This window comes from Molossus molossus, unplaced genomic scaffold (assembly GCF_014108415.1).
Source record: "Molossus molossus isolate mMolMol1 unplaced genomic scaffold, mMolMol1.p scaffold_m16_p_2, whole genome shotgun sequence".
NCBI lineage: Eukaryota > Metazoa > Chordata > Mammalia > Chiroptera > Molossidae > Molossus > Molossus molossus.
This window is the reverse complement of record NW_023425355.1, coordinates 90,672,728-90,811,071: the sequence shown is the minus strand read 5'-3', so window position 1 is coordinate 90,811,071 and position 138,344 is coordinate 90,672,728. Positions and strand designations below refer to the sequence as shown.

The 138,344-nt window shown below is 49.0% G+C and overlaps 6 protein-coding genes, 1 long non-coding RNA gene and 1 pseudogene across 17 annotated transcripts; 3 read left to right on the top strand and 5 right to left on the bottom strand.

The window, feature by feature from the left end:
- The first annotated feature begins 3,797 nt into the window (after positions 1-3,797).
- On the top strand, positions 3,798-22,966 carry PLXNA3 (plexin A3). Its single transcript, XM_036271270.1, has 34 exons — positions 3,798-3,948; positions 5,857-6,480; positions 6,829-7,368; positions 7,881-8,063; positions 9,374-9,502; positions 9,573-9,673; positions 10,014-10,137; positions 10,225-10,381; positions 10,460-10,559; positions 10,736-10,850; positions 11,028-11,228; positions 11,346-11,442; positions 11,593-11,783; positions 11,862-12,007; positions 12,076-12,196; positions 12,299-12,435; positions 12,550-12,720; positions 12,999-13,092; positions 13,176-13,415; positions 13,490-13,633; positions 13,713-13,947; positions 14,035-14,177; positions 14,259-14,515; positions 14,611-14,677; positions 14,771-14,917; positions 15,003-15,162; positions 15,320-15,423; positions 15,663-15,759; positions 16,046-16,236; positions 16,377-16,546; positions 17,030-17,242; positions 17,460-17,610; positions 18,960-19,069; positions 22,500-22,966. The coding sequence occupies exons 2-33, from the start codon at positions 5,884-5,886 to the stop codon at positions 19,053-19,055; spliced, it is 5,619 nt and encodes a 1,872-aa protein (XP_036127163.1). The 5' UTR covers positions 3,798-3,948; positions 5,857-5,883; the 3' UTR covers positions 19,056-19,069; positions 22,500-22,966.
- Positions 22,967-39,391: 16,425 nt separating this feature from the next.
- LOC118635391 lies at positions 39,392-40,338 on the bottom strand (annotated as a pseudogene).
- A 5,035-nt stretch (positions 40,339-45,373) lies between these two features.
- On the bottom strand, positions 45,374-47,048 carry UBL4A (ubiquitin like 4A). The gene is made up of 4 exons (XM_036271137.1): positions 46,918-47,048; positions 46,633-46,738; positions 46,212-46,426; positions 45,374-46,100 (listed from the first exon to the last, which is right to left on the bottom strand). Exons 1-4 carry the CDS (start codon positions 46,963-46,965, stop codon positions 45,990-45,992), a joined length of 480 nt encoding a protein of 159 aa, XP_036127030.1. The 5' UTR covers positions 46,966-47,048; the 3' UTR covers positions 45,374-45,989.
- Positions 47,049-47,695: 647 nt separating this feature from the next.
- On the bottom strand, positions 47,696-51,601 carry SLC10A3 (solute carrier family 10 member 3). Of its 3 annotated transcripts, XM_036271641.1 has the most exons (4): positions 51,200-51,412; positions 50,811-50,843; positions 49,765-49,936; positions 47,696-49,482 (listed from the first exon to the last, which is right to left on the bottom strand). In XM_036271641.1, exon 4 carries the CDS (start codon positions 49,342-49,344, stop codon positions 47,917-47,919), a length of 1,428 nt encoding a protein of 475 aa, XP_036127534.1. In that variant the 5' UTR covers positions 49,345-49,482; positions 49,765-49,936; positions 50,811-50,843; positions 51,200-51,412; the 3' UTR covers positions 47,696-47,916. The 3 variants fall into 3 exon arrangements, with proteins under 3 accessions (XP_036127534.1, XP_036127533.1, XP_036127535.1); XM_036271640.1 differs by lacking the exons at positions 50,811-50,843; positions 51,200-51,412 and adding an exon at positions 51,530-51,601; XM_036271642.1 differs by lacking the exon at positions 50,811-50,843.
- Positions 51,602-55,150: 3,549 nt separating this feature from the next.
- On the bottom strand, positions 55,151-64,498 carry FAM3A (FAM3 metabolism regulating signaling molecule A). Of its 4 annotated transcripts, none has more exons than XM_036271496.1 (10): positions 64,387-64,498; positions 63,834-64,031; positions 62,156-62,269; positions 61,567-61,590; positions 59,196-59,319; positions 59,021-59,079; positions 58,470-58,520; positions 58,049-58,133; positions 57,846-57,972; positions 55,151-56,963 (listed from the first exon to the last, which is right to left on the bottom strand). In XM_036271496.1, exons 2-10 carry the CDS (start codon positions 63,844-63,846, stop codon positions 56,868-56,870), a joined length of 693 nt encoding a protein of 230 aa, XP_036127389.1. In that variant the 5' UTR covers positions 63,847-64,031; positions 64,387-64,498; the 3' UTR covers positions 55,151-56,867. The 4 variants fall into 4 exon arrangements, with proteins under 4 accessions (XP_036127389.1, XP_036127390.1, XP_036127392.1 ...); XM_036271497.1 differs by having other exon boundaries at positions 63,834-63,913; XM_036271499.1 differs by lacking the exon at positions 62,156-62,269 and having other exon boundaries at positions 59,196-59,374; positions 63,834-63,913.
- A 16,947-nt stretch (positions 64,499-81,445) lies between these two features.
- On the bottom strand, positions 81,446-96,469 carry G6PD (glucose-6-phosphate dehydrogenase). Of its 2 annotated transcripts, none has more exons than XM_036270273.1 (13): positions 96,358-96,469; positions 95,314-95,452; positions 87,653-87,690; positions 87,453-87,561; positions 86,287-86,504; positions 85,414-85,572; positions 85,146-85,271; positions 84,695-84,788; positions 82,662-82,848; positions 82,143-82,378; positions 81,980-82,056; positions 81,766-81,858; positions 81,446-81,674 (listed from the first exon to the last, which is right to left on the bottom strand). In XM_036270273.1, exons 2-13 carry the CDS (start codon positions 95,431-95,433, stop codon positions 81,584-81,586), a joined length of 1,548 nt encoding a protein of 515 aa, XP_036126166.1. In that variant the 5' UTR covers positions 95,434-95,452; positions 96,358-96,469; the 3' UTR covers positions 81,446-81,583. The 2 variants fall into 2 exon arrangements, with proteins under 2 accessions (XP_036126166.1, XP_036126165.1); XM_036270272.1 differs by lacking the exon at positions 96,358-96,469 and adding an exon at positions 96,023-96,165.
- A 136-nt stretch (positions 96,470-96,605) lies between these two features.
- On the top strand, positions 96,606-117,005 carry IKBKG (inhibitor of nuclear factor kappa B kinase regulatory subunit gamma). Of its 5 annotated transcripts, none has more exons than XM_036270275.1 (10): positions 96,606-96,709; positions 103,828-104,029; positions 108,071-108,282; positions 109,074-109,192; positions 112,062-112,214; positions 112,764-112,860; positions 113,990-114,133; positions 114,408-114,550; positions 114,754-114,815; positions 115,060-117,005. In XM_036270275.1, exons 2-10 carry the CDS (start codon positions 103,843-103,845, stop codon positions 115,200-115,202), a joined length of 1,260 nt encoding a protein of 419 aa, XP_036126168.1. In that variant the 5' UTR covers positions 96,606-96,709; positions 103,828-103,842; the 3' UTR covers positions 115,203-117,005. The 5 variants fall into 5 exon arrangements, with proteins under 5 accessions (XP_036126168.1, XP_036126172.1, XP_036126171.1 ...); XM_036270279.1 differs by lacking the exon at positions 96,606-96,709 and adding an exon at positions 96,793-97,000 and having other exon boundaries at positions 109,077-109,192; positions 112,764-112,839; XM_036270278.1 differs by lacking the exon at positions 96,606-96,709 and adding an exon at positions 96,793-97,000 and having other exon boundaries at positions 112,764-112,839.
- A 2,859-nt stretch (positions 117,006-119,864) lies between these two features.
- LOC118636087 lies at positions 119,865-130,880 on the top strand. Its single transcript, XR_004960621.1, has 3 exons — positions 119,865-119,980; positions 120,973-121,055; positions 130,829-130,880. It is a non-coding gene; the product is annotated as an uncharacterized LOC118636087 (long non-coding RNA).
- Positions 130,881-138,344: the final 7,464 nt, after the last annotated feature.

Below are 138,344 nucleotides of genomic sequence, written 5' to 3'. Positions count from 1 at the left end.
TTCTCTCTCTCTCTCTTCCTCTATCTCCCTCCTGCTCTGTCTGAATAAAGAATGGAAAAAAGTCCTCCGGTGAGGATAAAAAAAAAAGATAATAACAAGTCTTGGTGAGAATGTGAAAAAATTAGAACCCTCATACACTGCTGGTAGGAATGTAAAATGATGAGTTATTGAGTTATTAGCCCTGGCAGGTTGCTCAGTGGTTAGAGCGTCAGCCTGCGAACCAGAGTCACGAGTTCAATTCAGGTCAAGGACACCACCTGGGTTGCGGTTCGGTCTGGCTCTGGTGGGGGTCATGTGGGAGGCAACCAATTGATGTGTTTCTCTCACATCGATGTTTCTCTCTCCCCACCTCCCATTCTATCTGAAGATAAATGGAAAAATATCCTCAGGTGAGGATTTAAAAAAAAAAGTAAAAATAAAAAAAATGGAGTTATCAGAAGACCCAGCAATTCCACTCCTAGGTGAATGGGAAATGAAAATGTGTTCACACAAAAACTTGTACACTAATGTTCTTAACAGCATTATTCACAATAACCAAAAGATGAAAACAATCCAAATGTCCACCAATTGATGAATGGATAAATAAAATGTGGCATATCCATGTAATAAACTCTTATTTGACCCTAAAAAGAAATGAAGTACTCATTTTAATTGAATGTCCTAAATAATGATCTTTTCTCCACCCCATCTCCCCCAGTTAGTCTTTGGGTTTGAATGAAGGTTTTACACAAGAAATTATTAAAAACAAGGGGGGTGGGTAGTAAATGTATATAACATTAAATAATGTAATGTAGGTGTAGATTCCCAAAATGCATTTGGATGTACAGATTGACTACAGAGTACTTTTTTCTGATGATGATTGTTGTAGAAATATGTGAATTTGGGTGGCTTTTTACATCTTGCCTACCGCTGCATGAAACATGGGGTTTCTTCAAAATGTGTGTGTGTCTTCTTTTGGGAGGGAGATTGTTTTCTTCTGTTTCTTTTCCAAAACTCTTATAGGAACTAAATGTGTAATTTAGAAACATTTAATTTTGTTAATACTATCTGGGGCACTTGGGTAACATCTAAAGCATTACTGCTTTAGAACGTTAAAATAAAATTTCCTGACCAAAAAAAAATAGAAATGAAGTACTGCCCAGCCCATGTGGCTCAGTGGTTGAGCACTGACCCATGGACCAAGAGGTCACCCATTAGATTCCTGGTCAGGGCACATGCCCAGGTTGTGGGCTCTCGATCCCCAGCAGGGGCTGTGCAAGAGGTAGCCAATTGATGTGTGTCTCTTTCATTGATGCTTCTGTCTCCCTCTCCAACTCCCTTCCTCTCTTTCTAAAAGTCAATAATATATATATAATATTATATATATATATATGTATATATGAAATGAAGTACTGATACATGCTAGAACATGGGTGAACCTTGAAAACATTATGGTAAGTAAAAGAAGCCAGACATGAAAGACACATACATATTATATGAATCCATGTATATGAGACATCCAGAACAGGCAAATCCTAGTCAGAAAGCAGATTTAGTTGTTGCCAGGGGCTGGAGGGAGGGGGTCTAGGGAGTGACTGCTAACGGATATGGTGGTTTCCTTTAGGGGTGACAAAAATATTCTGGAATTTGATAGTGGGGGTTGTGCAACTTTGTGAATGTACTGTTATTAAATATTACATTTTATTTTTAAAATGATGTGAATAAGTTTATTTTTATGGTCCTTGACATCTAATGAACTGTGGAGGGAGTATCCTTCAGTAGGGCTGTGTGGTGACATATCTGTCTGTCTCCTGAAGTCCTGTTTACCATCTCCAGAAGGCTCAGCTTCTAGAGGAGCTGAAGGTATGTTTAGAAGGGTATGTTCCCAGGAAGAGTGAGAGCGATTTGGAGCCCAGTCCAATGACATCAAATACACTGATTTGTTTCTTGGTCCGTCCTGTTCTGGCTTCAGAGAAATAAGAGTTGCTAATGAGATTGGTGCCATTGTGTGTAGTTTCTGTACCTTGAACTCTGTCATGTCAGAGATCTTGTTCCTGGTCTTATTTCTGTTCTAAAGGTTCATCAGGTTCTTTTTTTTTTCTCTGAACACGGAATCTAGATCTTCAATTTTGAAACTACATTTGTACTCTTGACTCTGGAATCCCAATTTCCTTAGTAAGTTGCTCTCTGGAATCAATCCCAGGAAAGGGGGTGTTTGCAGTGCGGAGATGAGGGTGTATAATTGGGAAGAAGTGTAGCTGGTATGACACGTCTATCTTCTCTACTGTTTTATTTATTTATTTATTTATTTATTTATTTATTTATTTATTTATTTATTTATTTATTTATTTATTTATTTTTTACTCTCACCTGAGGACATTTGCATTTATCTTCAGATAGAGCGGGAGGGAGAAAGGGAAGAGAGAGAGAAACACTGAGGGGCCGCCACCCACATGACCCCAATCCCGGGAGGGGGGGGCAAACGGCAACGGTGGCACATGCTTCCAGCGGGAACCGAACCGGGACTCTCCGGTCCGTGGGCCAACGCTCTAACCGCTGAGCCAAACCAGCAAGGGCTCTACTTTTTTTTTTTTAAATCCTCACCCAAGGATATTTTCCCAAATATCTTCAGATAGAGTAGGAGGGGTAGAGAGGGAGAGAGAGAGACTGACTACCTCTCACAGGACCCTGACCAGGGCCGGACTAACCGCAACCAAGGTACGTGCGCTTGGCGGGAATCAAAAGCCGAGACTCTTTGGTCCGCCGGCAGATGCTCCAACTGCTGAGCCAAATCTGCCGAGGATCTTCCTTACGTTGAATCTTCTCTACAGGGTGCTCTTTGTCTTGACTTGCTTCCAAGTCCTCCTCAGGACCTTTTCTGGACTCGTTGCCTAACTCTTCGATTCTAAAACCAAACCTGGATTCTAGACTGTTCAGTGCTGATTTCTAAAGCAAGCTTTTGCTTGGTAATGTAACCTGGGTAAGGTTTTTGGTTGAATGCTTTGCTGAGGATTTTCAATTGGTCTTCTGTGAATTTGGTGCGGCTTTGCCTACGATTCATTGTTTGGAGAGTTGTCTTGAGCCAGGTTGTAAGAGAGAAGTCGCAACCTTCAACCAGAAGACTGTTACATTTTAAATGTGTGACTTATATGATAAGTGCATTATATCTCCAATCTGTAAAAAAAAAAAAAAGAAAGAAAGAAAAAAAAGGCAAGGCAATGAAATTCCCAGATTCCCGCCCCGGTCTCGGCCAAGTATAAATGGTGACAGCCTCTTGTGCTGGGTATTTGCATATTATTAGTCGCGGGCTCTCCAGGTTATGGACGGTCAGGGTGAGCGTGTCCTAAGCAAGAACTTCGAGTCCTAGGCTGGCATGCACCTGAGGGACGACCAGGGAGGCCGCGCACCGGCAGCAGGTGGCCCTGGAGCGCCTTCGAACGCCCGGGCGGGGCGGGGCCGGCGCGCGCCCGAGCCAGCCGTGCGCACGCCCCCGGCCCGAGGGGGGTGTGGCGTGGGCGCGCGCGGGTCCCAGGGTTGCCCAAGGCAGCGGGTGGGGAGGAGGGGGGGTAGAGGCGCGCGCTGCGGACGCGGCCATTGTGCAAGTCGGGGGACGTTCAGTTCTTTGGGCGGGGATCCCGGCAGCTCACGGGGCCCGGGATGCGCTCTGGGTCTTCCCCTGACCCAGGAGACGAGCGGCCCCAGCCCGTGCGCCCAGCTGCCCCGCCCTCCCTGGGCGCCCCCGCCCGGCGCGTTGGTACGGTCCGTCTTTAAAAGGCCCTGGCGGCCGCGGGCCTGCCCAGTGTGTGGGCGGCGGCAGCTGCGGAGGCTGCGGCGGTCGGGCTCAGGGCATAGGGCGCAGGGCGCGGGACGCGGCGGCGGGGGCGCGCCAGCGGAGCCGGTGTGAGGCTCGGGGGCGCGTCCACGTGGCTAGCGGGCGGCCACCGGAAACCAGCGGCGGCGGAGGGGCAGGTAGGTGATCGCCATCCCCCGCCGCCCGTGTGGGGCCAGCCTGCTCGGCGGCGTGGGGTTCGGACAGTCCAAGGGTTCTGTTGGCCTTGAGGCGGTGGGGCCCTGCCTCTCCTCCTCCTCCTTGGGCGCTGGCCTGACTGGTCCTTCGTTCCCCGCGCCGGTAGGGACGGCCACTCTGAGCCCAGCCCCCCTGCCCGAAGGGGACCCTTTGTGGCCGAGGAGCGGCCTCTCCAAGTACTGCTGTGGCGCCTCCATCCACTAGGGTCCCCGTGGGTCGGCCGAGGGGGTGCCCCTGGTGGGGGCAGGGCAAGCATGGCGAACAGCACGGTGGGGGGCATTGGGAACACTGGGGGAACGGGCGCTGGAGTCATGTCTCTGCAAGGGGCTGTTCTCATCCTCAGACTCTGCTGGCTGGGCTGTAACAGAGGGGTGTGTGTGCCTGTGATGGCCCAGGCTCCCACTTACAGGTGGAAGTTGGAATGGGGGGCTTGGGATGCAAATCCTGCCTCTCCAGATCTTCCTCCCGGACCTGTTTCCTTCCCCGTTCCTAGGCTAGTATTCCTGCAGGGTATGGAGGAGGTGAGGGTGGGATGCTGCTTCTCTTTTCTTCTTTCTTCTCTGGTTGTTGCATTAGGGGTTGAGGATGTGGACCTGACAAAAGAGCCCTGGAGAGGTGATCAGTCTGAGCTGAAACTTTGCAGTTTCAAGCTGGGCCTGCTCCTTGTTCTAGCAAATACATTTTTCCTTTCTCTCTGGACCTCCTTGGTTTGGTTCACAGCACCTCCCCCCATCCCCCACCCTGAAGCTGGGTACCTGTGTCTCCCTTAGGGCTTGGGCACTGAGAGGGTAGCACTAAGCCCTGCCCTGTTGGCTGCCCCTTGGCTGCTATGATACTGCTGTGCTATCTTTGCCACCTGGGTTTGGCAGGACATCTGGGTGTGGCCTGGGGGTGAAGACCCAGCCAATCTGGGCACTGTCCTTATAGCCCCTGTCCCATTTCCCCAAAGTCTCTCTGTATTTGGGGACTATGATCCTCTTCCATAGGATTCCTTGGGCCCCCTGGCACCTCCCCTTCTCCAGCTAACCTCTGTATCTGGAGGGAAAGCTGTGCAGGACTGCCTGGGCCATCTGTTTGGCTGTGCCTGAGCAGAGCCTGACTTATGTCTATCTCAGTGGTGCCTGGCTTGGGGGGCAAGCGAGACTTGGCTTTGTGTTGCAGCCAGTAAGCCAGACAGCAGGCTCCTGGACAGCTAGCCGAGGGAGGCCCTTGGGGTGAGGAGGCAGCTGGGGCCAGGAGTGGGAATGTGGTGGTGGTGCTGTTGCTGGGTCCAGTCTCAGGCCTTGATGCCCCAGACCTCTGTCCTGGAGCTCCTGGTGGCAGTGACGCTCTGGAGTGATGTTCCCCACCCCCAGTTTGTGATTGTTTTCTCCCTGCCTTTCCCCTTCCCCCAACTTGGGCGTGGGGTGTCTCTGTGGCCTGGAGTTTGCCTACCGTAGCTCTTGTGTGTGGCTAGCCGCCCTCAGCTCTGGGATATAATGTTCAGGTCTCATTCCAGGAGGGCCTCCCACCCTGCCTTTCCCAGCATGTGGCTCTGCTGCCCCCTTGGGTGTGGCCCAATTGAGAGGCCTTCTGGCTCCTTTCCAGGGGTGGGGGGTTGGGGGTGTGGGGGATGATTGATGGCCCCCAAGCCTGCCTGCGTTCACTGCTCACTCATGCACCCTGGTGGAGGCCCCTCCTCTCCCAGCCATGGTCACCATCTGGGGCTCTGGCTCTGACGTGGTGGTGGGCGAATGAGTGACTTCCACCCACTGTGGCATGGAGCTTAGCCTGCTGGGGGTTGTGGGGCAGAAGGAGAGCTTGCAGCCTAGGCCAGGGGCCCTTACTTGGTACTCTCCATCTTTCCTCAGGCTTGTCCCGGAGTGCAGCCACCAGCCATGCCCACTGTCTGCCTCCTCCCGCTGCTCCTCCTTGCCATTGGGGGGGCCTTGGGTGGCAGCAGGCCCTTCACTGCCTTCTCAGTGACAGACACCACACTTACCCACCTGGCTGTGCACCGGGTGACTGGGGAGGTATTTGTGGGTGCAGTGAACCGAGTCTTCAAGCTGGCCCCCAACCTGACTGAGTTACGGGCCCACGTCACAGGGCCTGTTGAGGACAATGCTCGCTGCTACCCACCCCCGAGTATGCGTGTGTGCACCCACCGCCTGGCGCCTGTGGACAATGTGAACAAGCTGCTTCTCATAGACTATGCTGCCCGCCGCTTGGTGGCCTGCGGCAGCATCTGGCAAGGCATCTGCCAGTTTCTGCGCCTGGATGACCTCTTCAAGCTGGGCGAGCCCCACCACCGAAAGGAGCACTACCTGTCAGGGGCCCAGGAACCCGACTCAATGGCTGGTGTCATCGTGGAGCAGGGCCAGGGGCCCAGCAAGCTGTTTGTGGGTACCGCTGTGGATGGCAAGTCTGAGTACTTCCCCACTCTGAGCTCCCGCAAGCTCATCAGTGATGAGGACAGTGCTGACATGTTTAGTCTGGTGGGTGAGCCTGCCTGTTTATTCACACTCTTCCCCTTGCCTCTCTTACCACCCCTCTCAAGAGCCAGCACCTGTTTCCCTCCTGCCTTCACTCTGTCCTGGCTCCACCTCTGGAAGAGCCCTGGTCCTAGAGGGGGCAAGCTTCTGAAGACAGGAGAATGGGCTGAAGCACAGGATGGGGCTGCTCACCCTGCCTTCTGGTCGGGGCTCCTATAACTGTGTGGGGCAAGGAAGGTCATGAGGGAAGCCCTAGGGAGACCATGTTGTAGGGACTGAGGGGCCAGAGTTTGAGAGGTTGATGACAGACCCAGGTCTAATCCCATGCTCTTTCATTGACCTGCTCTCCAGGTGTACCAGGATGAATTTGTATCCTCACAGATCAAGATCCCCTCAGACACCCTATCCTTGTACCCTGCCTTTGACATCTATTACATCTATGGCTTTGTGAGTGCCTCCTTCGTGTACTTCCTGACACTGCAGTTGGACACCCAGCAGACGCTGCTGGACACGGCAGGCGAGAAATTCTTCACGTCCAAGATCGTGCGCATGTGTGCGGGGGACTCAGAGTTCTACTCATATGTGGAGTTTCCCATTGGCTGCTCCTGGCACGGCGTGGAGTACCGCTTGGTGCAGAGTGCCCACCTGGCCAAGCCTGGCCTACTGCTGGCCCAGGCCCTGGGTGTGCCAGCTGATGAGGACATCCTCTTCACCATCTTCTCTCAGGGCCAGAAGAACCGGGCCAGCCCACCCCGGCAGACCGTCCTCTGCCTCTTTACCCTTAGCACCATCAACACTCATATCCGGCGCCGCATCCAGTCATGCTATCGAGGGGAAGGCACACTAGCCCTGCCCTGGCTGCTAAACAAGGAGCTTCCCTGCATCAATACTGTGAGCACAGTGGGCTTTAACCCTGGAACGTCTGCTTCTTCCTCTCAGGGACCCCTGTCCTCCTTCATTCTCTCCCTGTACCTGCTGCTTCTCCTTCTCCCCTGGCCTGCCTTCTCACTGTCTCTCTTGGCAGACATTCTCTGCTTGTGGACCACCCCTCCTTTTTTCCTGCTCCTCCTCCTATCCCTAGTTTGCTGCTCTTTGCTCCATCTCATAGGTCCCTCACTGAGTTAGTGACAGTCTCCTAGCCTGTCCCATCTTGCAGGCCCAGGCCTCGCTCTCCTTTCCTGATCCTGCATCCTCTCTCTCCTACATCTCCCTCTTCCATGTCCCTCTTCCATCTCCCTCCTTGGTCCTTGATTTCCTGTGGGGTCCAGGGCAAGCAGTTGGTCTTAGCTGGTGGGGAACAAGGTCCAGATCCTGCTTCCTTCCCAAATGTGGGGTCTCATAACCTCTGTCCAGCTGTTACCCCCAAACTTTGACTCTCACATGCATTCCTCCTGCTTCACCAGCCCATGCAGATAAATGGAAACTTCTGTGGACTAGTGTTGAACCAGCCGCTGGGTGGCCTGCACGTGATCGAGGGGCTGCCCCTGCTGGCAGACAATAGTGATGGCATGGCCAGTGTGGCCGCCTACACCTACCACCAGCACTCCGTGGTCTTCATCGGCACTCGCAGTGGTAGTCTGAAGAAGGTAGGCTCTGGTCCCCTTGGTAAGTGGAGATTGGGACAGACTCAGAGATTTGGGATGAAGGGTGGGGATAAGAATGTGCAGACAAACCCTGGCCGGTTTGGATTAGCGGTTAGAGTGTCAGCCCATGGACCAAAGAGTCACGGGTTCAATTCTGGTCAAGGGCACATACCATCCCCGGCCCTGGTTGGGGTCATGCGAGAGGCAACCAATCAATAAGTTTCTCTCTCTCTCTCTCTCTCTCTCTCTCTCTCTCTCTCTCTCTTTCCCTTCCTCCTTCCCACTCTATCTGAAAATCAATGGAAAAAATATCCTTGGGTGAGGATTAAAAATAATGTGCAGACGAGACCTGTGAGACCCTAGACAGTACACAGCCCATAGGGGGAGGAGGGCTTTCCAGGCTGGGCCCCAGGAGCCTGCCCATGATCCATACTAGCACCACTGCTCGCTTCAGCCTGATTGCTGGCTTCCTGTGGCTGTGGGAACAGAGACCAGATCTATCTTGGGGCCTCCCTGCCAGGAGAGCAGGTGGCTATGGCTCAGCCATCATTGCTAGATCCTTAGTTGAATGAATGTGGACATAACTCTCTTTGCCCTCTTGTCCTCTCATGTGCAGGAGGGCCTCAGCTGCTTCTGTTCCGGGACTGGGGGTGGTGTGAAATGGGGAAATGAACCCCTGGGAGCTCTGGTGTGTTCTAAAGAGACAGGATTCAAGACAGCCTTCATGTTCTCATCCTGCTTGCCTGGCAATTGCAGAGCTATCTCTAGGGAGATGGGGTGGTGGCTAGGGGAAGGCTTGTGAAAGGAGCTGAAGAGGTCTTGGGCTGGGCCTGCTCCCTTCCTGGGCCCTTTTTGTCATTTTAACAGCTTTTCTGAGGTATAATTCCCATCCTATACACTTCCCCTGCTTAAAGCATACATTCCAGTGGTTTTAGTAAGTTTACAGAGTTGTGTAACCTTCACCACTATCTCATTCCAGGACATTTTCATCACCCTAAAAACCTCTTCCCTTTTAGATATCACTCCTCTTCCCCCATCCCCAAACATCAGTAATCTCTCTGCCTCTATTCCTGGGAGTGCTTTCTGGCTGGCTGAGTCAACCCCAAGGACTTCCAGGGGGTGGTGTTTGAGCCCTTCTTCCCCTGCCCATGGGGACCATGAAGGCAGGGGAAGGTTAAGTGATGATCCCTGCCAGGCCCTGGCTTCAGCTCAACCACAGCCTGGAAAGTCCCTGGCTCTAGAAGAGAATGCATGGGGTGCTGCTGTGGCCTCAGATGGGCTTGTCATCCCTCTTCTCTGGTCTTGTGGCTCAGGTACGAGTTGATGGTTCCCAGGATGCCCACCTATACGAGACAGTGCCTGTGGTGGATGGCAGCCCCATACTCCGAGACCTGCTCTTCAGCCCTGACCACCGGCACATCTATCTCCTGAGTGAGAAGCAGGTGGGCCCGAGGCGGGTGGTGGCGGGTGGCTGTGATAGGGCAGGGTGGGTGCTGACGAGGTTGTCCCCAGGTGAGCCAGCTCCCAGTGGAAACTTGCGAGCAGTACGTGAGCTGCACAGCCTGCTTGGGCTCCAGGGACCCGCACTGTGGTTGGTGTGTGCTGCAGCACAGGTGAGGGAAGCAGTATGGGCTTGGGTGGTGATGATGAGCTCAGTGAAGCTCTATTCCTGGGAGAAGCCACTCAGGCATGTTGGTGGTTGGGAGGGCAATGCCTGCCCTTGCCTGCATGCTCACTACTCCCAGCTGGGCCCTTGTGGCTTTCCCCTCCCTCCCCTTCCACTTTCTCCAGTTAATGAACAGAACCTCAATCCCACCTGATGTCACTTGGACCCCATGGGCCAAGGCACCGTGGGCTGGGCTGGCTGTCCCCTTTCCACCCAGGCCCTCATTGAGCCCTGGGCAGAGCCCTTCCAGGGCAGATGCGGAATGGGCTCTGGCTGACCCTACGCAGATGCTGTCGAGAAGGGGCCTGTCCAGGTGCCTCAGCCCCAAATGGCTTTGCTGAAGAGCTGAGCAAGTGTGTCCAGGTGCGGGTCCGGCCCAACAATGTGTCAGTGACATCGCCTGGGGTGCAGGTAAGTGGTGTGGTGAGTGGGGGTGGGGTGGGCCAGTGTGTGTAAGTGTTGGGGAGTGCACCCTGCTGAGTCCTCTGTCTTCCCCAGCTGACTGTGGCCATGCGCAATGTACCAGACCTCAGTGCAGGTGTGAGCTGTGCCTTTGAGGAGGTGACAGAGAACGAGGCCATCCTGCTACCCTCTGGGGAGTTGCGCTGCCCCTCGCCTTCTCTCCAGGAGCTCCAGACTCTCACCAGGGGGCACGGTCAGTGGCTGGGGCTGCTCAGGATGGGGGCATTCTCTGTCTCTGGCTGGTTCACAGTCTGTCTTGGGCTTGCTGCAGGGGCCACCCGCACTGTGCGGCTGCAGCTGCTCTCGAAGGAGACTGGTGTGAGGTTTGCTGGGACCGACTTTGTCTTTTACAACTGCAGTGTCCTCCAGTCGTGAGTACTGGCCTTCCTGACCTCTGTCCCCAAATCACTTCATTCCTTGCTGTGTTGTGCAGGCTTCAGATGGGTCCTGGCGCCTTCTTCCTTCAGTTCCCCATGTGTCCCATAGGAGGGGTGGTGAGGGGATAGGCCTGGCCTTCTCTGTTGTTTCTGAAGCCTTTCCCCCCCAGGTGCATGTCCTGCGTTGGCAGCCCTTACCCCTGTCACTGGTGTAAGTACCGCCACGTGTGTACCAGCCATCCCCACGAGTGCTCCTTCCAGGAAGGCAGGGTCCACAGCCCTGAGGTGAGGCGGGTGCCGCGCGCGTCGGGGCAGGGCTCCGTGTGGGCTGGCCTCTGGCTGTTCTGCCTTTGATTCTTGTTGGTTTCTTGGAGCCTCCTCAATGCGGGGCTGGCCCAGCTAGGCCAGATGGCAGCAGTTGGTATGTGACTGACTGGTGTTCTCCACCCCCGACCCTCCCAGGGCTGCCCTGAGATCCTGCCCAGTGGGGACCTCCTGATTCCGGTTGGTGTCATGCAGCCTCTTACCCTGCGGGCCAAGAACTTGCCACAGCCCCAGTCAGGCCAGAAGAACTACGAGTGTGTGGTTCGGGTACAGGGGCGGCAGCAGCGTGTGCCTGCCGTGCGCTTCAACAGCAGCAGTGTGCAGTGCCAGAACGCCTCGGTGAGGTCCCCTTCCCCCACTTCCCCTGAGTTGGTGCCCAGCTCAGTGGCTTGGAAGCCTCAGGTGGCTGTGGCGGCAGGGGACCATCTGAGGGGTCATGTGGTCCCTCTCCCCCAGTACTCCTATGAAGGTGATGAATATGGTGACACCGAGCTGGACTTCTCTGTGGTCTGGGATGGAGATTTCCCTATCGACAAGCCTGCCACCTTCCGAGGTGAGGGGTGAGATGGGGCTAAGGAACTTGCCTACAGGGGCAGAGTTGGCATGAGCTGGGGTCAGATCCAACAGTGGGGCCCTCTGTCAGGGCCCTTGGTGGCCCTGGCTCCCCATAGCTGCCCCCTACCACTGCCCTCTGTGTCTGCAGCTCTCCTGTATAAGTGTTGGGCACAGCGACCCAGCTGCGGCCTCTGCCTCAAGGCTGACCCCCGTTTCAACTGTGGCTGGTGTGTCTCGGAGCACAGGTGCCAGCTGCGGGCCCACTGTCCGGCCCCCAAGACCAACTGGATGCATCTGAGCCAGAAGGGCACCCGCTGTAGCCACCCTCGCATTGCCCAGGTTAGCCTCCTACACCTTCCGCACACCAGGCACTGGAGAGTCTGGGCTTATCCTTTCACCTCCTGCCCTTTTCTACAGATCCACCCACTTATGGGGCCCAAGGAGGGAGGCACCCGAGTCACCATCGTGGGTGAGAACCTGGGCCTCACCTACCGAGAGGTGGGCCTTCGAGTGGCCGGTGTGCGTTGCAATTCCATCCCTGCTGAGTACATCAGTGCTGAGAGGTGAGTGTTGCTGTCTGGGCACCTGGGCTGGTGCTCCTAGGCTGGCCCTGACCTTTTCTGACCCCTAGGATTGTGTGTGAGATGGAAGAATCACTGGTGCCCAGCCCACTACCAGGGCCTGTGGAGCTCTGCATAGGCGACTGTTCTGCTGACTTCCGCACGCAATCAGAACAGCTCTACAGCTTTGTGGTGTGTGAGCCGCCCACCCCTTCGCATGGCCACCCCTTGTGTGTGGGTGTGGCCCCACACTGGGCTGCCTTCTCCCTCCTCTCAGGGCTGTTTCTTCCACAGACCCCGACGTTCAACCGTGTGAGTCCCAGTCGGGGCCCAGCTTCTGGGGGTACAAGGCTCACCATCTCTGGAAGCTCTCTAGACGCCGGCAGCAGGGTCACAGTGATCATGAGAGATGATGAATGCCAGTTCGTGAGGTGGGTAAGGCCCTGCCAGTCTTGGGATGGGCATTTGGTAGGGGCTGCAGGGGTGGGTCTGGGCCGGTGAGGGCTCTGGGCCACCTACTCAAAGCACTCCACTTGCCAATGTAGGAGAGATGCCGAAGCAATTGTGTGTATCTCACCCGCTTCCACCCTGGGCCCCAGCCAGGCCCCCATCACCCTGGCCATTGACCGTGCTAACATCTCCAGTCCCGGAGTTCTGTACAACTACACCCAGGACCCCACTGTCACTCGCCTTGAGCCCACTTGGAGTATCATCAAGTAAGACCGTAGGGAGAGTGGATCCCCAGGCTCCTGTCCTGGGGCTTTGACTGGTAACTGGGCCCTTGCGCATCAAATTACACCTCCTCTAAACCTGAGCCTTTATTGGCAGAGGGGGCAGGGTCCACGCACTTATCCTGACCACTGAGCACCTGGCACCTGTCCATTGACCTGAGGTGTGGGAGACCCCAGGCTTCCACTGCAGCCTTGATAGCTCTTCAGGGTTGGGGTGGGGATATTGGGGGACAGAGCCTTAAGCCCCTCCCTCTTGTCCCCAGTGGAAGTACTGCCATCACTGTAAGCGGGACCCACCTGCTGACAGTCCAAGAGCCCCGGGTCCGAGCCAAGTACCGAGGGATTGAGACCACCAATGTGAGTGCCAGCTGCCCTAGCCCTGCCCCTGACCCTGTCACACATGGTCTCATATGCTGGGCTGCCCACCCTTGTCCACACAGACGTGCCACGTTATCAACGATACTGCCATGCTGTGTAAGGCCCCTGGTATCTTCCTGGGGCGGCCTCAGCCACGGGCCCAGGGCGAGCACCCTGACGAGTTTGGCTTCCTGCTGGACCATGTGCAGACAGCCCGTTCCCTCAACCGGTCCTCTTTCACCTACTACCCTGACCCCAGCTTTGAGCCGCTTGGGCCTTCTGGCGTCCTGGATGTTAAACCTGGCTCCCACGTAGTGTTAAAGGTGCTGGTGGGGTGCAGGGGCTGGGAGGGGCAAGGAGGTGGGGAGCCCTGGCTGACTGTGCCCTCTGCACACAGGGCAAAAATCTGATCCCTGCAGCAGCTGGCAGCTCCCGCCTCAACTACACTGTGCTGATTGGAGGCCAGCCGTGTGCACTCACTGTCTCAGACACGCAACTCCTGTGTGACTCACCCAGCCAGACGGGCCGGCAGCCTGTCATGGTGGGTAGGGGGTGGGAAGGCCACCAGGGGAGTATGGGGCAAGTGTGGGGGTCAGCTCACAGTAACTCTATACCCATAGGTGCTGGTGGGCGGCCTGGAGTTCTGGCTGGGCACCCTACATATCACGGCTGAGCGGGCACTGACCCTGCCAGCCATGGTGGGGCTGGCAGCAGGCGGGGGGCTCTTGCTGCTGGCCATCACCGCTGTGCTGGTTGCCTATAAGCGTAAGACTCAGGATGCAGACCGCACGCTCAAGCGACTCCAGCTCCAGATGGACAATTTAGAGTCCCGTGTGGCTCTGGAATGCAAGGAAGGTGCCTGGGGTGGGGGTGCAGTGCAGGGTGGATGGGCTGGGGTGCCTCCCTCTTCTTGCTCTGCTCATTCTTCCCTGCTCCTCCAAGCCTTTGCTGAGCTGCAGACAGACATCAACGAGCTGACGAACCATATGGACGTGGTACAGATCCCTTTCTTGGACTACCGAACCTATGCTGTGCGTGTGCTCTTCCCGGGCATCGAGGCCCACCCGGTGCTCAAGGAGCTGGATGTGAGCCCCTACCTTGCTTACCTATGCCCTGTCATCCCCAGAGACATTGCCCTACCCTCTGACACTCCCTGTCCCTAACAGACCCCCCCTAATGTCGAGAAGGCTCTGCGCCTGTTCGGGCAGCTGCTGCATAGCCGCGCATTCGTGCTCACCTTCATTCATACACTGGAGGCCCAGAGCAGCTTCTCCATGCGTGACCGTGGCACTGTGGCTTCACTCACCATGGTGGCCCTACAGAGCCGCCTCGATTATGCCACAGGGCTGCTCAAGCAACTGCTGGCAGACCTCATAGAGAAAAACCTTGAGAGCAAGAACCATCCAAAGCTGTTACTGCGCAGGTATTGTCCCAACCCTAGCTCTACCCTCTGCCAGCCTGGCCCCTGAATGGCCCCACCCCCACCAGGCCAGGGCCCCAGTAACCTTTTTGCCCTAGGACAGAGTCAGTGGCCGAGAAGATGCTTACCAACTGGTTCACATTCCTGCTGCATAAGTTTCTGAAGGTGCGCTTGGCAGGTGGGCTGCAGGGGAGGTAATGCGGGGAAGTAACTGGCTGTCAGGCAGACAGCAAGCCACGTGCCCGACTCTGGCTACAGGAATGTGCTGGAGAGCCACTTTTCCTGCTCTACTGCGCCATCAAGCAGCAGATGGAGAAGGGCCCCATCGATGCCATCACAGGCGAGGCACGCTACTCCCTGAGTGAGGATAAGCTCATTCGGCAGCAGATTGACTACAAGACGCTGGTGAATGGGGGGCCTGGTGGGCAGGGCTTTGGGTATGGGGGGAAGCTTCGCCTAGGACCCATCCTGTGGTTCTCCTTGCCCGCAGACCCTGTACTGTGTGTGCCCAGAGAGTGAGGGCAGCGCTCAGATCCCAGTGAAGGTTCTCAACTGTGATAGCATCACTCAGGCCAAAGAGAAGCTGCTGGATGCTGTGTATAAGGGCATCCCATACTCCCAGCGTCCCAAAGCTGAAGACATGGACCTAGGTGAGGCCTCCACCCTCTTCTCCTGGTCCCTACCTTGTGGCCACACTACCTTGGCTGGCACTAATGTTCCCCACCTGGACTCTGTCCTCTGAGTAGAGTGGGCCCAGGGTCTCAGGGGACACTGAGCAGGACCTCAAGGGCTGTCTGTGGCCCACAGAGTGGCGCCAGGGCCGCATGGCCCGCATCATCCTCCAGGATGAGGATGTCACCACCAAGATCGAGTGTGACTGGAAGAGGGTCAACTCGCTGGCCCACTACCAGGTGAGGGGCTGGGGGCCCACTCACCCCCAGGGCCACCTGGGAGCTGTGATCCTGCCCTGATGACACAGGAGCAGGGGCCCTGGCTCCTTTCCTCTTTGGCCCCTGTGCTCACAGGCCCTCCTCCAAAAGCCTTGGGAGCTATTCTATATGCACACTCTAGGGTCTGGACGGGTGGTGGCTTGGGCCCCTTGGTTTATCAGCTTCTTACACTGCCCCATTTCTGTCTCTGGGGTCTCCAGGTGACAGATGGTTCCTTGGTGGCACTGGTGCCCAAACAAGTGTCCGCCTACAACATGGCCAACTCCTTCACCTTCACCCGCTCCCTCAGCCGCTATGGTAGGTGTCCTCAGTGTGGTAGCCTCTGCTGACCCTATGCCCTTTGAGGCTGTAATAGCGATCATGGGGAGCCCCTGTCTGAGCAGCCAGCTTGGCTCTAGTGGCCTTCCTGGGCCTTGCCCTTAGAAGATCTTCAGTTCCTTAGAGCTTAGAAGTGGGGTGGGCCAGCAAGAATAGACAGGCCTTCATCAGCCTGCTGGGCTCCCAGGACAGAATGGGACAAGAACCCCAGTGATGGCTGGTGTGGCCCCACTGGCCTAAGGGGCAAACTGGTCCTCTTCTCCAGAGAGCTTGCTCCGCACGGCCAGCAGCCCCGATAGCCTTCGCTCTCGGGCACCCATGATCACACCCGACCAGGAGACAGGCACCAAGCTGTGGCATCTGGTGAAGAACCACGACCACTCTGACCACCGTGAGGGGGACCGTGGCAGCAAGATGGTCTCAGAGATTTACCTGACACGGCTACTGGCCACCAAGGTATAGGCCTGTCCCATGCCACCCTGGCTCAGGGGTGCTAACCCTGTAGGGAAACCTTGCTCATTGCCAGTCCTCTGTCTTCTGTCTGTCCTGCTGTGGGGATGTCCCTCACAGCCTGTTTCTTTGCTGTGCCCCCACAGGGCACACTGCAGAAGTTTGTGGATGACCTCTTTGAGACTGTGTTTAGCACTGCACACCGGGGCTCAGCCCTGCCCCTGGCTATCAAGTACATGTTTGACTTCCTGGATGAGCAGGCCGACCAGCGCCAGATCAGTGACCCTGACGTACGCCACACCTGGAAGAGCAACTGGTACTGCCTTCTGCCTGGCTGCTGCTGGCCCCTCTAGGAGTGGGTGGTCAGAAGGCACTGGTGGCTTTGTCAAGACTCAGGGACCACAGGGTCAGGGAAACTGATGGGAGCTGGAGTGGTCATCCAGGCAGGAGAGGACTAGCATCCGTGGTGCCACCAAGCAAAGAGGGCAAGGTAGCACAGTTTGGAGGTGGGCTCTGTAGGGCATTTGGCTGGTTGGTAGTGGGACCAGTACCCAGAGGTGGCCCTTAGCCCTCAGGGCATTGCCTAGGGCAGAGATGCTGGTAGCTCAGCCCAGGTGGTAGCTGTTCACTCTTTGTCTCTGGCAGAAACGTAAAGAAAAGGCTGTTAACCCTAAATGTGTCACTCTTGCTGCTCTGGGCAAGATGTGGGCTGGCCAAACAGGAACCATGGAGGGGAACGGTGATGGGAGGGTGCTTCTGGGGAGACGAGGGAGCTGCGGGTGTGTGTCCCTCCATCCAGCCTGCCCCTGCGCTTCTGGGTGAATGTGATCAAGAATCCGCAGTTTGTGTTCGACATCCACAAGAGCAGCATCACGGACGCCTGCTTATCAGTGGTGGCCCAGACCTTCATGGACTCCTGCTCCACATCTGAGCACCGCCTGGGCAAGGACTCACCCTCTAATAAGCTGCTCTATGCCAAGGACATCCCGAACTACAAGAGTTGGGTGGAGAGGTGGGCCCTACCCTGTAGTTCCATGTTGAGGGGAGGCAGAGCCAGGCAATCCAGGGGGAACTGCTATGGGCTGAGGGAGGCAGGAGCTGCCCCTCTCTGGGCTGGCTTTTCTAAGGTGGGCCAGCTACAGGAAAAAGGCCCAGAGGCTGGCCTGGCAGCCAGGGCAGGGACTTTGACTTTTGTGCCACCTGCCCATGTGACCTCAGAGTCCCAACAGGTACTACCGGGACATTGCAAAGATGGCATCCATCAGTGACCAGGACATGGACGCCTACCTGGTGGAGCAATCTCGCCTTCATGCCAGCGACTTCAGTGTCCTAAGTGCACTCAGTGAGCTCTACTTCTATGTCACCAAGTACCACCAGGAGGTGTGTGCTGCTTCTGGTGTGACAAAGCCAGGGGGCTTGGTGGGAGTTGAGGAGTGCCACAAGGAAGTGGAGGGGACAGAAGGGATAGGGAGCCCATCATTTATTTATTTATTTATGTATTTATTTTGTTCATCCTCACCTGAGGATCTTTTTCCATTAATTTTTAGGTAGAGTGGAAGGGAGAGAGGGGGAGAAAGAGAGAGAGAGAGAGAAACATCAGTGTGAGAGACACATCTATTGATTGCCTCCTGCACAACCGACTGGGGCTGGGGATCGAACCTGCAAACCAGGTACATACCCTTGACCGGGAATTGAACCCGAGACCCTTTGGTCCGTGGGCTGACGCTCTAACCACTGAGCAAACCGGCAGGGTGGGAGCCCATCTCTTAGATTGCTCATGATCACTCCCCCAAGCAGGCCCCTAGGCCAACACAGGTGACACTCACCTTGATGCTGGGATTTGAGGGACCCAGAGGAGAAGCTATTGGCTAGAATACAGAGTTCTGGTTGGGTAAAAGTTGAGAGCCAGGATCATGGGGAGGGACAGGCTGAGGGGTGTGGGGCCAGAGGTTGGCATGGACAGCCCTTTATAGGGCCTGTGGGATCTGTGACTGGAGTTGGCAGGAGGCAAGGGACATAGAGATGTGAACTTCAGGATGTATTTTTGGTTGGAGATACAAATTTGTGAGCCAGGACATGGCCCAGAAAGCTCTGAGCCTGGATGAGCTCGGCAAGAGCAGCCAAAAGTGGGTGTAGAGGGAGAGGTGGTGCAAGCACAGCCTGGGACCCTGGGACACTCCTCAGAGGTGGCAGAGAAGAAGGGGAGAAAGCAGTGAAGACAGGTAGGGGTGGCCAGTGAGGTGGGAAGAGCACCAAGTTGGTCCTGGAACATGTGTGAGGAACCCCTCCTCTCCATGGAGGAGGGTCAGGGTGGAGGGTGTGATTGGCTGTTAGGTGCTGCTGATGGTCAAGGGAGAGAGGGTTCAAGAACACTGGCTGGTTTTGGTGACAAGATCATGGAGACAAAAAAGTTTTTCGAGGAGGAGTTGGGAAGGGATGAGAAAGGGAAATTGGGTACAGCGAGTCCAGACCACTCTTGGGAGGGGCTGCATTCTGGCTGTGGAGAGGAGAAAAATCTGTAGCTGGAGGAGGATTTGGGGTTGAGAAGCTAGAAGGTGTGTTTAGAGGTCAGAGGTTGGAGCCCTTCCCATGTGCTTAGGGTCCCAGGGGAAGAGGGATGCCCTGAGGTGTGAGGGAGAGAAGAGCTCAAGATCTCAAGAGGAGGGGGCTTTGCCCAGGAGGAGCTGGCCCCTCCCTTCGAGCCCAGTTCTGGGGCCTTCCTCCCCCAGGTCCTCACTGCTCTGGACAGAGACGTCTCTTGTCGGAAGCATAAGTTGCGCCAGAAGCTGGAACAGATCATCAGCCTCATGTCCAGCAACAGCTAAGGGTGGCAGAACTGGTGAGGAGGGGGCTTCTCAGTCCTGGGCCGTCCTCCTGTCAAGAGGGGGGCAGCTCATGCCTGGGTCTCAGGGCTGAGCTGGGGGTTGGGTGGCACAGGCGAGGTCACCGGGTCAATGTGCCCCCCCCACACACCTGGGCCCCCTTCATTAGTGCCTTGCTTTGGGCCCTGCAGGTGGGGAAGGGGTGACAGGACCAGACCCCCACCCCAGCAGCAGCAATACCCCCAGCCTCCTGCCCTTGTGCCCAGGTGTTGTGACAGCCCCTGCCCTCCTTGCTATTTATACTCCCAACCGCCTATTTATTTAATTTATCTCCACCTCACCATCTCCATCTGTAAATACCCCCCGGGATGTTGCCATCCTCATTCACCTCCTTAAGTTGTCCTGACTCCCTTGTGACACTGTCAGCCTTGGCCTAGCTTCTGGCACCTCTCCCTTGCCATGGCTGGCCCCACCTGTTCCGAGAAGGAGACCTCGGCACCAGCAGCACTTGGGATGATGCACCCGAAGCTGCCCTCAGACTGTGGCTGTGCCAAGGGGTCCTCCTGCAACTGGGCCACAGCGTCCCCCCAAAAATTCTCGGGAGTTGGACTGTACATTTTCATATGGCCCTGTCTGTTCTTTCCAAGCACCTGGAGAGCTGTAACTAGACATTCCGGGGCCTGACCTGGGCCGGGGGGCTTTAGAACTCTCTTTCTCTCGGCCCTACTGCCAAACTTCCTCAGTGTTGTCTGCACTTGCCTTGGACCCCCCTCATCCTCAGCTGCCCTGTCCTGCGCCCGCCCCACGGGGCCGAGGCAGCAGTGCCTTACTCCTTTGTTTTTCTGCCTCTTCTGAGGAATCTGGCCCCATCATGTGGTCCCGGAAACCCATCTCTTTTGTTGCATGAGTTTTCCTTTGTTCATGTAATTTTTTTCCTAATTAAATGTTGGGAAAATGGAGTCATTGTGTGGCTTTTCCCTTGGGGCAGGTGGGTGGTTGGTGAACATGGGAAGCAGGTAGGGAAACTGTTGGACTCCAGATGAGCTGAATTCCCTTTATGGGAGGAAGGGTAACTCATTGCAGGGTTCCTGAGGATTTAAGGAGATCCAGGGCCGTATCCAATTCATCAGCAAGTGCTGGTGGCTCTACCTTCAAGATCAATTCAGAATCTGCTTCCTTCTTCCTACCTCTACTACCACCAGCCTGGTCCAAGGGCCTTTTTCTCTTGCTTGGATGCCCATCTATCCCCCTGTCTGCCTTGTCCACCCTCAGCCTATTCTCAATGTGGGAGGCACTGGGATCCTGTAAAGATACAAGGTGGGCCCTGGTCGGTTTGGCTCAGCGGTTAGAGTGTCGGCCTGCGGTACAGAGAGACCTGGGTTTGGTTCCCACTAAGGGCACGTACCTCTGTTGCAGTTTGTCCCCAGCCCTGGTTGGGTCGTGTGGGTGGCAACCACTCGATGTGTCCCTTTCACGTCAATGTTTCTCTCTCTCTCTCTCTCTCTCCCTCCCACTCTATCTGAACAAAATATGGAAAAATGTCCTCAGGTGAGGATTAAAAAAAAAAAAGAATAAGAAAAAAAATTTTAAATCAATAAAGAAAAAAAATTTTTTTAAGTAAATATAGGCTGGTCCCACACCCACGTGTGGTGGATAAAAATCAGGAGGACACCTTGGCTGGGAAGGTCCTCCCTGAGGACCGAGGGGGTCTCTGTCTCACACCCGATGCCCCTCTCAGGGTTCCAGTGCCAGGAAGAGAAGTCCCCATAACTTCTGGCTGGAAAAACCAGCGGGAACTGAGGCTCAGGGAGGCTAATGCGACTGGAGCCCCAGGCAGCTCCTTAAAGGGCCTGTGCACAGACTTGTCGGACTCACTTCCTCTAAGCTTGGAGGGGAGGCAGCTTGAGGGGCACCAGAGACATACAGGGAAGAACTGAGCTGTTTGGCACTGGAGCGAGGGCTGGAGAGGGGGCTTTCTCAGGGACAAATGTGCCATCAGAGGCCTTTGTTCCTTTGGTGAGCCCTGCCCTGGGGCGGCAGACAGTAGCCTCGAAAAAAATTTTTTTAAATAATAATAATAATAAAAAAAATCACCATTGTGAAATTATAGAAGCTAAGCCAATGAAAAACTAAACTGGTGACTTTTAACCTCAGGGGAATAAAGAAACCCCAAGAATTGAATAAAACCATTTGGGGAGAAAAAGGAGAGGAGCAAAGTAGACAGTGGTGTAAAAGAGTTAAATTCTTATCTATTTCTCAATAATTAAGGTCTTTAGAATGACTTCTTTAAAAAAAGCTAGAGAGCCCGGCTGGTGGATTGAGTATCGTCCCATGGACTGAGAGGTACTGGTTCGATTTCCTGTCAGGGCACATGCCGGGGTTGCGGGCTCAATCCCTGGTGGGGATCGTGCAGGAGGTAGCCGATCGATGTTGCTATCTCTCCCTTCCTCTCTCTCTCTGAAAAATCAATAAAAACATTTTAAAAAAGGGTAGAGAGAGCCCTGGCCGGTTTGGCTCAGCGGTTAGAGCATTGACCTGCGGTCTGGAGAGACCCGGGTTCAGTTCCCGCTAAGGGCATGTACCTCGGTTGCAGTTTGTCCCTGGCCCTGGTTGGGTCGTGTGGGTGGCAACCACTCGATGTTTCACATCGATGTTTCTCTCTCTCCCTCTCACTCTATCTGAACAATATATATATATATATAAAGGTAGAGAGTCCAGCCAGCGTGGCTCAGTGGTTGAGTGTCAACCCATACATGCACTAAGAGGTCACAGGTTCGAATTCCTGTCAGGAAACATGCCTGGGTTTCAGGCCTGATCCCCAGTAGGGGGCATGCAGGAGGCAGCCAATCGATGTCGATGTTTTTCATTGATGTCTCTATCCTTTCCTCTCTCTAAAATCAATAAAAACATATTTTAAAAAACCTAAAAGAGCCCTGGCCAGTTTGGCTCAGCGGTTGAGCGTCGGCCTGTGGACCAGAGAGTCCTGGGTTCGGTTCCCACTAGGGGCACGTACCACAAAAAAAAAAAAAAAAACCTAAAAGAATTCCAGAGGAAAAGAGACCCTCCCTGAAGCCACTACAGCCGCTGCATGCTGTCAGATGAGGTTCTTTATTATTATTTTTTTAATTTTTTTTTTCATCCTCACCTGAGGACATTTTTCCATTTTTTGTACAGATAGAGTGGGAGGGAGAGAGAGGAAGAGAGAGAGAAAGAGAAACATCGACGTGAAAGGGACACATCGAGTGGCTGCCTCCTGCACGACCAACCAGGGCCGGGGACAAACTGCAACCGAGGTACATGCCCTTAGCGGGAACCGAACCCGGGTCTCTCCGGACCGCAGGCCGATGCTCTAACCGCTGAGCCAAACCGGCCAGGGCCAGATGAGATTCTTCATCGTCATCAACATGACCACCATCATCCCCATTGACAGCATCTCTCTCCCTCGAGCTCACAACGGCAGAGTTCTCCAAGTTCTCCAATTGCAGACTCTATTCACATATATGGAGTAACAGGGATTGGATTTTCCCTGGCAATTCCTTGAAAGAACCCCACTTCAAACCAGACAAAATATATGAAACACAGGCTGTAAAGAAAATGGGTATCAAGCAATGAAGGACAGTGATCTCAGGGAGATGAGAAACAAGAGGACTACCCTGCATTTGCCCCGATGACTGTCTGGAAAGGGAGTTTCTTGGCAGAGGCCAATGGACACCTCGAGTTTAGGAGATGGAACTGAAATTATCAGCACCTTGGGTTTGCGGGGTAGGGGACCAGAGAGAAGAGAGTGGCAGAGGGCAAGAACCCTGTGTATCTGCAGAGGGTCCCAATGGAGTATTCTGCAGACCACCGATCAACACAAGCGTGTGAGGAAACCACTGGAGGCTGCGGGAAAAGTCACCTGAAGGGATGAAAGGTAATAATGCCGCCCTGGTTGGTTTGGTTCAGTGGTTAGAGCGTAAGCCCTCAGACCAAAGGGTCACAGGTTCGATTCTGGTCAAGGATAAGTACCTGGGTTGCTGGTTCGATCCTCAGCCCTGGTTGGGGTTGTGCGGGAGGCAACCAACTGATGTGTCTCTTTCACGTAGATGTTTCTCTGTCTCCCTCCCTCCCTTCCACTTTCTCTAAAAATCAATGGAAAAGTATCCTCGGGTGAAGATTAACAAAAAAGGGAAGGGAGGGAGGAAGGGAGGAAGAGAGGGAGGGAGGGAGGGAGGGAGGGAGGGAGGGAGGGAGGAAGGAAGGAAGGAAGGAAGGAAGGAAGGAAGGAAGGAAGGAAGGAAGGAAGGAAGGAAGGAAGGAAGGAAAGCTCTGGCCAGTTTGGCTCAGCAGTTACAGCGTCGGCCTTTGGTCCAGAGAGACCCGGGTTCAGTTCCTGCTAAGGGCACGTATCTTGGTTGCATTTTGTCCCCGGCCCTGGTTGGGTCCTGTGGGTGGCAACCACTCGATGTGTCCCTTTCACGTCGATGCTTCTCTCTCTCTCCCTCCCACTCTATCTGAACAAAATATGGAAAAATGTCCTCGGGTGAGGATAAAAAAAAAAAAAAGAGAGAGAAAGAAAGGTAATAATACCCAGGCTTCCAGCAGGACAGAGACTAGTGGCTGTCCCCACTGGCCAGAATGGTAAACCTCACAATTTGGGAAGCATTGGGCAGGGCGCCCAGAAGGGTCTTGTCTCACTACTGTGGAAAAGAAAAATGACTCCTATACTGAAAGGGCCCACACAGCAAATCTTCTCTAAAAGATCTAGCTATTTCCAAGTCACTTAACAGCATCCAGAACAAAACTAAAAAAAAAATGTCTAGGACTACAAAGATATCCAGCACCCAAGGGAAAATCATGTTTGGCATCCAACCTAAAATTACCAGGCATGCAGAGAAGCAAGAAAACACAACCCCATAACAAGAAAATAATATTAACCAGGCCCTGGCTGGGTAGCTCAGTTGGTTGGAGCATCGTCCCAATACACCAATATTTCGGGTTCACTCCCTGGTCAGGGCACATACAAGAATCAACCAATAAATGTATAAATAAAGTGGAACAACAAATCTCTCTCCTAAAAAAATTTTTACTCTAGGTCTTTTGTAGATAGACTCTATTAATTTAAGAAAGTTCCTCTTTATTCATAGTTTGCTAAGAACTTTTAAAATTGTGAATATGTTATCAAGTGCTTCTTCTGCATCTATTGAAATAATCATATAAGGCCCTGGCTGGGTGGTTCAGTTGGTTAGAGTGTTGTCCCAATATGCAAAGGTTGCCCTGGCTGGTTTGGCTCAGCGGTTAGAGCATCAGCCCGCGGACCAGAGAGTCCCGGGTTCGGTTCCTATTGGGGGCATATACCTCGGCTGCAGTTTGTTCCCGGCCCTTGTTGGGGTTGTGTGGGTGGCAACCACTCGATGTGTCTCTCTCACATAGATGTTTCTCTCTCTCTCTTCCTCCCTCTCTCCCTCTCGCTCTGTCTGAAGATAAATGCAAAAATGTCCTCGGGTGAGGATAAAAAAAAAATATGCCAAGGTTGCAGATCAATCTCTGGTCAGAGCATGTACAAGAATCAACCAACGCCCAGCCAATGTGGCTCAGTGGTTGAGCATCGACCCATGCACCAAGAGGTCTCTGGTTTGATTCCTGGTCAGGGCACATGCCCATGTTATGGGCCAAATCCTTAGTGGGGGGCATGCAGGAGGCGGCCAGTCGATATTCTCTCTCATCAATGTTTCTGTCTCTCTCTTCCTTTCCCTTCCTCTCTCTCTAAAATCAAGAAAGAAAAAAAATATATGTTAAAAAAAATCAACCAATGAATGCATACCTAAGTGAAACAACAAAGTCGATGTTTCTTTCTCTCTCTAGAAAATCAATCAATAAAAAACAAAGATATTAACCAACAAAAGGCATCCAAATTGAAAAGGAAATAGAACCGCCTTTATTCTAAGAAAACATGATCATCTTGGAGACAGTCCGATAGCATCTATAAAAAGAGCTGCTATAAAAAAAAAAGAGCTGCTATAATAAGTGAGTTTAGCAAGAGCTGCAGTATAATTACAGAGAGCTCACTCTTTACAATGAAAGGCTTAAACCAATTATCCCAGCACTTTTCTTTACTGACCTGAGTCAAGGCCAGTCAGCCCACAAAGCTCTGATTTTAGCATTTTAGGGTTGTTTGTTCTTCTCATGAAAACTAAATTAATTTTTTTTTTTTTTTTTGCCAAGGAGACCCAACAGTGACAAGGATGTGGGAAACCAGCATTCTGGTGGGAGGGGATATTTTCTGTAGTGCAATTTTGCACCATAGAATGAGCACTTTATAAAATAAACCATAAATATTTAACTCAATAAGTCTACCTCTTAGAATCTATCTTAAGAAAACAATCATTCATGTAAAGATTTATATACAAGAATTCCATTGAATCATTACCTATAATAGGAAAAAAGTTGAAAACAATTTAGTCAATAATTACATTATAATGTATCTGCTATGCCTCCATTCAATAATGCTTTTGAAGAATTTTTAGAAAAAGTTCATGTTAGATGAAAAACATTAGTAAATGTAGATCAGTTGGTTAGAGCATTATCCTGATATGCCAGGGTTTTGGATTTGATTCCTGGTCAGGGTATGTACAAGAAGCAACCAATAGCCCTGGTGGTTTGGTTCAGCGGTTAAAGCATCAGCCCTTGGACCAGAGAGTCCGGGGTTCGGTTCCTGCTAAGGGCACGTACCTCGGTCGCAGTTTGTCCCCACCCCGGTTGGGGTCGTGTGGGTGGCAACCACTCGATGTGTCTCTCTCATGTTGATGTTTATCTTTCTCTTCCTCCCTCTCTCCCTTCCCCTCTATCTGAAGATAAATGCAAAAAAAAAAAAAAATTAAGAAGCAACCAATAAATGCATAAATAAGTAGAACAACAAATCGGTGTTTCTCTCTCTCTCAAATCAATAAAAAATAAAAGGAAAATATTAGTAAAAATGCTAACCTTGAAAAATATAGATTATGTTATTGTTATACAGTTACTATATAAATACAGCTATAAAACTAAAGAAAGATTCCAAAATGTTCACAGTAGTTAATTTTGAATGACAGGACCCAGTTACTTATTTTCTAAATTGTCTTCAACTTCCTTGTAGTGTTAGAATATATAATTCCCAGCTCTGGCCAGTTTGGCTTAGCGGTTAGAGAATCTGCCCACGGACCAATGCGTCCCGGGTTTGATTCCGGTCAAGGGCACATACCTCTGTTGCAATTTGTCCCAGGCCCTGGTTGGGGTCGTGCAGAAGGAAGCCCAGGAGGCAGCCATTCGATGTGTCCCTTTCATGTCGATGCTTCTCTCTCTTCCTCTCTCTCCCTCCCAGTCTATCTGAACAAAAATGGAAAAATGTCCTTCGGTGAGGATAAATAAAATAATATATGACTCCCAGACTTCCCCTCCAACCCTGGGACAAAGGCAAGACTATTAGGAGGTGCTGTAGTTGAAAATAAATTCAGACATGGAATAGTAGCTCAGTTTTATTTGCTGCAGTGACAAACAAACACCAAACAAAACAAGTGGACCACAAGTGCCCAAGGGCCAGGACAGGCAAAAAATAAGGACCCCATATTAAAGTGGCAATTACTGCAGGAATCACTGCCTTGGGAAGGATACAAGGTTGGGCTTCGGCCCCCTTTTCCTAGCCCAGGGTTAGCGGGGAAGAGGGGGCCCAAAGCGCTGCATGGTCCGCATCACTACGGAAAGCTGGTCAAGAAAGCTGATGATGGAAGTTCGGAGGAGGCGAGAATCTTCAGCTCTCCAGCAGCTAAATGTGAGTGGGAAAAAGAAAATCAAGTTGGAGGTGGTGACTCCTCCCTTCCCAGCTCTGGCCCCTCAGGCATTACATTGAACTCTTTGCTGTCTCCATTACAACACCCCCCACAGAGGGCACCTAGTTCCTCCCCTAGACCTAACTCTTGAGTGTCTCCGCGTCTCCAAAAAGGCGCCCCCGGGTGGAGACTGGCCCGGTCAGCCCCCCCCCCCCGCGCTGGCGGAGATTCAGTTAAGGCACCATCCACACCGACTTTGTGTCTCAGGTCCCCTCTCAGACCACCTTGAATAGTCTCACCCGCTCCAGGACGGCTTCTACCGCCCCCTCCAGATTATTCCTGGCCCTGATTTCCACCAGCCACCCAGTTACCCCCAGCTCTCATTTCTTCTTCCCCTTCAGACTGCTCCTGGCCGGTACACAACCAAGCTGCACCTGGTTCCTTCTGCTCCCCATTCGGCCTGTCAGTCCCTCTGCACCCAATACAGCCATCCTGAGGACAGTCCCCAACGCATTCCCCGTTGTCTCCTCGGGCAGGATACAATGTACGTGATGGATTTCCCGGCTTTCTGGCCGTGAGTGCGGCGTCTCCGCCCCGCCCTGAGGCAAGCTGTGCTCGCGCAACACGCGGAGCTGTGCCGGCTGCAGCCACCCGCACCGTCCGTGCTGCTGAAGCCATCCTGGTTGTCCTGGCCTTCGGCTCCGGCGAGGCCCGCGTCTGCGGCCGGCACGTCCACCCTGCTCCGCCTGCGGCCCCCCCGCAGCGCGGTTCTCACCGTCTGCGCTCGCCCCGCCTCCAGCCCGTCGCGCTGACTCCGCCCCGCGGAAACAGGCCTTACTGAGGCGCCAATGCGGGGTCAGTTCCCTCCCTGCTGGCCGTGCCACCCAGCGTCCGCGAGATCCCAAGGCGGCACCCCCTCACGAAGCTCTGCCCTTAGAGCGCAGTTAAGCTGGGGATCCCCAGAACTTCTGTATAGACTCCCCACACACAATTCGGATGGGCGGGAGATTAGTTCCCACTCAGCCAGGCCTGCCACAGCCCAGAGACACCGCAGTGGCTGCCTAGCCTGTGAGCGCTCCCTCATGAAGCCCCGCTCCTTAGAGCGACGTGTGACCTCAGTGTCTGTGAACAAACCTGTCCCCACTTTTCCCCCAACCTCATGTAAGGCTACCAGACACGTGGGCATGTTTCCCACCCTGTCCTTTCCCTGGGCCCAATGTTCCCAAGAAACGTGACTCAACGCTCTTTCGGTGATTTGTGGAGGGACGTGGGGTCAGACGGCCCACAGGGTTACTGCTCTACACGCTGCCGCCATCGCCGATGTAGATGAAGAAACCAAAAGGGCTTTAAAGGGGTGATGAGCCAATCATATTTGCCTTTTAGAAAGACCACTAAGTGGGCAGTGTGAAGGTCAAGCCTGCCAGCTGGGAGACCCGCACAGAGGCAAGGAAGGAAATTATAAGGACCTGAGATAAAGTAGCGATAGTGGGAACAGGGCTAACGTCATATGTGAAAAATCAAAATGCAAAACTAAAATCACTAAAATCCCAACTTAGTAAATTACTATATACATACATTGAAGTCCTAGAACAATACACCAAAAAGTAAATGCATTGTGTGATGGCATTGTGGGTGATAACTTCCTTTTTGTGTTTTCCTGAACATTTTTGACAGTGACCTTACATGACATTAAAAAAATTTTTTTTTGTTAATCCTTACCCCACACGAGGATATTTTTTCCATTGATTTTTTAAGAGAGTGGAAGGGCCGGGCCCATGTGGCTCACTGGTTGAGCATCAACCCATGCACCAAGAGGTCGCTGGTTTGATTCCTGGTCAAGGCACATGCCCAGGTTGTGGGTCCAATCCCCAGTAAGGGGCATGCAGGAGGTGGTCAATTGATGTTGCTCTCGTTAATGTTTCTATGTTTCTCTTCCTTTCGCCACCACTCTCTAAAATCAATAAAGAAAAAATATTTTTTTTAAAAAGCTAGTGGGAGGGAGGGAGGAGAGAGAGAAACGTCAAAGTGGAAGAGACACATTCATTGATTGTCTTTCACTAGAGCCCCAACAGGCGGTATCAAACCTGCAACCCAGGTACCGTGCCCTTGATTGGGAATCTGACCTTTGACCCTTTGGTGCACAGGCCAATGCTCTAACCACTGAGCCCACCAGCCAGGGTTTATATGCCATTTCATTTATATTTTTTTAGATTTTTAAAAATCTTTCCCAGCCGGTGTGGTTCAGTGGTTGAGAGTTGACCCATGCACCAAGAGGTCGCCGGTTTGATTCCTGGTCAGGGCACATGCCCAGGTTGTGGGCCGAATCCCCAGTGGGGGGGGGCATGCAGGAGGTTGCCAGTTCTCTCTCATGAATGTTTCTATCTCACTCTCTCTCTCCCTTTCTCTCACTCTAAAAATCAATAAAGAAAAAAAGTGAAACTTAAAAAAATCTTTATATGTGACATTTTTTTTTATTCTCATCCAAGGACATTTTTCCATTTTTTTCTTCAGATAGAGTGGCAGGGAGAGAGAGAGAGAAAGAGAGAGAGAGAGAGAGAGAGAGAGAGAGAGAGAGAGAAACATCGATGTGAAAGAGACACATTGAGTGGCTGCCACCCGCACGACCAGCCAGGGCCGGGGACAAACCGCAACCGAGGTATGCGCCCTTAGTGGGAACCGAACCTGGGTCTCTGTACTGCAGGCCAATGCTCTAACCGCTGAGCCTAACTGGCCAGGGCTATATATGACATTTTTTAATAAAAAATAAATTTTTATAAATACTTCCCTAATATATTTTTATATGTTTTTTAAAAAATCCTTACTTGGGCCCTGGCCAGTTTGGCTCAGTAGTAGAGTGTCGGCCCACGGACCAATGAGTTGCGGGTTTGATTCCGGCCAAAGGCAGGTACCTTGGTTGTGGTTCCCCCTGGGCCCTGGTTGGGGTTGTGCAGGAGGCAACCAGTCGATGTGGCTTTATCACATCGATGTTTCTCTCTCTCTCCCCCTTTCTCTCCATCTCTATCAGAAGATAAATAGAAAAATATCTCCAGGTGAGGATCGAAAAAAATTAAAAAATTAAAAAATAAATAAAATAAAATCCTTACTTATGGATATTTTTCCATTTATCTTCAGATAGAATGGGAAGGAGCAAGAGAGAGGAACACTGATGTGAGACAGAAACATTGATTGCCTGCATGCCCCCACTAGGAATCAAACCTTCAACCCGGGCATGTGCCCTGATTGGGAACAGAACTGGGACCTCTGAGTCCATGGGACCATGCTCAATCCACTGAGCCACACCAGCCAGGCTCAAACATAAGTGGGGTTTTGTTTGTTTGTTTGTTTTTTTCATTTTGTTTTTGTTACAGATGTTTCCCCTTTTTTACCCCATTGACACCCTCCTCCCCATCCCCCCCGCCCTGTCCCTGGCTTCCTTGTCTATGTCCATTGGTTATGCGTACGTGCCTATAACTTCTGTGGTTTAGCTCTTCTCTCCCCCACCACCCTCTCTTCTGAGGGTTGTCAGTCTGTACCCTACTTCCATGTTTCTGGGTCTATCCTATTCCTCAGACTGTTATGTTCATTATATTCCACAAATAAGTGACATCATGTGGTATTTGTCTTTTTTCTGCTTGGCTTCTTTCACTTAGGATAATACTTTCCTCCATGTCATCTCAAAGGATAAAAGATCTTTCTTTCTTACAGCTGCATAGTACTCCATTGTGTATATGTACCACAGCTTTTTTATCCATTCGTCTACTGATGAACACTTGGGCTGTTTCCAGATCTTAGTTATTATAAATAGTGCTGCTATGAACATGGGGGTACATATATTTTTTTCTGATTGGTGTTTCAGGCTTCTTAGGGTATATTCCTAGAAGTGGGAACACTGGGTCAAAAGAAAGTTCAATTTTTAATTTTTTGAGGTAACACCATATTGTTTTCCATAGTGGCTGCACCAGTCTGCATTCCCACCAGCAGTGTACTAGAGTCCCCTTTTCTCCACACCCTCTCCAACACTTGTTTGATGATTTGTTGATGGCGGCCATTCTGACAGGTGTGAGGTGATACCTCACTGTTGTTTTAATTTGCATCTCTCTGATGATTAGTGATGTGGAGCATTTCTTCATATTTCTCTTGGCGATTTGTATGCCCTGTTTGTAGAGCTGTCCATTCAGCTCCTCTGCCCATTTTTTAATTGGGTTCTTTGTCTTCCTTTTGTTGAGTTGTATGAGCACTCTATATATTTTGGAAATTAACCCCTTATCTGATACATCATTGGCAGTGATGCTCTCACATACAGTGGGTGGCCTTTCCATTTTGATAGTTGTTTCTTTTGCTGTGCAGAAGCTTTTAAGTTTGATGTAGTCCTATGTGTTCATTATTTCCTTTGTTTCTGTTGCCTTAGGTGATGTATCAGTGAAAATTCTGCTGTGTATGATGTCCAAAATTTTGTTGCCTACATTTTCTTCCAGGATTTTTATGGATTCACGGGGTCACATTTAAGTCTTTTATCCATTTTGAGTTTATTTTTGTGTATGGTGTAAGTTGATGGTCTAGTTTCATTTTTTTTTGCATGTAGCTGTCCCAATTTTCCCAACACCATTTATTAAAGAGGCTGTCTTTACTCCATTGTATGCTCTTGCCACCTTTGTCAAATATTAATTCAGCATAATGTCTTGGGTCCATTTCTGGGTTCTCTGTTCTGTTCCACTGGTCTATATGCCTGTTCTTGTGCCAGTACCAGGCTGTTTTGATTATAGTCACGTTGTAGTATAACCTGATATCCAGTATTGTGATCCCACCTACTTTGTCCTTCTTTTTCAAGATTGCTGTGGCTATTTGGGGACTTTAGTTCCATATGAACTTTTGAAGTATTTGTTCTACTTCTGTGAAATAGGTCATTGGTATTTTGATGGGGATTGCATTGAATCTATAAATTGCTTTGGGTAATATGGACATTTTAATGATGTTAATTCTTCCAATGCATGAACAAGGTATGTACTTCCACTTTTTTATATCTTCCTCTATCTTTTTTCAATGTCTTATAGTTTTCTGCAAATAGGTCCTTTACTTCTTTGGTTAAATTTATTCCTAAGTATCTTAATTTTTTTGCCGCGATGGTAAATGGGATTGTTTTTTCAGTTTCTCTTTCTTTGAGTACATCATTGGTGTATAAGAATGCCATTGATTTCTTGACGTTAATTTTGTATCCTGCTACTTTGCCAAATTCATTTATTAAGTCTAGTAGATTTTTGATGGAGTTTTTAGGGTTTTCTATGTATAATATCATGTCATCTGCAAATAATGACAGTTTCACTTCCTCCTTTCCAATATGGATCCCTTTATTTTTTCTTCCTGTCTGATTGCTGTGGCTTAGACTTCCAGTACTATGTTAAATAAGAGTGGCGAAAGTGGGCATCCCTGTCTTGTTCCTGTTCTTCGGGAAATACTTTTAGTTTCTGCCCATTGAGTATAATGTTGGCTGTAACTTTCATATATGGCCTTTATTATGTCAATATATGATCCCTCTATTCCCAGATTGCTGAGCGTTTTTATCAGAAATGGATACTGGATTTTGTGGAATGCTTTTTCAGCATCTATTGATATGATCATGTGGTTTTTATTCTTCATTTTATTTATGTGGTGTATCACATTTATTGATTTGCAAATACTGTACCAGCCTTGCTTCCCTGGGATGAATCCCACTTGGTCAGGGTGAATAATTTTTTTGATGTATTGCTGGATCCCATTTGCTGGTATTTATTCAGGATTTGGGTGTCTATGTTCATCAGGGATTTTGGCCTGTAGCTTTCTTTTTTTGTAGTGTCTTTTTCTGGTTTTGGAGGTAGAATTATGCTGGCCTCATAGAACGAGTTTGGAAGTCTTCCTTCTTCTTGAATGTTTTGAAATAGTTTGAGGAGAATGGGTGTTGGTTCTTCTTTCAATGTTCGGTAAAACTCCCCTGTGAAGCCATCTGGGCCTGGGCTTTTTGTTTGCTGGGAGAGTCTTGATTACCTCTTCAATGTGCTTAGTTGTTATTGGTCTGTTCAACTTTTCCATCTCTTCCCAGTCCAGTTTTGGGAGACTGTGTGTTTCTAGAAATTTGTCCATTTTGCTTAGATCGTCGAATTTGTTGCCCTATAATTGTTCATGGTAGTTGTTAATGATCATTTGTATTTCTGTGGTGTCAGTTGTTACTTCTCCTCTTTCATCTCTGATTTTGTGTATTTGGGTTCTTTCTCTTTGTTTCTTGGTGAGTCTAGCTAAGGGTCCATCAATCTTGTTTATCTTTTTGAAAAACCAGCTCTTTGTTTCATTGATCCTTTGAATTGTTTTTTTGGTCTCTATGTCATTTATTTCTGCTCTGATCTTTACTATTTCCTTCCTTCTACCTGCTCTGGGGTTTTCTTTCTGTTTGCTTTCTAATTCTTTAGGTTGTGAGGATAGACAGTCAATTAGAAATTTTTCTTGTTTCTTGAGGTAGGCCCGCAGTGCTATGAACTTCCCTCTCAGAACTGCTTTTGCTGCATCCCATAGATTTTGTGCTGTTGTGTGTTGATTTTCATTGGTTTCCAGAAAGTTTTTAATTTCTTTCTTGATCTCCTCGGTAACCCATTCATTGTTTAATAACATGATATTTAGCCTCCATGTGTTCAAATGTCTTTGCATGTTTTTGTTGCAATTGATTTCTAGTTTCATACCATTGTGATCTGAGAAGATGCTTGATATGATTTCAATCTTCTTGAACTTGTAGAGATTCAGTTTGTGTCCTATCATGTGGTCTAGCTTTGAGAATGTTCCATGTGCACTTGAGAATAATGTGAATTCTGTAGTTTTGGGGTGTAATTCTGTGTAGATATCTATTAAATCCATTTGATCTAGTGCTTCATTTAGAGTCTCTGTTTCCTTGCTAATTTTTTGTCTAGAGGATCTATCCAGTGATGTCAGCGGGGTGTTGAAGTCCCCTGCTATGATTGTATTGCTATCGATTTCTCCTTTGAAGCCCTCCAGAAGATTTTTAATATATTTTGGTGCTCCTATATTGGGTGCATATATGTTTATCAAGGTTATACCTTCCTGTTGGATAGATACTTTTAGTATTATGTAGTGGCCTTCTTTGTCTCTAGTTATGGCCTTCATTTTGAAATCTGTTTCATCAGATATGAGTATTGCTACCCTAGTTTTTTTTTCTTTCCGTTTGCTTGGAATATTTTTTTCCATCCCTTCACTTTCAACCTGTGTGAGTCGTTTGTTTTGAGGTGGGTCTCTTGTAAACAACATATAGATGAGTCATGCTTTCTTATCCAATCGGCTACTCTGTTTTTTTTTTTATCAGAGCATTCAGTCCATTTACATTTAAGGTGCTTATTGATATGTACTTATTTATTACAATTTTTGTTTAGTTTGGTTATATTTTTCTTCCTATTTCTTCTACTAATTACAGCAGTCCTTTTAACATTTCTTGCAGTGCTGGTTTGGTGGTATTCCCTTAGCCTTTTTTTTTTTTTTTTTTTTTTGTCTGGGAAGCTCTTTATTTGACCTTCTATTTTGAATGACATTCTTGCTGGGTAGAGTAGTCTTGGATTCAGATCCTTGTTTTTCATGACCTTCATTACTTCATGCCATTCACTTTTGGCCTGTAGTGTTTCTTTTGAGAAGTCAGCTGAGAGTTTATGGGGGTTCCTTCGCAGGTAACCTGTTTCTTATCTCTTGCTGCCTTTAGGGTTCTCTCTTTGTCTTTAATTTTTGGCATTTTAATTACTATGTATCTTGGTGTGGGCCTGTTTGGGTTCTTCTTACTTGGGGCTCTCTGTGCTTCTTGACCTTGAATGCCTTCTTCCTTCACCAAGTAAGGAAAGTTTTCTGTCACTATTTCTTTGAATATATTCTCTAACCCTTGCTCATTTTCTTCTTCTTTGGGGACTCCTATGATGCCAATATTATTACATTTGCAGTTGTCCCACAGTTCTCTTAAGCTGTCTTCCTGTTTTTTAATCGTTTTTTCCTTTTGGTTTTCTTATTGGTTGATTTTTTCTACACTGTCTTCTAATTCACTGTTCTGGTCCTCAGCTTCCTCAACTCTGCTGTTTAGACTTTTCAATGTGTTCTTTATTTCTGATATGTCATTCTTGATTTCTTTTTGGTGGTTTTTAATTTCTAATTGGTTGAGTTTCAACATCTCTATGTCCTTACTCATGCTGTTGAGCTTCCTCAAGATCAGTGCTCTGAATTCTAGCTCTGTTACCTTGATTAACTGCTCCACATTTATCTCATCTTCAGTAGAGGTCTCTTGTTTTTTCATTTGGCTTTTGTTTCTGTGTTTCACCATTTTGTCTATCACAGCGGTCTTTGGAGCCTGCAAATTTTCCCTGTGTGTTGGTGTTCTGCTGTTTGTGGCTCCCTCTCCTGGGTTTGGATGAGCGAGGGAGGACCCATGTTAAACACCACTGTCAAGTCTTACTTTCATGGTTAGAGTTGCAAGCCCAGGAATGGTTCAGTTATCCTCTAGCTTTTTGCCTGGAGGCTATCAATAGGGGTTACTTGAAGAGCCATGGGTTCTTAGTTGAATAAAAAACTCCCTCAAGGGGATTTCTGGAGGGTGGGGCAGATGCTGGTAGTTAGTGAGTCTCAATTTGCATTTCAATGGCCCACCTGGGGGGGGGTTTGAATCTCCAAGGGAGGGGCTGCTGCCTCTCCCCAGAGCCCTGGGAAGGAGTAAGATGGCCACCATCCTGTGTGGCTGCAACTCAGTAAAAGCTCTGAGCGCCCTCCAAATCCCGAGTGTCCCCACACAGTTCCTGTCCAGTGCGCCCTCTGCCGGATCCCAAGGTGAGTGGCTGTAGCTATTTTGGCGTCTGTCCAGGATCTGCGCTGTGGCGCTGTTTGGGAGTTTAACCCCAGGGCGCTACTTACAGCTAAGGCTGCTGCTGTCTGTGGGCTCCCAGCCTCCCCCCCCCATCGCACTTCCGCAATCCTACCAGGTTCGAGTCAGTGTCCCTGGTTATATGATCCCTGCAAGATGCTTTTCTGTTGCCTTTTCCTGTCTATTTGTCTTTATTTTAGTTGTAATTCCAGTTTGGTCCTGGGAGACGGTCTGTGTAGCTTCCAATCACTCCGCCGCCGTGTTGTTATTTTTTTATTTTTTTTATTTTTAATCCTCGCCAAAGGACATTGTTGCACTTATCTTCAGATAGAGCGGGAGGGAGAGAAGGAGGAAGAGAGAGAGAGAGAAACATCGATGTGAGAGAGACACATTGAGTCGTTCACCCACATGACCCTGACCGGGCCGGGAACAAACTACAATGGAGGTACATGCCCTTAGCGGGAACCAAACCCGGGACTCTCCAGTGCAAGGGCCGACATTCTAACCGCTGAGCCAAACCGGCCAGGGCTCAAACATAAGTTTTTAAACGGATGTGAAATTTCTGATGGTGATTGTCATGCTAGTTTTCTATTTTCCTCCTTGTAATGATAAGAACGACATAAAGCTGAACTGTAGTCCGGCTGGTGTGGCTCAGTGGTTGAGCGTCGACCCATGCACCAAGCAGTCGCCAATTCGATTCTCGGTCAGGGCACATGCCCAGGTTGTGGGCCTGCTCCCCAGTGGGGGGCATGTAGGAGGCAGCCAATCCATGTTCTTTCTCATCTACCTTTCTGTCTCTCTCTCCCTCTCCCTTCCTCTCTCTCTCAAATCAATAAAGAAAAAAATTCTTTAAAAAGTGCGTAACTGTATCATTAAATCCTGTTGGATCTCTCCTTAAAACAGAGCCTGATTGCCCTGGCTGGTTTGGCTCAGCGGCTTGCGGTCCAGGAAGACCTGGGTTCGGTTCTCCCTAAGGGCATGTGCCTCGGTTGCAGTTTGTCCCTGGCCCTGGTTGGTCATGCGGGTGGCAGCCACTCGATGTGTCCCTTTCACGTCGATGTTTCTGTCTCTCTCTCTTCCTCTCCCTCCCTCCCACTCTATCTGAACAAAAAATGGAAAAATGTCCTCGGGTGAGGATAAAACAAAAAAAACAACAACAAAAAAACCCCAGCCTGATCATCCCACTTCTCTCCCTCTTCATTGTTAGTCTCTAAGGGGTGCTACCACCTCTCCCTGAACTCCTTCCACAGCTTCCTACCTGGTTTTCTTTCACACTTGCTCTTGTAGGGCCTGTCCTACACAGCAGAACCAGGTCTTAATTTTTAATATAGATCACATCATATCACATCTCTGCTTAAAATCTTAAAACAATTTCCCATTTCCTTTGGGATCAAATCCAAACTTTTTGCTGTAGCTTATAAAAGCCCTGGGTGACCTGGCTTCCAACTCCTTCTTCCTCTGCCTTCATCTGCCTGCTTTCTCATTCTCTACAGCCTCTGGGGCCATTTCTCTGCTCCTGATCAGGGGTGACCTGCCCCCAGTCCTGTTCACTTACTCTTCTATTTGGAAAGTTGTCCCCAAACTTTTCCATGGCTGGCTCCCTCTTGTCATTAGGATCTTGACTACAATGTCACCTCTGCGAAGACTTCTGGATCACCAGTCTAAGATATTACCCCTAGGCACGCTTCATCACATTTGCCCATTTTCTTTTTTTTTTTATCCTCACCCGAGGACATTTTTCCATTTTTTGTTCAGGTAGAGTGGGAGGGAGAGAGAGGAACAGAGAGAGAGAGAAACATCGACGTGAAAGGAACACACCGAGTGGCTGCCACCTGCACGACCGACCAGGGCCGGGGACAAACTGCAACCGAGGTACGTGCCCTTAGCGGGAACCGAACCCGGGTCTCTCTGGACCGCAGGTCGACGCTCTAACTGCTGAGCCAAACCGGCCAGGGCACATTTGCCCATTTTCATTTGCTGCATAGCATTACTAATAATCTGACGTTATAATCTTGTTTTGTTCACTTATACATTGTCAATATATCATCTCTGGTACCTTTTTCTTGTTTATTTAAGTTTGTAGAGTAGGTCATTTGTTCTTGTTGAACGAAAAAAAGTATTACATTTGTACAAAACTGGATCATTGTCTTGGACTCAGCAATCCCCATGTAAGAAGTTAATTCACAAATATAAAATAACATGCACAGAGTTACTCACTGTAATATAATTGGAAACATAAAGTTATTGGACACAATATACATGTCCATCAGCAAGGAACTGGTGCAATAAACCGTGGTACATTCACACAATAGTCCTAAGCAGCAGTAAAAATGAATGAAAATCTCTAATAAAAAATTAGATGATTTATAGAATACATTGTTATGTGAAAGAAAGCAGAGTGAAAAGGACACACACACTCACAGATAACACATACTTATTGGGAAAAAAAGACAGGAAGGAGAAACTCAAAACTAATGAAAATGGTCACCTATAGGAGGTTGGCATGGGTATCGAATTTCTTGGAATATACTTTTGTGTAGTTTTTTTTTCCTTTTTTTTTTTTTTTTACAATTTAAATATTCTTTAGTTCTGTGCTTCAGGCTGTTCATCACTGCCACAAATTCCCTTTACACTTTAGAGATGTTGAGGATTAAATAAGTATGTGAAGAACAACACCCAGAGCATGGTACAGCCCAACATGTAATGACCAGTATATTTATTTTCTATATGCAATGTAGATTTCCTTATGCACCAGGAAAATAAATTCATCTTACATACATCCCTCTTTTAAACCTATAACCCTAACCACAGATAAGTTCATCAAGGTACTGTCAAACCTTGCTGTCACTATTTATCCCTAACAGGGTATCTCTCTGGTTAGCTCTCCTTAGGTCTGCCTGTTTTGGCCCTTGTCTCACAAGTACAGTCAAACCAAGAGGATTTCAAGGAAAGCACAGAAACATCGTGAGCCAGGCAGCCCTAAAAATCAAGTAATGCTCTGACTGGGTGACATGACAGTCTGAATACTGGATGTACAGTCTAGTCAGGCCAAGAATCTTTTTTTCTTTTTTATTCTTACCCGAGGACATTTTTCCATTTTTGAGTGAGAGGGAAAGAAAGGGAGAGGGAGAGGGGGGAGGAGAGAGAGAGAGAGAGAGAGAGAGAGAGAGAGAGAGAGATCAATGTGAAAGGGACACATTGAGAGGCTGCCTTCCGTACAACCCCAGCCAGGACTGGGGATGAATGGCAACCGAGGTATGTGCCCTTGACTGGAATCAAACCTACAATGCATTGGTCAGCGGGCCAATGCTCTAACCGCTGAGCCAAACTGGCCAGGCCAGGCCATGCATCTTTTTTTTGATCCTTACTGGAGGACTTTTTTTTTTTTTTGCATTTATCTTCAAATAGAGCAGGAGGGAGAGAGGGGGGAAGAGAGAGAGAGAAACATCGATGTGAGAGAGACACATTGAGTGGTCACCACGTACACAACCCCAACCAAGGCTGGGAACAAACTGCAACCAAGGTACATGCCCTTAGCAGGAACCGAATCCGGGACTCTGGTCCGCAGGCCCATGTTCTAACCATTGAGCAACCGGCCAGGGCAGGCCATGCATCTTTTAAAAAGATTTTATTAAAGATCTTTATAGAGCAACATCCAGATTCCAGATCCAGTTGCCAAGGAGACACTGTTATGCTGTGGGTACTGGCTGAGGCATGGTAAGTGGCTCTGGCTTCCCATCCTTCTGTTCTAAGATGGGGGGATAGGTAGTATCTCATCTTTGGGTTCCACAATGCTCACATGGTCAGGCAGGGGTTTCTTAGGGCTTATCTTACCACTTGGGTCCCAAGGAAGCATGATCTTCACTTTGATCTCAAGCACACCTTTCCTGAGCAGCACACGGCGCATGGCAATGTCAATGTAGTAATTAACAGGGTCCCCTCTGTGGATTATCAGACCATCAACAAACTTCATGGACTTAGCCCTCTGTCCTCGGAGTTTCCCAGACACCACGACCTTGAAACTTTTAGCCCTACTCTCCATGATGAACCGTAGCACCATAGCAGGCCTTCCGCACAGCAAGGCCTCCTAGGAGTTTGTACCGCAAGCAGAGACTTGCGTGGGCAATGGCTCACAGACCTCTTGTGGCCACCTTTTTAGCATAAAGCTCTACACTGCCCTCAGGGAAGCCAAACCTCTTCTGAACCACAGCGTTCAATGCCTGGATGTGTCGGCCCTTCTCATCGAGAACATTCTGTGTCCTGGTGACTAAAATAATAATTTCTGTCCTGGTTGGTGTAACTCGGACCTCAACTCCAGAGTAGCCATCTTCAGCCAGCTCCCGAGTGAGAAAATCGTTCAGTTCAGCTTTGGAGATGCCATCAGCAACAAACTTCCTCTACTTGGAAATTTGCACCGCCAAAAGGAAAAGCTACTTTTGTGTAGTTTTGACATTAAAGCATTGTATATATTTCAAGTGTCCAAAAATACATTTGAAGGAGTGAATAAATCAAATGCTAAAATTGAATAAAACCAAAAACAAATGAGCCAAACTGCATATCAAATTTATAACAAAACCACACAAAGAAAATAACTCAGGTGCCTTTAAACTCAGCTGTCTGACTGTACTCTCTTCATGGGATATATTCTTGGACAAAAGGCACTGGCTTTACTCTTAGGATGTTTGTTGTTGGCAATAGTAGTGATGAGATGACTGTGAAGCTATTTTGGGTGTACTTTCAGACAGACTCTGGTAGAACCAATGAGTAAATATATAGATGCTGCCAGGAATGAGAAGTCTCACTGTGGAATAAGGGAAGGTGACAAAGAACTGTGATGCTGAATTGAAATTGGGGATTGCAGTATAAACTTCCTTCTTTTTTTTTTTCAGTACCAGCAATTAATAAGAATATGTATTTTTAATTTATTTTTAATTTATTTTTATTGTTGAGAGCATTACATATACTCTCCCCATTTTCCCCCCTCTACCCAGCTCCTGTCCCACCCCAGGCCTTCACTGCACACAGTATAAACTCTTAAAAATATCTTTCCTAGTTTTGTCCAGTGAAAGAATCTCGGTGCAATGACACTCTATTAGCAACGAACACACCTTGCACCCAGATCTTGGTTTCTCGGTACCATTCTCCACTAAAAAGAACCAGACCTTTTTGGAGAAATGGCTGATTCTAGGGCTTGGATAGGAAAAAATACAAGATGAACCTGGAGAACCTTGTAGTAACAGGAAGGAAGTACTTGAAAAACAAAAGGATGAGGCAAGTCAAAGGGACACAGGAGTCAATAGGAAAGAACTAAAGCTAGAACATCCAAAAGGATATGACTGGAGGGGTACGGAGAGGAGTATGACCTGAAGGGAGCACCAGGGAAGGTGCTGAGTGCTAGCAATCTGGAGGGGATAGATACAGGGGTTTATTCACATTTTTTTTTAATTTTTAATTTTTTGTTAATCCTCACCAAGAATATTTTTCCACTGATTTTATTTTGAGAGCATGTGGAAGGGAGGGATGGGGGGGGGGTGGAGAGAGAGAAAGAGAGAGAACATCAATGTGAGAGAAACACAAACACATCCATTGGTCACTTCCTGCACACACCCTGACCAGGGTGGGGATCAAACCTGCAACCTAGGTAAATGCCTTTGACTGGGAATCGAACCCGAGACTCTTCAATGAGTGGGCCAATGCTCTAACCACTGAGCACACTGCCCAGGGCTAGGTGTATTCACTTTAAAAATCCATCGGGCTGCATTGTGATGACTTATGCACATTACTATACGCATGCTATAGCTCAAGAAAAATTACCCCCTAAAATGATACTTTTGGATTCTAAGTTGTTAAATAAATAAAAACAATGCATCCACTCTGATAATTGAGAAAAGAGAGCAGGGAAAAAAAGAGAAATGCCAACTAATAATTGTAAAAAGAAAGAAAGCATCAGAAAACCACCATTTTGAAGCCACCAATGCAATTAATTCAGGCAAGAATCATCTTTGGAAGGTAAAACCATTAGATAAAGGTCTAAAGGTTTTACTCCAGATCATTTGTGCATTAGGAAGGGAAAATGCAACTTTGCAACAGAGAGACCAGGCAACCACCACACTGACCATGTGACTGAGCCTCTCCAACAGTAGGACTGCTTGACCTTGAGTGCCCCCAGATGTTGATGGTGGGGGGAAGGTGAAAGACACAGCATCCCCATGGCAGCACTCTCATCAAAACACTTCAGCTGAATCTAAGGAGGAAGGAATCAGGCAAATCCAGACTTTGGAACATCTACAAGGCAACTGCTCTGGACTATTAAAAAAATATTGTTGCCTGATTGCCTATGAGAAGGGAGAGTTGGGAGAGGCAAAGGTGGCCTCACTTCCTGTTGTAAAATGCCTGGCTGAGTGGTATATTCATTCATGGAGGCAGGCTGATGTGGGTGCCAAGAGAGAAGGAACTGTGTCTTCCAGTCCCAGTGTTGCCAGCATTTGGGACATGGCAGGCACTTAGTGAGTGTGTGCTAAAGGATTGAATGAGGTGTCTGCAGGAGAGCCAGGAACTGTCTCAGAATCACACCCTAGAGATGTGGCCTGAAGCTCAGGAGAGAAGGCTGGGATGAGCCATAGATGTGAGAGTGAAGGTGGACAAGCTCCCCTGGGGAGTGATACAGAGATAGAAAGAGAGAGAAGAGGACTCTGGGGACAGAACCTTGGAGCCTCCAAAATTAAAAGGTGGGGTGTGTGTGCGAAGGGGAAGAACCAATAAAGGAGCCAGAGAAAGAGTGAGCAGTGAAGTAGAAGAAAAAGCAGGAGAGGGTAGAAAAGGGCAAGGGACGAGGATTACCAGAGTTATGTGGTCACCCCAGAGGGGTTTATGGACAGTGTGTGGAAGAAGTCGAGTCCCCAGAAACCAAGGGAGGTCACTCCAGCTGAGTCCTGCGGTTGGACAGGATGGTTGTCTCTTCCACAGGCTCTTCAGGGCCTGGAGGTCTGAGGCCAGTCACAGCTTTCACATCTCATCTGCTTCGGAAGTGCCTGGCCTGGCTAAGCAGTGCCCTGTTGGACCTATTGGAGTTGGCAAGGCCTGCAAGACACCAGCAAATTGTGGGCACATCTACTCTATCACCTGGGCACCTAACTCAACAAGCCAACTTAAAGCAAATGCTGCTCTCCTCCAAGTCTGCTCCTCCTCCTTGGGCCCTTGGGAAATGGCACCACAAGCATCTCAGTCCAGGTGCCAGACCATTTCTGTCTGAGAGCCCACCATTTATCCTGCCTTCTCCCAGTGTCATAGTGATCCCAGCAGGGTCTTCCATCTGTACCATGTCCCTGGGGTGGTCAAGGACTGCCTGAGGCCCCTCCTCGAGGGGCAGGTGATGGGTCTCAAGGCCCCACAGTGGGCAGGGGACAGGTAGCAGTGGATAGGGTGGCACCCACCACCTGGGTGGACACTTGGCTTGAAAGGGCACAGCACCTGCAGTAAACATTCAGACACCTATTGAAGGATCTTAGCATTTGGGGCCTGCAGGTACCCATGGGGCCACCCCCAGACTCTCGGGGCAAAGGCAGAGTACAGCCTGTGGCTGCTCCATCTTCAAATGGAATCCCCAGTCTCCTCTTATGATGGCATGGGGCCTGGACCAGAGCCTCTGGGTCCCTTTCCACCCGGGTCTCCCATCACTCACGCCTGCAGCATTTCCTCTCTCTCCTCTTCCTTCCCTGACCCTGCCCATCTCTGCCCTGCCACACACAAGCTTCTAAAATGAGGGGTCCCAAGTCACTGTTATCACTTCCTCCCCTCCTTATATAGCAATTGCTTCTTGCCCCCTCAACATCGCCAATGACCTTTTTGTTACTAATGCAGAGGCGGCTCCATCTTGCCCTCACTTTGCCTCTTGGCAGCACTGGGCAACTTTCCCTTTCTGGAGGGGCATTTTTGGTTTCCAACATTAAGCTGTCCTTGTGGCCTTGCATCTGGGGATGTTCTTGGCCTCCATGGTATCTCCAGTTGGTGAAATTCCTCAAGGCCCAGTCCTCTCTTCTTTTCATGCCATACTCCCTGGGAAGCCACCTCATCTGTCTTCACAACTTCTAGGATGTCCTGTTCACAGGTAACTCCTGACCATCATCATAGAAGGCTACAGAGGGCTCTGGAATAAGACTGGGCCTGGGCCCCAATCAGCTCTTCCTTCATTGAGGTTCCCATCATACACCCTAAAGACTCCACTCCTGTCTCCACATCCTGCCCAATCGCCCTGCTGATTTCCTGACCCCCATGTCCAACTGCCCAGATGTCTCCTAAGCACCTGATGGCTGTCACCCCAAGTTGGAAGGCACTGGCACAAGGAACTCAACCACCACCTTTAGGGTCTGTCTGAAATGTACATCTGCATCTCACTTCCCTGCAGTGGATGGTTGCTATTTGGGGCCACCATTCACCCTCCTTAAGGAACTGGCTTTTGTTGAGAATCTCCCTCCTCCCACAGTCCATGGATATCCAGGGCGCTTGCCTCCCACTACCAACCCCAACCCACCCCTGGACAAAATGATCGGAGGCATGACCCAGTTCTGACCAATGAAAGGACAGCGTTTATTTGCAGGGGGCATCTGAGAAAAAAAGCTACACTACAGGGTGAGGTGCTCCTTGCTGGCTGTGAATGTGAGATTCAGTGGAAGCTGCAGGCAGCCTTCTTTTTATCCTGAGGCAGCAGCCTGGGATGAAGCAGACACTGCAGAGTGCAGAGGGGAGGTAGGAAGAAACTGGGAATTTGGTGAAATTGTTCATCTGCTGCCAATACCCCTGTACTTCTCAGTTTTGTAAACCAGTTAAGTTTCCTTTATTGTTTAAACCAATTTCCTTTATGGTTAAACCAATTGTTGGAAACCAAAAGTAGCCTAACTAATATAGTTCTTTGTGGATCAAAGTCAAAGTCTCACATTCACCTTTAGTACCATTTAAAATTTCAACATAAGCTTCCTGACTCAAAATAAATGAGAGCATTGACAACTCTATCACAGGAGCTGCTAGATTATACAGGCTCCTAAGTGGGCCCTGCTGTTTGATATTTCCAGATGGGATCAGGGGCTTCCGTTTGCTCTTCAAATCCTTTGTCCATAAGGCCTCTGTCTGTCTTCCCAGCCCAGAGACCCAGGCAGGAGGGCCTCAGGCAGGGAGGGTGGTAGGGATGGAGTGCCCATCCTCCTGTGCACACAGCTGTCTTCCAGCCTCAACTGCCCTGGGTGACCTCCTCCCAGGAGCAGGTGCCTAGATGACCTCCAGTGCCCATACACCAGGCAGAGTGGGAAGACCAGTGCCACCAGGTTGTGCTTCTGCCCACTCCTGGCACCCTGAGGTTTTCTCTTAAGCAGTGAGGGGTATGCAAAGTGAAAGCCCTTGTGCACACATGGTGGGGGAAGGGTCCACTTCCATTCTCTGAGTGAGCACATGGTGTGGGGGCCTGGCTAGGACCTGGCTTTGGCACTACCTTGCTGAGTGACCTCAAGCCAGTCACCTGTCATCCCTCAGGAGCAAGAACTACCTGTGTCTAGCGAGAGACAAGCAAAGGGGGTGCCCAGGAAAGAGTGGTGATAGGAAAGGCCAGGACACCCCATTTCTGGGCCATGCTTGGCTACTGCTGCAGACATGCTGCCCCCCGCCCCCCCCCCCCCCCCCGTGTCTGGGGTACGGACAAAGGAAATTGAGTGAGGTTTAAAGAGTGGCCTTCACTGAGAAGAGTCAATAACTGGGGACCAATGTGGTATAGGGACTTGACAGAAGTCACAACATAAAGCTGGGTGATGTTCATCCCCAACTCCCCAACCTGCTTTTCCTTTGTTGAGTGCACAACAGCTGCAGCAGCTGAGGGGACCCAGGGCTGGCTGTCACTTTGCCTCTCACCAATGCGGACCTGCCAGAGGTCTGGAAAGGAGTCACTTGAGGGTTTACTCTCAGTGAGCTAAACACCAAATGCCAAAGCCCATCCCTCGGAATATTCCAAACAGTCCCTCTTTCTTTCTCATCCTGAGGCACTTCTAGAAGCTGGCTGGACTTGGATTCTGGCTCCCCCACTTCACTGCAAGGAGCCTTGGCTGTCTCACCTTTTGTATGAGGTACAGGAGCAAACCCAGGTCAAGTGCTTTCAGTGGTGCCTGGCACCTAGCAAGAGCTGGGTGCAGGTTCCTGGGTACCCACCAGCTATTATTATTATAAGCCAATTTGCAACATGAGAACACATTTAATGCTACATGCAGCTTGCAGCCTGGCCGGGCTCATCTCCATACTCCGTGAATCCTATTTGGAGAACCCCTTTTCCATAACTTCAGTGACTTCGGGGTGCAGGAAGCGGCTAGCTAAACGTTCGATGTCATCCAGGGTCAGGCGGCTCAGGGACCTCTCATAATCCTGAGGAGAGAAGGCCAGGAGGATTCAGAGGATGCCAACGGGGATACATCAGGACAGAGGCAGGTGGGAGCAGCTGGGACAGGAGTGGACGTCTGGGGTTGCCCTTCTCACCCTCTGTAGTTGATCCAGGACTCTGCTGGCATCTGCAGCACTGAAGTGGCGCGCCAAGACTTTGGTGATCAGCTGCCAGGCAGGTGGGCATGGGGGTGGAGCCTCAGCCAGTTTCCCTGTGGCACTTTCTTCCAATAACACCTTCTCTAGAGGTTTGACCACAAGGTTGAGCTTGGAATTGGGCCCAATGCTGTAATCGGAGAGTCTTTTCCCATCTGCCAAAAAGAGATTGATGAAGTCGTTACCCACAGCGGTGGGGGTGGCCTCAGGGATTTCTGTGACATCTGGCTGAGGAGGGTTCAGCCAACACCTCCAGAGTCAAGTGGCCGACTTCCCAACCATCACAATGCTGCCCTAGCTCGGTCTGGACACCCGACCCGACTTCGCACGGGGCTCCCTGGGCATCTCCTCTCCCCGTTACCTGCCAGAGCCTTGCCCTTGAACAGCAGCCGCTGCTGGCGCACGGGGATGTTCAGTTTCTCGGAGACCAGATGTTTCAGCGTGGACACCAGCTCATCCTCTGACACCTGGCCAGGCCGAGGATGGGAGCAGGGGTTGAGCCTTCTGCCCTGCTAAAGGCAGCTCTCCCGGCCTCCCCAGTGCTGCTGGCCCGCCCGCCCTGTCCCCACCCTCAGCCCGGCCATGAGCCCTGGAGGGGGAGGGGGTCTTGCGCGAGCTGGCTCGCAGTGGGGCCTGGTGACGCTACCTGCAGGCTGCACTCGCGGCCCTGGAGCGCCTTCACCGTCAGCTGCATGGCGGCCGCGCAGCGATCACTCAAACCTACACGCACCCCAAGAGCCCCCTACTGCGCGCCACCGCCCCCGGGCGCGCGCCGGAACCGCCTGCCTCCGCCGGAAGCCTGGGCCCCGCCTCCGGCCCGCCCTGCCTTGTCGTTTCTGGAGGAGGAGTCCCCTGGGTGTTCCGCTTTGTACCCGCACTGGGACCACCCAGGGTGACAGAGTCCATCGCGGAGATGGTGCAGGGGGCTCGCTAGGACAGGGAAGAGGACCGACTGATCTGGGCCCAGTGGGCTTCATTTGAGAGCAGAGGACCCGGAGGGGGGAGGGCTGGGAGCCCGCTTGCCCCGCCCCCCCCATGGCCTGGCCCGCCCTGAGTTCCCAGGGGGCTGGTGAAGCAGGTCTGTGCAGTGGTTCTCTGGAGTCCACAAAGGGCCCCACCCTGATAAGTTTGCCCCACTGGCCACAGGCCTTCTGCCTCCTCTTTCCTAGTATGGCTGCGGAAGGCCACAGTTGGGAGCAGGTAGGGGAGTCTGGCTTCTGCCCTCATCCTCCCACAGCTCATTCTAGAACAGAGGCCACCTCTCACAGGGGATGCATGGGGAAGGAGGGCTGAGAGAGAAAGGCTGTGCAGAGGTCACTGTGTCACCCAAGCCAGCCCCGGCCCACACCAGTCAGCAACACCCTTCTACCGACACCCTCAGGCCCCAAAGGGAAAAGACTGGAAGAGACCCAAGCTTGCTTCTCTCTTTTATTGAAATATATTTTCTGGGCAGTGCCCACATACCTAACTCAGCATGGCCTCTTTGGCACTGAAAGCTGGAGAATAAAAAACCAGTAACAAAAATAAGCCTGGATTTTTCTGAGTGCATAGTACATGAGAACTAAAGGCCTTTGGTACACAAGAACTGTGGGGACAGTGGGTGTAGGGTGGGGGCTAGGGGTGGCAAAAGCTTGACCCAGGGGCCTCAGGGAACTGGGCACAGGCTGCTATAGATGAAGTGCCCAATAACCAAGGCCAGCATCTCTGAGGTGCCGCTCAGTGCCACAATGAAGGGGGCCTGGGAGGCGTAGTCAGCTTGAAGGCGGCGGAGGGACAGCTGCAGCATGGCCAAGGCCAGCAGGCTGTTTTGCACCCCTACCTCAATGCTGACTGTCCGCCGCTGGGCCACTGGCAGCTTCAGGCATGTGGCCAGGCAGTAGCCCACCAGAAGGCCAACTAGGGGCACAGTGAGGCCCACCAGCACGATGGGCAGCCTAACACCTGCCAGGATAAAGATCCCCATGCGGTAGGCCAGGAAGAGGCCACCCAGGAGCAGCACAAAGCTGAAGGGCTTAATGACCTGCAGTAGCAGCTGAGAGAACTTGGGGAGCTTGGACTTGATCAGCACGCCTACTACAATGGGGATGGCGATGAAGAGCAGGCTCCCCAGGATCTTGGAGATGGGCACGTGGAGTGTTTCATGGATACTGAGCAGGCGGCTGTAGACAGCTGAGGACAGTGGCAGGAAACCAGTGGCAGCCACTGTAGAGATGAAAGTCATGGAGATGGCCAGGGTGACATCTCCTCCAAGAAGGAGGCTGAAGAGGTAGCTTCCCCCACCGCCAGGTGACGAGCAGGTGATGATGAGGCCCAGAGCCAGGGCCTTGGGCAGCATGAAGACCTTGGCCATCAGGAAAGCATAGAAGGGCATGACCAGAAACTGGCCTAACAGGCCCAGCAGCATGGGCTGGGGGTTCTGCAGGAGCTCCTTCAGAACCTCAAGCTCCACTTTGCACCCGAATGAACACTTGTTGACAAAGATAAGAGGCAGGAGCAAGTAGATTATTGGGTTCTCCGAGAAGTGGACCAGGTCGGTGCCAATGGTGGTGGGGGTGTCTTCAGCAGGTGAGACCTTGATGCAGAAATCTTTCCGCTCCTCAATCAGCATGGGTGGGGCTTCATGGGGATCCACAAGCTGGATGTGGAGTGGGGCTAGCCCAGGCAAACCTGAGCGAATGCTTACCACGAAGCCACCCCCTCTGCCCCAGGTTATGGCACTCACATTCTTAATGGTCAGCACCTCTGTATCCAAGGAGGTAACTCTCAGTGTGGGGCCGGGCCCTGGCCCATTGCCCTGGCCTGGGTACTGGCTTGAGATCACAATGATGCCCTCACTATCCTCTGGGAACTCAAACTCCACCACAGAGCCATCCCCAATGCTCAAGTAGTGACTCCCTGGCAGTGGCCCAGGAGAGCCCAGAGCTGTGCTGATGTTGGTGATGGCTGTTCCCTGGGCCACCCATGGCAGGCTGACAAGCAGCAAGGCAACCCTGAACATGCCTAGGGGGCCTGTGCAACCACTGCCCCCTCCCAGGCCAGACCTCAGCTGGGAGCTGGCCCTCTTAAACATCATGGCTCCTCTCAGAGGATGGTGTGCCCAGGCCCTCTGTGGCTTAGGAGAGCAGCCTCACTGATGCCTTTCAGTTGTCCTGAGAAGGGTCCATGGGTGAGGCCTGGCCCTGCGCTGCTTTCCTTGATGGCAGAGCTTTTCCTGCGAAGAGAAGGGACACAGAGAGGTGGCTGGTGAGGGTGAGCATTGGTGAACCCAGGAGCATGGGGACCTGGAAGTCCACAGCTAAGAGATTCAGCAGGGCCCCCTACCCCAAACCTGGGAACAGAAAGGCAATGTCTAGTGCTGGCTCTTGAGTGCCATTCAGCTGTTCCATCCCTCAACACAACTGCCTCAAGCTTGCCATCCCTAACCCAAAGGGGCCACCTACAAATGCGAGTTCCCAGTCAGCCTGCCCATACCTGCTGATTTCCCTGGACTTACCCCCAGCACGGTGACCCTGCAGAGATGTCCTAATATCGAGGGATTCAGGAGAGCCACTTCCAATCCTGTCACCACTAGCCTGATTCCCACTGGCTTCAAGACACAGCTATAGCAGTGCCACAACTGGGATGAAATCTCTGAAAGGCTGCCCAGGGGTGACAAGGAGACAAGCCTGAGGAGAGAAAATGTGCTGATGGGAAATACTGGCTCAGGCCAGATCTGAGAGGCCATCAGAGAGCAGGTTAGGGCATTTGAGTGTCACCTGTCAGACACAAAGCAATCGGCAATGTTCTGTGGGCAGCCGGTGACCATCAGGCCAAAGGCCCCAGGGACTGATGTCCGCCACCGACATGCATTTGTAAAGTGTTGCCGTGGATATCTGGCCTACCCTACCTGCTGACAGTGGTGTGATGAAGGTTCCGGGGGGGGGGGTGCAGGTTCCCCCTCCCCATGGAAGTTGCTGGAAGGAGCAGCAGGAGGGGGTCAGATAGGGCCACATGTCCACTGGAGGGGAAACTTTTCCTCCTATCAGAGCTTCCACTTCTCTAGCAGTCCTGGAATTTGAGTTCCTAGAACCACTGTGTCACATCTGAGGGGCTCTGTTCAGAGTCCAGGGCTCTCCCCCATGTCAACATGCAATCCTACCAGAACCTGGAACTCCCAGTGGGACTATGAGTGTTTCTAGGGGATTGGGGTGCCTCAGGGTGAAAGGAGAAGGTTCGCCTCCTTCTACTTGTCTACTTGGGTCACCACCACCCTATTGTCATATCACCTGCTGGAACTGGGGCAACCAGGATGGGGACACAGTGGTTTTTCATCACTAATGTTGGTTGCTTCATGCCCTGCAGTGTCCCAGTCCTGGAAGAGGCCCCTGCCTCTGTAGATCCTATCAGTCTTTGGCCCTGGTCTCCCTCATCTGAGACTGGGGAGCAGGGGAATTATCAGGTGGAGGGCAGGTTGAGCAATAGGTTCATCCGTGGGAAAGTCTTCACCCAACCCCCCTGGGATACCAAGGCCTCTGCTGGTTTTAAGTTTGGGTCACTTACCCTGGAGGCTTTGTCCAGCCTTGTGTCCCACCGCTGAAGAGGGAGGCAGGAAAATCAGAGGGAGTATGTGAGGAGCAAAGTGGAGGGGAGTCACAAAGAAAAGATGAAGGCACCCAGGACTGAAACCACTGGGGTGGCGTGATTCAGTTCAGAAGGGAGAGGAGGCTAAGGGCCATCCACCCAGTCCTTCCAATACGGCGGGCGGCTTTGAGTCACTGCAAGAGGGGTCTGGCCCAGATCCCACGCCATTTCTGCTTGAAGGGTCGGAAGAGTTTGAGCAGAGGTACCCCAAGGCAGGGAAGGGAACCCCGGGCCAGCTTTTTCCACACCACGGGTCGAGTGTTCAGTGTTAGGGCAGTTGACAGTGCTGACCCGGGGCTTCTCCCTACCTGGGAGTCTAGAAGTTGTCGTATTGGGCACGAGCAGAACTCAGACGGGAACCCGGGAGGGAGGGACGGACGGAAGGAGGGGCGCGCCGCTGCCAGGCTCGCGCTGCCGCGCCGCAGCTGACAGGCGGGAGACCCGCTCGGGCGATCCTGAGGTCGCGGCGGGGGGCCCCTCACGCCACTCCCAGGCCCCGCAGCCACGCCAGGCCTCATGAACGCGGAGCCGCGGCCCTTCCCCGTCGGACCAGCCGCCTGGCCTGAGAGGGCGAGAGCCGAGCCGTGCAGGGGCCGGAGGTCGCCTTCTGCCCGCCCTTTCCGGCCCGAGGCTCTCACCTGCCGCTATAGCCCACAAGCTCGGCGCCGGCGCCAGAGCCTGCGGGACCGGCGGACGCTTTGGAGCTTGGCCCGCCCACCGAGGCTCCGCCTCTGGTCCACCGACGCCCCGCCCCGCCCCGCCTCCTCAGCGAAGGCCCTCTCACCTCTCCCGGCTGGGGCCTGTCCCGACCGGATGTGACGTACTAGGAGCGACGAACTAGCGCGGGCGCGCGGGCGCTTTCCGGGTCGCAGTTGGTTGCTGCTGGGGGCGGTCTCATGCGGCGCGCGAACCCAGTGTGTCTTCTATGATCTTCGCCGAGGTGATCCCTTCCGGGTAGGGCCCCCAGTCATTCCCAAACACGCTGCGACCTCTGGGGGCAGTGGAACCCAGGCACAGCTGGGATGCCTAGGGTCAGGGTTTCTGCCACGTTACCTCTCCCGGCGCCCAGTCTGAGGGCCAAGTCCGACCAACCTGGACATCGGGTTCCAGGCTTGGTTTGGTTCCACATTCCTTTTGATTACAGTTGCTCTCCTTGACCCCTGGCACCGGGGACTTGTCCTCCTTTCAACACCATTTGGCGCCACCAGCAGGGTCCAGAGGAGTCACAGAAAAGAGATGCAAATAGATGGACTAAGGATGGGCAAAAAGGTGGTGAGGGTGTAGAAAAGGACAAGGGAAGACAGTAAACAAATGCAGATTCGAAGGGGATTTGAATGTTCCCAAAGGCTGCAGAGCAATTGTATTCAGTCTGCCAGAGGTTCAGTGGCAACCCACTGCTGGGGAAGAACCTCTTGTCACAGCTGTAATGGAGTCCATGGTCCCTAAAGTTGCCCCAAGAGGAGCAGGACACATCATCGAGAATGTCTAAAAAACCCCCAAGTCATCTCTACTTTTATTTAATTTTTCAAATACATAATTATAATAATTTTAATAAAATTTATTAATTTAAACTTAAACATTTTAAAATTTTGTATTTGTTTTATAAATTTCAGATTAGTATGTGCATATGATACATATGTAGATATACACAGGGTGGAGTTGCAAGATCAAGAAGATTTGATTTATGTGGGTGATCAAAAATATTCAGAGGCCATTGCTCTAGGCTGTTTTGTAGCCTCAACGGACTAGTAAGGCAGCATCCATTTGTGTGTGGACTTGGTGTCCCAGCAGGTTCGCAACTGACCCTCTCAAGTGGGGTTGAGGGGTCCTGATGGAAGCAGTCTGGCACACCTGAGAGGGCTTGGCTTGGCACATGCTGCAATTGAAGACTGCAGTTTGCAAAAGTGTGGTGGTGGTAGGGCTGTCTGAGGACAGGGTAAAGCTGGCCAGAGGGATAAGGGGAATGGGTCTAGTGGAAGAGCATGGGAAGGAAAACATAAAAGATATGATGTCCTAATTGGAGGAAACCTGCAGGTTTATTTGTTTGTTTATTTTTGTTTTTATCCTCCCCCGAGGATGTTTATTGATTTTTAGAGCAAGAGAAAGAAACCTTGATGTGAGAAACATCGACTGGTTGCCTCCTGAATGCACCCTGGCCAGGGATCGAACCTGCAACTTAGGTATGTGCCCTGACTAGGAATCAAACCTGCAACCGTTTGGTGTACAGGACGATGCTCCAACCAACTGAGCCACCGGCCAGGGCGAAACTTGTGTTTTTATATTTCAACTGAATGGGAATTGGTGCCAGGGGTCAAGGAGAGCAAATGCAGTCAGTAGGTTGCTCCCCATTATTGTCAGTCACTTCTGTTAGCTCTTAACTTCCATATTACTGCCCTAAACTTCTCATTCCAAGAAACCAAAATCCATCACTCTTGTCATTTAACCTTTCCCTAAGCCTCTCATTCCAGAAAACTAAAACCTATCACTCCAGTCAGGAGGACCGGAATGATGGAAACACCCTAACCCACTCAAAACTGCTAATGGTAGCTTGACAAGAAAAACAAGTTTCAGGAGACCCCAGCCCCCGACCAATCAAGAACTTGGGAGACCCCAGCCCCCGACCAATCAAGAACTGGGGAGACCCCGGGCCCGACCAATCAAAGACGACCATGTCTCCTGGGCTGAAATGACCACCCCCCAGCCCTAGTCTGTACAAGCCAGTTGCTACTCTCTCCTTAGAGTTAGTCCGGCAGGCTGATTCCCAATAAACCTGCACTTCTGGAGACCCTGCACCACCTAGTTCCACCTCGTTCTTACAACTTCAATCTTCCCTGAAAAACTAGAGTGGGCTGCCGGGGTGTCTGACATGAGGGACTTTGGAGGCCTTCTCTGCAGGAAAAAGGGATGGCTAAATTAAAGGCAAGAGAATGTTCATAGTTAATTTAAGGAATTAATATTTACCCTAGAAGAGGAGGAGGGGCTCTACAAATCAGTCAAGGATATCTAGTTTCAAAAAAGAAGTCATCTGGATTGAGAGAACAGATAGAACAAATTATAATGACAGCCAAAACACAAACATACTTCACATGGGAGACCTGCCACTGTATTATTAATAGGGTCACAGTGGTGACCCTGAGGGGAGTGCCTATCTTCTGCTCTCTAGGCAGCAGCCTCCTAGAATACTATGTAATAATAAGCATTCATGGAAGTCCTTCTGTACAAGCACAGGATGGAATGTAGGATATTTACAAGAAGTGTAGTGCCTACCTAGCATCAGGTCACAGCACCTCAATTTCCTTTGGGGGAACCATCTCTTCTCTTGGTACACAAGGTTTGTATGTGGATGGCTCCAACGCTGGCCTCTGGGGTAGGCACATGCCCAGGGGTAGTCGATCAGAGCCACACTGACTAATGCAAGGATAAGCCCATAATCCAGTTTGGACCAATGAGAGTTAGTCCCCAGGGGCAAGTACTGGAACTACTAGGAAGGTGGGAACTCTTGTTTTTGGCTGGAGTTGCCACCCCCTACCTGTGGGAGACAGCATGTTTGAAAAAGAATCTAATACAGAAAGAATCAGAGCTAAGAGATGGACAGAGCCCATGTCCTGATGACATTATTAGAGCTACTATCACCTATGGGCTTTGTGGTCTGTTACAGGAACAAGTCTCCCTCCTGTCATTACTTATCTTTTCCTTATCCCAGTTTGTTGGGATTCTGGTACTTGTAACTGAGGAGGTTGTAACTCCTAAAGGGTAGGGCTGTGGGTGGGGGGATGACACCCTGGCAGAAGAGGACTGCAGGATAAAGCTTGACCTCCACTTTGGAAAGTCAGGCAGGCTGTGCTCCACACTACCATCAGCTTCTAGACTGTGTGAGGCCAAGTGGGGGGTAAAGCTGGCCCGCTGTTTCCATCTGTGTGACTTTGGCAACTCCCAGCGAGGGCACAGCCCCCTGAGGAGTTAGGAGCTGTCACTAGGGCTCAATCTTGCATTCCCAACATGTAACAAACAGAGCCTGGCCCAGGGCAGGCATTTGGTGAATGTTTGAGAAAGGTGGGGTAGTCACAGCAGTTGTTTGAGAGGCACAGTGTGGCCTACAAGCCTCCCAACCTTGCAGTATGGACCTTCAGTGAGGTTCTATTTCATTTGATCACTGTGGTGCGTTGGGGTTTATTTATATTATTGTTTCTACTTTGGGAGACCTTTGAAAATTTCCATAATAAAAAGGTTTAAAAATAAATACATATGTGATACTGTAATAGTAGATATACATCATTATATATTTGTCAGACCCACAGACTACTACACAAGAGGGAACCCTAATGTCAACTTTGGGCTTTGAGTGATGATGATGTGTCAGTGGAGGTTGGGTATGTATGTGGGATCTCTCTCTCTGTACCTTCTGCTCAACTTTGCTGTGAACTCTATAAAATATAATGTCTATAAAAAAAGAATACACATAAAGTGCTTGGCACAGGGTCAGGCTGGGTGTCAGCTTCCATGATCACCATCTCTTGAGCAAGCAATCTGGGCCCTCCTTGAGTCTCCAATTCCCTGACCCTTCCCAGTCCTGGCATCACAACCAAAGCCTCTCCTTCCTGGGTCTCTCACTCCTCTTCTGCCACCTCTTTAAACCCTTCATTTCTTGACATTTTGCTTGCATTCTGGCAGCACTGAACTCCTAGAAGGCAGAGGCTTGGGAAGCCCATCTCCAGAACAGGACTTGTGAGTTCATCACCCCCACCATGGACCCCTCGAGGCTGCCTAGCTGGTGCCCCAGTTCCTCCCATTTAGGAAGTCCAAACTGCCTTCTCTTCTTTTTCTGACCCCAGAGCATTTCTGCACTCTCTAGATGTGGTATTCCAGCAAAACTCCTGATAGTTTCATGCTAGTTCTCACTCAGTGAAGGGAAATACAACTAATCTGTGAGGCTTTGGTGACTCTGCCCTTCGCAGCCCTGATTTCAAAGGCTTCCAAAGTTGAGTGCTTCAGGGAGACACACTAGCTCTCAGGGAGGCTGGGTGTAGTGGGGAGGCCCCTAGGACTGGTTTTAATTCCCATCTGTGTCCCTACAGACCTGTGCTGTGTCTGAAGGAGTCAGTGGGTTTCCTGCAGCCCCAGAAGGCAGAACTGTCTCCCCTAGACAAGGATATGGGGCTACCAGCTGGGGAGCTGCTCTGCTCACTGCCTGAGACACAGCTCAGCAATAGCAGGACATGTCCGTGGCAGGAGACTTGGAGATAAGGCTGTCTGCTAAGGCTGTAGGGGTAGGTCGGCTGAGCCTCCTGGACACGTCCCTCCCCCCTAGGACACCACCACCCCTGACTCCGCACTGAATGCACTCATTCCACTGGGGGCACCAATTTATTAACAGGTTATCTGGAAGCCGAGTCCTCTGACAAATTGCAGGAGCTGCCACCCACTGTACTAGGGACTGTGACCAGGCTCATTACCTTATACCCTGGCCAGCCAGGCTCTAAGGCAGCCCCTTCCTGCAGAGAGCGGGGCAAGAGGCGGCCAGGTCCCCTGCTACAGCTGCCAGGTGTGGCTCACCAGATGGAATCACATTCAAAACAGGACTAGCCTGCAGAAAGTGAACGGGTGTGGGGTGGAGAGGTTTTGGAAGATGTCCAACCAGCTGGCTGTGCAGTAAAGGGGTGAGCACCAAGGCCTTGTGCCTGGGGGGGTGCTTGGGAATTGGGTGGGGGCTGACTAGGGGAAGCAGCTTTAGGAAAAGGAGATGGGTACCTGGGCTCCCTTGACAAAGTGTGATGAGGCTGGCCATTGTAGTCCCCACCACCAGTCACACACTGGTCACCGGTCACCACCTTGGAGTCCTGATGTGAGAAGCAAGAGAGCACTCCTGGCTGGGTGTGGGGTCAGGACTCCGCCCTGTGCTGGCACTGCCGCTGCCGCTGCCTCCTCCTGGGCCAGGGATATGCAGCCTTGCTCAGCCTGGTCCTTGCGCTCAGCTGGCTAGCTGGCTGTGGTTCTCCTAGGGATGCAGCCTTCCATCTCCAGTGCCTCGGGCCAGCCTTCGTACTTATTGGTGTGCCTACTGTTCTTCACGTGCTGCGGGGTCAGGGGAGCAGGAAGTCACAGCCTCAGCCCTCAGGCACAGGAGACAGAACTGTCAGTCCCCTAGTGCTAGTGTCAACCAACTGTGCTCTCTCAGGGCACTCGCCCCTTCTGTCTGTCTCAATACCTTGATTTTGTCATCTAAAAATGGCAATAGCTGCACTGGCATGCCTTCCTCACAGGTGCAATGAGGGGGGTCAGCTCTCTGCATTTCTGTGGGCCTGGTACACTGGGAAGGTCAGGAGGGAGTTTGTATGTCTCTGTCTTCACCCAGCCCACATGGAGCTGCTGGGAGCTATAGGAAGAGCAAAGTCAGGGGGGTGTTTCTTCTCTGGGGGCTAAGCTGCTCTTTTGGCAGCCTTCCAGAAACCACTGGAACAACCTGCTTATCTTGTCTTGCTGTGGGGAACAGGGTTTGGGGACACCATGGCTTTCACAGAGTTGGGAGCCTCCTAAAGATGAGGATGGCACCTGGGGTTTACCAGCCCCTCGAACAGGGCCTGACAAAGGTGGCCCCTGAGGAGCAGTTGGCCAGGGCTGGCGGGAGAAGGGCGTGCAGTGTGAGTGGGGGTATTAGGTTTTGGGAGGATGGGACAGGACCAAGCATCTTGAATATGTTTGGGAGGAAAGTTTCTTAGTTATGAGTCTTGCCAATGTGAAAGCTTTGCCACTTAAAGACCCTTTAGGGTGAAATTCATACAGGAAAGGGAAGGTCAGAGTTACTGCCCCTTCCTCGGCAGACTGTGTAGGGGTGCAGGGGCAGAGTTTAGGGAAGGCTGCAGAATGAACAGAAAGGGACCTCATGAGATGCAGGCAGAAAGGCCAGGCTAGCTGTGCTGGGGTGGGAAGTGGAGATAACAGGCTTTCCACCCATACCTGCTCAAAGGGGCTCTTGTTCTGCACACCCTTGGCCCCTACAAACACCCAGCTGTCCCTGAAGGCCAAGTCCTTGACATTCTTGCTGCCCAGATCGCTGAAAAGCTTCCTGGTCTCTTCATTCATCCTGCAGCACAGAAGGAAAAGAAGTGAGCTGTCGCCACAGGAAAGCAAGGCTGAGGCTGGCCTGGGCAATTACTTACTTGGTGGCTGGGTCGTCGTAGGATGCCACAAACACCAGGGTGCCTTCATGCAATGGCCGTATGAACTTCAGTAGCTCATTGACATCTGGGGGGAGAGTTCCCATGGAACACAGAGCATCAGGCACCACTGAGCATCCCTCCCCCACCAAACCCTGTTCTTCAAACAAGGACACTTAAAGTAGGGATCAGGCCAGGGACATACCCCACTAAGGGTCATCAAGTGAGTAGAGGGATGAACTAGTATAAGAAGCCAAGGCACTCCCCATGACCACATACCTGTCCTTACCCCTGACTTTTCTGAACCCAAGGAAGTACTCAAGAAGCCCCCAGTGAATGGACAGAGGAAGAGCAGTGTTTCAGGGGAAGGATACCCAGTCATTCTGCTGCAGTCAAAAAGTGGGAGGCCATAGCAGCCACTTACCTCCTGCCCACATGTCGAAGGCCCGGGCCTCGATGAGCTCACCACTGACCCCTGGATAGAGAGGGAGGATGGGGATCTTGTTGGGCAAGCTACTGGGGCAGCTCCACCCTATCACCTCAGTCCTCCCAGACCAGGCTCACGACATGGCATGGCCACTGGGTACAGCCCTTCTGGAAGCTTTTCAAATATCCTCCCACATTCATGCCATCTGTGCCCCTTGTTCAGTTAGCTGCAGACCACCCAAGGCTTCAGTGATTCTGCCTGGCATTTGAAGCCCTCCAGGGGCTCCCAATGAAGCACCCTTCAAATTCCTAGAAACTTCTAATTCTTTACTGCTACCATGCTTTTGTTCATTTAGTCCCTTCTTTGGAGGCTTCAGCTAGCACAGATCCCATCCCCACCTCCCTGGGAATTCTGGAGGGGACGGGAGGGGAGGGGAGGGCCAAGACAACATCCAGATGCCTCCTCCTTGTGGGGAGGGGATGGGGAAGGTCACAACAGGGTTCAACTTTCATGAACCAAACTCTGACTCCAAATCACAGGAAACTCACCATTCACCAGGGCAATGTTCAGTCCACGGCCCACGTTGTCCTTGACACTGCTCATGAGCCTAGCACAGGGACAGCCCTTCAGTGGCACATTTGCTCCACTCTCCTGGCCTTGCAGACCCAGCTTCCAATCATCCATTCCCTCCCCCACCCCACCCATGCACCCCAAGGAGCTCACATCTTGTCCTCGAGGCAGATCTTGGGTCCGATGACATTGGCAGCCCCGCTGACCATGCGGAAGGCCAGGTGTTCCTCAGGACATGGCTGGGGCAGGCCACACTTATACTTCCTGGCCCGTGGCTCTGGGCAGGGACAGCAGGGGTGACCCATGGGCCTGGCCCTGGGGTCACCCAAAGTCTGAGAGGAGGAGGTCAGGACCAGCCCATAGAGAGGAATGAGTGATGACAGAGCAGGGGACTGGTGTGGGGAGGGGACATGGTTCAGGCCAGGGACACTTCCATACACACTCTGTATTCGATGGGGCTTGCCTCAGGGCAAGGTGACAGGGACCCCAGGGAGGCTTTTCTGCCACCAGTTGGAGAAGAGAAAGGAGCAGCAGCTGGGAGAGCAACTGCACAAATGAGCGCATGGCCAGAATGGACTGCAGGAAAGCAGTAATGAAGATAGCACCTGATTCCCATGGGGAAGAGGTGGAAGGACAGGAGGACAGCCTCGGTCACAGGTTGCATTGTGTCCCCACAAAAGATTTATTGATGTTCTAACTCCCAGTATCTCATAATGTCACCCTATTTAGAAATAGGATCATTGAAGATATAATTCATTAAGATGAGATCATCCTGGAGTAGGGTGGCCCTAAATCCAATGACAATTGTCCTTATATGAGAGAAGACACAGACATGGAGGAGAAGGCCATATAAAGACAGAGGCAGAAACTGGAATGATGTGGCTATGAGCCAAGGAATAACTGGGGCCACCAGAAGCTGTAAGAAGCAGGAAGGAACCTCCCCTGGAGCCTTCAGAGGGTATGGCAGCCCCAGGAAACTGATACAGATTTTGATTCCAGGAAGCGGAGTATATATACTGTAACAAATCTCTCAAAATGTAGACATGGCTTTGGAACTGAGTAATGGGTAGAAGCTGGAGACTTTTGAGGTGCATGTTAGAAAAGGCTTAGACTGCCCAGCTGGTGTGGCTCACTGATTGAGTGTTAACCCATGCACCAAGAGGTCGCCGGTTCGATTCCCAGTCAGGGTACATGCCCAGCTTATGGCCAGATCCCCAGTGGGGAGCATGCAGGAGGCGGCCAATTGATGTTCTCTCTCATCGATGTTTCTATCTCTCTCTCCCTCTCCATTCCTCTCTCTCTAAAATCAATAAAGAAAAGGCTTAGACTGCCTTGAAGAGACTATTAGTAGAAATGTAGACATTAAAGGTGATTATGGCGAGGGCTCAGAAAGGAGAGAGAAGAGCAGCAGAGAAAGCTTCTATCATCTTGGTGAATACATATATAATGATGACCAGAATGTTGCTAGAAATGTGAATGTTAAAGGTTGTTCTGGTGAGATCTCAGATAGAAATGGGAAACATGCTATTGGACACTAGAGAAAAGGCTACCCTCGTCATAAAGTGACACAGAACTTGGCCGATTGTGTTCTTGTGTTTTGGGGAAGGTAGAACTTGTAAATGCTGAACTTGGATATTTTCCTGAGATTTCCAAGCAAAGTGTTGAGGGCAGCGCTTGGTTTCCCTGGAACCATCTCACAGTAAGATTTGAAAGGGGAGAGTAAAGTGAGAAAGGAATTGTTAAGCATAAAAGAACCAGACTGTGAATATTTGGGAAATTCTCAGCCTAATCATATTGCAAAAAATAAGAAAGCATGCTCTGGACAGAACACCAAGGGTGTGGCAGACAACTGTTCTCCAAAGAGCTGAGGTGTGTGACTTGTGGGTCCACTCAACCATGTCAGCAGAAGCCAAAAACAGAGATGGGGTTACCCAGGAAAGATCTGGAGGATCCTATTGTCCTATAGCTTAGACCCTCATGAACAGACCAATAAGGTTTTTGAGAATTTTATAATAGCAGAAAATGCTGGCCTTGACTGAAAGGGACAGAGAAAGGACAGAAGGAAGGATGACTCCAAAGGCAGAGTGTGGCTGCTGAGGTCAGAGATAACTCAGGCCCAGAGGGTAGGACCATTCCCTCCATTCCAGAGTATCCCCCCCAACCCCACCACACTGGAGAGCCCAGAAGACAGATCATTGGGCCACAAAAGATTTTTCTCAGGCCTTGAAGCCTAATGGCATTTGCCCCTCTGGGTTTTGGACTTGCTTGGGAACGGTGACCCCTTTATTCTTTCCACTATTTCCCTTTTGAAATGGGAATGTCTATCCTATGCCTGTCCCACCAGTGTATTCTGGAAGCAGGTAACTTGTTTTCAAGGTTCACAGGATGCAAGCAGCTCCAGTGGGCTAGTTTGGGGAGAGATAAATGGAGAACAGAAACCCTGGAGAACTGGGGGCAGGCAGGGGTATCACAGAAGTAGTATGAGGGGTAGGCCCAGAGGAGGAGGAGGCGACAGGAGCCTTACCTGCAGTCACTGAGTTCTCTGGACCTGTGGGTACAGAGAGTTGTTTCTGTTAGCATGGAGGCCTCCTGGGGCCTGCAGCAGGGCAGCCTGGCTGTATACCATGCTGTCAAGGTGGTAGGGCAGCAGGCTCAGAGGCCAAGGGCTAAGCCAGGCTGATCTTGGCATGTTCCTGCTCAAGTCTAAATGATATTCATATGCAAAGCTCCCTGCTCCAGGAAAAGGGTAAATTGGAATTGTAAAAAATTATTAGGTGACCCATCACCAGAGACAAGGTACACCTCCATCTCCATCTCAGAACTCAGCACAAAGCCTGCAGGGAGCAACCAGGGCATCATCCCCAATGTTCAGCAGAAGTCCCCCTGCCCCTCACTTAGGCCCTGCCAACTCCAACTGGGATCAGAATTCTAATCAACGAGGATTGGCTTCCCAGCCGAAGGCTGTGCTGGATGCTAGTCAGACAGACTAAGGGCAGCTGGAAAGAGAAAGAAAATCCAGGCCACCCCCCCACCCACCCTGAGCCTCAGCCCATAGGCCCAGGTGGCCGCCCTAGGGACCTCTGTAGTGGGGCAAGGAATAGTCCCACACTCACTGGTGAAGAGTTGCTGGATGCGAGGGAAGCCACTGCCAGGCCCACCCAGGAGGATGCTGGCTACGATCCAGGTGAGACCCACAGTCACAACCAGGGCCACGATGCGGAGGGGGCCTGGACGCAGGACAGACAAGGCAAGGCCACCTCAGATGCTAGTGAGCTCCCAATGACTCCAGGACCTCTTATGACCAGATTTCCCCATCCACTTGGAAGAAGTGACTGGAGGACAGGAAGGTGAAGACCTGTGGCCATCCAGCAGGCCAGAGCAGGGACTTGAGCTCCTGGCAAGTGGAAGGAGGAAATCGAGTTCCAACTCCAAGGCTCTCGGCTTGGTTCTCCCTGGCAGGTGTGGACGGGCCTTCCAGAACTCACTGCTCAAGAGGGCTCCAGCACTTCCCTAGGAGCCTCCTAGCTTCCTGCCTGTGAGGCTGCCAATATTTGTGTTCCACCCATCAGATCCTCTTTCTCTCCTGTTATGATGAAGGAAGAGGTCCCTACTCCTTTTGAAGACCAGCCCCTTCACCTTCTATGACTTGGACCCCAAGCTCTCCTCCCTGCTTAGGTTTCTTATGATAGTAATCATTCCATCTCTGTCTTTCTCTTCTATTTTCAACATCTCTCCTCATAAGAAAGCACAGAAGGAAAAGCCCTCCTTCCGAATCACATCCTATGGAACCATCAGTTACTCCACAGTCATCTATACTGGCTTTTTCTAGTTTCACCTCTCATTCTCTCACAACCTACCCCAATCTGGCCTTGCCTCCATAACCCCACCAAAACAGCTTGTTGCCTATGACCTTGGTGTCAGCTCCCTGGGTCACCTGTGAGCCCTGATGTTCCTTGACCTCTTTCAATTGACTGCCCAGGCCCTCCTTCTGGAAACACTTCTCTACTGGCTTCCAGGACAACACACTCTGACCCTATCTGGACACTCCTCATCCTCCTTGTTTAGATCCTCCTCCTCTACCCTCCCCTTAAAAGTTATACTTTCCCAGTCTTCTGTCCCAGGTTGCCTTCTCTGCCTATACTCTACTCTCTTTCCTCTACCCTCCCCATAGGTGCTCTCATCTACTCCTGGCCTTGAATTAAAACATCCCCCACCCCAGGGAGCAGTGGCTCTTTATTTGTTTGACCTAGCCTTGAGGCTACACCCTCCCATCCATCTCCTCACTGGTCAGCTCCACTGGAATATATTCATAATGCTGCAACCTTAGCAGGTATGGATTCCAATTCTTGAGCTCTGTTCTCCACCTCTCAGATTGTCCCTCCCTAATTCATCTTCATCTTTGTTATCCAACTGACAGCAGGACTAGCACCAGGCTCATATTCAACCCCACAGCCACTTCGGTCAGTTTCTTCTTTAAGACCACTGCCTCTCCACCCAGCCTCCATGCTCCCTGGAGTCTCTCTCCAACTTATTTTCTGAACAGCAGCCAGTTACCCGAGTTGGTAGAAAATCACTATCATAATTCTCATCTCACAGTTTGGGGAACTGAAATCCTCCGAAGTGAAAGGACTTGTTCCAAGTCCTAGAATGACTGCTTGTGCATAGTCCTCCGTTTCCAAAAGCAAACCCAGTGATCCACGTGGGCCCCTCCAGACACAGACCTCTGGACACCTGGGCCTCCAGTTGGGTCCCCTTTCGAACTTCTTCCTGTTCATTGTGGAAGCCACCCACCTGCTAGTCTCATGTCCACTTCTCCCGCTGGGTTGCGGCTGCCGGCAGGTGAACTGTTTGAGGACTGTGCGCTCTGGAGGCTACAAAGCAGATGAGCAGGTTTGGGTGAGGGTCAGGGATGAGCCAGTGCTGTGCCTCTGCTGCGGGACCGGCGCGATCGGTGTACCGACTTGTTCGTCTAACGACCTGGCTAGGCTCCTGGGGAACGCGGAGAGAAGCCCTTTGGGGACAGGAAGGGCCTCCGAAACGCGGTTGGCTCAAGGTCGATCGTGCCCACAGGAGCCTCTGAGACTGGAAAATGGTTCTCTCGAACGCAGGCCCCTCCCGTGGGAGGCCCCGAGCTCGGGCCTCCCCTCCGGGCCAGGGGGCCGGCAACGCGGGCAGGAGACTTGCCTAGCCGTGGGGAAATGCGACCTCAGTGGGCGGGGGGGCAGCCCTGTCAGGCCGGTCGCCCCGCCCTGCTCAGCGAAAGACGGACCTGCGACAGCACGGCCCCACAGGCCCGGCAATGGCGGTCCGGGGCGGGGCCACAGCCCGCAGTCACAACTCCTACCTTCTGCTAGGACTTGGCCTCTCCGCAGCCAGGTAGGTGGGGCGGTGGTGGAAAGCAGCAGAGGCCCCGCCCCTGACCCGGCGTAGCCCCGCCCGGGAGCCCGTCTCCACCATTTGTTCCAGCCGCCTGGTGAGAGAGGCCGGGGCCACCTGCCTCTGACTTGAACTCCAGAAGAGCCGCCAGGCCGCCAAATGGGAGGAGCCCTATCCGGCCCGTCCTTGACCCCACGTGTGCCCCGCCCCAAAAGTCTCCCTTTAGACTCTTTTGGTAGAAGATTCCAGCTTCCTAGGCTTGGAGTGGTGGGGCTACGGTGGTTCCCTGCGGTCGGATTTCTAAAGCCTAGGAGGAGGCGGATGGATCTGGGGGCTTAATTAGAAATTGTTTTAAACCTAACTGATGGGGCTCAGTGGATTGAGTGTTGTCCCCTGGACTGAGAAGTACCAGTTCTATTTTTGGTCAGGGCATATGCCAGGGTTGCTGGGCTCCACCCCCATTGGAGGGCATGCAGGAGGCACCCCATGTATGTTTCTCTCTCACATTGTTTCTGTCTCTCCCTCTCTCTAAAAAGTCAATTAAAAAAACATGTTTTTTTTTTTAATTGGCCTGTAGTTTTCTTTCTTTTTTATTTTATTTTATTATTATTTTCTTTTGTTGAAATTAATAAATTTATTTTTGTTACAGATGTTTCTCATTTTTTACCCCCTTGACACCCTCCTCCCCATCCCACCCACCAGTCCCCAGCTTTGTTGTCTATGTCCATTGGTTATGTGTACATGCATATAAGTTCTGTGGTTTATCTCTTCCCTCCCCCACCATCCCCTCTTCTGAGGGTTGTCAGTCTGTACCCTACTTCCACATCTCTGGGTCTACCCTATTCCTCAGACTGTTATGATCATTATATTCCACAAATAAGTGAGATCATATGGTATTTGTCTTTTTCTGCTTAGCTTGTTTCACTTAGGATAATACTTTGCAGGTCCCTCCATGTCGTCTCAAAGGATAAGAGATCTTTCTTTCTTACAGCTGCATAGTACTCCATTGTGTATATGTACCACAGCTATTTTATCCATTCGTCTACTGATGGACACTTGGGCTGTTTCCAGATCTTAGCTATTGTGAATAGTGCTGCTATGAACATGGGGGTACATATATTTTTTCTGATTGGTGTTTCAGGCTTCTTAGGGTATATTCCTAGAAGTGGGAACACTGGGTCAAATGGCAATTCAATTTTTAATTTTTGGAGGTAACACTGTAGTGTTTTCCATAGTGGCTGCACCAGTCTGCATTCCCACCAGCAGTGTACTAGAGTCCCCTTTTCTCCACACCCTCGCCAACACTTGTTTGATGATTTGTTGATGGTGGCCATTCTGACAGGTGTGAAGTGATCTATTCAGCTCCTCTGCCCATTTTTTAATTGGATTCTTTGTCTTCCTTTTGTGGAGTTGTATGAGCACTCTATATATTTTGGAAATTAACCCCTTATCTCATGTATCATTGGCAATGATGCTCTCACATACAGTGGGTGGCCTTTCCATTTTGATAGTTGTTTCTTTTGCTGTGCAGAAGCTTTTAAGTTTGATGTAGTCCCATGTGTTCATTATTTCCTTTGTTTCTGTTGCCTTAGGTGATATATCAGTGAAAATTCTGCTGTGTATGATGTCCAAAATTTTGTTGCCTACATTTTCTTCCAGGATTTTTATGGATTCACGGGGTCACATTTAAGTCTTTTATCCATTTTGAGTTTATTTTTGTGTATGGTGTAAGTTGATGGTCTAGTTTCATTTTTTTTTGCATGTAGCTGTCCCAATTTTCCCAACACCATTTATTAAAGACGCTGTCTTTACTCCATTGTATGCTCTTGCCTCCTTTGTCAAATATTAATTGAGCATAATGTTTTGGGTCCATTTCTGGGTTCTCTGTTCTGTTCCACTGGTCTATATGCCTGTTCTTGTGCCAGTACCAGGCTGTTTTGATTACAGTCACGTTGTAGTATAACCTGATATCCAGTATTGTGATCCCATCTACTTTGTCCTTCTTTTTCAAGATTGCTGTGGCTATTCGGGGTCTTTTTTGGTTCCATATGAACTTTTGAAGTATTTGTTCTACTTCTGTGAAATAGGTCGTTGGTATTTTGATGGGGATTGCATTGAATCTATAGATTGCTTTGGGTAATATGGACATTTTAATGATGTTAATTCTTCCAATCCATGAACAAGGTATGTGCTTCCACTTTTCTATATCTTCCTCTATTTCTTTTTTCAATGTCCTGGAGTTTTCTGCAAATAGGTCCTTTACTTTGGTTACGTTTATTTCTAGCTATCTTCATTTTTTTGCCACAATGGTAAATGGGATTATTTTTTCAGTTTCTCTTTCTGTGAGTTCATCATTGGTGTTTAAGAATGCCATCGATTTCTTGACGTTAATTTTGTATCCTGCTACTTTGCCAAATTCATTTATTAAGTCTAGTAGATTTTTGATCGAGTTTTTAGGGTTTTCTATGTATAATATCATGTCATCTGCAAATAATGACAGTTGCACTTCTTCCTTTCCAATATGGATCCCTTTATTTTTTCTTCCTGTCTGATTGCTGTGGCTAAGACTTCCAGTACTATGTTAAATAAGAGTGGTGAAAGTCGGCATCCCTGTCTTGTTCCGGTTCTTAAAGGAAATGCTTTTAGTTTTTGCCCATTGAGTATGATGTTGGCTGTAGGTCTTTCATATATGGCCTCTATTATGTCCAGATATGATCCCTCTATTCCCACATTGCTGAGCGTTTTTATCAGAAATGGATACTAGATTTTGTTGAATGCTTTTTCAGCATCTATTGATATGATCGTGTGGTTTTTATTCTTCATTTTATTTATGTGGTGTATCACATTTATTGATTTGCAAGTACGGTACCAGCCTTGCTTCCCTGGGATGAATACCACTTGGTCAGGATGAATAATTTTTTTGATGTATTGCTGGATCCCATTTGCTGGTATTTATTCAGGATTTGGGCGTCTATGTTGATCAGGGATATTGGCCTGTAGTTTTCTTTTTTTGTAGTGTCTTTTTCTGGTTTTGGAGGTAAAATTATGCTGGCCTTATAGAACGAGTTTGGAAGTCTTCCTTCTTCTTGAATGTTTTGAAATAGTTTGAGAATGGGTGTTGGTTCTTCTTTCAATGTTCGGTAAAACTCCCCTGTGAAGCCATCTGGGCCTGGGCTTTTGTTTGCTGGGAGAGTCTTGATTACCTCTTCAATTTCCTTAGTTGTTATTGTTCTGTTCAAGTTTTCTATCTCTTTCTGGTCCAGTTTTGGGAGACTGTGTGTTTCTAGAAATTTGTCCATTTCACTTAGATTGTCGAATTTATTGCCATATAATTGTTCATAGTAGTTGTTAACAATCTTTTGTATTTCTGTGGTGTCTGTTGTTACTTCTCTTTCATTTCTGATTTCGTATATTTGGGTTCTCTCTCCTTGTTTCTTGGTGAGTCTAGCTAAGGGTCCATCAATCTTGTTTATCTTTTTGAAAAACCAGTTCTTTGTTTCATTGATCCTTTGAATTGTTTTTTTGGTCTCTATGTCATTTATTTCTGCTGTGATCTTTACTATTTCCTTCCTTCTAGTTGCTCTGGGGTTTTCTTTTTGTTTGCTTTCTAGTTCTTTAAGTTGTGAGTTTAGATAGTCTATTAGAAATTTTCCTTGTTTCTTGAGGTAGGCCTGTAGTGCTATGAAGTTCCCTCTCAGAACTGCTTTTGCTGCATCCCATAGATTTTGTGCTGTTGTGTGTTGATTTTCATTGGTTTCCAGGAAGGTTTTAATTTCTTCCTTGCTCTCCTCGGTAACCCATTCATTGTTTAATAACATGCTATTTAGCCTCCATGTGTTCAAATGTCTTTGCATGTTGTTGTTGCAATTAATTTCTAGTTTCATGCCATTGTGATCTGGGAAGATACTTGATATGATTTCAATCTTCTTGAACTTGTAGAGTTTTAGTTTGTGTCCTAACATGTGGTCTGTCATTGAGAATGTCTCATTTGTACTTGAGAAGAATGTGAATTCTGTAGTTTTGGGGTATAATTCTCTGTAGATATCTGTTAAATCCATTTGGTCTAGTGCTGCCTTTAGAGTTTCTGTTTCCTTCCTAATTTTTTGTCTAGAGGATCTATCCAGTGATGTCAGCGGGGTGTTGAATTCCCCTGCTATGGTTTTATTGCTGTCAGTTTCTTCTTTGAAGTCCTCCAGAAGATTTTTAATATACTTTGGTGCTCCTATATTGGGTGCATATATGTTTATCAAGGTTATATCTTCCTGTTGGATAGATCCTTACAATATTATGTAGTGGCCTTCTTTACCTCTAGTTATGGCCTTCATTTTGAAATCTATTTTATCAGATATGAGTATTGCTACCCCAGCTTTTTTTTTTCCTTTTCATTTGCTTGGAAGATTTTTTTCCATCCCTTCACTTTCAACCTATGTGAGTCTTTTGTTGTGAGGTGGGTCTCTTTGAAACAACGTATAGATGAGTCATGCTCATCTATATGGGAGCATTCAGTCCATTTACATTTAAGGTGATTATTGATATGTACTTATTTATTGCCATTTTTGTTTAGTGTGGTTCTATTTTTCTTTTTATTTCTCCTGCTAATTACAGCAGTCCTTTTAACATTTCTTGCAGTGCTGGTTTGGTGGTAATGTATTCCCTTAGCCTTTTTTTTTTGTCTGGGAAGCTCTTTATTTTACCTTGTATTTTGAATGATAGCCTTGCTGGGTAGAGTAGTCTTGCATTCAGATCCTTGATTTTCATGACCTTGATTACTTTGTGCCATTTCCTTCTGGCCTGTAGTGTTTCTGTTGAGAAGTGAGCTGAGAGCCTTATGGGGGTTCCTTCGTAGTTAACCTGTTGCTTATCTTTTGCTGCCTTTAGGGTTCTCTCTTTGTCTTTACTTTTTGGCATTTTAATTTTTGGCATTTTAAGTGTCTTGATGTGGGCCTGTTTGGGTTCTTCTTACTTGGGGCTCTCTGTGCTTCTTGAAGTTGAATGCCTTTTTCCTTCACCAAGAAGGTAATTTTTCGGTCACTATTTCTTCGAATATATTCTCTAATCCTTGCTCATTTACTTCTTCTTTGGGGACTCTTATGATGTGAATATTATTACATTTCCAGTTGTCCCACAGTTCCCTTAAGCTGTCTTCCTGTTTTTTATTAGTTTTTTTCCTTTGGTTTTCTGATTGGTTGATTTTTTTCTACCCTGTCTTCTAATTCACAGATCTTGTCCTCAGCTTCCTCTATTCTGCTATTTAGACCTTCCAATGTGTTTGCTATTTCTGATATGTCATTCTTGATTTCTTCTTGGTGGTTTTTAATTTCCAATTGGTTGATTTTCAATATTTCTATATCTTTACTCACAGTGTTGATGTCCTTATTCATGCTGTTGAGCTTCCTCAAGATCAGTGCTCTGAATTCTAGCTCTGTTACCTTGATTAACAGCTCATTTATCTCATCTTCGGTAGAAGTCTCTTGTTCTTTCATTTGGCATTTGTTTCCTTGTTTCACCATTTTGGTTATCATAGCGGGCTTTGGAGCCTGCCAAATTTTCCCTGTGGCTGTTGGTGTTCTGCTGTTTGTGGCTCCCTCTCCTGGGTTTGGATGAGTGAGGGAGGTCCCACGTTAAACACCACTGTCAAGTCTTACTTTCCTGGTTAGAGTTGCTAGCCCAGGAATGGTTCAGTTATCCTCCATCTTTTTGCCTGGAGGCTATCAGTAGTGGTTACTTGAAGAGTCTTGGGTTCTCAGTTGAATGAAAAACTACCTCAGGAGAGAGGCGCCGCAGCAGAGACAGCAACAAGTGTGGGAGCCATTCTGAGCTGGAGCTGTCCCCGCCACCAACATCGCCGGGCCACCAGTCCAGTGCACAACGCATGGAGCTTGAGTGGCAGTGGTCGCCAGGCTGAGCTGTGCCGAGCAGCTGGGACGTGGATGTGGCTGGGATATCCCGCCCTTGCCCCGCTGAGCAGGAGCTGCTCCCGGACAAGAGAGAGAGAAAGGCAGAGGGAGAGAGAGATGGAAACATTGAAGAGAGAGGACATCAATTGGCCACCTCCTGCAAGGCCCCCACTGGGGATCAGGCATACAATTTGGGCATATGCGGTGACCAGGAATCGAACTGGTGACCTCCTGGTCCATGGGTCGATGCCCAACCACTGAGCCACACTGGCCGGGCAGTATGAACATTTTAATGAAGTTAATTCCTCTCATCCATGAACAAGATATGAGAAATGAGTGTTGGGCGTCGAAGAATAAAGTTGTTGGGTATCCTGATGATGCAATGAAGAACCTTACCTGATGTGATACTGGGGACTGTAAGAAGATAGAAATAAAGTCATTGTATTTAAAAGAAAAAAAAAAAGAAAAACTACCTCAGGTGCTCAGTGTAAGGGGAATTCTCGAGGGTGGGGCAGATGCAGATGCTGGTTGTTAAGGAGCCTCAATTTGCATTTCAATGACCCACGGGGGGGGGGGGGTTGAATCTCCAAGGGAGGGGCCATGGCCTCTCCCCAGAGCCCTGGGAAGGAGTAAGATGGCCACGGTCCTGTGTGGCTGCAACTCAGTAAAAGCTCTGAGCGCCCTCCAAATCCCGAGTGTCCCCACACAGTTTCTGTCCAGTCTGCCCTCCCTCTGCTGGAGCGCAAGGTGAGTGGCTGTGGCTATTTTAGCATCTGTCCCGGCTCTGCGCGGTGGAGCCGCCTGGGAGTGTAACACCGAGGGCGCTGCTCACAGCTAAGGCCACTGCTGTCCCTTGGTTCCCAGCCCCCCTCTTGCACCTCTGTAAATCTACCAGGATCGAGTCAGTGTCCCTGGTTATATGGTCCTCACAAGCTGCTTTTCTGTTGCTTTTCCCCGACGATTTGTCTGTATTTTAGTTGTAATTCCAGTTTGGTCCTGGGAGACGGTCTGTGTAGCTTCCATTCACTTCGCTGCCATTTTTTCGAGTCCAAACATGTTTTTAAAAGAAATTGTTTTGCCCTGGCCGGTTTGGCTCAGCGGTTAGAGCATCGGCCTGCGGTCCGGAGAGACCCGGGTTCGGTTCCCGCTAAGGGCACGTACTTCGGTTGCAGTTTGTCCCCGGCCCTGGTTGGTCGTGCGGTGGCAGCCACTCGATGTGTCCCTTTCACATCGATGTTTCTCTCTCTCTGTCTCTTCCTCTCTCTCCCTCCCACTCTATCTGTACAAAAAAATGGAAAAATGTCCTCGGGTGAGGATAAAAAAAAAAAAAAAAAGAAATTGTTTTAAGGTTGATATATGTGCCTTTTAAAAACATAGAGTTATAGCCCTGGCCAGTTTGGCTCAGTGGTTAGAGCATCAGCCTGCGGTCCAGAGAGACCCGGGTTCAGTTCCCGCTAAGGGCACGTACCTCGGTTGCAGTTTGTCCCCAGACCTGGTTGGTCGTGCGGGTGGCAGCCACTCGATGTGTTCCTTTCATGTTGATGTTTCTCTCTTTCTCTCTCCCTCCCACTCTATCTGAAAAAAAATATCAAAAAATATCCTCGGGTGAGGATAAAAAAAACAAAACAAAACATAGAGTTATAGCCCTGGTTGGTTTGGTTCAGTGGTTAGAGCATCAGCCCGCTGACCAATGACTCCGGTCAAGGGCATGTACCTCCCTTGTGGTTCTATCTGGCCCTGGTCGGGTGGAGCAGGAGGCAACCAGGCAATGTGTCCCTCTCCCCGTGATGTTTCTCTCTCTCTCTCCCACTCTATCTGAAGATAAATGGAAAAATATCCTCGGGTATTATTAAAAAAATAAAATAATAATAATAATAATAAAAATATGGCCCTGGCCAGTTTGGCTCAGCAGTCAGAGCATTGGCCTGCAGACCAGAGAGGCCTGGGTTCGGTTCCCGCTAAGGGCATGTACCTCAGTTGCAGTTTGATCCCGGCTCTTATTGGGGTCGTGTGGGTGGCAACCACTCTATATGTCTTTCTCACATTGATGTTTCTCTCTCCCTTCTGTAAAGGACAAACACATGACCTTGCCCCCTGGATTTTAAGGGAATGGCACGAACCATCTGCTAATAGATAGCCACTGCATTGTATAGATAACCATTGCTTTGTGTACACAGAAACTGATTGTTCCCTCAGGCATAACAGCTAACTGCAAATATCTGCTTCTGTAGTGCTTGCTTGCTCGCATACCCTTAACCCAAATTCCTTAACAGGGGCTAAGACAACTATATAAGCAACCCTCCCCCTGAGCTTGGGGCTGCTCTCTCCTCTGAGTAGGATGGGACAGCTGCCGCGCGGCTAATAAAGCTCTCTTAATTTGAACCCAGTTCGGAGTCTGAGTCTGGTCTGTCTCATTGGTCTACAACACTTCCTCATGCTCTATCTCAAGATAAATGCAAAAAAATAATGTCCTCAGGGGAGGATAAAATAAATAAATAAATAAAATATGGAGGTACAGAAGAGTATACAGGAAAAAACGCCAGAAGGCTGTGAGCCAGAGATAACAAGGCTCAACCTTCCTTACGATGCCTTTCCTTGCAGTCTGATTTCTAGATGGAAGTGCCTTCACACTGTCTTCCACATCGCTCTGATGAGGGGCAGGGAAAACTCCTGACTGCTCCTCTAGCCTCTTTCAGGAGGGTGTCCCTGACACCACCCAATGCATCCTGATCACCTACCGCACTGAAAGAGTTGGGGTCACCCCAGTCAACAGGACATCCTTCTGGAGGGCAGCAGCTGGGTGGCATGGGAACCACAGAAACATCTGTGCTCCTTGACTCAATAACCGCACTTATGGCAACCTTCCTAAGAATCCAAAATACAGAGAAAAAGCCTACAGAACTAGGCAGTGACAAACCTCTCATTAGAACCCAGTAGTTTTGGGGACTTCCAGTCAAGATGGCGGGTAGGTAAATGCGGTATCACGTCCTCCCACAACCACATCAAAGTTACAACTAAACTACAGAACAACCATTATGCAAAACCGCCTGAAATCAAGCTGAATGGAAGTCCTACAACTACGGGATTAAAGCAGCAGCGGCAGTGAGACTGGTGGCAGGGGCGGAGGCGGACAGGCTGGTCCCACACCCACGTGTGGCGGATAAAAATCAGGAGGACACCTGGGCTGGGAAGGTCCTCCCTGAGGACTGAGGGGTCCCCGTCCCGCACCAGGCACCCCGCTCAGGGTTCTAGTGCCAGGAAGAGAAGTCCCCATAATTTCTGGCTGGCAAACCAGTGGGAACTGAGGCTCAGGGAAGCCGAGGCAGCTGGAGCCCAAGGCAGCTCCTCTTAAAGGGCTCTTATCGGACTCTCTCCCTCAAAGCTTGGAGGGGAGGCAGCTGAAGGGGCGCCAGAGACATACGGGGAAGAACTGAGCTGTTTGGCACTGGAGCGAGGGCTGGAGAGGGGGCTTTCTCTGGGACAGATGTAATGTCAGAGGCCTTTGTTACTTTGGGGAGCCCTTCCCTGGGGCGGCAGACAGCTGCCATATCTGGGACTCCAGCAACCTGGCTCACACTGGTAGCCCCACCCTGCTGACTCCCTGAGGCCCCGCCCCGCCCCACACAACTTTTAGGCCCACCCAAGCTGTTGCCAGTTGGTTAACCATAGGATTGGCCTGTCTTGGATCCTGCTTCAGGTTTTCCTCAATTCTTCCAAACAAGCAGCATCTGGTCTCAGCTAGCCCCATACCGCTCATTAAGCAATACATAGAAACAAACACAGGGAGGCAGCCAAAATGAGGAGACAAAGAAACAGGTCCCAAATGAAAGAACAGAACAAAACCCCAGGACAAGAACTAAATGAAATGGAGATAAGCAACCTAACAGATGCTGAGTTCAAAATACTGCTTATAAGGATGCTCAATGAACTTGGTGAGAACCTCAGTGAACTTAGTGAGGGCCTCAAGAGTATAAAAAAGGACCAGTCAGAAATGAAGGATGCACAGTCAGAAATGAAGGTGGCACTAACTGAAATAAAGAATAATTTATGCCCTGGCCAGTTTGTCTCAGCGGTTAGAGCGTCGGCCTGCGGTCCGGAGAGACCCGGGTTCGGTTCCCGCTAAGGGCATGTACTTCGGTTGCAGTTTGTCCCCGGCCCTGGTTGGTCATGCGGGTGGCAGCCACTCGATGTGTCCCTTCACGTTGATGTTTCTCTCTCTCTCTCCCTCCCATTCTATCTGTACAAAAAATGGAAAAATATCCTCGGGTGAGGATTAAAAAAAAAAAAAGAATAATTTACACAGATTCAATATTAGAGTAGGTAAAGCCAAGAAGCAAGCCATTGATTTGGAATATAAGAAAGCAAAAAACACCCAATCAGAACAGCAAAAAGAAAACAGAATCCAAAAAAATGAGGATAGTGTAAGGAGCCTCTGGACAACTTCAAGTGTGCATCTTGGGGGTGCCAGAAGGAGAAGAGAGAGAACAAGAAATCGAAAACCTATTTGAAACAGTAATGGTAGAAAACTTCCCTAACTTGGTGGAAACAGACATACAAGTCCAGGAAGCACAGAGAGTCCCAAATAAGATGAACCCCAAGAGGCCCACACCAAGACACATCATCATCAAAATGCAAAAGGTTCAAGACAAAGAGAGAATCTTACAAGCAGCAAGAGAAAAGCAGTTAGTTACCTACAAGGAAGTTCCCATAAGACTGTCAGCTGATGTCTCAAAAGAAACTTTGCAGGCCAGAAGGGAGTAGCAAGAAATATTCAGAGTGATGAAAAGCAAGAAACTACAACCAAGATTACTCTATCCTGCAAAGCTGTCATTTAGAATCGATGGACATATAAACAGTTTCCCAGACAAGGAAAAGCTAAAGGAGTTCATCACCACCAAACCATTATTATATGAAATGTTGAAGGGTCTTCTTGAAGAAAAAGATAAAAAATATGAACAAACAAATTGGCAATGAATACATATCCATCAACAACTGAATCTACAAACAAAATGAACAAGCAGAACAGAAACATCCTCATAGATACAGAGTACATTTTGTTGGTTGCCAGATGGGAGGGGGGTTGGGGGAATGGGTGAAAAAGGTGAAGGAAGTAAGAAGTACAAATTGGTTGCTAGACTGACAAACGTCAAAGGGAAGGGGATTGGGGGGTGGGAAGAAATAAACCAAAGAACTTATATGCATGTATGCATAACCAATGGACACAGACAACAGTGTGGGTAAAGCCAGGAGTGGGGCAGGAGTGGGGAGGAGGGGTTCAATGGGGGAAAAATGAGGAACATCTGTAATACATTCAACAATAAAGATAAAAACAAACAAACAAACAAAAAACCCAGTAGCTTCTACAACAGCATACACAACTCTCTCATTCCCCCTAACAAGATCAAGGTAATCAGTTTCAGGACCCTGCTGCTGCAGTCAGGGGTTAGTATTTGGATTTTGTCATGGAATTTGGGATTAGAGATAATGGTAACTATTTGTCAAACTTTCACATATTTGTGGCTACTGATCATTTGGCACCCTGTCCTCCTCAATGGTCTTTCATGCAATGTTAGTAGTTGTGATGTCCACTAGAGGAAGCTCTGGGTTACTCACACTCCTGGGCTGCCAGCCAGGATTGGGGCATTTGCCAGATTGGTAGTTCTTAGAGGACAGTGTTTACATCTTGCTCACAGCAGGCATTTTGGAAAGTTGGTTTAATGAGTCCCCTTGAGGTAAATCCACCATCCCTAGGTGTACCACATGAGTGATGGGCCAGAGGCCTGGGATCAGTTTCAGACCTGCTGTGCCTCAGGAGCAGCCTTGTGCAAGTCCCTTATTTTCTCTGGTACTGTTTTTCGATGGGAACGTAAAGAGGATTAGACCCTCTTGTTACAAGCCCTCACATCCCTACCCCAATACAGGCAACCAGTATGAAGTGGCAGAGAATGTCTCCTCTGGGCCCTCTTGCTTGTGTCCCAGTGTAGCTCCCATAGCTGAGATGCCAGTTGACTGTTTTTCCTTGGGTCTTCCTGTCCCACTGTAGGCACCCAGACAATTGATACTATTAACTGATCCCTCTTTCCCTTCTCTCAGCGTGGACACCGACCATTGGGTTGTCAGTTGATGATAACTATGTGGGCCTGTGTGCTTCTGCCCCAGTGCAGGTACCTCCTACCTCTACTCCAGAGTAGGCACCCAGAGCTGAGGTAAGAGTTGACTGTCCTCATCTAATCCTTCTTGACTTTGCCTACATTTAGTGACCCAGAGCTGAAGTGACAGCTGAATCACCTCTGTGGTCCCTCATTCCCCTCGGTGCCTATAGTCCTTTCCACTGTAGGCACCAAGATTTGTGCTTTCAGTTGACTGTCTTCACCTGGGCAGGTACCCAGTGTGAAGTGATAGTTGATGGTCCCCAGTTGAGTCCTTATGTCTCTACCAAGTCCCTCATTCTCCTTTGTGGTATAAATATCAGTATCTGGGCTTTCTGTTGATATTGTCACCTGGGTCCTAATGTCTGACTTGTGTAGCTACATAGAGCTGAGGTGACATTCCAGTGCCCTTATGTCTTCCCCAGTGTATCTCCCATCACTGAAGTGTTACCTGTGTGTTGTGTCTTGGGTCCTCGTGCTCTGCCTCAGGGTAGGAACCCAGATTTAAAGTAACAGTTGAATACCCTCATCTGTCGCTCATGCCTCTACCAGAGGTTAGGCATCAAGAGATGATGTGAGCCCTGTCCAGGTAGCTCTGTTGGTTAGAATGTCATCCCGACATGCCAAGGTTGCAGGTTCAATCTCCGATCAGGGCACATATAAGAAGCAACCAATGAGTGCATGAATGGGTGAAACTACAAATTGATCTCTCGCTCTCAAATCAGCAACAAAAAAAGAGCTGATGTGAAAGGTGATTCTTCACTCCCGAGCCCTTAAGCCTCTCCCTAGTCTAGGCATCCAGGAATTAAATGCTGAATGTCAAAACCTGGACCCAATGTCTCCACTCCAGTGTAGGCACCAGAGCTGAGGGAACTGTTGGCTGCCTTCACAGGGCCCTCCTTTGTCTCAGTGTAGATTCCATGCCAGTTGAAAGCCCTTATACTTCAGCACCAATGTTGCCACCTAGAGCTGAGGTGACAGAAGTCTTTCCTCATCTGAGACCTGTTGCATCTGCTCCAGTGTAATCACACAGGTATGACTGACAGCTGTCTCTCCTCATCAGGTCTGTCATCTCTGTTTCACATTGTAAGGTTCCAGAGCTGAGGTAACATTTGACTCAATTCAGTGAGGCCCTAAGGTCTGTGTCAGAATGTATTCACCCAGAAATGAGGTGACAAATGACTGTCTTCACCTGATCCCTCACGCTTGTGCTTCATTTTAGGTACCTATATGGGAGGTAACAGCTGAATCTACCTGGGACCTCATGCCTCTTCCCCATTGCAGGCTCCTAGAGCTGACAGTTGACTGCCCTCATCAGGGCTTTCACCTCCTACAGGGTCACCCAGAGGGCGGGTCCTCATATTTATGCCCCAGTGTAGCACCCAGATTTGAGGTGTCAGTTGGTTGCCCTCACCTGGGCACTCATGCCTCTGTCACAGCGGAGACACTCAAAGCAGGATCAGATTGGGAGGTCCCCACAGTCCTTCCTTCCTGCTCACAGTCATCATGTGCTAGAAGCCCAGGAAGAGCTGGGTCCCTCCTCCACTCCTGCTGCTGCCCCTACTTGGATTGTCCCACACTTCTGGGAGCATCCCTTTGCCAGCAGGTTCATCAGGGGACCTGGGGATCCTGTGAGGACTATCCCCAGCATACAACTCTGCTAGGTCCCCAGTCTGTAAACTTCTGGGGGAGGGAGCTCTGTGAAAGGGCTCTAAGCCTGAAGGCCCCCTGTGCCTTTATTTGGCTTCCCACTCAAGGGTTCGATGTCCTCCTCAGGTGCGTACTGAGGATTTGAGGTTTCAGGACTGCAAGCCAGTTGCATCTGCTCCAGTGTAATCACACAGGTATGACTGACAGCTGTCTCTCCTCATCAGGTCTGCAAGCCAGGGCTGGTGGGGATTTAGATGTGTCTACTCTAGGTGCAGGCAAGAAGATAGCACCTTCTGGTAGTAAGCAGGGGGAAGGCGTGGCTGCGTCTCCAGGGGGACTCTGTACCATTCTGGTCATCATCTGGGGGGCCATGGCTCTGTGTCATCCTGAGCCTTTTGCAAAGCCTCGTCTGCCCCCATCACAGCCACATGGCTGCACCTGAGTCAAGGGTAAGACTCTCTGTAGCTACACGAGCCAAAGGGTTACAGGGAGCCTGAGTCCCTAGGCTGGCCCCAATTGCCCCTTCTCTAGACCACATAAGTGAGGACCAAGGCCTGGCCTCCAATTCTGTCCACATGGAGCCTTCTCAGGCACTCTGCGTGGGTCTGAACTAGAAGGGACTGTGAAGTACACATTCAGCCTTAAAAAGTCACCTTACTTTCCCTGATTTGGCTTCGTGGTTAGAGCATCAGCCTATGGATCAAAGGGTCCCAGGTTTGATTCCCAGTGAAGGGCATGTACCTAGGTTGTAGGTTTGATCCCTGGTCCTGGTTGGGGTCATGCGGAAGGCAACCAATTGACGTGTCTCTCACGTTGATGTTTCTTTCTCGCTCTCTCCTTCCCACTCTATGTAAAAAAAAAAATCAATGGAAAAATATTCTCAGGAGAGGATTACAACAAAAAAAGTCACTTTACTTAAGGGTCTGTGACTTGTCCCTGTCCCATAAAGCTCTTTCTTTCCCTAGTCAGTGGGGTCCAGGTGAATTTGATCTTTCCTCCCATATCTTGGAGATACTACCTCTCCTGGTTATACGAGATGGGGAGAGCAGGAATAGTGACTGGGGATGCAGTTTGTATATGGTGTGTATGTGTGTGGGGTGACGTACTATCCCAGCTTATGGGATGGCAACAGGCCAACGTGCAATTTGAATTTCTTCATCTATATATTACTTTTGCAGAGACCTGAGCAGGAACCTCGGCTCATCCCTACCTGGTGCTCCACCCATCAAACTGCACTGGACTCCCAACTGTTACCATTCTAGGCTAGGGGGACTATGCAGATCAGCTTGCTTTCAACGGCAGGCTAAGTAAGGATGGTTGGTGGGAAAAGCCCTGGGCAATTGCTTTCCCAAGAAGAGGTGGGGGACAGAGGGACCACGGGCTGATGAACTCTTGCTAACAGCCTGAGGGCCTTCCCCATCCTGGAACACCAAGCCCTGTCAGCTGCAGGGTCCTTGTGTGTGCTCACCTCCCTGGGAGTGGAACTTTCCTTCCCTGGTCATTTCCTGGGTTGCTGGTTTGGTCCCTCCAGAAAACTTCCACCCACCATATAATCATTTTATGTTCCTTTTGTTCCTAGTTGGCTGCATCTAAAAGAACTCAGGCCCATGAACTTAGGAACCACAGTGCTGGTTCCTAACATCTCCCCAGTGCTCAGCTGAGGGGCGGGACAGATGTGCAAGGGGTATTGCCTTTGTTGGGAGTGTACTGGTTTGAAGTGTCTCCCCGCCCCCCAAATCCATGTCTACCTGGAACTTTGGAATGTGACCTTATTAGAAAATAGGTGTTTTCCCAGCTGGTCTGGCTCAGTGGATTGTCATCCCATGCACAAAAAGGTCACTGATTCGATTCTTGGTGAGGGTACATGCCGGGGTTGCAGGCTGGATCGCCAGTAGGGTGCGTGCAGGAGGCAGCCGATTGATGTTGATGTTTCTCATCAATGTTTCTCTCTCTTTCCCTTCCTTTCCAAAATCAATAAAAAACATATTAAAAAAAATAAAAGAAAATAGGGTGTTTGTAGAAGTAATCAAGTTAGGTTGAGGTCACACTTAAGTACAGTGGTGTACTTAATCCAGTATGATTGGTGTCCATTTAAGAAAACAGGAGATAGATACACACAGGCAGAGGACTGCATGAAGATGAAGGCAGACAATGACATGTTTACAAGCCAAGGAACATCTGCCACCAGCAGAAACTAGAGGAGGCAAGGAAGGTCTCTCCCCTACAGCCTTGGAGGCAATGCAGCCCTGCTCATTCCTAGATTTCAGACTTCTGGCCTTCAACCTGTGACAGGATAAATAAGGTACCTGAAGACCCCCAGTCCATCTCAGGACCCCAGCTGTCTGCTTTAGAGTAGCCAGGCTACAATGCCTCCCTGGACTATCCCTTCCCTCTTGGCATCGATGTCAGCCACAAGATCCTGTTGACATTCCTTCCTAAATACTCCTCACTTCCATGGACTGGCAATGTGTGCAAATGGACCTCAATTCCTTTAAGTTGCTGGCTGAGGCAGGAACACTGTAAGGGCAGGATGCTCAATGAAGCATTTAGGTAGAAGGTAAAAAGAATTTGATCTGTCCTTGTATCCCATGGAGTGGGAAAGGATGAAGGCAGAGATGAGGGGGACCTTGGAGGTACTGGGATGCAGGGATGGGTCACGATGGGACACAGGGTCAGGGGTGAAGGAAATCCAGGTTCCAGGAACCGAGTAACAGGAAAGGGGCGAGGGATGGGTCCTGAGAAAGGCAGGTGGCCAGAGGCCCTCTACCAGGTGGGCTGGCCTCAGGTGCAAGTACCCTGCTTCATGGTCACAGGTGGCAGGAAAGAAATGACCAGGGGACAGTGGGTCTGTTTGTGAATTTAATGGTAGAGGGCTGAAGTGGGGCATCCCACCTTCTGCTTCTGTTTTTCTAGTAGCAAGGGTGGCACCTGTGGGTGAGGTGGGCCATGGAGTGCAGAGTTGGCCTGGTGGGGCAGAGGGACATTCAGGGGGCCCGAAACATGGGGGACTGATGGGCAGCAAAAAAGTCCCGTCCAGCAGGTGATCAGGAATGTAGAGTGGCCCCGAGGCTGGTGTGGACACGCTTGCCCCCTTTCCCTGGGTTCTGAGGAGCTTGCCCATAGCCAGTGGGGGTGTGGGTCGGCCACTGGCCCAATGAGGCCCACCCAATGATCCTTCCCCTTATCCCTAACTCCCATCCTAGGCTGAGGAACCTGGGACAAATGGAAGGTCACTGTTCTTCCTTCCATTGGGGCTCAGTGCCATAGACAGAAGCTGGCTCAGGTGGGGCCAGTGGTGGCTGGGGATGGTCATAGCATGAGTTGAGTGTTGGTGGTTGAGGAATGTAACTGGGCCCAGGGCCAGGAATGTGAGGCTGAGGCCTATGGTCCCGAAGTCCTCCTGATGTGGGGTCAGGCGGTGAGAAGGTGGGAAGGGCAGAAACAAACGGGGTAGGAAAGGGCTCGGTGCTTAGAGCTTGTGGGGGTTCACCCACTTGTAGGTGCCCTCATACTGGAAGCCCACTCTCTTCATCAGCTCATCTGCTTCTGCTGGACCTCGGCTGAGAAAGAGAGACAGGCAGAGGAAAGCAGTGAGGGAGCCCTTAGCCCCAGTGTCCTCCTCCCATCCCTCCCGCCATGCCTACCCCTCACCTGCCATAAACGTAGGGGATGGGCTGGGGCTTCTCGCGCTCGATCTGATGCAGCAGTGGTGTGAAGATCCGCCAGGCCTCCCGGAGCTCGTCACTGAGGGGACACATTTGTGGCTTTGGGGGGATGTGGGGACATAAAGGGAGACAGGGAAGGGGGAAGGTGGTCCCCACTGCCTGGAACCCAGTCCCCGCTGCATATAAGCAGGGCCCCCCACCTGCGCACGAAGTGCATCTGGCTCCCACAGAAGACATCCAGGATGAGGCGCTCGTACGCATCAGGGAGCTTCACGTTCTGCAAGAGAGGGTGTCACTGAGGTTGTTTGCAAACCCAGAGACCCCCAGCCCAGCCCAGCCCAGCCCCCTGGGCTGGGTGTTCACCTTGTATCTGTTGCCATAGGTCAGGTCCAGTTCCGACTCCTCAGGGTTGAAGAACATGCCGGGTTTCTTGGTCATCATCTTGGTGTACACGGCCTCATTGGGCTGCACTCGGATCACCAGTTCGTTGCGCTTGCACTGCTGCTGGAAGATGTCTCCAGCCACATCGCGGAACTGCAAACGCACCTCGGCCTTGCGCTCATTCAGGGCTTTGCCGCAGCGCAGAATGAAGGGCACCCCTGGGTGGGGAACAAGGCTAACCTCAGGACCAGCTCTGCCAGCAGCCCAGGCCACATACCGCATGTATGAGGGAGTGAGGGAGGGAGTGTGTGACAGGGTGCATGCGAGTGAAGGTGTGTGCATGCACAAGTGTGGCAAGGTGGCTGGGTCCCACCCTGCTGGCCCTCTTCCCTCCAGCATCCCATGTTGGCTGGCTGCTGGCCGTGAGCGGGTCGGACCCCAGGGAGAAGAACTCCACGAGGGCTTGCCAGCCTGCCTGCCAGGCTTGGACGTGTCACCTACCATCCCACCTCTCGTTCTCCACATAGAGGACAACAGCTGCGAAGGTGGCAGTGGTGGATCCACGGGGCACTGTGGGGTCGTCCAGGTACCCTTTGGTGGCCTCACCCTTTCCATTGGGATTCCCCACATACTGGCCCAAGACCACATTTTTCACCTGCGCTTCTGAGATGCATTTCAACACCTTGACCTGGGATAGAGGCCGGGGAGAGAGGAGGCCCTTGTGTAAAAAGATGGAGCAGCCTCGAGCATAGGGTAGAACGTGAAGAGTCACATCACCCAAAGGTCCCCAGAAACACCCTAATTTTTTTTTTTGAAGGAAAAGCTGAGGCTTAAAGAGGCAATGGGTCTGCCCTTGGTCACACAGCAGTCACTCTTGTTTTTGCTCTTACCTTTCCTTCTTTAAAATATTTTTTTCTTTATTGATTTTAGAGGGAGAGGAAGGAAGAGGGAGAGAGAGAGAAACATTGATTGGCCGCCTCCTGCATGCCCCACACTGGGGATTTGGCTCACAACCTGGGCATGTGCCCTGACTGGGCATCAAACTGGTGACCTCTTGGTGCATGGGTCGACGCTCAACCACTGAGCCACACCGGCCAGGCACCCTCCTTTCTTTTTCTTTTAATCCTCACCCAAGGACATTTTTCCATTTCTTATACAGATAGAGTGGGAGGGAGAGAGAGGAAGAGAGAAAGAGAGAGAGAGAAACATCGACGTGAAAGGGACACATCGAGTGGTTGCCACCTGCACGACCAACCAGGGCCGGGGACAAACTGCAACCGAAGTACATGCCCCTAGCGGGAATCGAACCCGGGTCTCTCCGGACCGCAGGCCGATGCTCTAACCGCTGAGCCAAACCGGCCAGGGCGCCTTCCTTTATTGCTAAAGTCAGTAATTCTGAACATTGAAAAAATCTCAGAAGAAAGAAAAAGACATTAAAACGTAAAAGACTTTTCAAGATTTAAAAGTTAAGCTATGGAACATAATGAACAGAAAAAGCTGATAAACAAAACAGACCCAGAGACATAGGAAGGAGTACTCAGACGGACAAACCTCAGAGGAGGGGGGTGGGGGGGTAGGGGTGAGATAATCCAAAGAACTTATATGCATGTATGCATAACCAATGAATATAGACAACAATGCTTGGTGGGGGGTGGGATAGGGAGGAGGGTGTCTGTGGGGGGGAAAAAGGAGAAATATTTATAACAAAAATAAATTAATAAAAACAAAAGTTAAGCTATGGGGAAAAATTGTTATTATTATTTATGGTACGTGCCCCTAGCGGGAACTAAACCTGGGACTCTCTGGTCTGCAGGCCGATGCTCCAACCGCTGAGCCAAACTGGCCAGGGTGAAAAATTGGTTTTTAAACTGACTTCTTTTCTTTTTTTTATTAATTCATTTTTGTTACAGATGTTTCTCCCCCCCCCCCCACCAACACCCTCCTCCCCATCCCGCACCCCCCATCACAACACTGTTGTCTATGTCTAATGGTTATGCATACATGCATATAAGTTCTCTGGTGTATCTATTCCCTCCCCCTCCCCCTGAGGTTTGTCAGTCTGTACCCTACTTCTATGTCTCTGGGTCTATTTTATTCATCAGTTTATTTTGTTCATTATATTCCACAAATAAGTGAGATCATGTGATACTTGTCTTTCTCTGATTGGCTTATTTTACTTAGCATAATACTCTACAGGTCCCTCCATGTCACCTCAAAGGATAAGAGATCTTTCTTTCTTACTATAGTATTCCATTGTGTAAATGTACCACAGCTTTTTTACCCACTTATCTACTGATGGGCATTTGGGCTGTTTCCAGATCTTAGTAATTGTAAATAGTGCTGCTATGAACATAGGAGTGCATGTATTCTTTCTGATTGGTGTTTCAGCTTCTTAGGATATATTCCTAGCACAACAGTCACTCAGTCCTGCAACATGACATCTTGGACTTCTGATTCCCAGCCTAGGGCACCCCTTCCTCAGGGCTGGTTACTGGGGCTGGCAGTGAGGACCAGCACCGTGCAACTCTACCTACCTTCTCATCACGGACATCATCTGAGTCAGTGGAGGTTGGCTTCTCCATGGCAACCAGACACAGCATCTGTAGCAGGTGGTTCTGCATCACGTCCCTGGCAGGGAAGCAGGCAGAACTCGGTCAGGGGCTTCCATGTTGGAAGAAAGGTGCAAGGAGTGAGCCCTGCCTTAGCCCCCTCCCTGTTAGCCAGGTTCTGGGGGCTGGGGTTTCAAGTGGGACTTTTGAGCAAGTTACGAGACTTGCTTCCTGATCCTCAGTGTCTACCAGATTCCCTTAAGGCAAGGAAGGAGTCAGTGATAGCTATCACTGACTGATCAGACTCCCGCTGCAATTTGAACTTCAGGGTGGGAAAGGAGGAACCCCCTAGAACAGTGAGGGGTGACCCTGTAGGAAGGCAAGATTGTACCCCATGCCCATGCATGCCTCCTAGGAAGGAAAGATGGGCTCTCACCGGATGATCCCAAATTCATCGAAGTAACCCCCACGGCCCTCAGTACCAAAGGGCTCCTTGAAGGTGAGGATGACGCAGGCGACATTGTCTCGGTTCCAGATGGGGCCAAAGATCCTGTTGGCAAACCTGCAGGAGGGGCAGGGCAGAGGCTGGCGCTGTATCCAATGAGGCAGCAGCAAGGCAGGCTAGGCCTCCCAGTGCCCGCCTCTGACCTGGCCCAGTCCCCCTCCGCCCCATCCCGTGGCCCTGGCCCCAGCCCCAGCTGTACCTCAGCACCATGAGGTTCTGGACCATCTCCTTGCCCAGGTAGTGGTCGATGCGGTAGATCTGGTCCTCACAGAACAGGGAGGAGATGTGGTTGGACAGCTGGTCGGAGCTCTGCAGGTCTTTCCCAAAGGGCTTCTCCACAATGATTCGGTTCCAGCCTCTGCAGAAACCCAGAGCCTTGTCACTCCCACTCCCTCCCTGGGGAGCGGGGGCCAGAATCTCATCATCCCCAATAACCTCTCCTTAGGGAGTGGGGATAGGAGTGGCCTAAGAGCTAGTGGGAGAGCCGGAGGTGGGGGCTTCAAGACCACATTTATCTCTGTGGGTTTTAAAATGGGAAAAAGTCCTTGTTAGTCCCACTGAGAGCCAACATGGTATTCTGCATTCAAAACCAGAACAAAGTGAGAGAGACTACTATGGCTGTGCAAAAAACGGAGCGACCAAGCCCAGGAAGTGGGATTCTTGTGGAGCAACACTGCCACCTCGTGGTCATAAAGGGCACTTTGGGAAATGCCAAAGAGCCTAAGCAGCAGCAACCAGCAGTTTCATGCAGCCACACTGCCACGTCGCGGTGCTAAGGGGGACTGTTTTCAGGAACAGTTGGATTTCTAGTGAGGTAAACTATGAGGGTCTACAGATTTAGTACATAAATATGTGTGGTAGTATTTTCAGTAAGGATGTCAGAAAGCTACCGTATTTACAGCTTATTCCATTCTTTATGAAGTTAATTCATGTAGAGAACAAACAAGGAAATCCTGCTTTTTCAGACTACCTAGACCAGTTTGCCCTAGGTCTATGACAGCTGCCAGGGCAGGCCAGACAGAGGTAGGGCACACCAGGGAGGCAGGAAGGAAAAGTAAAAGACAAGCCTTACGTCTGGCTCATGCAGGTCTCTCGGATGTTCTTGGTGACAGCCTCATAGACAGTGGGGGGCAAGGCCAGGTAGAAGAGGCGGTTGGCCCGTGACCCCTGGCAGAGGGCATTCATGTGGTTATTCAGGTGCTCATAGGAGGCTGCGTGATCGTACTGGCCAGACACATAGGAGTTGCAGGCAAAGAACTCCTCCAGCTTGGGCTTCTCCTCTGGCGTGGCCTGGCAAAGATGGACACAGGGATGTCAGCCCTTCCTTGCTCATCCCACAGCCAGGGCAGGCTCCTTTGGAAGTCAGCCAACCTAGCCCCACACTGGGTTCACCACTATTTCATCAGCTTTGCACACCCAAGGGGAAGGCCAAGGCAACTGCAGGGGATGGGGCCTAGTAGTCCCAGGCCAGGTCCAGAAGGGGCACCCCTGGGGACCTCGTGCCCTAAGACAGAAGTCAAACTTCAGGAAAGTTTGACCTGGAAGAAACATACCATAGAAAGATCTCTCTCTTTCTAAAGTCATTACACCAAACTACAGTGTGCTGGGAAAGCCCAAATCTGCAGGATTCCCATGGTCTAGAGCAGTGGTTCTCAACCTCCCTGATGCCGTGACCCTTTAATACAGTTCCTCATGTTGTGGTGACCCCCAACCATAAAATTATTTTCGTTGCTACTTCATAACTGTAATTTTGCTACTGTTATGAATCGCCATCGGAAATATGTGTTTTCCAATGGTCTTAGGCAACCCCTGTGAAAGGGTTGTTCAACCCCCAAAGGGGTCGTGACCCACAGGTTGAGAACTGCTGGTCTAGGGGTTTTTTCAGCTCCTGGCCCTGGGGCACAGTGAGTCCACATGAGGGGGATCTGGGAAACAGGGGTCTCAGGCTCGTAGGGTTCCTGCGCCGCACCCTGTGCCCCTCCTGTCATCTAGGAAATGGCAGGAGCAGGTTGGCAGTTTTCTGTGCCAGTTCAGCAGAGTAGTGTGGGTGGTTTTAAGGAGGGCAAGGATAAGAAGTGCTTGGGGCCCAGGTGACTGTCCTAACATGGCCCTGACCCTCTGCAGGATAGGGAAAGAGGGCCTGGGGGAGCAGAAGCAGAGAGTGAGAGTGGGAGGAGGAAAGGGCATCCTGGAATGGGATGGGGGCTGTCCCCTTCAGAGACCCTGGAAGCTACTCACTTTGAAGAAGGGCTCGCTCTGCTTACGTATGTCAGCCACCGTGAGACGGGAGCGGGCATAGCCCACGATGAAAGTGTTTTCAGGCAGAAGGCCATCCCGAAACAGCCACCTGAGGGCAGAACATGGCTGTGGCCAGGGCGAGAAGGGCAGGGAAGGTGAGGAGGGTGTGGGGCAGTGGGACAGTGGAGGAGGGTGCTTACCAGATGGTGGGGTAGATCTTCTTTTTGGCAAGGTCACCCTGTGGCAGAGGGAATAGTCATGGTTAGGGGAAGCTGGGTACATGACCTAAATGATCTCCCCACATGGAGACCCGGGTACTTGATCAGGGTCACCACTCAACCACAAGCATACCCGTCCTACTCCTGTATGTAGAGGAGCTTGAATTAGAGCCTGTGCTAACCCTTTACCCTGACCCTGAACTAACAGTGCCCACAATCGCAGGAACCACCTTGAGGTATATGGACCTCGTGCTGGCCAGGAAGCACCACAACCAATCTGGCCATCCTGCAATCACACAGACCATGATCTCTGGTCTCAGTGCAAGCAAGCGGAACCAAAGCCAAACCAAAAAGCCCACTTCTAGAAAACTCATCGGCTAAAGAAGAAAACCTGAAAACTACATTCACTGGAAGCAAATGGCAATGGAAGTAGCATATATAAAAACTTGTGAGATGTGGTTAAGTACTTACGTTGGCAAAAAAAAGAATGGCTCAAAATTAATGACCTCAGCATTCATTTTAAGAGGTTAGAAAAAGCGCCCTGGCTGGTTTGGCTCAGCGGTTAGAATGACGGCCCGTGGACCAATGAATTGAGGGTTTGATTCCGGTCAAGGGCACGTACCTCTGTTGCAGTTCGTCCCCGGCCCTGGTCAGGGTCTTGCAAGAGGCAGCCAGCTGATGTGTCTCTCTCATGTCGATGTTTCTCTCTCTCTCTCCCTCCCTCCCACTCTACCTGAACACGAATGGAAAAATATCCTTGGGTGAGGATAAAAAAAAGAAGTTAGAAAAAGGACAGTAGAAATTTTAAGCCAAATAAGTTTCAAGGCGGGATATAATGAAAAATTAATAAAATGGAAAACAAACCAAAAGATGAACAAAGTCAAAAGTTGGGGTTTGAAAAAGACTAATGAAAAACAGACAACTCTCTGGCAAGATTGCTTGTTTCTTTTTTAATCCTCACCTGAGGATATTTTTCCATTTATCTTCAGATAGAGTGGGAGGGAGGCAGAGAGGGAGGGGGGAGGGAGAGGGGAGAGAGAGAGAGAGAGAGAAAGAAACATCAATGTGAGAGAGAGACATCAAGTGCTGGAATCAAACCCGGGACTCCTTGGTCCGTGGGCCAATGCTCTAACCGCTAAGCCAAACTGGCCAGGGCAAGATTGCTTTTTAAAAGGCACCAAGAGCCCTGGCCGGTTTTGCTTAGTGGTTAGGATGTTAGCATGTGGACCAAAGAGTCTTGGGTTTGATACCCCGTCAAGGGAACATACCTTGGTTGTGGGTTTGATCCCCAGCCACAGTTGGGGTCACGTGGGACGCAACCAATCAATGTGTCTCTCTCACATCGATGTTTCTCTCTCTCTCTCTCCCTCCCTCCCTTCCTTCCACTCTATCTAAAAATTAATAAAAATCCTTGGGTGAGGATTTAAAACAAGGCACCAAGAATTAGGGGTACAGTGGGACAAAATTACAGTGAGGCAACACAGAAGACGGTTTTATAAACAATCGTATTCCCTTCTGACAACTTAGATGAAATGGACAAATTTCTTGAAAAATCCAACCTACCAAAATGGAGTGAGGGACCTGATTGGGCAATGGTCATTAAGGAAATAGGATTGTAGTCATTAAACCTTCCCACCAAGACAACCCCAACCCTGACCCTGGCACAGGATCTTCGCCAGTGGGTTCTACCACAACGCCAGGAAGAGAGAGCTCCAGCCTGAGGTAAACTCTACTGCAAACACAATGGGGAGCACTGTTGAGCCACTTTATGGGGCCTGCAGAAGCTTGGTACTGAGACCTATCAGGAAGGCACATGGGAACCCCTCAGCCCGTCTCATTCACATGCAGATGCAGAGGCAAAATCCTGCGGAAAAAACATTAGCAAACAAAATCCTGTAATGTTAAAAATGTGACGTGTCAGAACCAAGTTGGGGGATATCCTGGAAACAAAAGGTTGGTTTGATATTAAAAAGCAAAAATCATTGTCTTGGCTGGTTTGGCTCAGAGGTTGGAGTGTCGGCCTGTGGACCAAAGGGCCACAGGTTCAGTTTCCAGTCAGGGGCATGTACCTGGGTTGCAGGTTTGATCCCCAGCCCTGGCCAGGGTTGTGTGGGAAGCAACCAATCAATGTGTCTCTCTCTTTCCTTCGCTCCCTTCTACTCTACCTAAAAATCAATGGAAAAATATCCTCGGGAGCAAATACTTGTACATGGATGTTCATAGTAGCCTCAATTTACAATATCCCTAACTTGGAAACAACCCAAATGCTCAAATCAATCAACAGGTAGGTGGAAAAGCTATATATTCATTCTATGGGATACTACTCAGTGACAATGAGCTAGTGATCCACACACCCAATGCAGGCAAATCTCAAAAACATGCTGAGTCAAATTATGAGTTCACCTAAATGAAGCTCTAAAATTAGTAAAAACTAATCTATTGTGATAGAAATTACATCAGTGGTTGCCTGGAGCAAGCAGGTGGCGGATTGACTGGGAAGACCATCCAAGTATTTCCTGGGGAGATGGAAATGTCCTACATCGTGATAAAGATTTACAATCAATTGTACAGTTAAGGTTTGTGTATTTCAATGTGTACAAATATTGCCTAAAAACGAACAGTCTAAAACAACAAGAATTGAGCAGAGGGTAGAGAGTGGGTAAAGCAAGATGGCAGAACGTTGTGGGAGCTGGGTGATGGACAGTGGCCTATTCATAGAGCTATTCTGTTGACTTCTTGTGTATGTGAAATTTTCCAAAATAAAAGCAAGAGTGTTACATGGCAACTGTGAGCAACAATATGGCGAATCCCACACACTTGACAGGAGACTCTATAAAGAATCACAAAGTTCCTTCTCCCCAGATTCCAGCTCAGTTGCTGTAGCCATTCTAATGTGCTTTAATTGTGTGAACTGACAATTGAATTCTCCCCTCCAGCTGGAAGAGGAAGGGGCAAGGATGGCCACAGGTTTTTGGAGAAGAACAGAGCAGGGAGCCCTTTCATCTGCCTGCTCTGTAATTGAAGAACAGGACAGGCCTGGGCACAACCCACGCTCCACTGAGCATTGCCAACTAATGGGGTGGGGTGGGGGGAAGAATATGCTGGGCTGGGGTGGATGTGAATTTGCCCCAGGCAGAAAAAAGGAGGCCAAGCAACTGGAACCAAAACAATCCCTACCTGGTTAAAATTCCTCTGCAGACAGGCAGTTAGGAAGGCAATGGGGGCCTGGAGGGGTGGTACCTGTGGGTGGGAAATCCCTACTATGGGTGGGAGTGGGGGAAGGCCATTTCGCAGACTCCGTGGGAGTTTAGGGATGCCTGGTGCCTTGAACGTTCATGTTCTTCCTGTTCTTTGCTCTGTCTCCAATGTCCTTGGGTGACCTGACCTCTACCCAGGGCTTAAGGTGGGAGACTGCATGTGGACAACTCCAAGTCTCTTCCAGATCAGAGTTCACTGAGCACCAAGCTCACATAAGCAGGTGTCTACTGGCCATCTCCAGGCTCCATTGGGACCCCAAACTTCCAAAGTGGGCAGTTCCCAAACCAGGCTATGCTGTCAGTGCCCCTGCCCAAGCCTGCCAACTACTTATAACTGATCTCCTAAATGCTCTGGAGTGGGTCCCTACTGGAATTGCTACCTTCCGTGTGAAGCACTGCCACAGCCTCCTCAGATGGTTACCCTCACTGGTCCTTCAAGGTTCAGCTCTGGGCCCCAGTTTGAGTTTCAAGCTTCCCCTCCATGTCCCTCAATGCCCAGTAACCCCCACAGGTGCACTACTCACTGGGGATCATCAGTGCCCACCTCTGGCTTCTCCTACCAGTGGGGATGGATGGGGACTCTGCTTCTTTTGCCTTGGCTCAGTGTTGGCCCTGATGGTTCCAGAGAGGTTTGCTGTGGACTAGCCCCCAAGAGAAACAATCAGAAACTCAGCCTGCAAACTCCTCACGGCAGGAAACATTTGCTTACTATCCAATTCCAGCAGGCTGTGGGGAATCAGGACAGACTACAGGCAATAGATTGGTGGCAGGGCACTAGTTCCCTGTCTGCTGAGTCACAGTGCCCCACACCCCAAACTGTTTGTTCTTGTCGTTCCCTTTGGGATTAATTAGCGATAGAACCTGCTTGTCTAGTTCTGCTCAGCCCCTGCAACCAGCGGTCTGCGGGCTCCAAGTCACCCAAGGAAGAGGTGACATAGAACCCAGGGCAGTGGGGGGTGTGGGGCCTGACAGCTGCTCTCTTTGGGCTGGGGGTAACCTGCCCTCCCTGCTGGCCTGGGCTGGACTCCTCTGCAAGAAGGAATGTGGGAAGACAATGACCAAATCTCAGCATGCCACGTGTGGGTGTAGATCAATTACAGGAGCTCTTGGTGAGATGCTGCAATCTTTCCTACACCCTTCATTTTGCTCCAGGGCCACAGTGGAGAAGGAGCTGTCCAGGGACACAGTGACTTGGTTGGAGAAGCAGGACCTGATTAGGATCTCCAGCCACCAGGAGCTGGCCTGGCTGGGGCAAAGGAACCTGGGCCACCTGCTTGTTGCTGCCCAGGTTTGACTTCAGTATACTGTCTTATAAACCCAAACTACTGCTGATGTCTGTCTATGAGGGTTTTAGGGCAGAAAGCATGACAGAGAGCTTCAGGGGTTAAATGCCAGCTTAAGGCCCTGCAGGGTGGGCGGGCCATCCTGTCCCCCCAGGGTCACTCAGGTCAAAGATCTGCTGGGTCTCCTGGGGTGGAGCCCAGACTTTGGCTGGGACCCAGCTGGCTCCTGGCCATTAGGGTGAGAACTGGGGGCTGCTGAGGTAAGCATGGCTGCAAAGTCAACAAAAGGGCCTCCCTACTCCACCCTGGGGCTTGTGAATCACCAGGACTTTGAGGGGGGTGCCAATATCATCATGACGCAGCAAGAATCTTATCGGCCCAAGGAGAAGGCAGTCCAGAAACATTCCGAGGAAAGGGAGGGGCTGGGGCTGCCAGGTCATCCCTTGTACAGGCCCGTCACTGGGATGGCTCCTGAGCACCCATTGAGCTCATGGCCCTTGTGGTCCAGGTGGGGAGACTGAGGTCCAGACAAACGAGGGGCTCACGAGGGGCTCACTGAGAACCAAGCAGTAAGCCAATCCTGTCCAAGTGAATTCCCAGTCCTCTCTCTTTCTCTTACCCCCATTCCTCTCTACATCCCCTGGAGGGAAGAGTCACTTCAGCCTGGCTATGGTCCTATCAGATGGGGGAGGAAGGCCCAAGATTCTTCCCCTCATGCTGGTCTGTAAGGAGGAACTGGTTTCTTTTATTCCAAAGCTTTCTGGACTGGGACAGTAAGTACTTGCACTCCCTTCCTGCTTGGGGGTGGGAATCCTGAGAAGGGGGGAAGTGCCTACACAGCAGGGGGAACAGAGAGCAGCCCCAAGCCCATTGGGTAACTCTGTGAGCTAGCATCATAATGCTACCAGGAAGGAAGTTGGGTGTGGGGCTGAGGGTTGGGTAATTGGGCAAGGGAGGAAGAAGGAGCAGAGGATGGCTACATGGGCCCAGCTGCCCCGGGGGGCCCACCAGTCACTGGGGGTTCTGTGTTTGCTCTCCCCTTTGTGTGAAATGCTCCCTCGGCCTTGGCTCTGCAGGCCCTCCTTGTGAAATCTATCTGCTGAGGGATGGGGCTGGGGACACAAGGGCCTGTTTCTATCTTTTATCACATGTGTCACTCTGAATTCTTACTGGGCTGCAAACTCACCTTGGGTCCTGGTCCCCCAGCACACAGATCCTAGGAGGAGGGCAGGACCTGTGTCTCTGCACTGCAGAGGAAGCACCTGATCGCCATTTGTTGGATGAAATGAACAGAAAACTCACTGGTTTCCCACAGTACCACCCTGCCTACCTCCTACATGGAAGGAGCAGGCATGGAAGGCCTGATTCTGGAAGCTGTTCTAGGTGCTGCCTGAGTGTGGGAGGCCAGCCCACCTGGTTCCAGTCCCCTTGAATAGGAGATGGAGAAATGAACAAGAAGGCTCTTCTTTGGAGGACAACCTGTATTCTCCCACTCCACCCTGCTGGAGTGGCACTTCCCACTTCTACTCTGGAAGCCTCTGGTTGTCACTCCCAGAGCAGGGGAGAGTAAAGGGGAACCCTACCGATTGCAAAGAAACAAAGTTGCCCAACCTCAAGATGGCCACAGGTGAAGGCAACAAGGAGTCACAGAATCAGCTTGGCAGAGCCCGAGGACTCCTAGCACTTGCTTCAAAAGCCCTCATTTGCTATGTGGAAACAGATTCAGAGAAGGGAAGAGACTTGCCAGATCACACAGCAAGCTTGGATGTTCTCAATGACACCTCTAAGACTTGAGGGCCTGGAGCCGTAAGCCATTTATTGTGGTCTGGGATGCTGTGCTGGATCATCCTATGACAGGCTGGTATGGGGATGAGGGAAAGGAGAAGAAATAATCCTGAGATACTTTCTCTTCCAAACCATTTCTTGGATAAAGGGCCTAATGGTCAGAGTCCTAGGTGTTAAGGTTGGTGGCCAACATAGGTGTAGCTCCTCTAAGGGGACCAGGCTGGGGCTAGGGTGGAGGCCAAGCCTTCCCCATGTGCTCCTCCTGTGCATTCCCCAGACTTGGACTTATGGGGAGTTAGAGGACAGTGCTTAGGGTAGACCTCCCTTCCCTCCCACCGGCAGAACCCTTTTCCCCGGCTCTGCCTCCCGCCCTGCATTCTGGATGTCCTTTTCCAGGTTCTGATCAGAATCTCAAAATTGACAAGGAGCAGGCTCTGCAAAGGGCAGCAGCATGTTATGATACATGAACAAAAAACCAAGGTCTTCCAGAGCTGAGGAGACTATAATGTGAAAGGTGCAGAGAGACAATGCTTATCCTGTCAAGAGCTAACTAGTTTTGGTAGAATTCTTGCTCAAGATTATATAAATTACAAGCAAAAATGGTCATGCGACGTTTAGCAGATTCTTCTTGGTCATGACCAGGATTAAAAATGAAGAGGAGGCCATTTTTACTTCCAGATGAAGCTCTGGCAGCTCATCTCACCAGCCCCTGTATATTTTACACTGGGAGGGGGTGTTAGTGTGGGAGTCATGGCCTTTCCTATCAGAGTAAAATGACAGTGTCACTGGCTAGGCAATGGGGCTCCTCAGCAGGCCTTGGAAGTTGGGACAGAGAGATAGCATTCAGAGAAAGGTTGAATGTTTGTCCCCAGGAAATTTGGGTAGAGAGAGACAAGGTGGAAATTGGGCCTCAGATCCTGCCTCTGGAACTAATTGACTGTGTGATATTTGTCAAGTCACAAACAGGTTTGAAAAAGATAGATACAAAATGAATAGCCTCGCCTGTTTGCATCTCAATTTTCCCTAGGGAGGAGGAAGTCTAATCAGACAGTCCCTGAGGACCTCCCAGCTCTGGGACATGGGTCTAGTCAATGGCTGTGCATAGATTTGAGAAATGCTTCAAAATGAGTATATACCAGGTGGTTCTGGGGTAATAATGGTACATAGGCAGGAGTAAGAGGGAGAGCCCAACTAAGCAGAGCTCAAGTGGCTCCATGACAATCAGTTGGGAAAGCCTGGGCACCTAGCAGGAAGGGATCTTAAGCAATGTCACACTCTAAGTTTGGATATTAAGATGCAGGGCCTAGGGGAGACTCACCGATGCACCCATGATGATGAAGATATACGTTTCGGACTGATGGAAGGCATCACCCTGGTACAGCTCTTCCCGTAGGATCCCACACACCTGGGTCCGGCTCAGGGCCACCTGCTCTGCCATGATGCTCTCTGGTGAAAGACTTGTTGACAAGGCAGGAGAACAGAAGAGCATTGAGAAGTTGGCTCCTTTCTTAAGGGATCTTTTGGGCTCTCACCCAGCTATCTGATTATTGAAACCACTGGCTGTGAATGGCTGGGGCAGAAGCAGGGTGGTTGAGGGTGGGGGTTAGAAACTTCTGGCTCTGGGCTCTGGCTATACTCCCAAGCAGCCTTCTTTCACAGTGTACATTATAAAGTTACCCAAAGCCCTAGTGGATTCCAACTAGAGCCTCATTTCTTGGGGGCTGAATAAAACTCTGCTGGAGCATGGCATGACCTGCCTAGGTTCATCTCACCCTGAAAATCAGGTGGAAACTCCACAATGAGCTGGAGCATGTTAGACCCTGCAGCTCCAGGCCTCCTCCTGCCAAGCTGGGACACTCGGGCAAGTCCCTGCTCCCCTCAGGTTTTCATTCTTCTCAGGGGTACAATGGGGGCGACTGGATGGGTTAAGACCCTTTGATTTTGCTCAGCTGCCAAGCATGGCACAACGAAGAGCCTCGCGGCGCAACACACCCTTCAGCCAGCGTGACACCCACCCACTTCATTACCTGCTCCTCGCCGCCTCCGCCGCCCGTGGAGTTCACAGCCTTGGAGTTACCGGCCGTTTCCGGGGGCTGAGACCCGCTGGTCCATTTAACAAGAGGGGGCGGGCGCCCGACCGCTTCAGGCGAGGCGAGAGGGCGGGGCCTCCGCGGAACCCTCCCTCGCAAGGGTGGGAGCGGGGCGCGAGCAGGTGCGCGCGCATCCCAGGCTGTTTCCTCCCCCCCCCCCCCCAGCGCGTGGTCCCCTCCCTGGGCCCGCCCCTTCGGCACCTGCGCAGGCACTGCCGCCGGCTACTGTGCCGCAAGCGGCCTGCTGTCCCCGCCTTAGCTGTGCTGCGTACCCGACGCCTAGCAGGTCCGCGTACAGCTCCTCGTCCTTCCCTCAGTTATCATCGTAGGCTCGGCCCCGCCCCTACAACTTGGCTTTTGCCCCAATGCGGGCCACTCCGCGCCCTCGCAAAGGGCTCCACATCCGCCAGCGGCGTGGCCACGCCTCCTGGGCCCCCAGTTTACGGCATGGCCCCGCCTTCTGGCCCAGACTGGTCGCCTGCTGAGGTCAAACCAGCCCTATTAAGTTGCCTCCTCGTGGCGCCTCCCCTGGCGGGGACCCGGAGGCTGAGCGCCGGTAGGCTGGGTGCCACCGCCTGAGAGAGAAGAGGAAGTGTGGGTTTGACGCCAGGAAAAGTAGCGGTGGTACGTATCATTCGGGAGCGTCCTGCAGGCCGGCGGAGACTGGTGGGTTTGGGATTCTTTCCGAAACAACCTCCTTCACACCTCCTGCCGTTCTCCTGGGTGGGGGCGGGGCTTGCGTGGTTTACTTCCGGATACCACAGTACGACACCGGAAGCCGGAAGTGGGAATTTCAGCAGCGGGAGAAGAGAAGGGCTACCGCGGAATCCGGACTTTCTTGGAGTGACGGCGCTCGAGGAGCGCTCGTGGCCCGCTGCTCCTGTCCTTCTCACGTCGGATCGATTCTGCTGTCAGGTGTGGCCCTCTTCCCCGAAGACAGGAAGACAGGGTACCATCGGTGGGCATTCTGCCGCCTCCTAGATTCCCCCGGACGTCCCGGCTTCCTACTCTTGTTGGGCCCCGATCAGTTTCTACCGCCCGCTTCTAGAGCATTGGCCTAGGCGGGGCCGATGCAGGACCCAGGTTACTTTGGCCGCGAGCGGGACTGTTCCGCTTGTCCCTCCTCCGCTGCCACGGAGTTTGACCACACCCCTAGTTCGTAGATGACTCTTAGTTTGGAGACATTTTATGTCAAACTTGACTGCATTTGTTAATTTTTTAAAAAGGCCCCAGTAGAGCCTGGCAACTCTCTTACCTCATGTGCCTCCGTTTGCTCACTTTGAAAAACGATTAATGTCTACCCGACCTCATATCATTTGCGTGATTCGAGGGTGAATGGGCCATCCTGGCATGTTCGAAGAACAGCAAGCAGGCCACTATAGCTGGAGCAGAGTGATAGAGGTACTTGGAGAGGAAGCAGTGGGGGTCAGATGGTACAGGATCTTGTAGGCCCTTGTAGAAACTTTGGCTTTTACACGGAGGGCAATGTGGGGCCATGTTATGGGTCTGATTAGAAGAGGGACGAGATTGGAATAACTTTTTAGGTCGATTTTTTTGGCCGACTGTAGGGAGAAAGGTTAGGAACAGGGTGAGTTGTTTGGAAGTTATTGTAGTAATCCAAGTGAGAGACACGGTGCTTTTAGCATTTTATTATGAAAAGTTTTAAAGATTTATAAAAGTAGGAAGAATAGTATAGTAAATCCTATGTACCCACATCCCAGCTACAGCAGTTTATCAACCCATGGCTAATTTAGTTTAATTTATACCCCTTACAATCCTTTCCCATTATTATTTTCAATAACAGCTTTATTGAGATATAATTCACATACCACAAAATTCACCTATTTAAAGTGTACAATTCACTGGTTTTTAGTATATTCACAGAGTTGTACAATCATCACCAGTAATTTCAGAACATTTGTTTTTTTAATCCTCACCGGAGGATATTTTTTTCCATTTTTTTTTTTTCAGATAGAGTGGGAGGGAGGGGGAGAGAGATAGAGAGAAACTCCATATGAGAGACACATTGATTGATTGCCTCCTGCATGCGCCATGACCAGGGCCAGGGATCAGCCTGCAACCCAAGTACATGCCCTTGACTGGGAATCAAATCCGAGACCCTTGAGTCCATGGGCTGATTCTCTAACCATTGAGCAAGTCTGGCCAGGGCCCAGAACATTTTTATCACTTCAAAAAGAAATTCTTTACCCTTTAGCTATTACCCCCATCACTTCATCTTCCCTACCTCTAAGCATCCACTAAGTTTTCTTTCTATATAGTTTTGATTATTCTCTACATTTCATGTAAATGGAATCATACAGTATGTGGTCTTTTGTGAGTTGCTTCTTTTTCTTAGCATACTGTTTTCAAAATTTGTCCATGTTGTAGCATGTGAGTGTGCTAGATTTTGTTTATTCATCAGTTGATTGACATTTGGGTTGTTTCCACTCTTTGGCTGTTATGAGTAATGCTGCTGTGAGCATTTGTGTGTAGACATGTGTTTTCATTTCTTTCAGGTATATACCTAGGAGTTCCCCCATTATTTTGAAGTGAATTTCAGACACCATCTGTAAATATTTCAGTATGCATCTGTAAGAAAGGACTTTGGAAAAAACATAACCGTAATACCACTATCACACCCAAAATAGTTAACATTAATTGCTTAGTGTCATCAAATAGATTTTGGGATACATTTTGATAGAATTTCCTGATGGGTTAGATGTGAACTGTGAGAGACAGAAGTCAAGAAGGACTCCAGAGTATTTTTCCTGTTAACTGGAGGATGGATTTGCCTTCAACTGACAATAAGGAAGTCTGTGGGGAACTGGCTTTTGGGGACTGTCATGAGTGCAGTTTTAGAGAGATTAATTTTTTTTTTTTTTTGCTGTGCGTTTATTTTTTATATATTACTTTTTAAATTTTTTATTTTTAAACTTATTTTTATTGTTGAATGTATTACAGATGTCCCTCCTACCCCCCCATTGACCCCCTCCTTCCCAATCCTGCCCCCCTCCTGCCTTTCCCACACTATTGTCTGTGTCCATTGGTTATACATATATGCATAGAAGTTCTTTGGTTTATCTCATCCCACCCTCCCTCCCCCCTTGCCTTTGAGGTTCGTCAGTCTAACAACCAATTTGTACTTCTATTTATTTATTTATTTAATCCTCACCTGAGGACATTTTTCCATTTTTTGTTCAGATAGAGTGGGAGAGAGAAGAAGAGAGAGAGAGAGAGAGAGAGAGAGAGAGAGAAACATCGACGTGAAGGGACACATTGAGTGGCTGCCACCCACACGACCAACCAGGGCCGGGGACAAACCGCAAACGAGGTACGTGCCCTTAGCGGGAACCGAACCCGGGTCTCTCTGGACCGCAGGCCGACGCTCCAACTGCTGAGCCAAACCGGCCAGGGCCCAATTTGGGCTTCTTAATTCCTTCATCCTTTTCACCCATCCCCCTAGCCCCCTCCCATCTGGCAAGCAACAAAAAGTTCTCTGTATCTGTGAGTCTATTTCTGTTCTGCTTGCTTATTTTGTTTGTAGATTCAATTGTTGATAGATATGTATGTCTTGCCATTTTATTGTTCATATTTTTGTTGTTCTTCAAGGAGGCCCTTCAACATTTTATATAAAACTGGTTTGGTGGTGATAAACTCCTTTAGCTTTTTCTTGTCTGGGAAACTCTTGATATGTTCATTGATTTTTAAATGATAGCTTTGCAGGATAGAGTAATCTTGGTTGTAGGTTGTTGCTTCTCATCACTTTGAATATCTCTTGCCATTCCTTTCTGGCCTGCAAAATTTCTTTTGAAAAATCAGCTGACAGACTTATGGGAGCTCCTTTGTAGGTAACAAACTTTTTTTCTTGCTGCTTTTAAGATATTCTCTTTGTCTTTAACCTTTGGCATTTTGATGATGATGGGTCTTGGTGTGGACCTCTTTTTGTTCATCTTGTTTGGGACTGTTTGTGCTTCCTGGACTTGTATGTCTGTTTCCTTCACCAAGTTAGGGAAGTTTTCTGTCATTATTTTTTCAAATAGGTTTTCAGTTTCTTGCTCTCTCTCTTTCTGGCATCCCCATTATGTGAATGTTGGTGCACTTGAAGTTGTCCCAGAGGCTCCTTACACTGTCCTCATTTTTTGGGATTCTTTGTTCTGATTGGGTGTTTTTTGCTTCCTTATATTCCAAATCGATGGCTTGCTTCTTGGCTTCACCTACTCTACTATTAATTCCCTGTAAATTATTCTTTATTTCAGTTAGTGCATCCTTCATTTCTGACTGGTGTCCTCTTTCACGTTGTTGATGTTCTCACTAAATTCCTTGGCGTACTCCTTAAGTTCCTTGAAGTTCTCACTAAGTTCCTTGAGCATCCTTATAAGCAGTGTTTTGAACTCTGCATCTGATTGATTGTTTATCTCCATTTTGTTTAGTTCTTTTCCTGGAGTTTTGTTCTGTTCTTTCATTTGGGACGTGTTTCTTTGTCTTCTTATTTTGGCTGCTTCCCTGTGTTTGTTTCTATGTATTAGGTAGAATTGCTGTTTTGTAGGCTTCGTGGGGTGGCCTGTTGTAGGTGTCCTGTAGAATCCAGTGGCACAGCCTTCCTGATCACCCCAAGCTGGGCCCTTGAGGTGCACCCCTGGTGTGGACTGTACACCTGTCTGTTGTAACTGAGTCTTGCTTGCTGTTGGCATGTCAGTGGGAGGGATTTACTCAGGCTGATCAGCTGCAAGGACTGGCTGTGCCCACTGACCATTGGCCTCTGACTACCTTGGAGGATCAGCAGTGTAGGGGCCCACCACACAGAGCAAGACTTACTGCAGCAGGGCTCTGGTACCCACTGAGTCCACTCCTTGAGTGTGTCACTTGTGGAGGTGGTTGGGCGGTGGTGCCTCAACGTGGTCTGAAGCTGTCCTCTGGGTGGCCTGGCTCTGGGGCAAGGTCAGCCACTGCCTGTGTTCTACCCGGGGCCACCTGGCATAAGCTACAAAGTTATCTGCCGATGGCTGCTTCTTGTGCTGGGCTTGGAGGTGCCCAGGAAAAGCCAAGTTGTGAACCAAGGCTGGCTGCTTCTAGTGCCAGGCCTGGGGCCACTTAACGAGAGGTAATGGGCTTGCTGAGATCAGATGCTGCTTGTTTGAGAGATTTTAGGAAAATCTGAAGCAGGATCCAAGACAGGCCAATCCTATGGTAAAGCCATTGGAAACAGCTTGGGTGGGCCCGAAAGTTGGGTGGGGCGGGGCCTCAGGGAATCACCAGGGCGGGGCAGCCAGTGTGAGCCAGGTTGCTGGAGTCCCAGATATGGCTCCCCTTTGCCAGCCTCGTGGGGGAAGGGCTCACCAAAGGAACAACTACCTCCACCAGCATGTCTGTCCAGGAGAAAGCTGCCCCTCCAGCTCTCACTCCAATGCCAAACAAATCTCTTTTTTCCCGTATCTCTCTGGTGCCTTTCAAGCTGCCTCCTTAACAATGGAGCCCAGAAGGAGCCAGTCTGAGTTAAGTTCGTGTGTGGGCCCTTTAAGAGGAGCTGCCTGGGGCTTCAGCAGCCTTAGCCTCCCTCAGCCTCAGTTATCACTGTTTTTTACAGCCAGAAGTTACAGAGACTTCTCTTCCTGGTACTGGAACCCTGAGGTGGGCGCCTGGTGTGGGACACGGACCCCTCAGTCCTCATGGAGGACCTTCACAGCCAATGCAGCCTCCTGATTTTTATCTTCCACATGTGGGTGTGGGATCAGCCTGGCCGTGCCTCCGCCCCTCCTACCAGTCTCGATGTGGCTTCTTTAATTTAGTAGTTATAGGACTTCCATTCAGCTTGATTTCAGGCTATTCAGAATGATGGTTGTTCTGTAGTTCAGTTGTAATTTGGATGTGGTTGTGGGCAGAGGCGAGTACCGTGGTTACCTACGCCGCCATCTCAACTGGAAGTCTAGAGAGATTAATTTTGAAAGGACTACTAGGTTCTAAGTGGAGATGTTGAGTTTGATATATGAGTCTGAATTTCAAGAAGCGTCTAATTTTGGGCATTATCAACATTAAGGTGGGGCTTAAAGCTGTGAGACTGGATGGAATTAATACTGGAGTGACTATAGATAGAGAAAAGATCCCAGAACATAGCCCTAGGGCATCACAACATGAAGGGTGGGTTGAGGAGGAGGATTCAGTGAGAGAGATTGAGCATGAGCAGCCAGTGAGATAGAAGGAAAACCAGGAGAGTGGGCTGTTCTGGAAACTTAGGTTGGTCAGATACTGCTGATGGGTTAGTGGGGCGTTTGATGTAATAGCCAAATGTCCAAGTTTATCTGGTGTTAAAGCTTCCCTCAGCTCAGGCCTGGAAATTTGTATTAAGATTGGCCTCTTACTCCAGGTAGTCAGTCTTCTTGGGCAGGATTGGAAAGGGCTTCAGACTGGTGTTCCACTTGGCCTATTCTAGTTCACAAGAGAATGGGAACAGCTCAGCCTGTCTCTCTGCCTCACTGTTTTAGGCTGTGAGCCCAGCTCCCACTTTCAGATTCCTCAGTACACGTCAGATACCAGATGTCCCCTTTGGCCCCTCAGTTCTAGGTAACACTCATCATATTCTGATTGGTCTCCTTGAAACCCCTCTTACTAGGTATATTAATATCCTAGGGCTGCTGTAAGAGATGACCACAAGCTGGGTGGCTTAAAACAACAGAAATTTACCCCTTCTCAGTTCTGAAGGCCAGAAGTATGAAATCAAGTATCTGCAGGGCCATGTTCCCTCCAGAGGCTGTATGGGGTGATTTTTCCTGCCTCTTCCAGCTTCTGGTGGTTCTAGGCATTCCTTGGCTTGTGACCACATCACTCCAGTCTCTGCCACCACCTTCACATGACTTTTCCTCTGTGTCTGTGTCTTCTCCTGTTTTATCTTTTATAAGAGCACGTGCCATTGGATTTAGGGACCATCCTAATCCAGGATGATTTCCTCTCAAGATACTTCACTTAATTACATTTGCAAAGACCGTTTTTCCAAATATAAGGTCATGTCCATAGGTACTTGGGGCCAGGACGGGTACATATCTTGTTGGGGGCCACCATTTAACCCACTATACTCGGTGAGGGGCCAACACCCTCCACTCCTGCTTGGAAATATGTGTATGGGGTAGGATTCCCAGCACAATGACACCTCCCTCAGAAATAATCCTCTCTAATTTCTCCCCTTTGGTGAAATTCTATTTTTTTTTTTTGTTAATTTTCACCTGAGGATATTTTCCCATTGATTATTAGAGAGAGTGGAAGGGAGAGTGGGGAGGGGGGAGAAAGATTGATATGAGAGAGACATATTAATTTGTTGCCTCCCACATGATCTCAACCTTCACTGGGGATGGAACCTGCAACCCAGGTACGTGCCCTTGACAGGGAATCAAACCCGCGACCCTTCAGTCTGCAGGGCAATGCTCTAAGTGCTAAGCCAAATTGGCCAGGCCCCTTTGGTGAAAGTCTTAATTTCAGCTTAAAGCCTGGAGACAGGTGCAAGTTGATAACCAATGCTGAACCATGGCCTTTCCAAGTCCCACATAGGGGCTTGCACCTCTCTTTAGAATGAGAGTATGTCACCTCTTAGACCAAAATGTCCATTTTAACATTATATTACACTAGATAAAGTGCTTGGTATTCTGCTTAAAGCGTGGCCTCAGAACTGCTGCGCAGACTACACTCCTTGTCCTGCAGGGTAAGAGAATTCTACACAAGTCTCGTGTGAAGCCTGTGCTGCCTTTGTCTTCCAGATCTTGACTTGTTGGATGAGCAAGCCCCCCTGGAAGAGTCAGCTGTGTGAGATGGTGCAGCCCAGCGGTGGCCCAGCTGGGGACCAGGACATGCAGGGTGAAGAGTCTTCTCTGGGGAAGCCAGCCATGCTCCACCTGCCTTCGGAGCAGGGTGCTCCTGAGACCTTCCAGCGCTGTCTGGAGGAGAATCAAGAGCTCCGAGGTGAGGACAGTGGGTGTGTGGAGTAAAAACTCAGGGACCCAGCCCTGCTGGGGGAAGGCTTGTTCTACTCACCCGTGCCTCTGCATTTACTGGGTCTGGGGCTACGTCTGAGAGCCAGCTAGTGATTCAAGCTCAGTCACCCTCCTTGGTTTCAGATGGGGTTCCCCGGAAGTATATTGTGAGATGGAGATTATTGTGTAGGAAGTTTCTTTGGAGTGATCTGAGGGCTGACACTGGGGAAGGGAAGGGAAGGACAGGGAAGAAGCAGGGGGTGGGGCAGAGAGAGAAGCTGGGCTGCAGTGCAGGCTGGCCCTACAGGGAACTGGAATGACACCTTCTGAGTTGTCCCAAGCTGGATTAACATGGCCAGGCCTTTATATTTCCATACCGATAAGTCATTAAAGACTAGCTATCCTGGGAAGGACCATGGCATGGGTCTCCTGGGAAAGGGCATGGCCTACTCTGGGAAGGGCCTGTGGAATGCTTTGGGAAAGAGAGAAGTCACAGGCTCCAGGCGGCTCTGTGAAGAGCCCTCAGCTGAAGGCTGTCTTTCAGCAGCCCCCTCCCCGCAAGTGGCTAGGGTTCAAGTTTTTTCCTGGCCATCCTATCCCTGTCTCCATCACAGCCCCTACTTATTCACCCTCCACATCTTCACCTGTATTAGGGGCAGCTTTTCCAGGTCCCAGTGGCTGTTGTACTGTGCTCCTCAGGCAACATGGCTGTCCTTGGGTGCAGTACATCCCACCCTCCCCTGTGTGACAGTGCCCCACTCCTTGTGATCATGCCTCCGGTCTCCAAATCTGGTCCACTGCTCCTTTGGTACTTATGAGTAGCTCCAGGTACCCGGGTGGCATCTCTAGCTTCTAATTCAATGAGACTCTTGTGTTTCTGCTGTGGGGACCTTCTAGACTGTGAGCCCAGAGCTGCAGAGAGGGGCAACACAGACTTCCCAGGTGGGCCATGGGGAGTGGCCCTTTTTGCTTCATCCCTTGGCTTATGTTGGGAACTTAGGGCTTATAAGGTCACAGCTCCTGTGTACACCATATCCTGCAGGATGGTGCCTCATCCTTGCAGAAATTGCCCCCAAGCCAGTGCCTCAGTTGTTTTCGATCAGCCATCCACTATCCTAGTGGACTGGTGGGTTGGCATATAGGGAGTGGCCCTATAACTGTAGAAGCCACAGTTATAGGGCCACTCCCCCACCTATTTTGCTGGATCGTGTGTCCCCTGGTATGATGGGATGTTATGTGGGGCCCTGTGCTGACAAGTCACATGCCCTGTAAGCCTCAGTGAGTGGTCCTGGCTGAGGCCCCGCAGTCAGGGACCAAATCTGTGTCTGGAATATGTGTCTCTTCTTCCTGTCAGGTTGAATTGCCTTCCTTTCCAGGATGGAAGGGGTCCAGCACAGTCATTTTGCCCCCACAGGGGCTGTTTGGTCTTCTGGAGGCCTGGCCTGCTTTAGAGACAGCCCTGCTTCGAGCACAGAGAGTCAATATGACTTGCCTGCCTTTAGGGGAGATTCTTCCACCTCAGCGCTCAGACACCTAGGGGCAGTCCTGGGCACTGCAGGGTATTGAGTAGCATCTCTGGCTTCTACCCACTAGTTGCCAATAGCATCCCTCCAGTTATGACCACCAACAGTGTCCCCAGAGATTGTCAACTGTCTTACTGTGTTGGAGCCATATGGAGCTGGCAGCCAGGTTGGGGGTGGGGAGACAGTTCATCCTCCACAGCTATGTGTGTGGCCTCTGCTTGTCCCCAGGAGAGCACTGTGGCTAGGAGGACTCTGGGATGAAACTGTGGCAGACCATCAACACAGGGAACATGGCAGCCCCTGCTCCCCTACAGGGAGCTCAGGCTCCAGTGGCAGGTGGAGGCCTCATGGCTGCATGGCTTCCATCTCTGCTGCCTGACCCACACTTGTTGAAGTGGGTTGACCACACGTTTCTGCTGAATGGGTGCTGTGTGTCAGGCCCTGGGCCGAACACCTGGGGTCCTGAAGGTGTCTCTCCCCCTTGATGCTCACAATTGTGTCTATGGAGGATGGGGCAGGAGGGAAGACAGATTTTTTTTTTCTTTTTTATCATCACTTGAGGACATTCTTGTATTTGTTTTCAGATAGAGTGGGAGGGCAGAGGGAGGAAGAGAGAGAGAGAAACATTGATGTGAGAGAGACACATTGAGTGGTCACCACCCACATGACCCCAACCAGGGCCGGGACAAACTGCAACCGAGGTACATGCCCTTAGTGGGAACTGAACCCGGGACTCTCCAGTCTGCAGGCTGATGCTCTAACTGTTGAGCCAAAATGGCCAGGGCGGGAAGACATAGATTTTGATGGGAATGCTTTGGGGGAAACTTTATGGAAGAAGTTGCATGTACCTAGTGTAGGAGCCCATTTATTTGACATGTCCAGGAGAGGTGAGCCCAGAGAGAGAAACCGATGAGTGGTTGCCAGGGGTTGGGGGCAGTGGGGAAGTGACTGCCAGTGGGTATGGGGTTTTTTTGTGGGTGATGGAAATATTCTGAAACTAGACAGAGGTGATGGGTGCACAGCTTTGTGAAGACATTAAAACCACTGAATGACTGTATAGTTGATGCTTGAACAACACAGGAGCTAGGGGTGCTGACCCCCGTACAGCTGAAAATCTATGTATAACTTGACTCACAAAAAACTGAACTATAGTCCACCTTCAGTATCCATGGGGGATTGGGTCCAGGACTCTTTCCCACCCTCATGCTAAAATCTACAGATGCTCAATTTCCTTATATAAAAAGGCAGAGAATAATGCATGCAGTAGGCCCTCTGCATCCACTGATTCCTAGCCACCAATAAAAAACACTGGTTCAATTCGAGATTGCTTGAATCTGTGGATGCGAAACCCAGGGATCCTGAGAGCCTACTGTATATTTATTGAAAAAAAACCCACATATAAGCAGACCCCAGCCATTCAAACCCATGTTGGTCAACGGTCAGCTGTACATTACAGTAGTTAAAACAATGAATTTGATGTTCTGTGAATTTTACCTCAAAGAAAAAAAAGAAGTTGTACATGAGCTGAACCTCAGGTTGGGGCTGGGCAGGATTGCATCAGGTGGAGGTTAGTGGGGGAGCAGTGTGCCCTTGGGCAGGAGTCACATGGGGACAGTAGAGTGAAGAAGGTAGCTTTGGAGCCAGGCTCAGAAGCTACTGAAGTTCCAGTGAAAGAATGTCCCATCAGCAGGAACTAGTTAGGTAGTCAAGGGTTTTGACCAGAGTGTGACATGAAGCTACTGCCTGTCCCCATCTTATACAGCTCTGTAGTTGCTAGAACTTTTGCACATCACTGATCAGTTTTGTCACCCCTGACAGTCTTCTGTTATCTGGGGTGTCCCCTGGGTGTTTGGCTCTCCTTTCCATGGCCTCTGCTGATTGTCTGGCATTTGAAAATGCTCATCCTTCAGCCTGGCGAGAGCAGGACTGGCTGTTTCTTGAATTTGTGTTGTGTACCGGGTACTTTGTCTGCTTTTTCATCTAACCCTCCTCATCCTGTGAGATGAGTACGATGGTCCCTGTTGAACATACAGATGAGGACGGTCTCAGAGAGGCAAGCAACTAGTCCACTTCAAGCCTTTTGGCCTTCTCAGGCTGCAGCTAGCAATATCACAGGGAAGTTTACCCTGGTGGCTGTCCCCTGAGTCTGCAGGTAGGTTAGGACCTCCTGATCCCAAAGATAGTGAATGACTGAGTTCTCTAGGGCAGGCATGCCTGTGACCCCACCAGAATACAGATGAGCTCCAGAGTCACTTACAAATAAAGTGACATTTGGTACACATTTCTAAGTGAAGCTGATATGTCCAGTATTTTGTTGGAGAAATTTAGGGGCATGTCATCAACATAATTGATTTTGAAAGTGTTTCATGAAATAAGTGTTTTGAAGCCATCTCTCTGTGTGAGAGGCAGCATAGTATTGTGGGGAGGGCACTGTGATAGGTCCAGGGAGGGGCTGGCAGGCTGACTGCCAGGGCTCACCTCTTCTTTGCTGTCTCCTCTGCTACCAGATGCCATCCGGCAGAGCAACCAGATGCTGAGGGATTGCTGTGAGGAGCTACAGCGTTTTCAAGGCAGCCAGAGGGAGGAGAAGGAGTTCCTCATGCAGAAATTCCAGGATGCCAGGAAACTGGTAGAGAGGCTGAATCTGGAGAAGCTTGACCTGAAGAGGCAGAGGGAGCAGGCCCTGCAGGAGGTGGAACATCTAAAGAGATGCCAACAGGTAGTCAAGGGGGCTGGGCAGACTCTTGCCCAGCAGTGGGTGAGCTACAGGCTCTGGCCACCTGTGCTACCAGCCACATGTGTTCTGAAAATCCACAGGGACATTAGTGTTTCCAGAGGGGTCCCCAAGAGCACTCAGGAGTGGCAGCTACTATGGAAGAGTTACTGCCCAGGGGTCAGGGATGGGGAGGACTGAGTCTGAACCCTGGGCTGGAGCAGCCTGAGGTCACGGGGGAGCTGGGTCTGGACAGTTTGATGAGGGAGATCAGGCAATAGGGAGTTTGGACAACGCTTGAATTTTGTCGCTGGTGGAGGTCTTCTGGAAACAGTGCCAATCCATTTTACCTTCTAGTGGCCCCGGGCCTGTGGAATGGAACATGTACTTTTGTTGCTGTCTTTGTGTGTGGCCTCCCTCAGCATCTAGTCTCAGAGAGGCTGAGAGATTCCTGTGGGGCTCAGTCCCCATGGCCTGGTCAGCAGCCTTAAGAGACTTGAGGCCCCTCTGTGCTCAAGTGTTCCTGAGTCTCATCATGCCCCATCTGCAGAGATGAGGGAGGGGCTTCGGAATATGCACTCATGGGACTCAATCCCTTCCCACTGCCTCAGTTGCCTTGCTGAGGTTGGGAAACTTCTGGAGGTGAGAGGTGAGATGAGTAGAGGTGCCAAGGGAAGGAAAGAAGCCCTCAAGGTGACACGTCTTAGCACTTGGAAGCTGCCCCAGGGTTTGGGACCACCACAGGTGGGCAGCTGATGAGAAAGCATTGCTGACAGAAAGTGGCTTTTTTCATGTAGCAGATGGCTGAGGACAAGGCCTCGGTGAAAGCTCAGGTGACATCTTTGCTGGGGGAGCTCCAGGAGAGCCAGAGTCGTTTGGAGGCTGCCACCAAGGATCGGCAGGCTTTGGAAGGCAGGTGAGTGGGGAGGAAAAGCCCACCTTGGAGGTCTCTGTCAGGCTACCTGAGAAGAATAAGATAGTTTAGGAACCTCTAGGGGTTCCTCTGTGAGAAGACAGACTAGAGAACTTAAGGAGTGAGCACATGGGGTGTTGAGACAGGTGCTTAGCTGAGCTGTGAACCAGGCATCTGGGACCTGGGTCCCAGCAGCACTTCTGAGTTCTCTGACCTTCAGCTGGAGTTTGAATTATTTCCTTAGGGGGCATTTTCAGGGGGTAAGAGCACACCCATGATCCACAGAGAGTCTCTGGAAACACTCCCAGTGCCCTCACGACTGAGATTTATTACAGAGAAAGGGCACACACCAGGACCCGCAAGGACAGAGGCCACGGGTCAGGGGTGGAGAATCCCAGGCTTTAGGCTCCCTCCCACACTCCCCCCATGAGAGGCCTGTTGAGCAGTCTGCCTTCTTTAGCAGCAAAAAATGCATCACTGCAGACCCAGGGAACCCACTTGAGACCCAGCGCCCCGAGTTTTATTGGGGGATGGTTATGTGAACCCCCTGTGCCAGGCACATACCAAATTTCCCAGCTCCCAGAGGAAAGCAGGTGCTCCGCATAAACCACTCTATTGTGCAAAGGGTGCAGGGGCCACCGTTATCAGTAGGGAAAGTGTCATGTCGGCCTAAGGGGCTTGCACCAGCCTACTGTCCAAGTGCCACCTGAGGGCCAACCTTGCAAGTAGCCCTTCCGAAGCTGGTTGCCTCAGGCCTGCCAGTTGCTCTTTTCTGCAAAGAAAGGTTCTCATAAGTGCGATTATTTAGTCAAGGGGCACGGATGTTTCTGTGGTTCCCATGCTACCCAGCTGCTGCCCTCCAGAAGGATGTCCTGCTGACGGGGTGACCCTCGGTCTCCCAGTGCAGTTGGTGATCAGGGTGCATTGGGTGGTGTCAGGGACACCCTTCTGAAAGAGGCTAGAGGAGCATCAGGAGTTTTCCCTGCCCGTCATCAGAGCGATATGGAAGACAATGTGAACACACTTCCATCTAGAAATCTGACTGCTATTGGAAGGAAGGCTGAACCTCGTTATCTCTGGCTCATTGCATTCTGGTGTTTTCTCCTGTACCTCCAGGTACATGTGTTGTTTTTAGGGCAGCTTGGTGTCTTTCTCACTTATCTTTTTTCTGTGCACATAAAAGAAGTTGCTGGAGGGTTGATGCTATCATGGCAGTTTTGCAGCTGACTTGGGTCAGTTAACCACCCTGCAAGGGCGTTTACTCTGGCTATTGCAGCCTCTTTTCCTGTCCCTCCCCCATGTGGTTGAGTGTATAAATGTCAAGCTGGACTGCTCAGGGCACGAAGCCCTGCTTGCATCTCATAATTTGGTGTGACCGTTTAAACAGATTCAAACTTCATACCCATGGCTGCCCTCTGAGCCCCTGACCTGTCACATTGGAATAGCCCTTCCCCTATTTCCAGGGCCCCTGGCAGGCAGCATTTCCATCTGGTGATGATGATAACAGCACTGAACTTTATCCAATCACAGATGGAAATGTGTGTTCAATATATTTAGATGGGTGTGGAAACATAGACCAGTGAAAACCCCCAGTGACCTCCCCCCACCCAGAAACACTTACCGTTGCCCTCAGAATGGGGACTATGGAAGGCCTCAGGACAGCAGGATGACTTGGCTGGGACCTGGGACTGGAGATTTAGGGAGATATGCGTGGAGATTGGGGGCCTTGGGGTGATACAGGGCCTGGATCAGAAGACGGGGCTGTGGGGCATCTAGGGGAGAAGAGACGAGCTGTTACAGCTGGAGTATAGAGGGAAAGAGGAATTCTCTACTGAGGCTATTGCTGTCTCCCAGGCAGGCAGGCAGGCAGGTGGCTGTCCTTACAGGTGTGGATGTTTGGATCTCCAAATGAGCCTTTGAGGTGGGCAGGTCACCTCCTTGTCACTTCTAGAACAGTGACTAGGAGGGAAAGAGTTGCCTGAGCACACCGACCCTGCTCCCCCTTCAGCTGCCCCACTCCATTTCTTACCTTACCCACCCCTTCTAAAAGGCTTATCTTTGCTGGCTACCTCCACTTCCATTCTTCTCAATCTCTCCTGACCCCTCCACTGAGACTGCTCTGGCTAGGGCCCCCAGCACCCACCTGTTGGAACCTGACGGGTGCTTCCTGGGAACTCATCTCCCCTAGCCCTAGCGGTGTCCTCTTTTGGGATCACCTCCTTTATCTTTTTTTTTTTTTAATCTTCACCCGAGGACATATTTTTCCATTGTTTGTTCAGATAGAGTGGGAGGGAGAGAGAGGAAGAGAGAAAGAGAGAAACATCGACGTGAAAGGGACACATCGAGTGGCTGCCACCCACATGATCAACCAGGGCCGGGGACAAACTACAACCGAGGTACGTGCCCTTAGCGGGAACCAAAGCCGGGTCTCTCTGGACTGAAGGCCGATGCTCTAACCGCTGAGCCAAACTGGCCAGGGCTCACCTCCTTTATCTTTGAAGGGGTTTCCATAATGGATGTCACCAGCCTGAACCTGAGCCCCAGGTCTTTTTGCCACCTGCACTCGGTTGCTGGTCGGGCCCCTGCATTGACACAGGCATGTTGCTGCTAACCTGTGCCCTGTAGTTGTCCCTGTCTCCAGTGACAGTGCCTCCCCCTTTCTCACGCTGTTGGCTCTGCATTGACAGGATGTTCTGAACCACGATGCCTCCCCTCCCAGTGCCTATCCTCTCCCCTCAGACTGCACAGCTTCTAGTGCTTTCTGGCTCCCACCTTCCTTTTGCTGGCAGTCCTTCTCAGCACAGCAGGGATCCTGTGAGCACCCTTGCTCCTGCTGGGGCCCTATTGTAATCTCCCCGTTCCCCCACACCAGGGTCCGGGCAGCCAGTGAGCAGGCCCGGCAGCTGGAGAGTGAGCGGGAGGCGCTGCAGCAGCAGCACAGCGTGCAGGTGGACCAGTTGCGCATGCAGAACCAGAGCATGGAGGCTGCCCTGCGCATGGAGCGCCAGGCTGCCTCAGAGGAGAAGTGAGTGGGTGCCCGACATGGGAGGGGTGGACACCAGAGGGCTGTTGGTGGCTTTCTACCTTTGTGGGAGCCCTTCTAGGGACTGCCTGTGGCTTAGGGCTGGATTCAGTCCCTTACCTGATCACATCAAGATGATTCATCTTTGAAATGATAACATTCTCCATTCTCCAGTCCACGTTCAGACTCCACCGTTTGGCCCACCTGTTAACAGCATCTGGTCCAGGATCCTTCATTCCTTTTGTTGGCATGCCTTTGAATAGTCCTGCCTTTCTATGTTTTACATGAAGTTAACTTTTAAAGAATGCAGGAGAGTTCCATTTTATTATAAACATTTTTTTTCATACTTCAAAATATGTTAGTTTTAAGGAAAATGATATTAACTGTTTAGCTAAGCATGCCTTGGAGCTGATGGCCTTTAAAGCACAAATGCACTCTGGGACCCCTATTTGGGTTTGTGGGAAGGAAGAAAGAGGGTGGAGTTGGAAGCAGGAAAAGCTGTGGCTAGTCCAGGACAAGGTGGATTCTCCAGCGAAAGCTCCTCTTTCTTAGGCGGAAGCTGGCGCAGCTGCAGGTAGCCTATCACCAGCTCTTCCAAGATTATGACAACCATATCAAGAGCAGCATGGTGAGCAGTGAGCGAAACCGAGTGAGTATGGCAGAGATATCCCTGGGACTGCCTAGGACTGAGCTGGCCCTGGTTCCTCTCCCATGGGGTTTGCTCTCCCAAATTTGGGGATATTGGCTTTTGGGAGGGATACTCGACTTGTCCTAGAGTTTTGTCAAGGCTGCAGTGTGGTGGCTCAGGGCAGGCTACAGGGAGATGGGGACACTTGGGCTGTGCTGCTTGCTGCCTGTGGTGGACTGGGCTGGGTCCTCTGGCTAGCCATTACCAGTTTGGCTCCTGGCTTAGATTTCCCTGAGAATGTTTCCATCCCACTGTTAAAGTCGGCTGGGAGCCCTTTTCTAGTTTGTCCTTATTACACCTGTATTGGGTTCAGTTTCTAGTGATCACATTTTAAGAAGGAGCTCGTCAAACATGAAAGCACACAGAAGAGACCTATAAGGGTAAAGCCTGAAACTGGCTACACAGGAAGAGTAAATTACAAAACTGTGGCCTTTTAATCTTCAGAGGGAAGGCTGGGTAGTGTGTGCGTGTATCTGTGTTGGTGTCTGTGTGAATGCATCTGTGCATGTGTCTATTTTTATGTGTGTCTGTGTGTGTGCGTTTGCATGCCCATGTATTTGTACTATGAGTGCATTTGTGTATGTGTTTCTGTGTCTGAGTGCGTGTGCCTGTGTGTGAGTACATGTGTAAGTGTATGTGTGTGTATATCTGTATGTGGGGTGTCTGTGAGGGATCAGCAGACCTTTGACCAAGTGGCAGGGTGGAAAGACTGATGGGTTTCTACTTAGCGGGCATGTGGTAGAGTGTTAGTTTGGCAGACCAGCTCAGCGTGGAGCAGGCAGCCTCAGGAGGGAGTAGGGAGTATGGCCCCTGTCCTTTGAAGGGTTGGAGGAGAGCTGTATAGCTGGGGATTCTGGGAAGGGAATGTTGGCTCAGGTGGGAGGTTGTGCCAGATGACATCAGAGGTCCTCTGTAGCCTCCACCTTTCCTGTGCCCTGCATACACTGACATCTTGTGGTTGGCAGGCCAGCTGGGTCCGATCTTTTCTCCTCTTGTTTCTTCTCGCCTGAAGTAGCAGCCAGCCTGGGGGTGGCATGACCTCAGCCCTGGGCCAGCTTGGCTTTGTCAGCTTCCCCTCGCTCATCCCTAGGGAATGCAGCTGGAAGATCTTAAGCAGCAGCTCCAACAGGCTGAGGAGGCCCTGGTGGCTAAACAGGAAGTGATTGACAAGCTGAAAGAAGAGGCTGAGCAGCACAAGATTGTGATGGAGACTGTACCGGTGCTGAAGGCCCAGGTCAGGGCTCTCTGTGGTCTACATGTGGGTGAGCAGACCAGGCCCACTGGTGCTAGCACCTGGCATGTCTCTGGTGTCATTTTGCAGTGACTTCTTGGAAGCTCTTAAGCCCCTTGCACTGTTCCTTGACCTCTCAGTGCATTTGGGGTGATTCTGTGCCATGGGCTGTGGGAGGGTGGGAATGGGCTCTGCCTTACCCTCTGGTGCCCCACATGGAGTGTCCAATGAGTGGTTGACAGCTGTTGGGCACATTCTCCTCTCTTGGCTTTGCCAGGCGGATATCTATGAGGCAGATTTCCAGGCTGAGAGGCAGGCCCGGGAGAAGCTGGCGGAGAAGAAGGAGCTCCTGCAAGAGCAGCTGGAGCAGCTGCAGCGGGAGTATAGCAGGTTAAAGGCCAGCTGTCAGGAGTCAGCCAGGTAGGCCTTGGAGCATGTGCCCCACGCAGAGGGGGATGGGTGCTGTGGGGGCTCCGGTAGTAAGCGCAAGAGACTCAGTGCTCCTGGCTTGTTGGTACAGTGAGCTGGCCCTCTGTCTCCCTTTGCCACCCCTGTTCTTCCATCAGCTTTGTATGCACTTGGAGCTTGGCTTGCACGTACTGACTGGATGGTTTCTCTTAAAGGATTGAAGATATGAGGAAGCGGCATGTAGAGGTTTCCCAGCCCCCCTTGGCCCCTGCCCCAGGTGAGTTAGCCGCAGGAGGAGGGTGGGGGAGGGCAGAGTGCTGACAGCATGGGGAGCCTGGGCCGTGGGAGCTTGAATTGGCCACACCTCCTCATCACCCCAGGGTGGGGGATGCTAAAGGGAGGGTGCTAGTGGTAGTGACCCTGGTAGTTGGATCTGATGGTCCCATCAAGTCTTAGTACTTTCTTGTCCCCTCCCCTCCCTGCAGTTCGTGCTGTAACTGGTGCCTATTCTTTTTCTGCAGCCCACCAGTCATTTCACCCTGTCTTGTCCAGCCAGAGGAGAAGCCCCCCAGAAGAGCCACCTGACTTCTGTTGCCCCAAGTGCCAGTATCAAGCACCTGATATGGACACCCTGCAGATACATGTCATGGAGTGCATTCAGTAGGGCTGCCTGCCAGTGACCAGCCCAGGACAGTGCAGTCTGTGCTTTCCTCTCCTGCCTGCCTAGTCCTGAATTACAGGCTAGGTGACGAAGAGCAGGCCACTTCTTTGAGCCCCAAGAGCTAGCTGCAGAGACTTAAGCTTTAGCTTCCTCGCCTGCTGGTTTGCCTCTTTTAGGGTATATGGAGTCCCAGCTAGGCCTGATGCTCTGCTCTTTTTGTTCGTTTTGTCTGCTTGAACCACTTGCCTCTTGGGCTCCCTCTTCCACCTCCATGGGGAAGTCAAGAATCAAGGCCAGGGCTCTCAGAAAGAAATGCTTTCCCAGCCCGAGATGGGAGGGGGCTCTTCTGGCCCATCTCTAGCACACTGTGGTGTTGGTGCGCTCATGGGTCGTATGCTATTCCACTGGAGGCTGCACCATGGCATTTGCATTGTTGCTAGTCTTCTTATTGTCATAAATAACGCCACAGTGAAAATCCATGTTCATCGATCATGTGTCTTTGGGTCAGATTCTTAGAAGTGGTCACACCGAGCATCAGCAAATGGGATAGGTGGTGCAGGTGCCCTCCCAGTGTGGTTTCCTGTTCTCCTCTGCTACCCCATAGCATTGCCCCATTGAGGGGTGTTAACCTGTGGGCTTTTGCCTTCCACTAGGCATGTAGTTCTCTATTAAAAGTGAGCTTGAGCACCTTTTAGAGATTCAGGGGTCCTTTTCCATTCTGGTGTGAATGGCTTATTTATATTTTTTGCCTAATTTTCTCTTGGGCCATTAGTCTTTTGTTCCTCGGTCTGTAGGAGCTCTTTGGTCAATAGTGGGATCAGTGCCTCTGTGTGGTGGAAGTTGCAGTGATCTACTGTGACTTTGTGCCAGAGTGTTTTGGACTTCAAGTTTGTTATCTTTGTGTAGTCACATTTACACACCTTTCCTTCACTGCTTTGGGTTTGGAGTTGTAGCCACCTCATGGTCTGACAGCTGGGATGCTTCCCACAACACCAAAGCATGCTCTTGTCCTCCTGAGACAGTTACCACCCAGGGTGAGTGGTGGTGGCCACATTTCATCATATTCCAGAAGTCCGTGGTGCTGTTCCTTGCACCAGCCCCAAATGCCCTGGCTTTGCCAATGGAAATCACTTGGCAGTGATTGGCAGATTATGAACATCAGAGGATTCTTGCTTGTTATTTTGCAGGATTCTGAATATTTCCTAGGATGTCAAAGCCATGGGCATTAACCCTGCAATGTTGTAAAAAAAAAAAAAAAGTGCTTTGGAAGTGGAGGAAGAATACATATAATTTACTCTTTGGTACCCTGGCCGTTGATCTTGCCTTCCTCCAAGCTCCCCTGGGTAGGAATGGGATGTTGCAAGTCCATCCCTGGGCTTTCTCACAGGGTTTTCTGCTACTTGACAGTGAGAGGTCTGACTGGAAGTGGGATCTAAGTTTAGTGTTGTAAAATGGCCAGCAGCCCATTCTGAAAACAAGCCTGGACAGGGGAGTTTCTTGGCATCTCCAGGAGTTGGAGTGACTTTTATTTCCTGAAGCCCAATGTCTAAATGCAGATTGTACTTGAGGAAAAAATTAAAGGCACAGTTAGATACTGTATTTCAATCCTAATTCTGCAGTTTTTCTCAAGAGCACTTTTAGTTTTTTGGAGATGTATGTTTCCCATGGCTACTGTAACAAATGACCACAAACATGGTGGTTTAAAACACCAGGAATTTGCCCTGGCCAGGTGGCTCAGTTGGTTGGAGCATCATCCTGTGCACCAAAAAGTTATGGGTTTGATTCCTGGTCAGGGCACATACCTGGGTTGTGGGTTCGATCCCTGGTCAAGGCGTGTATGGGAGGCAACCGATTGATGTTTCTCTCCCTTCCTGTCTCTCTAAAAATCAATAAAAACATCTTTGGGCAAGAATGAAAAAAAAAACCAACCCAACACATACCTGGAATTTAATCTCTCACAGTTTTGGAGGCCAGAAGTCTGAAATCCAGCTGTGGGTAGGGTTAGTTCCTTCTGAAGAATCAGTTTTAGGCTTTTCTCCCAGCTTCTGGTGGCAGCCCTTGGTGTTCCTTGGCTGGTAGACATGTCACTCAACTCGGCCTCCGTGTTTGCATGGCCTCTTCTCTGACTGTGTCTTCTGTCTCTTAAAAGGACACAAGTAATTGGATTTAGGACCCACCTATGCCATCCAGGAGGATCTCATCTCAAGATGCTTACCTTCATTACACAAAGACCCTTTTTCCAAATAAGGTCACATTCACAAGTTCTGGGAGTCAGGATATGTGCGTATCTTTTGAGGACACCATTCAAATTCAGTATGGGGGCATCTGTAGTTCACAGATTAGGACAAGTGCAGTCACACACAGGTGTCTCCAGGACCTGCAGCTACGTGAGGGCATGTTCCCCAGGGTGAGGGTGGCCACTGGGCTGCAGAGGTACATGTTGCTCTATGGCGAGGAAAGCTGGAGTTTGGTGCAGGGCAGGCCCTTGCAGGCATGGGACTATTGTTCCTTAGGACACCTCATCTCCAGCTGGTCATGACTGCTGGAGCCAGCAGATGTAGGTGGGAGAAGGGGTAGGCTGCAGGACGGTGGAGCTGTTAGACCACCTATGCCCTGGGTGATGGCTACTAGCTGTCTAGGGATGGACTTTGTGCTTCTAACATGGTGAACAAAGGCACATAGGAGCCCTTCTCTGACCAGCTCCCTCTTCTGAAAGGGGGTTGAAAGAAAGAAGGTTAGATAGGAACAGTGAGAGGTGGGCATTCTCTTCCTGGGCAACTTTCCTCAGGCTCTGGTGGCACCCACGTGGGCCACACAGTGGCAGTTTGGAGCTTTACAAACGTTTTGCGTGGGCCCTGGACCACCTGAGTCAGGGTCTGGCCATGGCACTGGGCAGTGGTTGAGAACTGCAGCTCTTTTGAACCTTGTCTTCTACCTCTTTCCTTCCGTAGGGCCAACTCTATATTCCACATGAGATTTTAAACCAGGCTGTTTGCCCAGAAGAGAGGGATTCTATTTTCTTCCTTTCTGGCTTTACTTAGATTGGGCTTTTGGAACAAATAGGATTCTTACTGTGAGGGAAGTAGCCTGCCTGGCTGCCCTATTAGCTGTGGCCCCTTGATTCTCATGACTGTGGTTTTGGGAGGTAGAGATAGCTAGAAGCACATCCTGCCAGAATCTGTTGTTCCCCGTTGCTCACACACGCGGCCCCTGTTACCTGCTGCTCAATGCTCAAGAGAAATCCAGATGGCCACTAAAATAAGCACAATAAGAAAGCATTTCCCTTACACTAGTAACAAAAACAACACAAGACTCCCAACAAAACAAAAAATAATTTCAAAGCGCAACAAACGAAGACTTCTGGTGCCCTGCTGGCAAGGTGCAGGGGACAGGCCTGTGCGGAAAAGTAGGGCAGAACGGAACATCCTCAACCTGTTTAACTGTAAGAGACAGTCAGGTCCACACAGTGACTTTGGCATTGCAGAGGTAGTCACTGCACCATCATTTGTAGTCGTCAAAAGTCGTGGAGAAAGAGGCTACACTTTTAGACCACATGGGCCTGCGCAGCCTGCGTTGGACCATCTTGCAATATGGAATACACTCGAGCATGTTGGTGTGAAAAAGCCAGTAGACAAAATTATGTACAAGGTGTGACCTCAATAAAAAGTGAAAGCTGCAGATGCATACCCTGCTACCATTTGGGTGGGAAAATGGTATTGTTATTGTACTTTTTAAAAGAACAAGGCCTATTCTCTTAGGGATACAAACCAGTACTTATGTATGAAATTATATGCTGCTTTATTAAGTGAGCTGTGAGATCATTCACAATTTTTCTATATAAAAGTTTATATAACATTAGGAATATCTGCTCTTTGAATGCTTGGTAAAACTGCTTTGACCTAATGGATTTCATGTGGGTGGGGGTAAATTTTAAACCAATTCAATTTCCTTGAAATTCAATTTAGTTGTACTCAGGATTTTTGTTTCTTGAGTAAGTTATATTTTCCTAGCATAATGTTCAGTTAATCACTTTTCAAATTTACTGCAATGAATTTATCCTATCATGTAAAAATCTCTGCTATACCTGTATTACATACTTTTCACTCCTAACATTTCTATTCATAACGTCTAACTTTTAAAAATGCAATCTTTGCCCTGGCCAGTTTGGCCCAGCAGTTAGAGCGTCGGCCTGCGGTCCAGAGAGACCCGGGTTCGGTTCCCACTAAGGGCATGTACCTCAGTTGCAGTTTGTCCCTGGCCCTGGTTGGTCGTGCGGGTGGCAGCCACTTGATGTGTCCCTTTCACATCTATGTCTCTCTCTCTCTCTCTCTCTCTCTCTCTCTCTCTCTCTCTCTCTCTCTCTTCCTTTCTCTCCCTCCCACTCTATCTGAACACAAAAAATGGAAAAATGTCCTCGGGTGAGGATTAAAAAAAAAATGCAATCTTTCCAGATGTTTGCCTAGCTTTTTTTCTCTTTTCAAAGATGTCTTGGGAATCCTTTTAAAAATGTTCCTTAATTTCTATATTAATTTTCTTAATTCTCATTTTAAAATATTCTATCTAATTTCTCTGGGTTTACCTAGCTCTCTTTTTGTAATGCATAGACTTGGAGGCTTAGCTCATTTCTTTTTACTCTTTGTTTGTTTTTTACTTATTTACTCTAAGCCTTCAAAGCTTTAAATTCCACTCCCAGAACCACTTAGGCCACATTCAACAAGTTTTCATAATCCTCTCTATGGGATCAACTTCAAGAAGTGCCATCTTGTTCATCCTGGAAGGAGGTGGGTAAAAGTGTATATATACTCTGGTTAATGAGGAGTGTATGATAGTTTTTATTCAGGTAGGTAGGACTGGGAAGGAATAAGACAGGAGGATTGATAGCAAGGCAGGCTAGGGAAGTGGTATATAAATGGACTTTCAAGTCCATGAAGTGTGGAAATGAGCATTCCTTGTGAGTATTTATCAACATGTATCCACTGCAGAAGAGGCTTGCAATAACCAGTTGTCAAAGATGACCAGCTGGCTCTGTGGATGGCAGCTTATTTGTCATTCTGCTGCAGGCAGCAAGTTTTCTTCTATGGAATAGATGCTTTTTGGGTATATGGATCTGCCCTTCCCACCACCATGGTTTTGTTAGCAATACTATTCATGGACATATTAAAGTCTAATTCAACAACACAACCTCCCACACAAAAGTTCTAATGAAATGCATTTGAGACTTAGCTAAGCTATTGTGCTTGTACTATTAAACCAACAAGCAAAAGGAGAGTTGTGTTGGCTCGGATGATGAATCCTGATTATCAAGAATTTCTGCTACATAAGTCAGAGAAAAATGTTTGAGACCCACAGTTTTGGTCTGCTGGTACTGCTATAAACTGGAAAATTTAGAAGAATATGGCAGCCACGCCTTATGGATAGGACCAGGAAAGTCTCCGCCCATTAAGAATGAAGGCTTAGGTCACCTTACCTGATAAAGGATCATAATTAGCTGTACATGGATTGGATAACAGAAGAAAAATAAGAAATATTAATTATGGTGTATCATAAGTTTAAAACCTCATATTTTTTGTTCCCTCAACATCCCCCAAAATTGCACACAGGCAATTCACCAAGACAACCAGGTGTACCAGTGGGGTAAGGTTGGCCCCTGCCACAGGTTCCCATTCTAACTCACCCCTTACATCACCTTGAGCTTTTTGTTGTGTACTCAACCCTGACTCCCAATAAAGTTCCTTGCCTACCCCAGTCCTGACTTCCTCTCTATTCCCAACAGGCTTGGTTGAGGCCACACCCTTGCTGTTCTACCCCATGTAACCCCTTGGCATGCAGTGCAGTTCCTCTGACTCTCTGGAAACTGTGAGTATAATCAAAGTTTTATTTTCGTTTTCTTTTGTTTCCTGTGCCTTTCCTGTATCCCCTCTTGTGGCTGTACTTTAGCAACCATCAAATAAAAAACACCAAGCATACGGCTGTATGTGTAACTGCAGAAATGAGGACTGCAGTAATTCATGCCTACTTTACTTCATTGTTATTTGGCACATATTTTCATTTGTATTAGCTAATTTTCTCTATTTCCTACAAAGAACTTCCAGGATGCAGCAAAACAATGTTTATAAGACATTCCATAAATCTGTTCTGTTTTTTTTTTTTTAAACTGAGAATGCTGCTTTTATTAGAGTTCTTTTTAAAAAATTAATTTATTTTTGTTACAGGTATTTCTCCATTTCCCCCCAATGACACCCTCTTCCAGATCCTGCCCACCCCCAGCACTGTTGTCTATGTCCATTGGTTTTGCATATATGCATATAAGTTCTTTGGTTTATCTCTTCTCTCCCTCCAGCCGTCCTCCTCTGAGGCTTGTCAGTCTAAACCCTACTTCTATGTCTCTGGGTCTATTTTGTTTATCAGTTTATTTTGTTCATTATATTCCACAAATAAGTGAGATTATGTGATACTTGTCTTTCTCTGGCTTATTTTGCTTACCATAATACTCTCCAGTTTCCTCCATGTCATCTTATCCTTCCAAGTATAAGAGATCTTTTTTTCTTACACCTATTATGTATATGTACCACAGCTTTTTCTCTTTTTTAATTTAAATTTTTTTTTTCATTTATCTTTAGATAGAGTGCTAGGGAGATAGGGAGGAAGAGAGAGAGAGAAACATTGATGTGAGAGGGACACATCAACTGGTTGCCACCCGCACAACCCCAACCGGGGCCAGGGACGAACCACAACCAAGGTATAAGCCCTTAGTGGGAACCGAACCCCGGACTCTCTGGTCCATGGGCTGATACTCTAACCGCTGAGCCAAACTGGCCAGGGCTTACCACAGATTTTTATCCATTCATCTATTGATGGACACTTGGGCTGTTTCCAGATCTTAGCTATTGTAAATAGTGCTGCTACGAACATAGGGCTGCATATATTCTTTATGATTGGTGTTTTAGGCTTCTTAACATATATTCCTAAAAGTGGGATCACTGGGTAAAATGGCAGTTCCATTTTTAATTTTTTGAGGAAACACCATATTGTTTTTCATAGTGACTGCACCAGTCTGCATTCCCACCAGCAGTGTACTAGGGTTCTCTTTTTTCAACACCCTCCCAACATTTATTGTTTGATGATTTATTGATGGCCACCATTCTGGCAGGTATGAGGTGATACCTCATTGTTGTTTTACTTTGGATCTCTCTGATGATTAGTGATGTTGAGCATTTCTTCATATGTCTCTTGGCCATTTGAATGTCCTGTTTGGAGAGGTGTCTATTTAGTTCTGCTGCCCATTTTTTAATTGGGTTCTTTGTCTTCTTTTTGTGGAGTTGTATGGGCACTCTATATATATTGGAAATTAACCCCATATATGATATCATTGGCAATGATGCTCTCCCATACAGTGGGTAGCCTTTCTGTTTTGATGATTGTATCTTTTGCTGTGCAGAAAGCTTTTGAGTTTGATGTAGTCCCATGTGTTCATTTTCTCCTTTGTTTCCATTGCCTTAGGTGATGTATCAGTGAAAATTCTGCTGCGTGTGATGTCTGAAATTTTGTTGCCTACAGTTTCTTCTAGGATTTTTATGGATTCATGAGTCACATTTAAGTCTTTTATCCATTTTGAGTGTATGGTGTAAGTTGATGGTCTAGTTTCATATTTCTGCATGTAGCTGTCCAATTTTCCCAGCACCATTTATTAAAGAGGCTGTCTTTAGTCCACTGTATGCTCTTGCCACCTTTGTCAAATATTAATTGAGCATAATGTCTTGGGTCAATTTCAGGGTTCTCTGTTCTGTTCCAGTGGTCTCTATGCCTGTTCTTGTGCCAGTACCAGGCTGTTTTGATTACAGTAGCTTTGTAGTATAACCTGATATCTGGTATTGTGATCCCACCTACTTTGTCCTTCTTTTTCAAGATTGCTGTGGCTATTCGGGGTCTTTTTTGGTTCCATATGGGCTTTTGAAGTATTTGTTCTAGTTCTGTGATGTGTGTCATTGGTATTTTGATGGGGATTGCATTGAATCTATAGATTGCTTTGGGTAGTATGGACATTTTAATGATGTTAATTCTTCCAATCCATGAACAAGGTATGTGCTTCCACTTTTTTATATCTTCCTCTATTTCTTTTTTCAAGGTCCTGTGGTTTTCTGCAAATAGGTCCTTTATTTCTTTGGTTAAGTTTAATCCTAGGTATCTTAATTTTTTTTGCTGTGATGGTAAATGGGATTGTTTTTTCAGTTTCTCTTTCTGTGAGTTCATCATTTGTGTATAAGAATGCCATCGATTTCTTGACGTTAATTTTGTATCCTGCTACTTTGGCAAATTTATTTATTAAGTCTAGTAGTTTTTTTGATGGAGTCTTTAGGGTTTTCTATGTATAATATCTTGCCATCTGCAAATAATGACAGTTTCATTTCCTCCTTTCCAATTTGGATCCCTTTTATTTTTTCTTCCTGTCTGATTGCTGTGGCTATGACTTCCAGTACTATGTTAAATAAGAGTGGTGAAAGTGGGCATCCTTGTCTTGTTCCTGTTCTTAAGGGAAATGCTTTTAGTTTTTGCCCGTTGAATATGATGTTGGCGGTTGGCGGTGGGCAGGACCGGAGGGAGGGTGAGTGTGAGAGAGAGTGAGCTAGTGTGTGACTGTGAGTGGATGTGAAGGTGGATGACCAAACCCAAGCACTGCAGAAACGTGGAGCAGAAGGTTTCTGTGCTGTTGATGGGAGCAGCCAGCTACTGCTGTAAGAGGCTCCTCTGGGCACGTCTCCCTGCGCCGCGGGGAGATCTCACCATTTTGGAAGATCCCGTGTCTTCCCTGGGAGGAGGCATTGGGAGCGGCTAGAGCCCAGCAATCTGAGCCAACCAGCGCACCTGGCACCATTGGACCAGTGGACACTCTGTATCAACGCAGATGATGCACAGTAGTGGTGATCCCAAGGTGCCGGTCGTGGAAGCCGTGGACAGCTGGGAGCCCAGCACCATCCACCATAGTAGCACCCCAATCAGAGTCCAGATATACCCCAGCAACAGAGGCTGGGGAGTAGACATCCATCCCCAGGCAACAGAAGCACACACCAGCAGCTGAGACCCATCCCCCAAAACTACAGCAAAAGCTGAGCAGGAGTTGAGCCCCACTGGGCAGCAGCACTCCCCAGCTGCCAGAAGCGGGACCTGGGGATCCACAGAGGCCTGTGTGGTCCAGTAATCCACAACAGCAGTAGGAAGCAGGAGCCTACTGGACTCTAGATGCTCCCAATAATGGGTGTTATTTAGCTACCTACCCGTGGGAACTGCAAAGTGCGGGGGCAACAGAGAGTCCTGTGTGACCCAGCTGCGCACAAGATAGGCGTAGAGGATGTGAAAATGAAGGTGGAGTGAATAGAAGCTACACAGACGATCTCCCAGTACCAAATGAGAATTACAACCAAAATAAAGACAAATCCTCGGAAAAAAAGCAACAGAAAAGGAGCAGGACAGGACCATATAACCAGGGACACTGGTAGGATCTGTGGAGTCATGAGAGGGTGGTGGGCTGGGAGCCCACAGACAGTAGCAGTCTTAGCTGTGAGCAGCACCCTTGGGGAATAAAAACCAAGCCGGCTCCACAGCACAGAGCTGGGACAGAGTGCTAAAATAGCCACAGCCCCTCACCTGCGGGCTACAGCAGAGGAAAGGCAGACTGGGCTGAAACTCAGTGGAAACAACTGGGATTTGGAGGGCACTCAGGGTTTTTGCTGAGTTGTAGTCACAAAGGATGGTGGCCAGTGTGCTCCTTCCCAGAGCTGTGGGGAAAAGCAGCAGCCCCCCCATCCTCAGATATTCAGCCTTTCCCAGGTGAGGCAAAGTAATGCAAATTGAGGTTCATTAACAGCCAGCATCAATCCCATCCTCTGGAAATCCTCTTATGCAGAACACCAGGGCTACATTCCAAGGCACTGAGTATCTGAGACTACTAGCCTCCAGGAAAAAGATAGAGGATAACTGAACCTTTCCTGGGATTGCAAATCTACCCAGGAAAGTAAGACTTGACAGTGGTGTTTAACGTGGACCTGTCCAGGTCCATCCAAACTCAGTAGAGGGAGCCACAAACAGCAGAACACCAACACCAACAGAGAAAAGTTGGCAGTCTCCAAAACCCACTGAGATAGTCAAAATGGTGAAACAAGGAAACAAATCCCAAATGAAAGAACAAGAGAACTCTATAAGATGGGATAAATGAAATGCACTTAAGCAAATTATCAGAGGTAGAGTTTAGAGCCATGATCTTGAGGAGGCTCAACAACATGAATAAGGACATCAGCACCATGAGTAAAGATATAGAAACATTGAAAACCAACCAAGTGGCAATGAAGAATGACATAGCAGAAATAAAGAACACATTGGAAGGACTAACCAGCAGAGTAGAGGAAGCTGAAAACCACATCAGTGAATTAGAAGACAGGGTAGAAAAACCAATCAGATCAACCAATCAGAAAACCAAAACAACAAAACGATTGAAAAACAGGAAGACAGCTTAAGAGAACTGTGGGACAACTGGAAACGGAATAATATTCGCATCATAGGAGTCACCGAAGAAAAAGAAAATAAGCAAGGGTTAGAGAATATATTCAAAGAAATAGTGACAGAAAACTTCCCTAACTTGGAGAAGGAAGAAGGCATTCAAGTTCAAGAAGCACAGAGAGCCCCAAGTAAGAAGAACCCAAACAGGCCCACACCAAGACACATAGTAATTAAAATGCTAAAAATTAAAGACAAAGAGAGAATCCTAAAGGCAGCAAGAGATATGCAACAGGATACCTACAAAGGAAACCCCATAAGGCTTTCAGCTGACTTCTCAACAGAAACACTACAGGCCAGAAGGGAATGGCACAAAGTAATCAAGGTCATGAAAAATAAGGATCTGAATCCAAGACTACTCTATCCAGCAGGGCTATCATTCAAAATAGAAGGCCAAATAAAGAGCTTCTCAGAAAAAAAAAGGCTAAGGGAATACATTAACACCAAACTAGCACAGCAAGATATGCTAAAAAAAACTGCTGTAATTAGTAGAAGAAGTAGAAAGTAAAATAGGACCACGCTAAACAAAAATGTCAATAAATAAGTACATATCAATTATCCCCTTAAATGTGAATGGTTTGAATGCTCCGATAAAAAGAGACAGAGTAGCTGACTGGATAAGAAAGCATGTCGTGCCCTGGCCGGTTTGCCTCAGCGGTTAGAGTGTTGGCCTGTGGTCGGGAGAGACCCAGGTTTGGCTCCCGCTAAGGGCGTGTGCCTCAGTTGCAGTTTGTCCCCGGCCCTGGTTGGGTTGTGTGGGAGGCAGCCACTTGATGTGTCCCTTTCACATCGATGTTTCTCTCTCTGTCTCTCTCTCCCTCCCTCCCACTCTATCTGAACAAAATATCGAAAAATGTCCTCGGGTGAGGATAACAATAAATAAAATAAAATAAAATAAAAAAAAAAGAAAGCATGACGCACATATATATTGTTTACAAGAGACCCACCTCACAACTAAAGACTCACATAGGTTGAAAGTGAAGGGATGGAAAAAATCTTCCAAGCAAACGGAAAGGAAAAAAAAGCTGGAGTAGCAATACTCATATCTGATAAAGTAGATTTCAAAATGAAGGCCATAACTAGAGGTAAAGAAGGCCACTACATAATATTAAAAGGATCTATCCAACAGGAAGATATAACCTTGGTAAATATAGATACACCCTATATAGGAGCACCAGCATATATTAAAACTCTTCTGGAGGACTTCAGAGGAGAAATCAACAGCAACACAATCATAGCAGGGGACTTCAACACTCCACTCACATCACTGGATAGATCTTCTAGACAAAAAATTAACAAGGAAACACAGACTCTAAATGAAGCACTCGATCTAATAAATTTAATAGATATCTACAGAGAATTACACCCCAAAACAACAGAATTCACATTCTTCTCAAGTGCACATGGGACATTCTCAAAGATAGACCACATGTTAGGGCACAAACTAAGTCTTTACATGTTCAAGAAGATTGAAATCATATCCAGCATCTTTTCAGATCACAATGCCATGCAACTAGAAATCAATTGCAACAAGAACATGCCAAGACATTTGAAAACATGAAGGCTAAATGGCATGCTATTGAACAATGAGTGGGTTACCATGGAGATCAAGGAAGAAATTAAAAATTTTCTGGAAACCAATGAAAATGAACACAAAACAACACAAAATCTATGGGATGCAGCAAAAGCAGTTCTGAGAGGGAAGTTCATAGCACTACAGGCCTACCTCAAGAAACAAGAACAATTTTTAATTGACTGTCTAACCTCACAACTTAAAGAACTAGAAAGCAAAGAAAAAGAGAACCCCAGAACAAATAGAAGGAAGGAAATAGTAAAGATCAGAGCAAAAATAAATGACACAGACACCAAAAAAACAAACAAAGAAACAAACAAAAAAAACCCCAAAAAACAAAAACAAAAAACCCCCCCAAAAACCAATTCAAAGTATCAATGAAACAAAGAGCTGGTTCTTTGAAAAGATAAACAAGATTGATGGATGCTTAGCTAGACTGACCAAGAAACAAAGAGAGAGAACCTTAATACACAAAATCAGAAATGAAAGAGGAGAAATAATAACTGACACCACTGAAGTACAAGGATCATTAACAAATATTATGAACAATTATACGTCAAGAAATTCGACAATCTAAGCAAAATAGACCAATTTCTAGAAACACATGGTCTGCCAAAACTGGACTGGGAAGAGGTAGAAAACTTGAACAGACCAATAACAACAAAAGAAATAGAAGATGTAATCAAGACTCTCCCAGCAAATAAAAGCCTAGGCCTGAACGGCTTCACAGGGGAATTTTACTGAACATTCAAAGAAGAACTAATACCCATTCTCCTCAAACTATTTCAAAAAAGTCAAGAAGAAGGAAGACTTCCAAACTCGTTTTATGAGGCCAGCATAATTCCAATTCAAAAACCAGAAAAAGACATACAAAGAAAGAAAATTACAGGCCAACATCCCTGATGAACATAGACGCCAAAATCCTGAACAAAATACTAGCATATCGGATCCAGCAAAACAAAAAAATTATTCACCATGACCAAGTGGGGTTCATCCCAGGGATGCAAGGCTGGTACAATATTCGCAAATCAGTAAGTGTGATACACCACATAAACAAAATGTAAGAGAAAAATCATATGATCATATCAAAAGACACTGAAAAAGCATTCGACAAAATCCAGCACCCAGTTCTGATAAAAGTGCTCAGCAATGTGGGAATAGAGGGATCATATCTTGACACAATAAAGGCCATATATAAAAGACCTACATCCAACATCATACTCAATGGGCAAAAATTAAAAGCATGTTTCTTAAGAACAGGAACAAGACAAGGATGCCCACTTTTGCCACTCTTACTTAACATAGTACTGGAAGTCTTAGCCACAGCAACCAGTCAGGAAGCAAAAAAAAGGGATCCAAATCGGAAAGGAGGAAGTGAAACTGTCATTAATCACAGAGGACATAATACTATATGTAGAAAACCTCAAAGACTCCATCAAAAATTCACTAGACTTAATAAATGAATTTGGCAAAGTAGCATTCTTATACACCAATGATGTACTCACAGAAAGAGAAACTGAAAAAACAATCCCATTTACCATTGCGGCAAAAAAATTAAGATACCTAGGAATAAACTTAACCAAAGAAATAAAGGACCTATTTGCAGAAAACCACAGGATGTTGAAAAAAGAAATAGAGGAAGATATAAAAAAGTGGAAGCACATACCTTGTTCATGGATTGGAAGAATTAACATCATTAAAATGTCCATACTACCCAAAGCAATCTATAGATTCAATGCAATCCCCATCAAAATACCAATGACACACATCACAGAACTAGAACAAATACTTCAAAAGTTCATGTGGAAACAAAACAGATCTTGAATAGCCACAGCAATATTGAAAAAGAAGAGCAAAGTAGGAGGCATCACATTTCAAGATTTCAGGTTATACTACAAAGCCACTGTAATCAAAACAGCCTGGTACTGGCACTAGAACAGGCATAGAGACCAGTGGAACAGAACAGAGAACCTAGAAATTTACCCAAGGCAATATGCTCAGTTAATATTTGACAAAGGTGGCAAGAGCATACAGTGGAGTAAAGGCAGTCTCTTTAATAAATGGTGTTGGGCCCTGGCCAGTTTGGCTCAGCAATTGAGCATCGACTTGTGGACCAGAGAGTCCCAGGTTTGGTTCCTGCTAGGGGCACATACCACAAAAATATAAAAAATAAAAATAAATGGTGTTGGAAACATTGGACAGCTACATGCAAAAAACTGAAACTAGACCATTAACTTACATCATACTCAAGAATAAACTCAAAATGGAGTAAAGACTTAAATGTGACTCATGAATCCATAAAAATTCTAGAAGTAACTGTAGGCAACAAATTTCAGACATCACACGCAACAGAATTTTCACTGATACATCACCTAAGGCAACAGAAACAAAGGAGAAAATAAAAACGTGGGATTACATCAAACTCAAAAGCTTCTGTGCAGCAAAAGAAACAACCACCAAAATGGAAAGGCAACCCATTGTATGGGAGACCAGCATTGTCAATGATATATCAGATAAGGGGTTAATTTCCAATATATATAAAGTGCTCATACAGCTCAACAAAAGGAAGACAAAGAACCCAGTTAAAAAATGGGCAGCGGAACTAAATAGACACCTCTCCAGAGAGGACATTCAAATGGCTAAGAGACATATGATGAAATACTCAACATCACTATTCATCAGAGAGATGTAAATTAAAACAACAATGAGGTATCACCTCATACCTGTCAGAATGGCCGCCATCAACAAATCTTCAAACAGCAAGTCTTGGTGAGGTGTGGAGAAAAGTGGACTCTAGTACACTGCTGGTGGGAATGCACACTGGTGCAGCCACTATGGAAAACACTATGGTGTTACCTCAAAAAATTAAAAGTTGAACTTCCATTTACCCCAGTGATCCCACTTCTAGGAATATACCCTAAGAAGCCTGAAACACCAATCAGAAAAAATATATGTACCCCTATGTTTGTAGCAGCACTATTTACAATAGCTAAGATATGGAAACAGCCCAAATGTCCATCAATAGACGAATGGATTAAAAAGCTGTGGTACATTTACACAGTGGAGTACTATGCAGCTGTAAGAAAGATCTCTCATCCTTTGAGATGACATGGAGGGACCTGGAAATTATTATCCTAAGCGAAACAAGCCAAGCAGAGAAGGACAAATATCACATGATCTCATTTATTTGTGGAATATAATGAACGTAGCAATCTAAGGAACAGTGTAGTTCCAGAGACGTGGAAGTGGGGTACAGACTGACAATCCCCAGAAGAGGGGGTGGGGGGAGAGATAAACCACAAAACTTATATGCATGTATGCATGAACAATGGACATGGATAACAAAGCTGGGGACAGGGCGGGGAGGGAGGAGGAAGAGGGGATTATTGGGGGAAAAAAGAGAAACATTTGTAACAAAAATAAATGTATTAATTAAATAAAAAATATATTCTTTATCTTTAATGTTTGCTATTTTAATTATGATGTGTCTACCTGTGGGTGTTTTTAGGTTTATTTTGCTTGGTCTGTCTGTGTTTCCTGGACTTGTGTGACTTTTTCCTTCAAATTAGGTAAGTTTTCTGTGATTATTTCTTTAGACAGGTTCTCTCTTTTTTTCTCCAATTATTCTTTTTCTTGTACCCCTGTGATGCAAATGTTGTGATGTTCTGTAGTGTCCCAAAACTCCCTTAATGTCTCCTGCTTTTTAATTTTTCTTTCCATTTGCTGCTTTATTTGGGTGTTTTTTTTTTTTTCTGTCTTGTCTTGTAACTCACTGATTTGTTCTCCAGTGGCTCCTGGTCCACTTGGTAGAAGCATCCTGACAACTTGCACAATGGTAGATGGCTGCTCCCCTGTCCACAGTGCAGGAACCCTCTGTCCTACATTTCTGCACTGCTTGTGGTTCCTCATCTACAGTCATATCCACTCACTCTCTCACACTCACTCACACTTATACAGTCACCCTCACTCCAGTGGTTCTTGCCATCATCTTTCCTTTTTTTAAACTCATTTTTATTGTTGAATGTATTACAGATGTCCCCCCCTTTTTTTCCATTGACCCCCCTCCTCCCCAATCCCACCCCCTCCTGCCTTCCCCACATTATAGTTGGGGTCCATTGGTTATGTATATATGCACAGAAGTTCTTTGGTTTACCTCATCCTGCCCTCTCTCCCGTTTCTTTTGAGGTTCTTCAGTCTAGCAACTAAATTGTACTTTTTAAAAAAAAAATCTTTATTGTTGAATGTAGAATGTATTACAGATGTTCCTCATTTTTCCCTCATTGACCCCCTCCTCCCCACTCCCGGCCCCCTCCCGCCTTTCCCCACACTATTGTCTGTGTCCATTGGTTATCCATATAAGTTCTTTGGTTTATTTCTTCCCACCTCCCAACCCCTTTCCCTTTGAAGTTTGTCAGTCTAGCAATGAATTTGTACTTCTTAATCCCTTCACCGTTTTCACCCAACCCCCCTCCCATCTGGCAACCAACAAAATGTTCTCTGTATCTATGAGAATGTTTCTGTTCTACCTGTTCATTTTGTTTGTAGATTCCACTGTTAATAGATATGTATTCATTGCCATTTTGTTTGTTCATATATTTTATCTATTTCTTCAAAAAGACCCTTCATCATTTCATATAATAATGGTTTGGTGGTGATGAACTCTAACTTTTTCTTTCTGGGAAACTGTTTATATGGCCATCGATTCTAAATGACAGCTTTGCAGGATAGAGTAATCTTGGTTGTAGGTTATTGCTTTTCATCACTCTGAATATTTCTTGCCACTCCCTTCTGGCCTGCAAAGTTTCTTTTGAGAAATCAGCTGACAGCCTTATGGGAACTCCCTTGTAGGTAACTAACTGCTTTTCTCTTGCTGCTTTTAAGATTCTCTCTTTGTCTTGAACCTTTTGCATTTTGATGATGATGTGTCTTGGTGTGGACCTCTTGGGTTTCATCTTATTTGGGACTCTCTGTGCTTTCTGGACTTGTATGTCTGTTTCCTTCACCAAGTTAGGAAAGTTTTCTGCCATTATTGTTTCAAACAGGTTTTCAGTTTCTTGTTCTCGCTCTTCTCCTTCTGGCACCCCCAAGATGTGAATGTTGGCACGCTTGAAGTTGTTCCTGAGGCTCCTTACACTATCCTCATTTTTTTGGATTCTTTTTTCTTTTTGCTGTTCTGATTGGGCATTTTTTGCTTCCTTATATTCCAAGTCGATGGTTTGCTTCTTGGATTTACATACTCTACTATTGAATCTGTGTAAATTATTCTTTATTTCATTTAATGCCTCCTTCATTTCTGACTGTGCATCCATCATTTCTGACTGGTCCTTTATTATGCTCTTGAGGCCCTCACTAAGTTCAGTGAGGTTCTCACTGAGTTCATTGAGCATCCTTATAAGCAGTATTTTGAACTCAGCATCTGTTAGGTTGCTTATCTCCATTTCACTTAGTTCTTTTCTTGGGGTTTTGTTCTGTTCTCTCATTTGGGACTTATTTCTTTGTCTCCTCATTTTGGCTGCCTCTCTTTGTTTGTTTCTGTGTATTACTTAATGAGAGGTATGGGGCTCGCTGAGACCAGATGCTGCTCATTTGAAAGAATTTAGGAAAAACCTGAAGCAGGATCCAAGACAGGCCAATCCTATGGTTAAGCAAGTGGCAACAGCTTGGGTGGGCCTGAAAGTTGGGTGGGGCAGGGCTTCAGGGAGTCACCAGGGTGGGGCTACCAGTGTGAGCCAGGTTGCTGGAGTCCCAGTTATGGTGACTGTCTGCCGCCCCAGGGAAGGGCTCATGAAAGGAACAAAGGCCTGTGACAGCATGTTTGTCCCGAAGAAAGCCCCCTCTCCAGCCCTGGCTCCAGTGCCAAACAGCTCAGTTCTTCCCTGTATGTCTCTGGCGCCCCTCGAGCTGCCTCCCCTCCAAGCTTAGAGGGAGAGAGTTCGATAAGTCCGTGCGCGGGCCCTTTAAGGAGCGGCCTGGGGCTCCAACCGCGTCAGCCTCCCTGAGCCTCAGTTCCCGCTGGTTTTTTCCAGCAAGAAGTTATGGGGACTTCTCTTCCTGGCACTGGAACCCTGAGTGGGGCACCTGGTGTGGGACGGGGACCCCTCAGTCCTCAGGAAGGACCTTCCCAGCCCAGGTGTCCTCCTGATTTTTATCCACCACACGTGGGTGTGGGACCAGCCCGTCCGCCTCTGCCCCTCGCGCCTTAGTCTCTCCTACCAGTCTCAATGTGGCTGTTGCTTTAATCCCGTAGTTGTAGGACTTCCATTCAGCTTGATTTCAGGTGGTTTTGAGTGATGGTTGTTCTGTAGTTTAGTTGTAACTTTGATGTGGTTGTGGGAGGACGTGATACCATGTTTACCTACACCGCCATCTTGACCGGAAGTCTAAATTGTACTTCTTAATTCCTTCATCTTTTTTACCCATCCCCAAACCCCTGCCCATCTAGCAAGCAACAGAAAGTTCTCTGTATCTATGAGTATGTTTCTGTTCTTCTTGCTCATTTTGTTTGTAGATTCAACCGTTGATAGACATGTATAAATTGCCATTTTATTGTTCATATTTTTGTTCTTCTCCTTCAAGAAGACCCTTCAACATTTTATATAATACTGGTTTGGTGGTGATGAACTCCTTTTTTTCTTGTCTGGGAAATTCTTGATCTGCCCATCGATTCTAAATGACAGCTTTGCAGGATAGAGTAATCTTGGTTGTAGATTGTTGCTTTTCATCACCTTGAATATCTCTTGCTACTTCTTTCTGGCCTGCAAAATTTCTTTGAGAAATCAGCTGACAGTCTTATGGGAACTCCTTTATAGGTAACAAACTGCTTTTCTTTTGCTTCTTTTAAGATTCTCTCTTTGTCTTTAACCTTAGGCATTTTGATGATTATGTGTCTGGGTGTGGACTTCTTGGTGTTCATCTTGTTTGGGGCTCTCTGTGCTTCCTGGACTTGTATGTCTGTTTCCTTCACCAAATTAGGGAAGTTGTCTGTCATTATTTTTTCAAATAAGTTTTCGATTCCTTGCTCTCTATCTTCTCCTTCTGGCACTCTCATGATGTGATTGTTGGTATGCTTGAAGTTGTCCTAGAGGCTCCTTACACTTTCCTCATTTTTTGGATTTCTTTTTCTTTTTGCTATTCTTCTTCTTCTTATTATTTTATTTGCTTCCTTATATTCCAAATCAATGGTTTGCTTTTTGGCTTTACTTACTCTGCTATTGATTCCCTGTAAATTATTTTTTATTTCAGTTAGTGCATCCTTATTTTCTGATTGGTCCTTTTTTATATTGTTGATGTTCTCACGAAGTTCCTTGGAGGTCTTAAGTTCCTTGAAGGTCTCATTAAGTTCCTTGAATGTCTCACCAAATTCTTTGAGCAAACTTATAACCTGTGTTTTTTTTTTTTATTTTTTACATTTGTAAAAACAATTGTAGTCATCCTGGACAGTATTTTATTGTGGTTTTAAATATTATATTATATTTATTTATTTATTTATTTTATTTTTGTTACAGATGTTTCTCCTTTTTTACCCCATTGACACCCTCCTCCCTATCCCCCCCACTCTGTCCCTGGCTTTGTTGTCCATGTACATTGGTTATGCGTACCTGCATATAAGTTCTGTGGTTTATCTCTTCCCTCCCTCCACCACCCCCTCTTCTGAGGGTTGTCAGTCTGTACCCTACTTCCACATCTCTGGGTCTACCTTATTCCTCAGCCTGTTAGGATCATTATATTTCACAAATAAGTGAGATCATGTGGTATTTGTCTTTTTCTGCTTGGCTTGTTTCACTTAGGATAATACTTTCCAGGTCCCTCCACGTTGTCTCAAAGGATAAGAGATCTTTCTTTCTTACAGCTGCATAGTACTCCATTGTGTATATGTACCACAACTTTTTTATCCATTCGTCTGCTGATGGACCCTTAGGCTGTTTCCAGATCTTAGCTATTGTAAATAGTGCTGCTACAAACATGGGGGTACATATATTTTTTCTGATTGGTGTTTCAGGCTTCTTAGGGTATATTCCTAGAAGTGGGATCACTGGGGTAAATGGAAGTTCAACTTTTAATTTTTTGAGGTAACACCATAGTGTTTTCCATAGTGGCTGCACCAGTGTGCATTCCCACCAGCAGTGTACTAGAATCCCTTTTTCTCTACACCTCGCCAAGACTTGCTGTTTGATGATTTGTTGATGGCGGCCATTCTGACAGGTGTGAGGTGATAACTCATTGTTGTTTTAATTTGCATCTCTCTGATGATTAGTGATGTTGAGCATTTCTTCATATGTCTCTTGGCCATTTGTATGTCCTATTCGGAGAGGTGTCTATTTAGTTCCTCTGCCCATGTTTTAATTGGGTTCTTTGTCTTCCTTTTGTTGAATTGTATGAGCACTTTATACATTTTGGAAATTAACCCCTTATCTGATGTATCATTGGCAATGATGGTCTCCCATACAGTGGGTTGCCTTTCATAACCTGTGTTTTGAACTCTGCATCTGATTGATTGCTTATCTCTATTTTGTTTTGTTCTTTTCCTGGAGTTCTTTTCTTTCTTTTGGGACATGTTTCTTTGTCTCCTCATTTTGGCTGCTTTCCTGTGATTGTTTCTATGTATTAGGTAGAGGTGCTATGTCTCCTACACTTTGTAGGATGGCCTATTGTTGTAGGTGTCCTGTAGGATCCAGTGTCCTATTGTCCCAGCTGGGCCCTGGAGGTGCACCACTAGTGTGGTCTGTACACCTGTCTGTTGTAATTGAGTTTTGATTGCTGTTGGCACGTCAATTGGGGGGGGGCGGTTTACTCAGGCTGATCAGCTGCAAGGACTGGTTGTGCCCACTGACCACTGGCTTCTCACTACCTTGGAGGATCCGCTATGTAGGAGCCCACCACACAGAGCAAGACTTACTTCAGCAGGGCTCTGGTACCCACTGAGTCCACTCATTGAGTGTGTCACTTGTGAAGGTGGTTGGATGGTGGGTGTGCTGGCTCTGGAGCAAGGTCAGCCACTGCCTGTGTTCTATCCGGGGCCACTTGTCATAAGCTACAAAGTGATCTGCAGGTGGCTGCTTCTTGTGCTGGGTTTGGAGGTGCCCAGGAAAATCCAAGTTGTGAACCAAGGCTGGCTGCTTCTAGTGCCAGGCCGGGGGCCACTTAACAAGAGGTATGGGGCTCGCTGAGACCAGATGCTGCTTGTTTGAGAGATTTTGGGAAACTCTGAAGCAGGATCCAAGGCAGGCAAATTCTATGGTAAATCCTTTGGAAACAGCTTGGATGGCCTGGAAAGTTGGATGGGGCAGGGCCTCAGGGAATCACCAGGGTGGGGCAAACAGTGTGAGCCAGGTTGCTAGAGTCCCAGATATGGTGGTTGTCTGCAGCCCCAGGGAAGGGCTCACCAAAGGAACAAAGGCCTTCGCCAGCAAGTCTGTCTAGGAGAAAGCCACCTCACCAGCCCTCATCCTGAGGCCAAACAGCTCAGTTCTTCCCTGTATTTCTCTGGAGCCCCTCAAGCTGCTTCCTCTCTGAGTTTAGAGGAAGGAAGTCAGAGCAAGTCTAAGTAAGTTAGTGTGTAGTCTATTTAAGAGTAACTTGCCTGGGGTTCCTGCAGCCTCAGCCTTTCTCTGCCTCAGTTCCTGCTGTTTTTTTTTTTTTTCAGCCAGAAGTTCTGAGGACTTTTCTTCCTGGTGCTGGAACCCTGAGCTGGGAGTCTGGGAGTGTGGTGTGGGACGGGGACCCCTCACTCCTCACTCCTCAGGGAAGACCTTCCTAACCGAGCTATCCTCCTGATTTTTACCCTCCACACGTGGGTGTGGGATCAGCCTGTCCGTGCCTGCGCCCCTCCTACCAGTCTCAATGTGGCTGCTGCTTTAATTTTGTAGTTTTGTAGTTGTAGGATTTCTATTCAGCTCCATTTCAGGCAGTTCTGAATGATGGGTGTGTTGTAGTTTAGCTGTAATTTTTTTTTTTTTTTCATTTATCTTCAGATAGAGCGGGAGGGAGAGGGGGAAGAGAGAGGGAAAAACATCAATACGAGAGAGACACATCAAGTGGTTGCCACCCACATGAGGACCCCAACCAGGGCAGGGACGAACTGCAACCGAGGTATGTGCCCTTTGTGGGAACCAAACCTGGGACTGTCTGGTCCAGAGGCCAATGCTCCAACCACTTAGCCAAGCCAGCCAGGGCTAGTTTAGTTGTAATTTTGATGTGGTTGTGGGAAAAGGCAATACTGCATTTACCCACGCCGCAATCTTCCATCTTTCCTTCATATTAGCGTTATTGTTTTATGAAATGTTTTTCCTTCATCAATATCTGAATCTTCCACAATTTACCTGAATAGGATTGTCTAAAATTTAGTCCCTGACTTAGTACTGTGAAATCGATGGCTTTGGTGGCATTGAGAAAGGTACTGGGTGGCTTTGATGTACTTTAGTGTAACAAATGTTCTCCTGTCTCCCCCCCTTTTTTTAAAACCCTCACCCAAGGAGATATTATATATATATATATATATATATATATATATATATATATATATATATATTTTTTTTATCCTCACCCGAGGACATTTTTTCATTTTTTGTTCAAATAGAGTAGGGAGGGAGAGAGAGAAAGAAACATCGACATGAAAGGGACACATTGAGTGGTTGCCACCCACACAACCCAACCAGGGCTGGGGACAAACTGCAACCGAGGTACATGCCTTTAGTGGGAACTGAACCCGGGTCTCTGGACCGCAGGCCAACGCTCTAACCGCTGAGGCAAACTGGCCAGGGCAGGATATTTTTAAATTTATCTTCAGATAGAACAGGAAGGAACAAGAGAGAGAGAGAGAGAGAGAGAGAGAGAGAGAGAGAGAGAGAGAGAGAGAGAGACATCGATGTGAGAGAGACTCATCAGTTGGTTGCCACCTACACAACCCCAACCTGGGCTAGGGACGAACTGCAACTGAGGTGCATGCCCTTGGCCAGAATCGAACCTAGGACTCATTGGTTCATAGGCTGACAATCTAACCACTGAACCAAACCAGCCAGGGCTCT

Bases quoted from the DNA above. Each gene is read 5' to 3' on its own strand.
- PLXNA3 (XM_036271270.1), top strand. From the start codon at position 5,884: ATGCCCACTGTCTGCCTCCTCCCGCTGCTCCTCCTTGCCATTGGGGGG. The intron at 12,197-12,298 runs GTGTGTGAGCCG...TTTCTTCCACAG, and splicing joins AACAGCTCTACAGCTTTGTG to ACCCCGACGTTCAACCGTGT. The intron at 16,237-16,376 runs GTATAGGCCTGT...GTGCCCCCACAG, and splicing joins CACGGCTACTGGCCACCAAG to GGCACACTGCAGAAGTTTGT.
- UBL4A (XM_036271137.1), bottom strand. From the start codon at position 46,965: ATGCAGCTGACGGTGAAGGCGCTCCAGGGCCGCGAGTGCAGCCTGCAG. The intron at 46,739-46,917 runs GTAGCGTCACCA...CGGCCTGGCCAG, and splicing joins GCCGCGAGTGCAGCCTGCAG to GTGTCAGAGGATGAGCTGGT. The intron at 46,101-46,211 runs GTGAGAAGGGCA...TTCTCTCCTCAG, and splicing joins TCCTGGATCAACTACAGAGG to GATTATGAGAGGTCCCTGAG.
- SLC10A3 (XM_036271640.1), bottom strand. From the start codon at position 49,344: ATGATGTTTAAGAGGGCCAGCTCCCAGCTGAGGTCTGGCCTGGGAGGG.
- FAM3A (XM_036271496.1), bottom strand. The intron at 59,320-61,566 runs GTAAGGCTCCTG...GTCCCTGCCCAG, and splicing joins AGAGAACTCAGTGACTGCAG to AGCCACGGGCCAGGAAGTAT. The intron at 59,080-59,195 runs GTGAGCTCCTTG...TCCCTGTGCTAG, and splicing joins ATCTGCCTCGAGGACAAGAT to GCTCATGAGCAGTGTCAAGG.
- G6PD (XM_036270273.1), bottom strand. From the start codon at position 95,433: ATGGCAGAGCAGGTGGCCCTGAGCCGGACCCAGGTGTGTGGGATCCTA. The intron at 82,849-84,694 runs GTAGGTAGAGTT...CCTCTATCCCAG, and splicing joins ATGATGTCCGTGATGAGAAG to GTCAAGGTGTTGAAATGCAT. The intron at 82,057-82,142 runs GTGAACACCCAG...CCTCTCTTGCAG, and splicing joins CCTATGGCAACAGATACAAG to AACGTGAAGCTCCCTGATGC.
- IKBKG (XM_036270275.1), top strand. From the start codon at position 103,843: ATGAGCAAGCCCCCCTGGAAGAGTCAGCTGTGTGAGATGGTGCAGCCC. The intron at 109,193-112,061 runs GTGAGTGGGGAG...CCCCCACACCAG, and splicing joins CGGCAGGCTTTGGAAGGCAG to GGTCCGGGCAGCCAGTGAGC. The intron at 114,551-114,753 runs GTAGGCCTTGGA...TTTCTCTTAAAG, and splicing joins AGCTGTCAGGAGTCAGCCAG to GATTGAAGATATGAGGAAGC.